Source organism: Gigantopelta aegis, chromosome 12 (assembly GCF_016097555.1).
Source record: "Gigantopelta aegis isolate Gae_Host chromosome 12, Gae_host_genome, whole genome shotgun sequence".
In the NCBI taxonomy this organism is placed as follows: domain Eukaryota; kingdom Metazoa; phylum Mollusca; class Gastropoda; order Neomphalida; family Peltospiridae; genus Gigantopelta; species Gigantopelta aegis.
In genome coordinates, this window is record NC_054710.1 from 19,168,348 (window position 1) to 19,312,022 (window position 143,675).

Here is a 143,675-nt window from a genome sequence, read left to right on the forward strand (position 1 = left end):
GAACATCAAAACTGATGAAAATAAACCATAATATGTAGAAAATAAACATTGAGCACATGGCTAATTTCAATGTAAACAGTAGTCTGGACCAATCAGGTGGCAGCATTTGGGTCATGTGACCTAATTTCGGGTCGCATGCACACTTTTAGAACAAAACATGCCAGACAAAATCATTAACCATCGGCATTATTAAATCCCAAATTTCAATGAAATGCATATAAAAGTCATCTTTGCTTGTTAATAAACTATTCTGATTACAATTTGCAGAATTCCAATGAGATTAACCATCATTATTTTGAGGTTGATTATCGAAGGTTTGTTGACAAAACTGCCCATCAACGGCTTGGACACCCGATCCTGCTGCTGGTATAAATCAGTGGCTGTATGTAGGATTGTCTTGAAAATCCACATAAAGGTAGAAAAGAACACATACTACAGGTCTATATAAGTTTGAAAAGAGTCTTTACTCGCTTTTCGGTAAATCGGAGGCATTTTTTATTGGTTATGTATACCGAACTTTTAACAGACGATTTGTGAAACTTCTAGGAATCTTATGGAAATAAATCGAAGACGAGGCAACTGCTGAAAATGTAAACTACGTCATCAGTATAACTGTAGATTTTCAACCTTGCGCCCACGACCCAGAAAATGCACTTGAAAGTACAGCATTTCCACTGCCAGCTGCACTGCGATCAACCCAGAAACCAGGTATTTGACCTAAGCATATGCGATGCCTGGGGCCGATTCTCACATACCTATTTTCTGGGCTATTTCAGTGTTGTATATTGTGTAAACCAAATAATAATTAAAAAGGGCAAAATGGGCGAGTCTGGGTCACAAGACAGCATCGTGACCATGTAAGCCCCCCCCCCCCCCCCCCCCCCCCATCAGGTCCGTCAGTGAATACAGAGGTAAAACATACAGGCTACTTTAAATTATTAAATTACACATTGTCATTGGTAACACAACTCATATTTTGCTGTGTAACAGTAAGGCCGACTACATAACCACATGTATCCCCAACAACATCAAATATATTATAGTAACGTTATATAATAAAGAGTACTCTTTATATATGTTAGCATAGCATTCGTATTATAATTACGGGTTTCTGTTTGGGGGTACCTGTCACCGTCACTGAGCCTGTGTTCATAACTTACGAATTAATTTTTTCGGCAATCTCCGCCCACTTTCTCTCTCGTACTTCCCTCCCTTTCTCAGTCCCTTTAAAAGCTCTGAAAAGAGTTTTGTAGTCTTTAGTCTTTGTGTATCTCTTCTTGGTGGTCGTCCCACCGTCCTCTTCTCTTTTTCGACAGTGCAGTGGGTGTCTCTTCCAGTGACATTTTGATGACAGCGGAGCAGACGACAAACAATTAAATTAACCGGAAATAAGATTTGGGTCGCTAAAAGTTTAATAAGCACGGGTACAATCTCAAACTCAATAGAGTTAATAGAAAGAAACATGGGCGTACGACCCGGGGGGGGGGGGGGGGCACAATTGCCCCCCCCCCCAAATTCGGGCAAAACAGTGGGGAAAATTCGGGCAGTTTTTATCTGGGTAAAATTTCAGGCAAATCAACCCCTCCAGCCCGCCTAAATCAAAGAGTCCCCATACGCCCATGGAAAGAAAGAAATGTTGACGCACTCAACACATTTTATTTACGGTTATATGGCGTCAGACATATGGTTAAGAACCACACAGATTTTGAGAGGAAACCCGCTGTCGCCACTACATGGGCTACTTTTAGGGGATAACCCTACTGTGTTTTCCGATTTGCGGACGTATATCGGTGGTTTTACTGTCGCAAATTTAGTTTTATTGGCGACGCGTTAGCGCAAATCGGAAAACACAGTAGGGTTATCCCTATTCTAATTAAACTGTTTGCTGGTTGATTTTAAATAGGAAATCGTCACATTTTAAATAAGAATACGCATATAAACGTCATTAGCTGGTGACGTCATTAGGCAGACGATGGGTGGTCGGACAGTTAGCGGCTCGAACATAGATGTGTAATTTGATATATTTAATCAGGTCTCGTGATTAGATAACGACTAATAAAGAATGACATGTTCATTTCTGACATAAAAACGTCTCAGTATTTAACGACTTCTGTACGTAATATGAACGCTACAGAAATTGTCTTTAAAAAAAGATAAAAAGATAAAAACTTTATTGCATATAAACATTCCACATACGGAACTGGATGCAAAACATATGCATAAATAAGAAACAAACAAAATTACTAAATAAGGACTAATTATGGACAATACATGTATAATCGTGAACAAATTTGCATACCGCACCAGCACAGGCTGGATTTTGGTTTTGCATAATATATATACATTTTTCTTGCATACTCATACTTTTAAATAGGTAATTATGGAAAGTTAGATATGCATATAATTTGACACGTTGACTATTATAGTTGTTACATATTGTGATATGATGGTATTCATCTTCAATTACATTGCAGTGGTCACATAAACGTTCTTCCACTGGATCGATATGGGAGTGAAGGGTTTTGTATGGCGCCCAGTCTCTATTTTTTATTTGTGGTCAGTGAGACGTAATTTAGTAAAAGCTTTACGGTGTTCTGGATGTATACAGTGTAATAAATATGGCTCTAGTTGAATATTGTGTTTACATAATTTGTACGTTCGCATCTTATTACTGGATCCATCTCTTTTGGCTGGAGCTCTAAGGTTTTCTTTTAAAATATTGTGATACTTAGTTTTAATTATATTTATAAGATGAATGGGATAATTGACAGTGCTTCGTTTTTGATTCAACTCATCAATGTAATAATATAATTTGTGAAGCCAACCAATATTTTTCTTTTCAAGGCTTGTGCATTCAGAGAAAGCATGTTGTAAAATAATGTTGTCCGTAGTTTGCATATGGGAGTAAAAATGTAACATTCTTTTTACCATAGACAACAGGAGTGGGTACAAACCTAGCTCAGCTCTAGAGGCCCAGTTATGGGTACGACTATTAACCTGTAGCCTAATGTTGATTTACAGAATTTTAAAAGCACTCTGGCAGGAAAGTTTCCAAATATTTTAGTGTTATGAACTGGGTACCCCAAACCTCACTGGCATATAAAAGGACAGGCTCAACAAGAGAATTAAATAACTGGCATGAAATGTCTGCTGGTATGTATACTTTGTTACAACTGGGACTTTATTGCCCGAGAGATGCCAAATTAGCTTATTTGTTGTACTTTGGCCACCAAAAATAACAATTGTTTTATTTAAATTAATAGTAAGATTGTTGTCATTACAAGATATATATCTAGTTGATCAAGGAGCTGTTGTAGACCATGTGGGGTTTCTGATAAAAGTAGAAGATCATCTGCAAAAAGTAGATGGCTTAAGCGCATTGTGTCTAGTGATACTTTATCTCCAATGTTACATAAATATTCTTGGAAGTCATTAATAAACATAGTAAATAGTGTTGGAGATAAAATACAGCCCTGACGAACACCAATGTTTGATTGGAATGGTTGTGATATGCCTTTATCAGTCTGAACACTATATGTAACATTAACATATAAAGATTCGATTATTTTTAAAACATTACCTGTAACCCCCATAAGAGCAATTTTATTAAATAATTTGCTTCTATCCACAGAATCGAATGCTCGTTTGAGATCTACAAAGCATGCATAGACCTTTTTCTTTTTACATTTATATTTATCAATCAGGGTTTTTAGTGTAAATATGTGATCTGTTGTTCTAAATCCTTGCCTAAACCCAGCTTGACAGATATCAATTTGGTTGGTTTGTTGAAGGTAGTCTACAATTCGTTTATCTATTATTTTGCAAAACAATTTACCAATACAACTACTTATAGCGATTCCACGATAGTTACTTGGGTCTGTTTTGTCACCTTTTTTGTGCAAACTAGGGACAATTATTGAATGGGCCCACTGTGGAGGAAAATAGCCTATTGACAATATATCATTGAAAAGTTTGACAACATGATCTAGTATTAATGGAAAGAGACATTTGATAAGCTCATTACTGACATTGTCTACAGCCTGTGCCTTTTTCAGCTTAATATCTTCAATACATGCTATGATTTCCAGTGCTGATATTGGTGAATTAATCACTTGGTTATCCTGCAGATTAGTATAATCAACCTCATTAGAAGAACAGTTAACTGTTGGATCTTGGTAGATCTTTTCAAAATGGTCTACTAATTCATGAGGATTAGGGAACACTTCGGTTTTTTTTTTATCCTCGATACTGTTAATTGTATGCCATAAAGCTTTTGTGTCATTCTTTGCTTTGTTTCTTGTGTGTTATTAGCATTAAATGTCTTGAAATTAGATTCCATAGCCAATTTGGCATTTTTGCACTCTATGTCAAACCAAAGATTTTTCTTCAGAGATCTATTTAGATTCTGATTTTTGGTAGCATATATATTTATGGCATTTACTATAGATTCAAACAAGTTGACATAGCAGCTTGCGTCTACATCCGACGTTGGTGGTAGTGTCAAAATGAACCTATTGAGTGCCTCTTTGTTTTCATCTGACATTACTGCCGAGTATACACGTGGCATGCTATTATTATTGTGCCATTTTCTTTGTTTACGTTTCGTGAATTTATGGCTGAATTTTTGGGGGATTTTCCTGTGACTTTTTGTTTCTAACTGATATATTAAGTTTTAGGGAGAGCTGACAGTGATCTGATGTCCATGAAAGTGGTTTAATATTAAAATATTTCACATGGCTGTAGAGTTCTTCAGATGTAAGAACATAATCTACAACACTCTGACCATTGTACGTGTGGCATGCAAACTGTCCCAAGTGATCTCCAACTGTTCTACCATTTAAAATAATTAATTTTGATGCAATTGCTCGTGATATGAGGGATTGTCCAAATTTGTTCGTTATATTATCTCGGTTATTTCTTTTTGTCTCTATGGTAGTGAAAATATCTGACGGTACATATATGTTTTCAAGAAAATTAACTCCATCACTATTCACACACCCACACTCGGTAGCAGTTCTAGCGTTAAAGTCCCCGCCAATTATTATCGATCCATGCTGCGAATATTTTAAAACTTCATTACTTATGACATTAAAGGGGTCTGTTGTTAAATGTTTCCAATATGATGAATTTCCAGGTGGTACATAAGTAGTACAGACAAATATATCTTTGTCAACCGATAAAAACGTTTTACTAATTCTAATCCACAATGTAAATTCACTGCATGCTACAAAGGAAACAAAAGGCTTTAAACTAGTTTTACATAAGAAAACCAATCCACCACGGGATGCTTGCACAAACTGTTTGCGTGGATTGGAAATTGAAAAATATCCTGTAAAATTGAAGTCACTCTTGTTTCCTAACCATGTCTCAGAGAAACCAATAACATGAAAGTTTTTAAAACACTTATTAAATTCATTACGTTTTAAGTCGGATATGCCTTGTATATTCCAAAATGAAATATTAAATTGTGAATTTGATGTTAACATTAATCAAATTCAACCTTCCGGAATGCTGATCCATTGGCTATATAACCCCCTACTTCACCTCTCTCACATACACTTCACGTTTTGCACACATTTATGTACATGAATATCGGAACAGATTATTGAGATGCTGCAGTATATATTGAGCACTCTGATGATCAGTGAATGGCATCCTGCTGGTAGCGCTCCCTGGGAAACCCCAAGGAACATTGCTGTCTCTTACTGTAGACGGTACGTGAGTTGAGAATGGATGATATTGATGTTGATTGCTTATCCTGCCATTTGGAGTTGAGAAAATGTTGGCATTATAAGTGTTTGTCATCCGTTGACCATTCATCCGTTCACTGGAATGCACCATAGTATTTTCGTTGTGATGATGCTGGTTTCTCTCGGCATGATCGGTTTTTCTGTGGGGATAACTGTTGCTTCTGTTTGGCAATGGTGGGAAATCTTGGTGGGTGTACTTGTGCTCCCTGACATGCACCTGTGGATGGATGTCAGTATCACGACTTGATCTGTCTTTGTTGTGTTTAATTGTAAGACCCACAGACTCCAGGAATGAGTTGGCAAGAATACGAGATTTATATTTACTGGGGTGGACTTTGTCGTGATACATGTTCTTTTTGGGGACACCATTCACTGTAACAAACAGACGTCATTACAAAACAACCATGTTCTTTGCTTAAAGGGACACACCCTAGTTACGGCTAGTTGTTAACCATTACGGCGTTGTTTTTCGCTATTAAACTCATTTTTTCACAAATAAAATTGCACTTTACTTACCGTTTATTATTTAGAATATACATTTCCATTCACCTGAAGTGTTTTTTGGTAATCCTGGTGTTTGTAATACCACAAAATGCATTTTTCGTATTTCTGAAAAACTCACGCGCGTCTGAGAAAAAACCGTTGAGCAGACAAGGTCTAATCTATTTTTAGAGGGGATATTTCCATTTCAATGTCACAGACGTTGGTAATTTGTGAGATTTTTCTTCACAGTTCGTGAACATTTTCAGTAACAATAAAGTTCAGACAAGTGAGTATCTCAATACAAAACGTTACAAACCCTTAAAACCAATAATTTTGCTAAGTCCTACGATATCTGGAGAGGGGATACAACCAGGACAGAACAGTTGGAACATTTCCAGGAGAGGTGAAAAGAACTCACCCCAAGTCTGTGAAATTTGTCGTGACGTAGGCATTGTTGTACTTCGAGCGACATCTACCGGTGACATCAGAATACAAACTTTCAAAATTATTTCAAGCAATTGGGACATGGGGATTCCCATGGTATTTATCGATATAAAACCTGCTTTTTCACTCCATTTGATAAAAACGTGATCTAAATGTGTTACAGGTTTGTAGATTAACCAAATTATAATTTATTTTCGCTGGATGGAACTAGGGTCTGCGACTTTAAACCTATGACGTATTTCTGCCAGAAAATTTGCGACCGGTATATCGATGATTCTACCACTGAAATTTTTAGTGGAGATCCAATCAGATTCGTTCTTACAAATGTGTTGAATTAGAATTTCCGATTAGCAGCAAGGGATCTTTTATTTGCGCTTCCCACAAGCAGGACAGCACAAACCATGGCCTTTGTTGAACCAGTTATGGATCACTGGTCGGTGCAAGTGGTTTACACCTACCCATTGAGCCTTGCGGAGCACTCACTCAGGGTTTGGAGTCGGTATCTGGATTAAAAATCCCATGCCTCGACTGGGATCCGAACCCAGTACCTACCAGCCTGTAGAGACCAATATAGTGAGATTCAACCAGTTTTATAAGCACGGGGCCAGTATGCTCTATAAACAAATAGGTCAATGACCGTAACAACGGTTTCGGTAATCTCCGTTGTATGACGAAAACTCTCGAACATTTTTCCGAAGTGTTGTATAACGATATATTAAATAAAATAACAGCTAAATCTGTTACAGTTTTTGTTAAGTTTTGACACAATCATACTGAGTAAATATATGCACAATCGTAACAGAAAATTAGTTTGTGAGATAAATCTTATACAGAGCAACACGGTGGCATGTTTTTCTGTTAAAACAAATAGGTCAATGACCTTAACCTTAACCCATTTTCTCTGTTAACCCACTCAAAATGTTGTGACAAAGTACATTTTATCTAAACGGGGAGATATTTGTCATTTCGTTTGGTTGACGGTATGGCAGAATTCGATTCTTCCTCGGAAAATGAATTTAACTGTGAAAATGCCGAGGATGTGTCATATTTCAACCTGGATTCGATTCCGGACTGTTTGCTTGAGAGAGCCCGGGATTTGCGTGCGCTGCAACTCAACAACAATGAGTTCACGACCGTGCCAGACTCAGTCGGCCTCTTTACAAAACTCGTGTCATTGGACATCAGCTACAACAGCGTCAAGTTGATTAGCGACAGCATAACCCAGCTGAAAAGCCTCAGGACATTAATCGCCAAAAACAATTTGTTGACGTCGGAGTCGATTCCGAAGGACTTTGGCCTACTGAAGAGTTTAGAGGTTGTCAATTTCAGTTGTAATTCGTTGGAAAGTTTGCCTCCACAGTTTACCGAACTACACAAACTGCGCTGTTTGTACCTTGGGGGGAATTTGCTGACATCCATTACTAGTGCTGTTAAACATTTGACAAGGTAAGAAACATCAGGCCCGAAGTAGGGGGAGGGGGGCAACATAACTCGCATACAGTTAACCCGAGTACTCTGACTGTAAGAGAGCTAGATGGACATTTGGACATAAACAGCTCTCATTACAGTCAGAGACCAACCTATGTCTTTTTTTGGCAATTCCTGACTACCAAACGGTAGGCAACGAGTCCCGCTCTAATACCACAACAATCCTATGTTTGACGTCAAATACCGTTACATCAATCATTTTCGAGTTAAGTGATACAAAAAAATCCACATATTAATCACTAATACACATACTACAGAAAGAAACCCGACAGCACCCACATTCAGCTACGCTTCGTGACACTCCGTCGCAACAATTGCAAAGCTCGGCGATCTATTTCGAGACTGGGCGATTCCGCCTTGTGCTGCAGTTACAGGGGTCATCTCATAAGAGGAGGCAGTACGTAGCACATACTTTTGCCGTATCCTGTCGATAACACCTCAAATGTATCCTTCAAATTCAAAATGGAATCAATAATGTGTAATTGTTTTGGTTTAATGACGTAATGAAATCCAAATTCATCCAAAACGGCATTAGCCAACTCTTCCATGTTGTAACTTCGCTTGATATGAGACGGCCCCTGTAACTGCTGCACAAGGCGGAATCGCCCAGTGCGCGATCACGTGGTCTACGTCTCGAAATAGATCGCCGAGCTTTGCAATTGTTGCGACGGAGTGTCACGAAGCATAGCTGAATGTGGGTGCTGTCGGGTTTCTTTCTGTAGTATGTGTATTAGTGATTAATATGTGGATTTTTTTGTATCACTTAACTCGAAAATGATTGATGTAAAGGTATTTGACGTCAAACATAGGATTGGTGTGGTATTAGAGTGGGACTCGTTGCCTACCATTTGGTAGTCAGGAATTGCCAAAAAAAGACATAGGTTGGTCTCTGACTGTAATGAGAGCGTGTTTATGTCCAAATGTCCGTCTAGCTCTCTTACAGTCAGAGTACTCGGGTTAACATACAGTATGCCCCCCTCCTATGTGGTAGCCCCTAATATAAAATCCTGGCTATGCCAATGCCTACATGTCTAAACATAGCCAAAAGGAAAAGGAAAGAACTACTACATTAGGTAGGTACTATAATTTATAAATATGACAGTCAGGGTTTGTGCCAGATTTTTAGCAGATTTTTTTTAAAGTTAATTTTTTGACAAAATTAATTACTCTTATCATTATTGTATGATTTTCTTAAACCTAACCCTAAACGTAACCCATTTTATTTCTGATATACGCTCTGGTTGTATTCAATTTCATAGCGCCATACATTTCTTTCTGGCATAAACACTGGTGTAGCACTTGGCTACACCCCATGGACTCCACTTCATAACAGGGCAAAACATATGACAGCAGACACGTATGCAGGGAATGGAAGGACTTTCCTTTGGCACTGTCACTAACCCTAACCCTAACCCTAACCCTAACCCTAACTATATTAATGATAAGTATTAAAATTTTATAATGTTCTTTATACATGACAGTGCTAAAGGAAAGTCCTACCCAGGGAATTATGAAAGGGTGGTTTAGACTGGTTTGCAAAGTTTCTAGTGGGGTATACAAGTTAGTTTTGTTTAACGAGGAAACCTGCTACATTTTTCCATTAGTAGTGCTCAAGGGATCTTTTTATATGAACCAACCCACAGACAGGATAGCACATACCACAGCCTTTGATATACCAGTCGTGGTGCACTGGTTGGAATGAGAAATAGCCCAGTGGGCCCACTGATAGGGATCAGAGGTTGCATCAGATGAGAGCTTTACCACTGGGCTATGTCCCACTTCAAGTGGCTACAACATATTTTAAGTCATGTTCCCCATGAAAATATATTTTACAAAAGAAGTGGTCAGACTAAACCTCCACATAAAGCTGATGGGAATTGACAGGCATGTGGCATGGATAGCCACAAGAGGTGAACACTTGTTGCAGTTGGATAGACAAGGACTGGGGTGTGGAGCGGAAGAAGTTGAACAATAGGAGGAGCTGCCGAATCAGGAAGAAATGAGCTGGAGTTAGAATGAGCTGGAGTTAGAATGAGATGGAGAAAAGCAAGAGGGCCGTGGGATGTAGCAACGTGCTCTAGTGGTGTTGTTAAACAAAACAAACTTTTTTTTCAGTTTGAATTTGTTGAATATATGAATAAAATGAAGGTGATAAAAAAAAATTAACTTTTAATTTTTGTATTATAACAATTCACAACATATAACTCTTTAGTGGTTTACATGAATTTCTTACACACCCATTGGTGAGAACACCATGCATTATTTTTGATAACATGTGGTTGTTTACACATGTACATGTGTTAACAATTTCAAGACATACGACTGGCTGCTCCTAGGTGATGACCAGGTCACCACTGCCATACATCCAATGAAGCTACATAGCTACACGTGCAACGGCTGTAAATAACTTTTAGTCAAAAAAGATGTTAAAATTTGCTTAAAACCTGGTTTTTGAGGATATGTAAGAAATAGAATAATACATTCGTGTCTGTTAGATACCATTATTTCACACCTCATTGTTTAAAAACGTATCAAACTCGCTTTCGCTCATTAGATACAATGTACCTTTAAAGTTACTCTTTAAAGTTACATAACTAACACACAAACAAAATGACAACATGCACAAACTATTTTGCATGAGTTGGAAGACATGCAAGCTTGCTATAAATGTATATTGTTTTCATTCCCTATTTATTGCACAAGATTAGTTTGCGCAAGAATATATATATACCACGAGACAGCATAACTACACTTTGTTAAATCTATTAATAATCCTCCCTTTATGGACTTACTTAACCTTAAGAATCGTACTCTGTGGTAATTTTGTATAATGTTTTACAGGGGCGTAGGCTGGGGAGTTTCATGGGGTTCGGACACCCCTGCTGAAGCAAATGTTCTGCTTTCAGAACTAAAACATACAGTTTATACATATGGAGTTTCTGGTGGTGCAAAACAAAATAGAAAAAGGGTCCACTTGGTTCATATTCAAACCCCCAGGTCCAGATCACGCTACGCCCCAGTTTTAAATACAATGTGACGTTATTTGTAAATCAGACATGACTTGAGTAATAAAAAGGTGCTACCTCCAGTATTGAATAAAAAGGGAATTCCCCATTTGCAAATTCCGGTCCAGATTGCATGTGTGTGTGACACAAGATAAATTTATGACATGGTTTGAAAATGTCTTTATCATTATAGTAAGATTGAATAGGTATACATGTAATAAATACCTGTATCAAATTTTAAGTTATTTGTATTTTGTTCTTTTAGACTTGAAGTCTTGTATCTTGGTGGTAACCAGCTGTCGGAGATTCCCGCTGAGGTCGGCTATCTGCACCGACTGACCTCGCTTGTCCTGTGTGACAACCAGCTCCAGAGTCTTCCACCCACGCTGATCAACCTGCGACACCTCAAATCTCTCAATCTCCATAACAACCAGCTGTCGACGTTGCCGCCGGAGATCGTTGCATTAAACCTGATTGAGCTGAGTCTGCGCAACAACCCGCTGGTGGTCCGGTTCGTGGAGGATCTTGTGTACATCCCTCCCACTCTGCTGGAGCTCGCCGGCCGCTGCATGAAAATCAACCGAGTTAAATACAGCACCCTCGATCTGCCAGTGAACTTAGTCCAGTATTTACAGTCGGCACAGAGATGTGTTAACCCAAAATGTAAAGGTGTGTGCATGTTGTTTTTTAAAATCCTGCTGAGAAACGTAGTCCAGTATTTACAGTCTGCGCAGAGATGTGTTAACCTAAAATGTAAAGGTGTGTGGATGTTTTTTTTTTAAGTCCTCTGCTGGCCCAGCTGGAAGGGACTATAGGTTTCGTGTCCGTCGTTATCTGTCTTACTTGTTCGTGGGACGGGACGTAGGCCACTGATAAAGCACTCGCTTGATGCGTGGTCGGTTTAGGATCGATCCCCATCGATGGCCCCATTGGGCTATTTCTAGTTCCAGCCAGTGCTCCACAACTGGTGTAACAGTCTGTGGTATGTACTATCCTGTCTGTGGGATGGTGCATATAAAAGATCCCTTGCTGCTAATCGCAGAGATATGGCCATTGAGCTTTATAATTTATGAGATACAAAAATTAGTTTTCCAGACTTCTTTTTCACAATGCCTCAAGATAAAATGTTGTGCATAACTTTATCATGTACTGTTTCACTTTCCAGGCGATTTACCACAACAAATTTTTATTTTGCCATTGAACTCTCCTCTAGTTTAATATACCTGTAGTATGTCAAAAGAAATATGGCCTGCTAAGTACAGATATGGCCTGCAGGAATGAAGACAGCACGGGGTGAGGGAAGGTTTGGAAAATTTAGGATCTTGGATGTATTTTAGAGCTTTATGGATAACCCACTCGTTGCTTTCCGGTCAGTAAGAATAGTAAAAGTAATTTGGAATGCAGGGCTTGAACTTAACAGTGGCTCCGATGGCCATTGCCGTCGTTGAGATATAAATTGCAGTAGGTAAAGAGCATCACCGATGGCACTTTTGTGCCGTCGGTAAAGCAGCTCAACAATAGCAAATCTGCCAGTATTTAACATTTGTTCATTTAAAAGATGTCTATATATAACAAGATAGCCTTTCAGTCAGGTTTATTTGCTGCAAATGTCACTTTAAAAAAAATTGCCGTAGGCAGGCTCAAAATTGCTGTCAGTTCACTGTTTCACCCAGGGCAATTCTTTTAAAAATTGCCGTGGGAGACAAATTCTTAAGTTCGAGCCCTTGGAAATATAACTTGGGAATATAACTCTTGGGAATATAACATGGGAATATAACTTGGCCAATTTTGTTACAGAAATTTTTTTAAACCGACATGTTCTGAGAGGACATTAATTCTTCAAAAGTTTTGCTTTTACAGTTTTAAATTTTTGATAGGGTTAAGTAATTAAAAAATAATTTGACCGTTGTTATTATTTTAAATTTAGTCTTAATAAATATCTGTGCAAGAGAGTTCTTTATTATAACAAGTTATAACTTATAACTTGTGAACAGTGTTGGTATCTGACGAGCGAAAGCGAGTCAGATACCAACACTGTTCACTCATTTCATAAAAATGGTATGACAGGCAAGCTCCTTTAGTATTCTATAAGATTATAAGATTGGCTTTGTGCCTGCGGCACTTGCTTCGCCAGCCAGTCAATCTAATTTTCTGCACATGCGCCTGCATCAAGGTTAGTACATTTCCACTAAGGCCTTTCATATAACAGGGTTCCTTCTAATTACGTTGTTTTGTGGGTTTATGGGTCTACATGTATGACTACTTAACCAGTGACACAACGATGTCGGGGCATGCTCATTGCGAACGTTCTACCAAACTCTGAGAGGTCTTATTTGATTTTTCCCTCATGCCAGCACAGCTGGCCATGGGAATAAAATCGGACTAATGGAAAGGCAACCCATCTTCAAACATTTGTTTCACAGGTATTTTTCATTTACAGCATCATACAAAGTTTTTATTACATTGTCTGAAATAAATTTGGAATGTTTTGTCCAGTGTGGAATAATTGTTTTACTTTTAGTTTAACTTTAATTTAATGCATTATGATTAATATCCAATTACATAATTTACATAGATCTAAAAAACTGCATTTAATATTTGATGTTGATAAGTTCAATGCCCATACTGACACTTACCGTATATCTTCGCCTGTAAGTCGATCTCGGCTATAAGTCGAGTCCCTAATTTCAAGCCCTGAAAACTTATTTTTTTATTGACCCGTTTATAAGTCGACCCATGAAAAGCAACTTATAAATATTGAAATATTTTTACCCTCTTATAAGTCGACCCCCCAAGTTATAAAATAATTTTTGGGTAAAACAAATTCGACTTATAGGCGAAGATATACGGTATTGGTTACTGCAGTGCACTGGGTGTACAAGTAATTTAGTTTCTTATTTAAAATGTCAACAAATTTAATTATATAATGTAGCATGATTCATGCATAATTACTATTAACCATCCAAGCCAGTGCCACACAGCTGTTATATCAAAGGCCATGGTACATGTACTCTGTGTTTTTTGTGTCTGTGGGAAAGTGCATATAAGAGATCCCTTGCTACTAATAGAAAAATTTAGCGGCTTTCCTCGGACTACACACATGTACGTGTGTCACAATGACCAAATGTTTGATATCCAATAGCTGATGATTAATAAATCAATGTGCTCTAGTGATGTCGTTATACCAAATGTTTGATATCCAATAGCTGATGATTAATAAATCAATGTGCTCTAGTGATGTCGTTAAACAAAAACAAACTTTAACTTACAAAGTATTTTATTTAAACAATGCATGTATACAAGTCTCCATTAAATTTTAATCTGACATTTGCTAGTGGAAATTATCATTTGCATTAATTATAAAATTATGGTGGTGTTTAGCTCAGTCGATAGAGTGCTCGTCTGGGGTGCTTTGGTCCTAGGATTGAACCTCCTCTGTGGACCCATTCTCGGATTGTTTTTTTTAGCATGTCCCAACCAGTGCCCCATGACTGGTATATCAAATGCCATAGTACTAAGTATGTACTGTCTTGTGTCATTAATAACCGTTTGCAAGTTTTATTAATCCTATTCCCGATCATTTCAAAATTTACTACATATAGAGTAACAGCTGAGTTTCACAAATAATTATATTTAACAAAACTGATGACCTGCTTAGCAGCTATCATAAATACATCATATTTTAGAACAAGATTGCTAGTATACCATTTGGAAAACATCTAGTGTATATTATGACGTGCTGTAGGGCTTGCTGGATTGTTTGCGGGCTCTCAAGATTTGTAAACAGGGAGTCCTTATGGCACTTTAATTTTTGAAACCAAAATTGCATACTGCCTGTATCAATGCTCAAGGTGGACACACTCACTACTGACTGTATGAACTTCGCTCTGGATCCCCTCTAGTGATGTGGCTCATTTGCATATAGCAGGTGCACCCTTTTCATGGGCTATTGCTCATTCCCATACCTTCGGACATTTCTCTTTCCATATTATAAGTTAACGTTTCATACATGGCAGTAAAAACTTATCATCAATTATCCTTGTCTTTTGTGTCACAATAACGTTTGTCTTTTAGTATATATTCACATAACCGAACAATCAGTTATTTTAGTAAAACTCATGCGAACTGACTTCCGGTTGCCTAAGATTTTGAAATGTCCCCTGGGAACTGTCGGTGTTGTGTGACGATTTGGTTCTGTGCCTTAATACTGGTGCTGTTTTTAGCAGGCTTAACCTGTTAACTGTTAACCATAGTGCCATACCCAAACATTTCTTTCTGGCAGAAACACTGGTAGCATTTCGAGCCCTGATGTTTGTAATTTATATATACTCAGTAACATTTCGAGCCCTGATGTTTGTAATTTATATATATACTCAGTAGCATTTCGAGCCCGGATTGTAATTTATATATATATACTCAGTACATTTCAAGCCCTGATGTTTGTAATTTATATATACTCAGCAACATTTCGAGCCCTGATGCTTGTAATTTATATATATACTCGGTAGCATTTCGAGGCCCGTCAATTAAATATATTTTATCTCTTTATTTCAGGTGTTTACTTTACATCTCGTATAGAACATGTCAAGTTTGTAGATTTCTGCGGAAAATATCGCCTGCCCCTGATGCAGTATCTGTGTTCCCCGAAATGTACGTCCTCATTGCCAACAGTGACATCTAGTGCTAGTGACAGCGAGACAGACGAAGAAGACGGCGCGAGAGAGAGAATGAGACGAGTGCTCCTGGGGTAAACAAGATTGGTCCAAAGGGAGGCCACTCTAGCAGTAACACTTTCTTCACAAAATATTTCTTTAAAATCAAATTCTTACTGTTGCTTACATCTGGTATTTAAGGTAAACAATATGTTGCATACTGCACATGGTACTGTCAGTTTTGTTTTTATATTATTATGATGTGTTGAAGTTTTTGACAGAACTTATCATATTTTGATGCTGGATTTATGCACTTTAAAGAGATTGTTTTCTGCCTTTGTAAAATCATTCCAACTAATAAAGCCTTTATAGGCACTAAAGTGGCACTAGAGTCGGAAACATCGTAGAGTGGCAGCAAACCGAGGACAGTTTGTTTAATTAATACAGATTGTAAACAATCAACGAGTTGGAAAGAAATGAACAGTTATTGACGTGTGATAAAAAAATCATTAAACATTGCTGATACCTAAGTTATTGATGTGTGCTAAATTAGTTATTCAACTGTGACATGTTCAATAAAACAGTTAGTGACATGTGATATATTCGTTACCAAACATTGCCAATACCTTTATCAATTTGTTTAAAACTGTTAAGTGCTACTGAACTATGTGATAGCGATTAAAATTATGAAGTTTATGATAAAAAGTCTTTATCATATATCTTCATTAACAAGGAACATTACCTTTTCAGAATTGTTATTAGCAACGGTTGTCATCAGTTTGGAAGCATTAGCATCTACTATTTAACATTTTACAATTGTGTAGCAATCTTGTGAATTGCAGAGTGAATTGTAATGCAATACTGAAGAAAATGTTCCCACATTAATCATCTGTTGTGGTTTTAACAACTGTATATCTAATCACAAAATTATTAGCATGTTTTATGTTTATTTTATTTTAAACATAACGATAAGTAACAATTTTAATTTACTCTTCAGTTTACATAATATATAATACAATGTTTATAAACTGTGTATTTGATTGATTGTATGTACATACATATATGCATTTTATGTTTTTTCGTTACATACCAACTATTATTACGAAACGAGTGTCAGAATGTTTGTATTGCCCGAGCAAGAGCGAGGGTAATACATGAATCCTGACACGAGTTTCGTAAAATCAGTATGACTCGCACGCAAGTGTAATAATTTCTTTATTATCCATATTATTATTGTTGTTTTCTTTATGAATAACAAGACCCAACTCAAAATGTTTCAACCACAACTAGAAAGAGACGACGAAATGACGTCATATTTCAACTGCCCAGTCTGAGCTAGGACTGGAGAAGCAACGTCATAACATGATGTCGCTTCCCAAAATTATGTCATTAAACTTGTTATTACACGTGTGCTTCATATGATTATTATTAACTTGGTTATGTTGAACCACGAGGATAATAAATCACACATATTACATGTATATAATATTTAAAACCACAAAGTACTAGCGTCCAATTGGTTGCCGTTACATCGCATGGCTTTCTGTTTGCCAGGAAACGTGAGTGATTACTCCCACTCCACTCCACCATTTATGGGTTTGGGTTACGCTAAAACAAAGTTTAAAAAAAAAGTTAATATTTGTTTTGTTTACCAAAACCGTAATTAATACATGATCAGGACCGTATCTCTACCTGGGACGAGACATAGCCCAATGGGATTGATCCCAAACTGGCTTGCACATCAGGCGAGTGCATTACCATTAAGCTATATTAATCACACTCGGATAGACAAATAAATTCAATAAGCTATTTTGTTTTTACCCAACACACCGTGGCCATGTAAATGGTGTCATAGATTTAATGCACAAACACAAATGGATTAAGCAACATTAGATTTGTGCGAGCAACTCTCATTTGAAACAATCTAGTAATTTGGTTTTTAGTCTCCTACCAGACGCTGCAACTAGGTTTCATCCGGTTTGTCCGTCTGTCTGTCCCAAATATGGTTTTCCAAACTTTTGTTTTGCACTGCTTCATGATATTGAGCTGAAATTATGGATATAGCCTTGTCACGTACTGTTACAGTTCAAGTTTGACTTTCATGGTGATTTACCCATTTTTCACAGACTTTTGCCCTTTGAACTTAGAAAATATGAAAATTTGTTGGGGCCCAGTAGGGAACATGTATTAATAACTTTAGCAGTATTCACAGAATTCTTGATATTAAATTGATTAAAGTGATCATGAGATTGATGTACGTATGATATTAAATTGATTAAAGTGATCATGAGATTGATGTATGTATGATATTTCAAGGAGAAGAAAAACCCTCAAAACATCACACCAATCTCATAACAGTACCATAATTGCTTAATATAATCTCATAAACATGGTATTAACTGGAGTTACTTGTGCTACATGTATATTTGTTAATTATCACATTTATTAGTTAAGTGTATATCATGATTCTTAGTGCTTTTGTTTGGTTATAATGCTGCAGTTTTGTTAGTGAAAAACAAATACATATTTTTAAATTATTATTTACAGTATAACATACCTTGGCATGGTTACCCGCATATACCGATCCGAAATTGGCCTTTCGTGTCCAATGTTAAGATTATGGGTCTCACTACACAGATCACTTCTGGGTGAAAGTTCATTGATCACGGTCCACTATCAGTGTTCGAGATTAAAAATTTGGGGCAGTATCCCAGTTGGATACTAACATTTCAAAATCTGGTATCCCACCTGAAAATTTAGTATTCCACTTAAATGAAATTCATAAATAACATTGTCACAAACTTGGACGGCACTGTTCTCGTTCTGTCTATATTGCCATGCCGCAATTGCAGAAATTGTGAAATTTGCAATCAAACGGAATCTATTTTGGAATAATACTAACATAAATTAATATTTAGCAGTAATTTATAAGTGATTTTGACATTAATGATAAACCTACCTTTATCAATTTTCTGCAGATGTGGAATCAATATCTCAAATAAAATTAAGGGAGGAAACATCCAACAAAAACAGTAGCGACTTAGCGGTTCCCAGTCTATTGCTATGCCACTATTGCTCCAGTGTAGCATTAGACTGGGTATGAGTTGGGGGAGATATTGTTATGGCATAGCATTAGACTGGGTACGAGCTCGAAAATACTGTTATTTAACTTCACCAGATGACTTTCATTGTTTAGCGAAAAATAAAAATGTATGAAAAAAAAACCCCAACAACATTATATGATATCCTGGTGGGATACCGAGTTCTTGAATTCTGGTATCCAAAATTAAATTCTGGTATCCCCGAGATACTGACTATAGTTCCTAATTGTGACACAAGTTATGGTTCACTTCTAGGAAATGGTGAAGAATTAAAACAATACATATATTTAATGGTAAACAATCATTGGCTACTGGATGTCAGACGTAGTAATTTTGACATATAGTCTTAGAAAGGAAACCCACTACTTTTTTCATTAGTAGCAAGGGATCTTTTACATGCACCATCCCACAGACAGGATAGCACATACCACTGTCTTTGATATACCAGTCATGGTGCAATGGCTGGAATGAGAAATAAACCAATGGGCCCACTGACGGGGAATCAATCCCAAACCGACCGTGCATCAAGCGAGCACTTTACCACTGGGCTACATCCTGCCTGTGGAACGAATATAATAGACCCTTTGCTGCATGTCAATGAGTGGCAAATGTGGCTGCGGCAATTTCATTATCTCATTTTCTAAACCAAATGTTGCTATCACCACAAGTTAGACATCTGTTAAGTTTTAACCATAGCTTTGTATTTTATGGCATTGTTAAACATATCTTTCTTTTAATTATCTAATTGTGTTTGAGGAACTTTTCAACTTTTAATTAAAGCATTGTCTGTTATTATCTTTTAGGTTCATCAGGGGATGAACACACAAAAATTCATACGCAAACTGTGGGAATCGGTGAAGTTTGCAATTTTTGTGTGGGTTTTTTTCATGACCTGATAAATCTAAAAATTTATATTGGACAGACAATCATTATAATTAAGTTTGAAAGATATATATTAACAAAAACACAAATAAAATCATATTTTATTTTGAATTTGTTTCTGGTTCTAGAACAGTAATGCATAACAATACAAAGTACCAATAAAAGACATCATCAGATGTAACGTTTCCAAACGATGACGCAGCTTTTTACATTCCTTATAGAATAAAGAGACCTGCATTGGTATGAACAGATTAACGGAATACCTTCAAACTGTAAAGATTATGATAGAAATTTCATTACTGTATTAAAAATTGTATATTAAGAAATAGGGAACATAAATATTTTTTTGTTTTTTGATAAACAATATTTTACATGTATGACATTAATGACATTTTAAATTAATAATATTAAGTAATATTTATATTCCATTCTTTTTAAAAATGTAATAATCAAGGGTGGGAATTCTCCTTCATGGATCCGCAGTTTTCCTCTCGTGGAACATTGCGTTTCCTCGCATTTTAATCGGCCTTGCCCCCAGACCCCTCTAGATTTACTCTTTTTCACAGTTCACCAAATTATAATATGAAAAATGTTTGTTGAAAAAAAGAAGAAACAAAATATTTTTTTAACTTGTGGACATTTTAGTTGAAAATTAAAAACTACGTTCAGATAAAAACAATTTAATAGAATTATTTGTTTATTAAAGCTATGATTGGTCAGCCATGTTTTAATTTACATATTATATTTTCAAATTATGTATAATCATGGCTATTGGCCGACCATGTATTAATATGTAAATAAAACAGAGACCTGCACAAATTGTACAATCAATAATTCCATTAGTGTTTACGTTATGCAAATGTATTTGGTACACTAATAACCAATTTAGTATTGATGTATGGTACTATTTGCTAAACAAATGATTGTGTAACCATATTATAATGACCTACTGATATTTTTGTTATTTAAGATTTGCAGATTGTTTTTACATCAACAAGCCACTTACAAATTAAAAGAAGATCAAGGAGTCATTTCTTATTAAGACTACGACTACATGCTTCGTTACAATAGCCCCCCCCCCACCCTCACCCCCACCCCCACCAAAAAGTGCTATTATCAGTTGAAATTTGCCTTTTCTAAAGGGAAATTTAGTTATACGTGTATTATGTACTGTAGTTATGTGCATCATCATATATTCTACAATCACTGTGTGCATTATCAAGATAGGACTAGATAAATTTCTATATTTTCTGACACTGACCAAAAATATAGCTTTTTTGGAACAGAACTACTTTTATTATCCACATAGTTCAAGAGAGGGAAATATAACCAATATGACATGCGTGTCATAATGTCACGTGCATAATGAATGACGTCATTTTGGGAAGCGATGTAGTGTGGCCGCCTCAGTCTAGCTCTGTGTAATCGCTTACCAAAATGACGTTGTTTCGTCGTCTCCTGGTTATGTTTAAAATGTTTTGATATGCTCCTTGTTAGCCTGTTCATAAAAATAATATAGATTATAAAGAAATTACTACACATGCATGTGAAGTGTACTATTTTCACAAAACCTGTCGGGATTCATGTCCGTCTCTGTCTCCCCCTCTCGCTGTCTCTCGCAATACAAGAATCCTGACACTTGTTTCGTGAAATCAGTACGACACACAAGCTCGTATAATAATATCTATTTACACTAGTTATGATCAGCTAAGTCATTGCTTTGTCACTTTCTCAGATGAAATGGCTAATGTCGCTAGGCAGTCTCTGGACATTTGCCATTCCAACCTTTGCAGGATAAAGCCGATATCTGAAGATAGTAACCAGTTATTACCTATACAGGTATATGCTAACATCTCTGAGAAATTAGCCTTAGACTGTTGTATACTGTCAGAGGATTTTTTTTTTATATTTCAGCAGGGTCAGTTTAAATATTAAACTGGGCATTATTGTTTTGAAATAATATATTATATAATGATATGTACAATGTACATAAAACACATATTTATAGATAATTAAAATGAACTATTATTCCGTAAAACAATGCACCTTCAAAATGTCTTAAATTTATAAATAATTAATTTTAATGATGTATTTTATTATTACATGTATTTTTGATAAATCATTAATGTGCCATTTAGTTGAGACTAAATTATATTCAGGAAAGTTCTGTTTTCTTCAAATTGTTAAGATTTGTTATATAAGATTTCTGGTGTAATTTGAGAGGTTTGTTCTTGAATTAATAAAGGTATATATATCTATATTGAGTTAATGTTTGTTTAACAACACCACTAGAGCACATTTATTAATCGTTGGCTATTGGATGTCAGACATTTAGTAATTCTGACAGTTGGGGATCTTTTATAAGCACCATCCTACAGACAGGATAGCACATACCACAGCCTTTGATATACCAGTCATGGTGCATTGGCTGGAATGAGAAATAGCCCAATGAGCCCACCAACGGGAATTTTTATCCTTAACCGACCGTGCAACAGGCGAGTGCTTTGCAAAGAAATTGCTTGCCAATTGAAAAATTAATTTATGAATTTGGTCTTCCTGACCTGCCCCAACAACGGTCCTGAAAGTTGGGGCCAAAAGATGAAATTAAAATATATATTTCTGAAATGCTAAAACTGAAGTCTTCATACATACGAATAGATGATTGTGAATGTCTAACATTTGGTCTCCCATTGGCACCCATGCAGAAGATGAAGTTTACCATAGTTGGATATAGATATAGGAATCCTTCAAACTATTAATTTGGCACCCATGCAGAAGGTGAAGTTTACCATAGTTGGATATAGATATAGGAATCCTTCAAACTATTAATTTTGCCAAAACGACCATTTTCAATTTTATTGACCCACAGAAAAACAAAATAATTTATTTGGTCTTTCTGACACAACCTATAGGCTTGAGAAGTTTGTTTTGTTTAAAGATACCACTAGAACACATTGATTTATTAAAGATCGGCTATCCGATGTCAAACATTTGGTAATTTTGAAATGTAAAACAAAGTAAAGTTTGTTTTATTTAACGACGCCACTAGAGCACATTGATTTTTTTTTATCTTATCATCGGCTACTGGACATCAAACATATGATCATTTTGAAATGTAGTCTTTGGAGGAAACGTGCTACATTTTTCCTAATGCAGCAAGGCATCTTTTATATGCACTTTCCCACACAGGAAAGCATGTATCATGGCCTTTGACCAGTTGTGGTGCACTGTTTGGAACGAGAAAAGCCCCAATTAGATTAATGGATCCACTGAGGTGGTTCGATCCTTCAACGCAAAGCCCTCAAGTGACTGAGCTAAACCCCCCTGCTCCTACTTGTTTAGATGCCTCAATAGTTTTATTATTCTCTCCACTACTGGCTTCTCAGAACAAGCACCTCAAGCAAGCACTCAACCGACTGAGCTAAACCCCACTCCCTGATACACTTAGGAGTTCACAGAGAACACAACTGATGTTCGGTTAGTTTTCTTTAATCAGATAGTGATACACTTGGGAGTTCACAGAGAACACAACTGATGTGGGGTTAGTTTTCTTTAATCAGATAGTGATACACTTGGGAGTTCACAGAGAACACAACTGATGTGGGGTTAGTTTTCTTTAATCAGATAGTGATACACTTGGGAGTTCACAGAGAACACAACTGATGTGGGGTTAGTTTTCTTTAATCAGATAGTGATACACTTGGGAGTTCACAGAGAACACAACTGATGTGGGGTTAGTTTTCTTTAATCAGATAGTGATACACTTGGGAGGTCACAGAGAACACAACTGATGTTCGGTTAGTTTTCTTTAATCAGATAGTGTTACACTTGTGAGTTCACAGAGAACACAACTGATGTGGGGTTAGTTTTCTTTAATCAGATAGTGATACACTTGTGAGTTCACAGAGAACACAACTGATGTGGGGTTAGTTTTCTTTAATCAGATAGTGTTACACTTGTGAGTTCACAGAGAACACAACTGATGTGGGGTTAGTTTTCTTTAATCAGATAGTGATACACTTGGGAGTTCACAGAGAACACAACTGATGTGGGGTTAGTTTTCTTTAATCAGATAGTGTTACAATTTGATTGATGCTTGGCAACTTTCTGAACACCTGGTTTCCAGTTGTTAATTTAAACAAAATTAAAGTTTGTTTTGTTTAATGACCCCACTAGAGCACATTGATTAATGAATCGTCGGCTGTTGGATGTAAAACACCTGGTAATTCTGACACATAGTCAGCAGAGGAAACACGCTACATTTTGTTTAATGACCCCACTAGAGCACATTGATTAATGAATCGTCGGCTGTTGGATGTAAAACACCTGGTAATTCTGACACATAGTCAGCAGAGGAAACACCTACATTTTGTTTAATGACCCCACTAGAGCACATTGATTAATGAATCGTCGGCTGTTGGATGTCAAACACCTGGTAATTCTGACACGTAGTCAGCAGAGAAAACACGCTACATTTTTCCATTAGGAGCCAGGAATCTTTTATATGCATTTTCCTGCTGACAGGAAAGCACATACCATGGCCTTTGACCAGTCATGGTGCACTGGTTGGAACGAGAAAACCCCCAATAAGTTGAATGGATCCAACGAGGTGGTTCGATCTTGCAATGCAAGCACCTAAGTGACTGAGCTAAATCACCCCCCCCCCCCCCCCACACACACACACACACTTGTTTAGATGCCTTAATACAGTTTTATTATTTTTTCCACTACTGGCTTCTCATGTGTCTTAAAGTCCAAAATACGCTGAAGTCTGGATCTGGCGAGTGTCGTAAGGTCAATTTTAACTCTTGGGGGATACAACAAGTGTTGCCTTTGGTTTGCTAATATAAATAAGAGTGCCATGGCAAGTTGCTAGGATACCAAAGGAAATGTTTCCTTCAAAAGATGTGTATGACAGCATCTTAAGGCAAGACAGTAATTTTCAACAAATTCAGATCACACCAGTTGTTTAGGCTTTTACCAGAAAAAGGTATTTTCAGAGATTTTAAAATGAAGACTGTTTAGGCTTTTAGGTTTTTTCAAATAATGTCTGTTTAGGCTTTCACAAAATAACAGTTATCGTCAGTGATTTCAAATCATGTTTGTTTAGGCTTTTACAACTAGTTATTTTCAACAATTTCAAATCATGTCAGTTGTTTAGACTTTTACATCAAGTTATTTTCAGTGATTTCCAGTTTTCAACAATCTCGAATCACGTCTGTGTAGGCTTGAACTTGAGGAGTGCAACGGGAATACAGAATGGGTTCAAGGTCAAGAGTCGCGGCTTCTCCAAAGTCTCTCGTTGCCATGGCTTTGTGCCGAGGGGTTTGTCGTCCTGTTTGCAAGTTGACAATTTCCGCTTTCTCGGATTAGGAGTTGTCTGTCCTGAATCTGATGTACTGGCAATTTCTGTCGACTGTTTTGTAGTCAGATTAGTGTCGGAGATCTCCTGGGACCCGTTTTCAAAAGCATCAGTTTGGGATGGAGTTATGTCCTCTGTATCTGGCTTACTCTGTGATACAATTTTATCACTTGACTGTGATGTAGAAGTTATGTCACATGACATCTTTCTATCAGTATCGCATGACTGTGATGGCATTACAAGAGTTACATCCCCTGAATCTGATGGTATCTGTGATTCATTTTCAGCAACATCATTCGATGTGACAGTTGTGTCCCCTGAAGCTAGCACGGTTGCCGGAGTTATGTCCCCAGAATTTGATGGCCTCTGTGATCCGTTATTAAAATCACATGACTGTGGTGTAGGAGTTGCATCCCCTGAAGCTAGCACAATTGCAGGAGTTATGCCCCCTGAATTTGATGATCTCTGCGATCGGTTTTGATTAAAATCACTTGACAGTAATGTTGCATCTCCTGAATCTTGCGTGGTTGTACTTGTACTGGGAGCTTGGGCTGGAACAGACTGATCTGATGATGGGTTAACATTGGAAGGGTTAACTGTCTCAGCTGTACCTTTTTTTCGTCTTCGTCCATCCGAATTAAGTCCAAACTCTTCTGGAAATTCTTTAAAAAATAGAAGAAAAGCTCAATGACACTTCAAACTTTGGCTATTTGTTTATTTTAATAACAGAGAGAGAGAGAGAGAGAGAGAGAGAGAGAGAGAGAGAGAGCAAGAATAGCATTCGGCCTTGCATCAGACAACTTGATATATTTATCAAACACCGCGTTATGTATAGGATTTTTCGATATATTTATCAAACACCGCGTCATGTGTAGGATGTTTCGATATATTTATCTAACACTGCGTCATGTGTAGGATGTTTCGGTATATTTATCAAACACCGCGTCATGTGTAGGATGTTTCGGTATATTTATCAAACACCGCGTCATGTGTAGGATGTTTCGGTATATTTATCAAACACTGCGTCATGTGTAGGATGTTTCGATATATTTATCAAACACCACGTCATGTGTAGGATGTTTTGATATATTTATCAAACACTGCCTCATGTGTAGGATGTTTTGATATATTTATCAAAGACCACGTCATGTGTAGGATGTTTTGATATATTTATCAAACACGGCGTCATGTGTAGGATGTTTCGGTATATTTATCAAACCCTGTGTCATGTGTAGGATGTTTTGATATATTTATCAAACACCACGTCATGTGTAGGATGTTTTGAAATATTTATCAAACACTGCCTCATGTGTAGGATGTTTTGATATATTTATCAAACACCGTGTCATGTGTAGGATGTTTTTATATATTTATCAAACACCGTGTCATGTGTAGGATGTTTTGATATATTTATCAAACACCGCGTCATGTGTAATGTGTAGGATGTTTTGATATATTTATCAAACACTGCCTCATGTGTAGGATGTTTTGATATATTTATCAAACACCACGTCATGTGTAAGGTGTAGGATGTTTTGATACATTTATCAAACACCGCATCATGTGTAATGTGTAGGATGTTTTGATACATTTATGAAACACCACGTCATGTATAGGATGTTTTGATATATTTATCAAACACCGTGTCATGTATAGGATGTTTTGATATATTTATCAAAAACCGCGTCATGTGTAGGATGTTTCGGTATATTTATCAAACACCACATCATGTGTAGGATGTTTTGATATATTTATCAAACACGGCGTCATGTGTAGGATATTTCGGTATATTTATCAAACACTGCGTTATGTGTAGGATGTTTTGATATATTTATCAAACACTGTGTCAAGTGTAGGATGTTTTGATATATTTATCAAACACTGCGTCATGTGTAGGATGTTTTGATATATTTATCAAACACCGCGTCATGTGTAGGATGTTTTGATATATTTATCAAACACGGCGTCATGTGTAGGATGTTTCGGTATATTTATCAAACACTGCGTTATGTGTAGGATGTTTTGATATATTTATCAAACCCCGTGTCATGTGTAGGATGTTTTGATATATTTATCAAACACCACGTCATGTGTAGGATGTTTTGATATATTTATCAAACACTGCCTCATGTGTAGGATGTTTTGATATATTTATCAAACACCACGTCATGTGTAGGATGTTTTGATATATTTATCAAACACCGCATCATGTGTAGGATGTTTTGATATATTTATCAAACACTGTGTCATGTGTAGGATGTTTCGGTATATTTATCAAACACCGCGTTATGTGTAGGATGTTTCCGTAATGATTTAATCTTACTGGAATAATGCAGAGAAAGCTTTGTACGTCTAGCACCCAAACAAGGTTCGTGTGCATCAACGTACAAGCTCTCAACAGTGTTTCAACAAAGACATTTCTATTTTCAGTTGCCAGACCTCGTACCCAACTGCATTATGCTTTACTAAATGTAACCTGTGCATTGCATGGGAAAGTTTAGATGGAGCTTGGTGAAATTTCATTGCTGTGTATATAGTCACTTCTATGTTAAGTGGCAAATATGGCCACCTCCATTGCAGTTGTAATTATTATGTAATTCATATTTGTACACAATATTTAGCAAGATGTGTGTACTGTAGTCGAGTTGACCTGAACACAAAGTGATCCTTGTGATTTTCGGCATCGGGTGAGTACAAAGAAGGTTGTTGGCAGTGCAGATGAAAAGAGAAGATGCAATCAGTTGAAAAAGCCTTATGTATTATAGTACATGTATTGATATACATGTCCTCATATGTCTAACTGACTGCAACCATTTTAACATCTTGTTTTTCTTTCTTTCTATTATCTTACAAGTTGTTTTTCTTAATGACAGCACTAGAGCACGTCAACCATTTTGTAATTCTGACATATATCATCTTAAGACAGGAAATCTGGTCTGTGGGATGGGGAATTCCTTGCTACTAATAGAAAAAAGTAGCGTGTTTCCTCTCTAAGACTATATGTCACAATTACCAAAATGTGTGTCATCCAATAGCCGATGATTAATAAATCAATGTGCTCTAGTGGTGTATTTACACAAAACAAATGTTTAACTGAAATCTTGATGCTATACTGAACATTTAAGTATATGGGATGGTGAGGGGGGTGCACCTCTTAACTGGAGAAAATTATCGAAATTAGGCAAAAACAAAAGAGATATTCGGACAAAATGAGCTGGCCTGAAATCTTTTCACCATGTATTTCCATCATTCTACCCACAATATTAGTTGTAATCCATATAAAAATGAGTAGTGATTCATTTGCAATCCTATATAGCTGCTTGACAACAATGCTAATATGAATAAATGGAGAAAACTTGGAGTGTTTTCTCTTTTATAGATACATTACCTGTCCTCAAACAAGTGCACCTCCCCCCCACGCAAGTGGTCTGGTCTGAACATCCCAACAGCCAATGGGATGGCCTAAATTCTTCTACTGCATACTGCTCTCTAGTTCCGGTCACATGACTGTAACTTCCTTCTTTTTCCCTCAGCGCATCGCACGGAGAACAGGAAGCGGGGAGGCCCGGGCGGGATGAATCTTGAGGACAGGTAATGTATCTATAAAAGAGAAAACACTCCAAGTTTTCTCCATTTCTTTTCACATTACCTGTCCTCAAAAAGTGCAGCATTCAACAGATGGTGGTGGGTGCCAAAATCCGTAGATGCTTGTGATAACTCCCCAACTGGAAAGAGGCTGACTAGTGGAAGAATAAGGCCAACCTTGGTAAGCTCTCCCCCTAGGGATGCCTGTCACAGACCAATGCAGGTGATGTTAGTAACAACAACCAGAATGGTGGCATCCGTCAGCAGTGGCAGGTACGGCTCCTAGAACACATGGACCAGGAGGCGGAAGCCACATCTCATGCTGGTTCTGACAGGGTGGGAAGACGTAGCCACCAGGGATGCAGGTGTTAGGTAACCCTCACGTATTGAAGTGTTATAGTTTTTCAATAACAAGCGACAACCTAATGAGGTGCATCCGTCAGAACATTGAACAAAACAAGACCCCCGAGTGTTTTCTGTCTAGTACACCAAAGATCTGTTAGTTCAATAACGACAACCAATAACCACATGCAGTGCAGGGTAAAGGTTATCGAGACAAAAGTTCTGGCACCAGTACATGAACTGTGCAAAAGAACAAAAGTCTAAGCAATCCTCATCTGTCGATTCGATGGACATCTCGGTATGCAGCCCAGAATCAGACAGACATCAACGGCGACGAGGACGGCTTGTATTCAACAGAGTCTGTGCAGCAACAACCGGACCCAGATGATGGAACCCCTCAACGTCTTCTGTGGAGACATCCCTCAGATAATAGTTGGCGAAGATGGAGTCCGTAGCCCAGAACCAACCAGTGATAATGTGCTGAATGGGTGTGTTGCAGTGCAGGGACATCGTGGCAGCCAAGGCACGGAGTTCATGTGGATTAGAAGCAGACGGAGCAGGTAAACCCTCCTTCTGATAGGCGGTCAGGATAGAAGACCGGATCCAGGTGGCCACCGTGTTCTTGGTAAGATCCCTCAACCGACTCTGGTTACAGGAGAGGAAAAGTCTTTTGCAATGTTGTCGAAAAGATCTGGTCCTCTCGATGTACTGGTGCAGGGCTCTAACAAGGCACAACGCCAAGTCCTCAACGTCCGCTGGACCAACGATAGAGGAGAGGGCCTGCACAGCATACGAACGAGGCGCTTGGTCTGGTAACTGATTCTTTGCAACAAAGTTCATGAGTAACCCCAAGTTGACTGCACGCCGATCTCGGTGAAAACGTACGAAGTCTACATCAAGAGCATGGAGTTCTGAGACACGGGCAGCCGTGGCGAAACCGAGTAAAAACACTGTCTTCCGCATCAAGTCTTGCAGGGAAGAGGATTCGATCGGCTTATAAGGTGCGGTCGATAACACTCGTAACACCAGATTCAGGTCCCATCTTGGTGGCCGAAACCGGTGTACTTGATCTTCAAGGCGAAACCCTTTGATCATCTTATGGATCTCAGGAATACCCGATAACTTCGTTCCAGTAGTGACATCACGAACAGTAGCGATGACCGAAACGTACCCAGCGATGGTAGACCCCTTCAATCGTAAAGTGGTCCGCAGATACAGCAAAAAAATCAGCAAGACAAGGTATTTGAATCGTCTGAGGGTAGAGTTTTTTGCCGGACACACCATCGGTGAAGACAAAGCCATCTGACGTTGTAAGCCGCAGTAGTAGATGATCTGTGCGCTTTCAAAATGGCCGCCGTAGACTGTGAAGAAAAACCTTTCTTCCTCAAACTCTTGGAGATACAGTCCACGCATGCAGTTGGAACAACTGCGGATGTGGATGGTATAGTCTTGACGTGGGATGCAGCAACAGATGATCCCAGTCTGGCAACGATAAAGGATGTGGATCGGCAAGACGTATTAGATCTGGATACCACATCCTGGATGGCCACATCAGAGCAATGAGTAACAGGCGACAATGGTACAGCTGAAACCTCTGAAGCACCCTTGGAAGGAGGATTGGTGGAGGAAAAGCGTATGCGTCCATCTGTTCCCAGCTGATGGCCAATGCGTCGAGATCCAGAGCTTCGGGATCCGGCACCGGAGACACGTAAACCCTCAGCTGATGGTTGAATCGTGTGGCGAAAGGATCGATGTTTGGTGTGCAAAGTCTGTCGCACACCCATCGAAACGCTTCGGGATGGAGCATCCATTCCGTCGGATGTGGAGACAACGGCCGAGACAGTGTGTCGACTAGTACATTGGAAACCCCTGGAATATGGCGAGCCCGAAGTTGCAACGGAATCTCGTCAACCAGCTTGTAGAGACGATAAGTCAACTGCAGCAGACTGCTGGAGTGGGTTCCGCCCCGACGGTTGATATAAGCCACTGCAGTGGTACTGTCTGTGGCTACCATGAGAGAGGCGCCTGACGGCATCTCTTGCCAATGAAGGATGACGTAACTGCCAACATCTCCAACAGGCTGATGTGTAGATCGGCTTCATCTGGAAACCACAGCCACCAACAGGGACTGGACTGCAAGGCGACTGGTAACCGGATCAGCAAATCTGCGTTATTGTACTGAATGCATGGATTCAGAAACAAACTACGCTACATGCCCGATATACCTGGAAGTGAAGCAACGCAAAACAGCAACCGGCTAAAATCCACGGTCGTCACACCACCCGGTGCGAAACAGCAGCAGAGACCATCTAGACAGCATCGATCACGAACTCTGGCGGTAACAACAGTGAACGTCAGTGAGTTGATAGGCCGCAATGATCCCCGTACCACGCGATGGCAACTGGATAACTTCCGGAACCAGCAGAAGTAGCGACTGTCTTGCATCGCCACCGGATATAGAGAACGATCTGCTCAATGTCGCTGAACCTTCCTCGAACATCGGTGCACGGGATCTCAACACAAGTGACCGGACCAGTAGACTGTCTTCGTCACCAACCCGGAATGCTTGTAACGTCGAACCCCTTCACGGCAAAGAGCCGTATGTAGACCACAGGTCTGCCAAGATTACCGGCTTGTGCTGAAAGTCGAGAATGGATCGCTTCAGGCAAGTCGGTTGACGATAGTGTGCAATCGTAGTGCACATCGACGTCACGGAAGATATAAGGTAGACCAACATCAAAGTCGACGGCTGGAACAAGGCATATCCTCTGGCATCCTGCACATGAGGAGTTATGGTCGCCATGTACATGTACGCTGAACTGAAGCCATCGACAGGACGTGCCAATCTGTAAGTTCTAGGAAGACGTCTGGTCCCGCCGGAAACAGCGTCATCCAAAGCCGGCGCCACACCGTTGAAGGATAGGTTGAAGACGGGAGACAATCAATCACAGCCATGTGGGTCACTGCGTCCGGATCTTTTATAATGGAAGGTGCCGACGCATCATCTGGAAAATCAGTCAGTAACCTGGCACAGGCACTTCGATCCAATGTACTGGCTGCAATCGGTAACACGGACCGTGGACGGTCCCGTCAGGAGCCGGTGTAACCCTGGACGCTGCACCACTTCGATCGATCACGGGACGACGGTACCGAACGGTGAGCCGATGACGCAGCAATCTTCCAGTTCGTTACAGGGCTCCGTCTGCTTGCTGGAACAACGATCCGCACGGGCCGGTTACTGGTAGCCGTGTAAACCGACGGGGGCTTGTGGCAGCCAACAATCGAATGCCGACATCTGCCGGTGGAACCTCCGTGGCAATCATCGAAACCGGACCCTTCTTGGCTGAAACAGGTGGATGGGCCAGCGGCGGTAGCATATCAGATATGACAGCCAGACAATCCCTCAGTGACAGGTGGTCCGCCGCATCCAGATCTTCCAGCACCGCAAGAACCGATACATCATCAGAAAGTCACGTAGCACCCGTGAACAAGCCAGTCGCTCTGGTCATGGCCCGATGGAGATACCGGAGAACCGGACTGTGGGCGGTCCCGTGTGGATACCAAAGAACGGATGACCACATCGTCGTTGGATGTGGCAAGGACGGCAACATGTCGTAGACGGCCGCCAAGCAATCCCTCATAGTCATATGGTCCGTAGAGTCGGGCTCTTCAATGACAGATGCCACAGGCGCTTCATCACCAAGTCTCGTAGAACTCGAGCACAGGTCAATCGATGTACCGTAATGGAAGCCGCCGGTTAACCGGACCGTGGATGGTCCCATCTAGCCCTCGGAGGCCTTGGAAGCCACATCGACTGAAGGTTGGCGCTGACGATCTGTGGAACCCGTAGGGAGCCATACAGGTCATGTGGAACAGCTACGGTCCCGGCTCTGATGCGCCGAAGAGGACTTCCCCGCCGAAGATCGGTGAGCCTTGGAATCCGTGGAGCGTCTATCTGAATGAGCCGGCTTCTTAGAGGGCTGCGTAGAGACCGCAGGCCTGTCATCCGAAGTCTTAGGTATCGGTGGAGCTGAAGAAGCCGCACCCCCTGAAGAGGGGACTGGAACCGGACCTGACCCCGAACCCGCCGGTTTGGGTAAGGTCGCCATTGACGCCATTGTTTCTTCCTGCATGATCGGTAGAATTGAACGTAACACTTCCACCACGGAGTCAGCAATCGAAGGCGAAGATTCCACCTTCTTGGTCCTCGAAGATTCCACCTTCTTGGTCCTCGCTGACACCACCTTCAGGTAAGCCGCGAACTCGACATCAGACAAGCCCGCACAAAGGTCGCATCTAGAAGTGAGGCCACACGAACACGACAACCTGGACACAAGTCATGTGGGTCGCCGCCGGCACTAACTTCTTGCAGCGTAACGCGCTCGAACTAGTCGCCTGAACATTATCAGATATGATAACAGTAATTTTTCAATCTGTGAAAAGAAAGAAAAACCAACCATAACACAAATACAAAGCCGGTAAATTCGTCCGACACGACAACCGGCGATATAACAACATTTCATGTAATTAACACTTGGCAAGTCAAGCGAAATACGCGAAAGACATACGAAAGCTAACGAAAGCTAACGAAAATTAAGGTGAAAAACATTTCACCCAAACACAAAGCCAGTCAACACGACAACCGGCAATATAAACAACATTTCATGTAATTAAACGCTTGGAAAGTCAAGCGAAATACGCGAAAAGAACATACGAAAGCTAATGAAAACGAAGGTGAAAAACATTTCACCCAAACACGAATACAAAACCAAAGGTCTTATAAAAAAGTTGACTCCAAACAGAGCCAAGCAAAAGGACGTCCAGACTCTTTAGCGAAGAGAAAAAGAAGGAAGTTACAGTCATGTGACCGGAACTAGAGAGCAGTATGCAGTAGAAGAATTTAGGCCATCCCATTGGCTGTTGGGATGTTCGGACCAGACCACTTGCGTGGGGGGGAGGTGCACTTGTTTGAGGACAGGTAATGTCTATAGAAATGTTGTTATCCAGATTCGGGCATTTTTATTTAATTCAGGCAAAAATCAGCCTGTGCCCCAGCCAAAAAGTGAGCCCGTATGCCTATGTGTAACAAGATAGAAATGGTCACCATTTAGAAAAGCTTTGTTCTGCCCCTTCACGATTTGCGGGAGGCGGTTGATGTCGTATTTGGCCTTGAGCCGTGCGTACTTCCACGTCAAAACCTTCTCCTTGTCGGTCGTGTCACACCCAGTCAGCTTCTGCGTCACACCCTTCAGCAGCTCGAGCATCACAGCATTTTCTGAATCACCAAACACAGGAGAGAACAAAGATGAATACAACATCAGTGTTTGACTATTGACCAGTTCGCAGGGATCAAACTTAAGAATTTGTTTCCCACGGCAATTTTAAAAAGAATTGCCATGGGTGAAATGTCCCACCGACGGCAATTTATAAGCATGACTGAAAGATTATTTTGCTGTATGTAGACACATTTCAAACGTGCAAATGTTAAATACTGGCAGATAATGTACACTAGGTGTATACATTTTGCCACTGTTGAGGAGCTTTACAGACAGCACAATTTATATCTCAATGATGGCAATTGCCGTTGGTGCTGTCATTAAGTTCTAGCCCTGATTTTGTGACTAACATATATGAGAGAGAAAGAGAGAGAGAGAGAGAGAGAGAGAGAGAGAGAGAGAGAGAGAGAGGGAGGGAGGGAGGGAGGGAGGGAGGGAGAGAGGGAGGGAGGGTAGGGTAGAGAGAGAGGGGGAGAGAGAGAGACAGACAGAAAGTGATGGGGAGAGAGATTGAAGAAAAAGAGGGGAAAAGAGGGAGTCATGAAATGGTCTCTCTCACTCTTTAGACAGTGTTAAAACGAACCCCGCTTCCCGTGAACCATGTTTCCATGACTACTGTGGTGCGTACCGACTGGTGTGAGGTCCGGGAGGTCTCCACCGCGTAGAGTTGCTGCGATATAGCGGTACAGACGTCGGTAGCTAGGTCGTTTCTTCGACACAGTCTCAGTCGCGTGCTCATACTTCCCAGCCACACCCATCACCTGAGTGGAGAAATTGCATTTAAAGGCGCTCAGTCATGGATGGTTAATCTAATTAATGACCCAACAAAGTATTATATGACAATATATACCTTCATTTGTACCTAAACGTACTTTATTGAACCATCTACATAACCACCATATCCCACTTATTATTTACATTTTATCAAAATAATTGACGGTCCATAATTCAGAGAAAAATAACGGCTTTTTGTAGTACAGAGGTGTGGCGTATTATTTTGAGTCACGTGACGGGCATCCCTCGAATAATTGCAGTGTCAAAACAATTTACCAAGCTTGTATAACGAGAACGCTTGACCGTCCTCTGCGACGTAGGGTAAATAGAAAAAAGAAAGAAAATAAGTTATTAAAAATTAATAGAAACATGTAATGAATGACAAGCTTATACATTAATTTATTTTAGTAACAGAAGCATGTTAAATGTCGACAATCCCGACTAGTTAGCCCTTTGCATCTGTAGGTAAATTTATCATTAGTCATACGTGAAAAACTCTAAACATCTGGATCACAAACACCTTCATTTTCCACCTTGTCAAATTCATTATTATGCAAAATATGCCACAATAGCTGACTTGGGATAGGAATTGTTACATTTTTAAAGAATACTCTGAACTAGATGACATTTATATACGATGTGGCTATATATACGACGGCCGTGCATATAGCCTCTGCTAACGAGGGCTGGCTATATTCACAGAATAAATGTATATAGGCAGTAAATAAGTATTTGATTGATCCATATTACCATCTGAAAGAATACATACTAAGTACTGTACGAACAGTGCATTTTCTAAACAGGAGGGGAGGATGATTACATATGAATCTAGCAGACCCTTTTGTGTACGTTTTCAAGAGACATATTGTCTCTACAGTACTTAAAAAAAACACCCCCAATAATAACAATAAATAAATAAATAAATAAATAAAAATGAAAAAAAAAGAATTATCAGCTGCTGAGATAGATTATCTGAAAGAGAAACTAAATACGGACAGTACACAAACTAACAAAAGGGCTTGAACTTAATAATTTTTTACTGATTGCAATTTTGAGGCTGCTTACATAAAAAAAATTAAAAAGTTAATTTTACCGCAAATAAATATGAGTAAAAGATTATTTTGCTGTATTTAGTCATATTTCAAATGCGCAAAATTGCAAGGGGCAATAAAACTCAATTTTTTTTTTTTATACCAGTAATGCTGAGACCACTCCTGGGTCCCCCCTCTAAATTTATGTAATGTTTCTGTCACAACCACCCCCACCCAGCCCAAAGCGATGTGATTTTACCAACATTATAATACATGTATAATAATAATAATAATACACAATTATTATTATTATTATTATTAACCTACTACAAGCTTTTTGGGGTGGAGGGGGCTGTGTTTTATCGGGGGGTGGATTGGCTATAAAAACGCAAGATTAACGTGTGTGCACACACACAAACGGCAGGCTGAACTTGTCTCTGCACGTAGAATTGGATTCAACTGGGTCAAGTAATAATTAAGCCAACCTCTGGACAGCAAAACATGCAACAGTATACTGTTTGTTTTTTAAGCTATACATTAAACCGAATGACCACTTTGCGAATCAGTCAAAATAATTTGCAAATGTTCAATGAAAAATGACTGGCTGGTCGTAGGCCACACTGGCGATGCTGGAAAACATGTTATCCATTTTCGAATCAAGCACTATAGCGTTGTAACCGTCTAGACTCTCTCCCCTGCTAAATTCCACGCACACGTGCCTGATAATAATAATAATAATAATAATAATAATAACTGGTGAGTTCATGTTCCGACTGTTTATTATTTTATTTCAGTGTATTCGCAGTTATTTTTGTCATCAAATAATATATTTTTTTATTATTTGCCATGTATATAGGTGGCCCTCATTTGCCAAGTCTCTATACACAGCGGTCGTTTATATAAAATTCAAAAATACGTTATACGGTCACTACGAGTCTGTTTTGCCATATTTTTTATGACTTTTCACAAGAAGAGTTTCCAATTTTAAAAATGAAGCATGTCATGGAATTCCCTCGATCGTAGTTCAATTAAAATGTTTTGGATCATACAATAACTAGGTTTGGTATTCCAAATGAATGTAATTTCCATTTATAATCCATATTGAGAGAAATAAGGCCCACTATATCAGTGACCGAGTGCCTTTAAAGGCATACATACACTCACAGATTTAGAGGTACATTCATTTGGAACACCAAATCTTGTTATTAGTGTTCGAAATACTGCATGCTTACCGGTACCTGAAAAAATGCACATAGAAATTCCAAAATGCAGATAGTTATTTGAACATCATACAATCTTTGCAGGTAGGGTTTTGTTCCTCACTCGGTGAATACATTTAAACAATGTCATTTTGTTTTGTTCACAATCAGTGTTTTTCACCACCCTTAATTTTGTTTTCTGTCTGGGTTCTTCGCCCAAGCTGGAGCGTCTAAAGAAAATGCAATATTCCGAAAATGTTTCGTTTAGCAAAAGCAAAAACCCTTTCTGAACTCAGAAATACCTTTTGGCATTGATCAGTATTGCATATCCCGAGATCGAGAACTTTCGATTTGTTCCATTAGGTGGTTCTCTCTTCAGCAAACAGGTTCCCAAAAGCGACAGTAAGTGACAAAAGTGGCACCATCACTTTGCCTTCGATACACCATAAATATAACATATCTATCCGTAAAAATATTTTTATAGTAAATTTACAGATGATACAATTTCTTGCTTTCATCTTTTAAAACTTTTTAAACTAATCCTTGACAGTTGTGTTACTAAAATACTAAAAAACATTCAATGTGAAACTGCTATTTAGTTTGATGTTTTTGAATGCATTCCAGTGTTTGAAAAAAATAATGATATTAGTGCAATGTAAAGTACATGTACTTCAATCCACATCTGTGACGTCACACTATTGTTCAAGGTGTAGATTATTTTTCAAGAATCAACACCTGTGAAACAATGCAATTTGAACGTTTTATGAGTTCGGGACAGAGATTCGAACCCACTACCGACAGAACTTGTACATTGTAAACAAGTACAATGCTTTAGCCCATGAGGCCAAGCATCTGCATCATCAAATGAACATGTAATTAAGCCTTCTAAACCTGATACTAGTGATAGTAATATATTCTGGCGGAACACAGTGAAGATTGTCGGAAACTAAATCGGAAATCAGAGCTTATACGTTTAGCACATGCATCACACTTAATGCAAGCTATCCACTGCTGAAGTTTTCTTGACCGAATCGTTCAGGTTAGGTCTGAAAGGATCCTACCATTTTGGGTTATGAGTTTTGTAAATATATATTCTTTGCCATTTTAACCAATATTTTCATTAATAAAGATCAAATAGAAGTTAATTTATCAGTCACATAATTTTTTTATATGAATAATGGATTATGTCGGAGAATACACGGTTAACTGTTGATTCTTCCAAAAAAAAATTCAAGAATCGACAGTTAACCGTGTATTCTTCATTACATATTACATGTATTTTAATTTTACAAAATGGATCTTAACTGAAATTAGGGTAAAATATGTTATATTTATTGTGTACAAGGCCAAAATAAGGTGCCTCAATTTCTTGTCATTTCCCATAATCAAACTTGTGGAGAATGGAGTGCTCGAGAACATATTCATTGTGGCAATCCTATGTACTATGTGATGGGCACATGGTTTTGTAGACCTGTGCCCCATTCCACGAAGCGATATTAGCACTGAGTTCACCTTAAGTGCATTATAGGTAGTTATGCACTTACGGTTATCTTAGGGCTAAGATCGCTTTGTGGAATGGGCCTAATTCACAAAGGTCTCTTAGGCATCCTCTTTGCAAGTGTTTAGCATAGCACTGCAAGATTACCAAGTTGCGAGAGTTTAGTGAATTAGACCCCAGAAGTACACATAGAAGGACAAGTGTTTGCATTCTCTTGCTAGACTGCTTTTTTGTGTGGCTAATAATAGTTATATCTGGCTGAGAGAGCGATCATAACCGTTCAAATGTCCGTCTATCTCTCCATCGGCAGAGTATTCGGGTTAGCACCAATTCCATGTTTTCGCTATACAGTTATCTCTGACTGAGAGAGCGATCATAGCTGTCTAAATACCCATATAACTCTTGAACGGCAAAGTACTCAGGCTAGGTATAAACAAAAAGAATCATCCACAAACTGTGTTTGCAGATATCGATAGTCCCATACCCAGATGAATGTAAAAGAAATAACAGACAATCTTTAGAATTCAATTTAAATCATACTGACTACACATGTAATAATAATGTTTAAAGCATTTAATGTTTTATTTAACAACGCACTCGACACATTTTATTTACGGTTATATGGTGTCAGACATATGGTTAAGGACCACACAGATATTGAGAGAAAATCCGCTGTCGCCACTTCCTGGCTACTCTTTTCAATTAGCAGCAAATGATCTTTTATATGCACCATCCCACAGACAGGGTAGTACATACCACGGCCTTTGATATACCAGTCGTGGTGCACTGGCTGGAACGAGAAATAGCCAAATGGGCCCACCGAAGGGAATCGATCCCAGACCGACCGCGCATTGAGCGAGTGCTTTACCACTGGGCTACTTCCCACCCCACCATGATACAAAGTACCAAATTGAACATAAAGTGACGTTATCAGATATGATGTTCCCTGACATTATTTTTATGTTCATTGAGAAATGAACAAACTCCCATTGCTATGGCTAGACCAATAAACTATAATCTCACCCGAGCGATGCCACTGGAATGGTCGATACTGTCATAAAACACTATATCTTCTGCTAAATTCAACCAGGGCTGAAATGAAAATAAGAAAATAAGTGGTCATTCAATACCCATCATGTTACAAGATACAAAAGTTAGGTCTTATGGGTGTACAAATGCCAAAGATGATAATAGTTATGATATGTAGCTACATGTGAGCTGCTAAATGCAGCATTTCAATCAACACAAATAAAGGAAGCAAGGAAGGAAATTGTTTTATTTAACGACACTCAACACATTTTATTTATGGTTATATGGCGTCGGACATATGGTTAAGGACCACACAGATATTCAGAAAGGAAACCTGCTGTTGCCACTTCATGGGCTATTCTTTTCAATTAGCAGCAAGGGATCTTGATATGCACCATCCCACAGACAGGGTAGCACATACCATGGCCTCTGATATACCAGTTGTGGTGCACTGGCTGGAACAAGAAATAGTCCAATATGTCCACTGACTGGGATCAATCCTAGAATGACTATGCATCAAGCGAGCACGTTACCACTGAACTATGGACTTGCAAAATCATCCCCACAACAGTAACAAAAAAATTGGTGAATTTGTTTTACCCTCTTATACATGTACATGTAAGACGACCCCCAAAGTTATAAAATAATTAGTGAATTTTTTTTTAAAGGGACACGCCCTAGTTGTTAACCATTACGCCGTTGTTTTTCGCTATTAAACCCATTTTCTCACAAATAAAATTGCACTTTACTTACATTTTATTATTTAGAATATACATTTCCATTCACCTGAAGTGTTTTTTGGTAATCCTAGTGTTTGTAATACCACAAAATGCATTTTTCGTATTTCTTAAAAACACACGCGCGTCTGAGAAAAAAACGTTGAGCAGACAAGGTCTAATCTATTTTTAGAGGGGATCTTCCCATTTCAACGTCACAGACATTGGTATACCACGTGACCATTATCATTTTGGTTCGGTTTGTTTTCTCGTGCACGGTTCGCGCAATCAACATCTGATTTGTTGTCGTTTGCTTGTCTTTCATTTGTGAGGTTTTTCTTCACAGTTCGTGAACAGTTTTATTAACAATAAAGTTAAGACAAGTAAGTATCTCAATACAAAATGTTACAAACCCTTAAAACCAATAAGTCTTACAATATCTGGAGAGGACAGAACAGTTGGAACATGCCCAGGAGGGGTGAAAGGAACGCACCCCAAGTCTGTGTGCACTCTGGGAAATTTGTCGTGACATAAGCATTTCTGTGCTTCGAGCGACATCTACCGGTGACATCAGAATACTAACTTTTAAAATTATTTCAAGTAACTGGGTCACGGGGATTCCCATGGTATTTATCAATATAAAACCTGCTTTTTCACTCTATTTTATAAAAACGTTATCCAAGTGTGTTACAGTTTTGTAGATTAACCAAAATTAGAATTAATTTTAATTAGAGTGAAAGTTTGTTTTGTTTAACAACAACAATAGAGCACATTGATTTATTAATCATCAGCTATTGGACGTCAAACATTTAGTAATTTTGACAGTCACAGAGGGAAGACTGCTACACTTCTTCATTAGTAAGGGATCTTTTATATGCACCATCCCAGACAGGACAGCACATACCATGGCCTTTGATATACTAGTCATGGTGCACTGGCTGGAACGATAAATAGCCCAATTGACCCACTGACAGTGATCGATCACAAAGCGACCGTGCATCAAGCAAATGCTTTATCACTGGGCTACGTCCCGTCCCTTGAGTTATAGGCGAAGATATACACATGTATGTTTTATATACTAGTATATATATATATATATATACAACAGGATTTAACGAATTAGGTGATAAAATCTGTAGTGAAATAAAAATTTCAAATAACCCAACAGACAACATGGTTGCAGATTTAAAATATGTAGACATTTTTTAATTAACTTGTTAAAGTTTAACTTTGTTTTATGTAAGGCCAAAACAAAAAAATAGGTGTGTTTCCGGTCGACCGACCGTCCCTAGTTTTACCCCCCGACCCTAATTTTTTTTTCTCTTAAACTGAAAAAAAAAAAATTAATAATAAAAAAAAAAAAGAAAAAAAAAGAAGTAAAAATAAAAGAGGACAACATCACCAAACAAGAGTATTTCCTTCCTTGCACATTGTTTACGTATTATTATATACTACTCAAAAGAAGTTAAGGGTCAAAGGAACTTTTTGATAATTTTCGGAAGTATGTTTTTTTTAGGCCAGATAGGGTTAGAATATTAACCGTTGTGTTGTCAATTGAACTAAAGACATCACATTATTAAGGGGCATGCAATCATTGCCCTTATCTTTAGAAACTTTTTTAGTTAACCCAGATTTCCTTTTCATGGATTTGAAGCAAAAACATAGTCAGACTAAACTGACAACCTGTCTCGATACACCCACTGTGACACCTCGTGCACCATGTACACGTGCTTAGCATGAGTGTAATTCAATGCATGCCAATTTTAGCAATAAAAGGGATGAGCATTTTCCTTTCATCATCACTTTAAATTTGAAGATGGTTCGATGACAACTCAGTTTGCAAGACAGGGGAAGGGCCATTGGCTGGCTACAAGATGGACACACTCAAAGATCTGTGGCTCACCGTCTAAATGTAAGCCAAAGTGTTATCGGTAGACTCTGGCAGAGGTTCAGGACGACTAATTCTATTCAGAATCGCTCCCATTCTGGAAGACCACGATCAACAACAGCACGAGAAGACCGTTTCCCGATGATAACGGTGTTGCGACAGCATTTTATGACCGCACGGCGTCTTCGTGATCAACTCAACAGCGGCTACATGCAACAATGTGTCTGCGAGACCAAGGTTTGCGATGTCGACGTCCTGTAGTCCGACCACAGCTACTTGCCCGTCACAGAAGGGCTCACCTTGATTGGTGCAAACGTCATATCCGGTGAAACCGTGGGCAATGGGCAGAGACATTATTCACAGACGAGTCACGGTACTTGCTCCAGTTCAATGATGGCCGGGCTCGTGTTTACCGTTGTTAAGGAGAAAAATTTGCTGATGTTAACGTTGTTCAACATCTACCATTTGGAGAAGGAAGTGTAATGGTGTGGGCGGGCATATCCATGAATCACAGAACCCCTCTGTATGTCATTAATGGAAATTTGACTGGTCATCATTATCTCAACGAGATTGTTCAACCTTTTGTAATTCCACTTCTGTAGCGGATTGGACCAGGAGCTTGGTTCCAGGATGACAACGCAAGACAACGCAAGACCTCATCATGCCAGGATGGTGACCGACTTCCTGCAGCAGCAGAACGTTCAGCACATGGATTGGCCTGCATATTCACAAGACTTATCACCCACTGAGCATGCGTGGGATGAACTAGGGCATCAACCTCCAGCAACTGGCTCAGCCAATGCCTGGTTAACAGCATGCGCCAACGTTGTCAATAATGTGTGAATGCTAATGGTGGCTACACCAGTTGCTGACGCTTCTACTACATGTGTGAACATCATTTTTGGGGGTGCATGACTTTCTCCATCTGGGTAGTAAACTAGTTTCCAAGCAAAGGTTTTTTGTTTTGTGTTTTCTGTTCTTGAGACATCAAATAAATAATTTGTCATTAGTCGTCACAATTTTAGCATATTAGCTTATTTTTATTTGCACAAATATGTTTGACCCTTAACTTCTTTTGAGTAGTATACGATACATTTTGCACATGTAATTCCTTTCCGAAAAACATTGAGAAATTATGGAAAAGCTTTTGTAATAGAGTTCCTTCCCCTGATTAGCTACCACCGAACAGCTTGGTCGGTCACGGAAGTAACCGAATGTACGAACATAGCCTTGATACAGGTTATTTCGATTAAATATAATCGTATCAATTCAGCTTAATTCTCGTCTTCACTTAAATCAACAAGTCTTATTATTAATGCATCTCAAATGTTTGCATAAAGTATTTAAATTAAGAACAACGAAAATTAATACGAATGTCCCATTAATTTAAGGAAATACACAAACAGTGCATACCAATACTACTACTACTACAATAACAATAATGATAATGATGATAAATAATAATAATAATAATAATAATAATAATAATTATTATTATTATTATTATTATTATTATGATAGTATTCAATTTAAAAAAAAAAAAAAGAAAAAAAAAAAAAGAAAAAAAAACCAACCTACCTACCTACCCTAATTTTGGGGGGGATGCAATCGGAAACATACATATTTTTTTTTTTTTTGCCTAATGTAACCATTAGAGCACATGTCAAAAATCAGCTATTAGATGTCAAACATCAGCTATTAGATGTCAATCATCAGCTATTAGATGTCAAACATCAGCTATTAGATGTCAAACATTAGGTAATTCTGACATATGGTCTTAGCAGCAACAGATCTTTTATATGCACCATCTAACAGACCAGATAGCACATACCACGGCCTCTGATATACCAGTTGTGGTGCGTAGGCTGGAACGAGAAATAGCCCAATGGGTCCACCGATGGGGATCAATCCTAGATCGACCGCACATCATGTGAGTACTATATCACTGGGCTCCGTCCTGCCTCGAATTAGCTCTTTAGCAAATTATGTACATTAAAGAAATATTTTCATCAAATAACAGTTTAATTCACAATTGGTGCAAGACAGCATAAACCCTGCTATAACAATGTTGTACACAGCACTTACGTCTATTGTGGTCGTGGCATCCATAATTTCTTTATCTGAAAGAAAATGAAAAGAAAATGAGATTAAATACAACTAGCAACAAGCAGCAAATCAAAAGAGTTAATTTGTTTGGTTTAACGACACCACAGGGCCTGAAATAGCAATCCATCTTTTACACCTAGCAAGTGAGATTTGATTTAAACAATATTTATTTCTGTTTATATTAACAGATGGGATTGGTCAACAAGCATAGCCTATATAAAAACCTTTCCCTAGATTATACAATTGAATATTAACTGGTCAACATAGAAAGTACAAGATATGCATTTAGTGTAGTCCTGTTTCTTTGTACAGCGATTGGTGAGATATCGCACAGATAGTGTGTAAAGCATCAAGCTGGATATTTTCTAACTGCTCTGATAGATAAAGGGTACAGTTATCCCAAATAATGTCAGCATAATCAAAGACTGGAAGAATAAATGAACAATATATTTTTTCTATACACTTTCTACATACCTGGTATTTTAGCGAGTGGAGAAAATTTGTCATTTTGCTTGTTTTTTCTATAATGTTCTGGATATAAAGATACCATTCGCCACTGTTTTGGAATGTTAATCCTAAATGTTTGTGATGGTCAGTTTCATTCACAGTAACGTTATCGAGGTACAATTTAGATTTTAAAAATGGCATATTTTTTCTAGTAAATGTCATAGTTTCGGTTTTTAGGGGACTGAATTTGACGAGTCAACATTTTGCCCAGTCATTTATATGTTCTAAGACTGACTTCATAATCTTTCTACATTCTTCAGGATTTTCTACAGTAATGTACAGTGAAGTATCATCGGCAAATAATCCTCTATTAGAATTTATCTCTTTGACAATATCATTAATATATATTAAAAATAAAAGAGGTCCTAAGACGGAGCCTTGGGGTACGCCCGCGGGGAGATGTTTATCCAATGAGTAACCTTGTAAAACTACACGTTGCTGTCAGTCTGTTAAGTAGTGTTTAAACCAGTCCAATCAATTATTTGTGATACCTACAGACCTTAATTTGTAAACTAGACCTTTATGCCAAACTCTGTCGAATGCCGTACTCATTTCACAGAATATTGCTCTTACTTCTTTACCTTGATCTACATGTATGGCTTGACATATACAGTTGTAAAAATCAATTAGCTGGTTTACTGTAGAATCAACAGGGATAAAGCCGGACTGAAAGTGAGTAATTACATTATTGGCAGTAAAAAAATTAAACGTGTTTAAAGACACATTTTTCAAATACCTTTGATATGTTACTTAACAGAGATATCGGTCTATAATTGTTTATATCACGAATACTGCCCTTTTTATGGATTGTTGTAACACTAGCTTTTTTTCAAAGGATTGGGAAGTACAAGGTTGATAATGATAAATTGAAAAGAAGAGTTAAGTGCTGGCAAAGTTCTTTAGACAATATTTTAAGCAGTTTGTTACTAATAAGATTTAAAATGTCTTCGATTTTTGTTCTTTGAAGTTCAATACATGTAGTACGAAGCAAATTTGTTTCAATTTCTAAGTCTTGGATGTCCACATTAGGTTCATTTAGCGTCGCCTGCTATACAAAGAAATTGTTAAAAAGCATTTACTACGTCATTTCGCTCATTAATGGATACATTATTAATTAGTAGACTTGGTACCACTGGACTGGCAGAACCTCGTTGCTTTATATAAGAAGACACTAATTTCCACCATTGCTTATCATTAACATTGCCTTCATCAATATTTGCATCTAATTTGTTATAGTAGTCAGATTTTACTTTTCTAATTTCGGTGCTGGGTTTGAAACTGCCCAATCATGTAATTTGCATCTCTTTCTGATTTGTTTTCTTATATTTCCATTCATATTATCTTTCAGACGAATTACAACGTTTTTGTATGGGATAAAGCATTTTGCTGCATTTAAGATAATATCTGTTACTTTAGTAACAATGTTGTCGACGGAGTCGTTATAAAAAATGGGGTCCCAATCAAACTCAGAGAAACATGTTTTTAGACCGCAGGTATCTCTGTAAGGGAATAATCCCACAGTGTTCGTCGCAATGTGTGGATTACATTGTGATTACCATTGTTATGAAGCTCAATAGAGACTGGCGAGTGGTCATTACAGAAAGGAGTCGGCACGTTAACGCATTTTACATGATGGAGACAAGAAGCAAATATCAGGTCTAAAGTACTTTTACTGGTTTCTGTGATTCTTGTTGGCTTGTTGATTAATTGTGTCAACTGAAATCGAGTACACAAGTGATTTATTTTTTAGTTAAAATATTCAAACATGTTTGCATTAAAATCACCAACAATTAGCATGTTGTCGATAGGGTCATCTATTCCGTCATTAAAAGATTCTTCTATTAAATTCCAAATGTCACCTGAAGTGAATGGAGCTCTGTAACAAATACCGAGTGGTAACTTGCAATTGTCACCTGAAGTGAATGGAGCTCTGTAACAAATACCGAGCGGTAACTTGCAATTGTCACCTGAAGTGAATGGAGCTCTGTAACAAATACCGAGTGGTAACTTGCAATTGTCACCTGAAGTGAATGGAGCTCTGTAACAAATACCGAGTGGTAACTTGCAATTGTCACCTGAAGTGAATGGAGCTCTGTAACAAATACCGAGTGGTAACTTGCAATTGTCACCTGAAGTGAATGGAGCTCTGTAATAAATACCGAGTAGTAACTTGCAATTGTTATAGTTTAGTTTTACCCAAGGGTGGGACATAGCCCAGTGGTAAAGCGCTCGCTCGGTCTGGGATCGATTCCCGTCCGTGGACCCATTGGGCTATTTCTCGTTCCAGCCAGTGCACCACAACTGGTATATCAAAGGCCATGGTATGTACTACCCTGTTTGTGGGATGGTGCATATAAAAGAACCCATGAAGTGGCAACAGCGGGTTTCTCTCACAATATCTGTGTGGTCCTTGTGTCTGACGCCATATAACCGTAAATGAAATGTGTTGAGTGCATCGTTAAATAAAACATTTCTTTCTTTTTTAGTTCCACCCAAATAGCTTCAAGACTAGGTATGTTCATTTCAGTTCTTTGTTTAGAGATAATAATATGTTTTTTAATGTAGACTGCTACACCACCCCAGGTATTTACTAGTCTATCTTTACGATAAGGTTCTTTGTAGCCTTTGATCAAGATCCTGTCGCTGGAAATATGTTGATTTAAATGGGTTTCGGTAACTGCTATTATATCACAGGTGTTCATTTCGCTTTTGATCAAATCAAATATTTGTATACAAACCACTAACAATAGAGATATTTGGGATCGGGCCTGGCTTTTTGTGAATATCCCCAGCCATGAATAAAAGGAGAAGGACTGATATTGCACCCCTCTTTCCCCAGCAATGATAACACAAATACAAGAAACTAGTCATCAGATCAACCGCATGCTTTCCTGCTGTACAGTTATAGAAGAGCCACACTCTTGCCCGATATGTTACTATATCAACCGGCATCAAATACTGTGAATACAAATATATCAAACATGGGCAAAACGGGGGCCATGCTTACTATTGTTATATTATTGGTGAGAGCAAAATGATGACAAAACCATTCCAGACATAACAAAAAAGCAAAGAAGTTACACTGTATGACAGTGTATGGAGAATAAAACAAAACAGGTATATATTAGTGGTTTATTAGGGGTTTCCATGGTAAGATAGATGCTGGACTGGTTTGGAATATTGATCTATTCTGTGATTCTAACAAGCAGCTACTTTAAGATATAATTTGTGTACCTAGTGTAGACAGACAGACACACATAAATACATATTATATACATAGAGATGACAATATTAAACAAAAGAGAAATATGGTTAGTAGGTAACGAAGTAGGTACTAGCAGATAGATCGCTAACTAGATAAACAGATGAACCTCCACCACATACCCACCCACCTCCCCCACCCACTCCGTCCAAAAAATCATAAAAAATTGCAGGTAATTTTTCAAGAGACAACTCTATGTATGTTCAAGAGACAACTGTATGTATGTTCAACTATATGTATGTTCAAGAGACAACTGTATGTATGTTCAAGAGACAACTGTATGTATGTTCAAGAGACAACTGTATGTATGTTCAAGAGACAACTGTATGTATGTTCAAGAGACAACTATATGTATGTTCAAGAGACAACTGTATGTATGTTCCAGAGACAACTATATGTATGATAATCACATCATGTGATTCTGTAATATTTTAATTTTATAATGTTTTAAAATACATCTCAGAGGTCCTAATTCTCCACACTCTGTCCCTAACCCTCCACTCATCCTGTGTTGCCTTATTTTCCCCACTCTGTCCCTAACCCTCCACTCATCCCGTGCTGTCCTTATTTCACACACTCTGTCCCTAACCCTCCACTCATCCCGTGTTGTCTTATTTCCCACACTCTGTCCCTAACCCTCCACTCATCCCATGTTGTCCTTATTTCCCACACTCTATCCCCAACCCTCCACTCATCCTGTGTTGTCTTATTTCCCACACACTGTCCCTAACCCTCCACTCATCCCGTGCTGTCCTTATTTCCCACACTCTGTCCCTAACACTCCACTCATCCTGTGCTGTCCTTATTTCCCACACTCTGTCCCTAACCCTCCACTCATCCCATGCTGTCCTTATTTCCCACACTCTATCCCTAACCCTCCACTCATCCTGTGTTGTCTTATTTCCCACACTCTGTCCCTAACCCTCCACTCATCCCGTGTTGTCCTTATTTCCCCCACTCTGTCCCTAACCCTCCACTCATCCCGTGCTGTCCTTATTTCCCCCACTCTGTCCCTAACCCTCCACTCATCCCGTACTGTCCTTATTTCCCACACTCTGTCCCTAACCCTCCACTCATCCTGTCCTTATTTCCCACACACTGTCCCTAACCCTCCACTCATCCCGTGCTGTCCTTATTTCCCACACTCTGTCCCTAACCCTCCACTCATCCCGTGCTGTCCTTATTTCCCACACTCTGTCCCTAACCCTCCACTCATCCCGTGCTGTCCTTATTTCCCACACTCTGCCCCTAACCCTCCACTCATCCCGTGTTGTCCTTATTTCCCACACTCTGTACTTACCTTCCACTCATCCCATACTGTCCTTATTTCCCACACTCTGCCCCTAACCTTCCACTCATCCCGTGCTGTTCTTATTTCCCACACTGTCCCTAACCCTCCACTCATCCCGTGTTGTTCTTATTTCCCACACTGTCCCTAACCCTCCACTCATCCCGTACTGTCGTTATTTCCCACCCTGTCCCTAACCTTCCACTCATCCCGTACTGTCGTTATTTCCCACACCCTGTCCCTAACCCTCCACTCATCCCGTGCTGTCCTTATTTCCCACACCCTATCCCTAACCTTCCACTCATCCCGTACATCCTTATTTCCCACACCCTATCCCTAACCTTCCACTCATCCCGTACATCCTTATTTCCCACACTCTGTCCCTAACCCTCCACTCATCCCGTGCTGTTCTTATTTCCCACACTGTTCCTAACCCTCCACTCATCCCGTGCTGTTCTTATTTCCCACACTCTGTCCCCAACCCTCCACTCATCCCGTGCTGTTCTTATTTCCCACACTCTGTCCCCAACCCTCCACTCATCCCGTGCTGTTCTTATTTCCCACACTGTCCCCAACCCTCCACTCATCCCGTGCTGTTCCTATTTCCCACACTCTGTCCCTAACCCTCCACTCATCCCGTGCTGTCCTTATTTCCCACACTCTGCCCCTAACCCTCCACTCATCCCGTGTTGTCCTTATTTCCCACACTCTGTCCCTAACCCTCCACTCATCCAGTGCTGTTCTTATTTCCCACACTCTGTCCCTAACCCTCCACTCATCCAGTGCTGTTCTTATTTCCCACACTCTGTCCCTAACCCTCCACTCATCCCGTGCTGTCCTTATTTCCCACACTCTGTCCCTAACCCTCCACTCATCCCGTGCTGTCCTTATTTCCCCCACTCTATCCCTAACCCTCCACTCATCCCGTGCTGTCCTTATTTCCCACTCTGTCCCTAACCCTCCACTCATCCCGTGCTGTCCTTATTTCCCACACTGTCCCTAACCCTCCACTCATCCCGTGCTGTCCTTATTTCCCACACTGTCCCTAACCCTCCACTCATCCCGTGCTGTTCTTATTTCCCACACTGTCCCCAACCCTCCACTCATCCCGTGCTGTTCCTATTTCCCACACTCTGTCCCTAACCCTCCACTCATCCCGTGCTGTCCTTATTTCCCACACTCTGCCCCTAACCCTCCACTCATCCCGTGTTGTCCTTATTTCCCACACTCTGTCCCTAACCCTCCACTCATCCAGTGCTGTTCTTATTTCCCACACTCTGTCCCTAACCCTCCACTCATCCAGTGCTGTTCTTATTTCCCACACTCTGTCCCTAACCCTCCACTCATCCCGTGCTGTCCTTATTTCCCACACTCTGTCCCTAACCCTCCACTCATCCCGTGCTGTCCTTATTTCCCCCACTCTATCCCTAACCCTCCACTCATCCCGTGCTGTCCTTATTTCCCACTCTGTCCCTAACCCTCCACTCATCCCGTGCTGTCCTTATTTCCCACACTGTCCCTAACCCTCCACTCATCCCGTGCTGTCCTTATTTCCCACGCTGTCCCTAACCCTCCACTCATCCCGTGCTGTCCTTATTTCCCACACTGTCCCTAACCCTCCACTCATCCCGTGCTGTCCTTATTTCCCACACTGTCCCTAACCCTCCACTCATCCCGTGCTGTCCTTATTTCCCACACTGTCCCTAACCCTCCACTCATCCCGTGCTGTCCTTATTTCCCACACTCTATCCCTAACCCTCCACTCATCCTGTGCTGTCCTTATTTCCCACACTGTCCCTAACCCTCCACTTATCCCGTGCTGTTCTTATTTCCCACACTCTATCCCTAACCCTCCACTCATCCCGTGCTGTCCTTATTTCCCACACTCTATCCCTAACCTTCCACTCATCCCGTGCTGTCCTTATTTCCCACACTGTCCCTAACCTTCCACTCATCCCGTGCTGTCCTTATTTCCCACACTGTCTCTAACCTTCCACTCATCCCGTGCTGTCCTTATTTCCCACACTGTCCCTAACCCTCCACTCATCCCGTGCTGTCCTTATTTCCCACACTGTCCCTAACCCTCCACTCATCCCGTGCTGTCCTTATTTCCCACACTGTCCCTAACCTTCCACTCATCCCGTGCTGTCCTTATTTCCCACACTGTCCCTAACCTTCCACTCATCCCGTGCTGTCCTTATTTCCCACACTGTCCCTAACCCTCCACTCATCCCGTGCTGTCCTTATTTCCCACACTGTCCCTAACCCTCCACTCATCCCGTGCTGTCCTTATTTCCCACACTGTCCCTAACCTTCCACTCATCCCGTGCTGTCCTTATTTCCCCAACTCTGTCCCTAACCTTCCACTCATCCCGTGTTGTCCTTATTTCAAGCAGGCCACATTTCTTTTGGCTGGTCACTTAATTGTTTTTTTTACCTTTTTTCCTTCCTTCTGCCTTGAATGTGCCGGCCTTTATTCGGACAATCTCTTGTTCAATCTAAAATAAAGGTATAATTAATAATCTAAACGAGATCGAAATTAACAAATATTTCCACAGGCTTGGGAGACCAGCAGCATAGAAACGTTACCACTCCCCATTAGAGATTGAAGTGGGTTATGAAAAAACCAACAAATCGGGATATTTTACTATTGGTGGTACTATTTCTCATTTCAGCCATTGCACCAGGACTGGCATATAAAAAACCATCAAATGTGCTATCCTATCTGTCGGAAGGTGCATATTGATTTATTATTCATAGGTTATTGGCTGTCAAATAGTCTTAGAGAGGAAACCGCTACATTTTTCCATGTACCAAGGAATCTTTTATATACAGTAAACTCTTGTTAAAGTGGTATTTAATATTACAGAATATTTGGGTTTCGGTACCGGCAGTAATTGTTGGTAACAAACGTGTATTTAATATTACAGAATATTTGGGTTTCGGTACCGGCAGTAATTGTTGGTAACACACGTGTATTTAATATTACAGAATATTTGGGTTTCGGTACCGGCAGTAATTGTTGGTAACACACGTGTATTTAATATTACAGAATATTTGGGTTTCGGTACCGGCAGTAATTGTTGGTAACAAACGTGTATTTCCAATGCATTGTTTGTTCATTACTATGGCACATAGATTTACTGGCAGGTGTATTATCTGTAATTAGTAAAGTTATTTTGTCAAATTGCTGCAAAGACAACTTGTGCACACTGGATTAGCTGCGGTTAATCGTGCATGCCCGTCACGTGCAGTGTAGTGATTACAAGGCCTATTGTTTCACTCTAGTGTCTGGGGACCAGGGTGGAAAAGTAATGAAAAATCTTGCATTATGTTGTTCGAGCTAGCCATTTCAGCAAAGAATGGGTGAAGATTCTAAGCAGGTGCAGTGGTAGAAATTTGGAAATATTTTCACTGCCCCGGGGGACTAGTAGCTGAGGAAAGTTACTACTCCCCAGGACAAATCACTAGCCCCACCCCCACCCACTTCATTATTGAAGCAGTTTGAGAAGATGAAACCTATATGGGATCTAGCAAGTTGTTCAAGGATTGAACACACATTACTGTGTTGCTTTAAAAGGACAATTAAGGCATTTGGCTTGGTATGCATATGATATATAATGCACATTATTGCTTAATATCAACAAGTATAATCATATAGTTAATTAATAAAACAGTTAAATGCGACGGCTATTATATACAACAGGTGCAGCCATTTTGTACCATCCCAGTGAATACGCCCCTCTGGTGAGCTGATGGTTACATAATACCTAACGTGTCACGTCAGGAATTAGTCTTCGAACTGAAGAAACAAAACATACCTGATTTTTGCGGATGCATCACAATGTTCTATCCCAGTAAGCCAGCAACAAGTATATATTATTTTTCAATACAAAATAAACCACCATTGTCAGTGTTAAAATAACTATATTATGTTCTTTAGCCACTGTGCTACATCCCACCCCTAACCATACTGATAAATTCAAATGCTCGGGGAGAAATGGGGACCACATGTGATGGGGCCAGTGTGCCAAAGTACTGTGCGCTGCCAAGTATAGAATCAAGTGATCGGTCTGCCATTAAGGGAGTGAAACTCGCACAATAATAACATGTGAAGGCATTGCATCTGGTTGCATTTTCAGTATTTATTACCTTTTTAGTACATTTTCTGAAAGCAAAACCAATATGTGGGATAATGCAACCTCAATTAAAGATTGTAGATTAATATCAAAGTTGGTAGAAGTGTGATAATAACGTAAAAACATAAATAATAAAGCATATATACACATGAATACAAAAGCATAACAAATAATTCAAACTTATGCAATCAAATATAATTTCCCTGGACACTTGTATAGCCTATCATATTGAACTTTAAAACAGTATTTTAGCCTCAATGGATGGAGGTATCAGATGACCCCTCCACCCCCAGCCTATGCTCCTGTTTTGTTTGTACTTGTCTTGGGCATCACCAGTAAGTGTCAAAATGGGTCGTTTTGTAATTAACTAGTATTATACTATGTAGCATATAGAACATTTAATGACTAATCAGAGGCACGTTTTCAGAGTAATTTAGTGTTGAATATTGTGGATGATTAATTGAATTTAAAAAGATTTCCTAGAAACAAAAAATAATAATTAAAAAAATATTTATAATAATAAAATAATAACAAATAATTAAATAAATTAATTAAGAATTGACCGCAATTATTTTTTGGTTCATGCAAGTATGAACCGAAAAAACAATGTGCACACTGTATGATCCCGCGTAGAGGGTCATACAAAAGTGTGCAAATAGTTTTTTTGGTTCATACTTGCATGAACCAAAAAATAATTGCGGTCAAATCTTATAATTAAATTTATACGCATACTTTAACACTACATGTATATAACTGAATTTATTTTGTTTAGCTTTAAATACGCCTGTAGTATTGTTTGTGTAAACTTCATTGATACTTATGTCGCATAAAAATGCAAACGTTCATTCACTATTATTTGAATCAGGTGATGTTTTGTAAATGATGTCATTTGGTAAATGACTTAATTTTGATAAGCGACGCCATTTCCTCTAGCTGCTGTGCATTTTTACGGATTGTCATGGGGATCCTATAATACCCGTAACTGAATGAAACACAATTATCCAAATATCTCTCCTAACTGTATATCTATTAGATCTCTCTGTATCGGGCAGTTATACCCGCGTGGCTCGTCTAGGTATGATCAGAGATAAGATCTTATATAAAGTATATATTATTATAGCACGTTTAGTTCACTAGAAAACACAACAAAAACACTATACACTTTGGAATCTGTATTAATACTACGCTGACAAATGTACTGCCGAGGTAGTTAATTAAAAACAACAATATAATAACAACCCAGAACTAATCACTTAATTAGTTAATCACTAGGTGTCTAGTTTACACAATATTCTAATCACTTCACCGTGATACAACACACACACGTGTGATAATTGAGAAACGCTTCCAGGGGAACTTAATTAATAAAGGAATTACAACTCTATTCCTAACTGGTTAATTTTTAATTAACCCTTAACTACTCATTCAGTAACCTTGTAATACAGACTTAATACTGGTACCTATCACAATAAAGACAATAACATACAGTTTACCTAGGTCCTTGTGATGGAACATGCTCTTAATTTTGTTTTCGCCTGAGGCGATATTAATTGTTTTAGAGGGCCGTGTGCAGTTCTCAATACACACCCAGCCCAGGTGCGGAGGCCATGTGGCTAGTAATTACGTAATACCTCCGCGCGACCATGGAATCTCTAGCGAACTGGCGACAGTAAGTATGACCATCTAAGAAAAATATACCGCTTGGTCGCTGTGGAAATAGCACTTGTAGGGATTCGGTGCCGCAATGTACCCCCAGTCGATATTCGGTTTTTATAATAAATAGCTAGGGTTTTAGAGATATCGGGGAGAAACATATTGGAAGGCTTCCAGGGAACGTTCGTCCGTTTGGACTTGGTAAATATCATTTCTGCTCTGTTGTATAACCTTGATGTGATTGATGTGACTTTAAATATTTTAATACTGTATTATACCAATATTATTTAGACGGTGCTGCCGGTCATCTGACACAGTATACTGTGGGCTCACTGTTGTAAATAATTATTACGGCTTAGCCAGTCATCCTAGAGGACCTAGGTAAACTGTAGGTTATTGTCTTTATTGTGATAGGTACCAGTATTAATTCTGTGTTACAAGGTTACTGAATGAGTAGTAAGGGTTAATTAAAAATTAACCACTTAGGAATAGAGTTGTAATTCCTTTATTAATTAAGTTCCCCTGGAAGCGTTTCTCAATTATCACACGTTACTGAACGAGTAGTAAGGGTTAATTAAAAATTAACCAGTTAGGAATAGAGTTGTAATTCCTTTCTTAATTAAGTTCCCCTGGAAGCGTTTCTCAATTATCACACGTGTGGGTGTTGTGTCACGGTGAAGTGATTAGCATATTGTGTAAACTAGACACCTAGAGATTAACTAATTAAGTGATCAGTTCTGGGTTGTTATTATTTGTTGTTGTTAATTAACTACTGCGGCAGTACATTTGTCAGCATAGGTTAATACAGATTCCAAAGTGTATTGTGTTTTTGTTGTGTTTTCTAGTGAACTAAACGTGCTATAATAATATATACTTTATATAAGATCGTATCTCTGATCATACCTAGACGAGCCACACTAGGGTATAACCGCCCGTTACAGAGAGATCTAATAGATATACAGTTAGGAGAGATATTTTGATAATCGTGTTTCATTCAGTTACGGGTATTATAGGATCCCCGTGACAGTCCTCTAGGATGACTGGCTAAGCTTTAATAATTTTAGAACAGTGAAGCCTACAATTTACTTCGTCAGTTTACCGGAAACACTGTCTAAATAATATTGGTATAATACAGTATTAAAATATTTAAAGTCACATCAATCACATCAAGGTTATACAACAGAGCAGAAATAATATTTACCAAGTCCAAACGGAATAACGTTCCCTGGAAGCCTTCCAATATGTTTCTCCCTGATATCTCTAAAACCCTAGCTATTTATTATAAAACCCGAATATCGCCTGGGGGTACATCGCGGTACCTCCTCTATCATGTGAATTTGCCCCAACTTCCAGAGACGGTATTTTTCCTTAGATGGCCAGACTTGCTGTCGCCAATCGCTAAAAATCCCCGGTCGTAAAACAGAACTCGCAGAGGTATTACGTAACTACTGGCCACATGGCCTCCGCACCTGGTCTGGGTGTGTATTGAGAACAGCTCGACCACCGTCGCGCGGAGGTATTACGTAACAAAGTGCCCACCTAGTCTAAGTGCATATTGGGACTGCACACGGCCCTCTAAAACAATTAATATCGCCACAGGCGAAAAGAAATTAAGAGCATGTTCCATCACACGGATCATTTAGTTAAATTGGAATAAATTGTCCTATTCGTGTTTAGTTTATAATTTATGAAAGTAAATGAAGGGAACTTGTCTAACATTTATGCTGTTGGTGGAACCATTTAATGTTCGCCAACATCTGTAGAACATTGCTTACAAGTAAGTTACAGGTGTGAAGTTTCCTACATGATTTCTTTGGCCACCGACAGAGTCTCATTTCATGATTAACAAAGTGTTTTTTGTTTTGTTTTAAATCAATGCGTATAGATCTACATGTCTACTCTGCTATAGCATTTTCCATTAATTTATCGTATAATTTTTTTTTACTGCTTTTGTAATTTTCACGTATGTTTTCTTCAAAATATCTAAATATGATTGCCTGAATAATCCGGCTTGTTGCACAAAAGTAGTGGGGGTGGGGGGTGGGGGTGGGGTAGTAGGCGTGGCTTAAATTTTTTCAGTTTGAAATATGAACGAAAAAAAGTAAGCACCTCTGGACCAATCAGATTGCCGTAAAGTGTATAGACGCAAAGAAAATTTAATTATTTAAGAATAAAAATAAAAATAAAATAATAATAATTAAAAAAAAAAAATTGACGAAGTGGGTGGGGGTGCGATTTTTGGTGTGGCCTTCATGTGTGTTACGTCAGTTACTCAGTAAATTATTTATTTATCATTATTTGCACACATTTAACACCATAATAACTCATATTTATATATAAAAATAATAATAAAAAATTAAAAATAAGAGAGCAATATTTGGCAGTGTGAACTGTATCCCACTTCAACCCCATGTGACTACATCTGGAATATCCCAGAGCTAATAATAGTAACAGCTAAACGTTGACATCTAGATCTAAGGCCAGTCTTTCTTTTTTAGATGTCAATGTTTAGCTGTTACTAAAGTTTCACTTAATAACCATCAAACTTATTTACTTGTGTGTGTTTAATTTATTCGCTATGCTTTTATATTGGCATGTACAGGTGCTTTATTATTTATGTTTTTAATCATTCACAGATTTCCACCGACATTGATATGAATATACAATCTTTAAATGAGGTTGAATTATCTGAAAGACTGGTTTTGCTTTTACAAAATGTTCCAAGAAAGTAATAAATACTGAAATTGCACCCAATAACATGTGCAATGCCGGCACATGTTATTGTTTTGTGAATTTCACTCCCCTAATGGTGGCCATATGGTTACACCATCTATCGACAACGTCATAAACTGCTGGGCAACAATCGGGAAAACCTGTCTATAAACATCGAGGTCAGTAACAGTCTCCTAGAAATGTCACCTGTTTTTTACTCTTCGTAGGAATAAACACAGCGAGGCTGTCAAAGTCATCCGGATTACAGCTTCTGAAAAATGTTAAAAAAAACCCCCTCATTAATGACATACAATATAACATTGTAGTAGATGGCAGGACAGGCACAGATCCAGGGTGGTGGTGGAAAGGTGCACACTCAACTTCAAATAGCCCTGTTTAACTATGAACTTCAATCAGATCATGTTTTGGGATTTTATTTCCGGAATTAGTTTTTAGGATTCGTAAAAATTATGTAATAATTGGTATTTTGGGATTCCATCTTGTAATCTTTGTTTCAAATACAGTGGACTCTGTCTAAACCGGATTCTGTGTAATCCGGATCTCTGCGTAAACCGGTCCATTTCTACAGCCCCGTCCAGCTACCGTTTATCTCTTGGGTATAAATCTCTGCCTAATCCGTACTCTGTCTACTCCGGACTCTGGATCAAAAATCAAGAACGAAAGAACTGTTCATGCATTAATTACCTCTGTCTACACCGGATTAGGATTTGACTGAACGACGGGCTTGAACAATGATTGTCACTTGCCGAGTAATTAGGATGCTGTCGCAAGATCAAATACAAAATGTAATCACACTCGTGTGAAGTTTACTCTTATTGCGGTAGGCCGTTAGATCTGGATTTTGTATTCAAATAATTTCGTACGTACGAATAAATAATGTTTTAGGAAATAAAATGAAATTTAACCTAGTACAAATATTAGAACGACCAGAAATACGTTTAATATGCAGCCACTAATATTGAATGCAGAAAAATATATTTGATTGATGTAATTACAATCGTTAAAAAGTCTCCGTTAGGGGATAACATCTTAAAAATTGCAGCAAACTCAGGAATGTCCCTTTAGGTATATTTTTTATGTCTGTGAAATAATCGATTGGAAGTCTGGCTTGTATGACTGTGTTTCCCAACCATCCATGGGTTCAAATGTCATTGTTTATCGCGAGTTGTCGATCATTCAAGAACCATAACTCTGGATGAACACTGTCTAAACCGGTCCTCTATGTAAACCGGACTATTTCGACGGTACCCAAAATTTTGCATTTATGGAATCCTATCAAATTCCTGTAACAGCAATTTAGAAAACTGATAATAAAGCAAATACCCCCAAAATGATAAAAATGCCGTTAAAGATCAATTTTGCAACAGGTTTTTGTAGTAGCATTGTTGATTGCAGATGCGTGTGCATGAATGTTAGTAGAGGGTGATGGGGTCTAGACTGAGGTGAGCTAAATTTATTAGACATTCTACCCTGGAAAATGTATTGAAAAAAATTATGTATCCCCAAAACCTCCCCACTGCACGTGTACCTGGATTGCAATCGCAAATTTTAAAGAAAATTTATATCTTTTTTCTTGGTAGACTGGGTGTTTCTGTAGGAAAAAAAACCATGTTTTGTTTAACGACATGACTAGAACACATTGGTTTATTATTCATTGGCTATTGGATGTCAAACATTTGGAAATTCTGACATAGTCTTAGAGAGGAAATGTGCTACATTTTTCCATTAGTAGCAAAGGATCTTTTATATACACCATCCCACTGACAGAATAACACATACCACGGCCTTTGATATATCAGTCATGGGACAAGAAATGGCCAATGGGTCCACCAATGAGGATTGATCTCACACCAACCACGCATCAGACAGAGTTAGCTCTGAGAGAGTAGAAAATTTCGCCCAAAATTGCAGAAAATGATTTCGCCAAATTAAAATAAAATTTGCAATTGGCGAATACCAGAGCTAGCCCTGGTTGGGCGAGCACTTTACCACTGGGCTACATCCCAACACCACTAGAGCACATTACCACTGGGCTACATCCCGCCACCAATGTCTGATTAAAGTTAAAAGTTTAAACTCTGTTTTGTTTAACAACACCACTAGAGCACTTTACCACTGGGCTACATCCCGCCACCAATGTCTAATTAAAGTTAAAAGTTTAAACTTTGTTTTGTTTAACAACACCACTAGAGCACTTTACCACTGGGCTACATCCCGCCACCAATGTCTAATTAAAGTTAAAAGTTTAAACTTTGTTTTGTTTAACAACACCACTAGAGCACATTGATTAATTAATCATCGGCTACTGGATGTCAAACATTTAGTAATTCTGACTCATCAGTCATCAGAGGAAACCCACTATATTTTTCCTAATGCATCAAGGGATTGATTAATTATGCACCATCCCACAGACAGGAAAACACATATCACGGCCTTTGACCAGTTGTGGTGTACTGGTTATAATGAGAAAAAACCCAAACAATTAGTTGAGTGGATCCATTGAGGTGGTTCGATCCTGTGACACAAGCACTTCAAGCAAGAACTTTCTAATTAAAGAATAACGTAGAGAACTGACTGAAGAAATGCGTCCAACAGTTGTTTCCGCTCTGTCAATGTCCAGCTCGTGTCCTTCAGAAAATCATTTTCCGTTTTCACTTTTTTCGTTTTTCTATTACTGTGACGTGTTTTTGTCCATAATACTGTTGTTGGCTTAGCCATCTTTTCTGAAAGGAGATATACAAAACATATAAAACTGTTCTCAAATAATTTCATGGTGATCAGTTTCAAGAATTTATTTTTGCTTGTTTTAAACACTGGTAAAAATGACAATTTGCTCAATTCCCTTTTTTTTTTACCATTAGTCAGCAGGCAGGTGGCAAGTTTCATTGGCTACCACTATATGTTAATTTGCTGCAGTATTAGCAAGCTAACCGTGGTACTTGCTGTCAATCTCACATTACTGACATTCACCCCCATATTACATCTCTGTATTTTATACAGGTATCACTACTCTTGTAGAGGATTAAATACTAGGTGTTCCCTTATTTCTTTCCATCAGTATATAAAACCAGGCCCTAATCTTGCCGGCGAAATAAGTGGGTTTTTTGTCAAAAGTCTGCTCAAGTCGTCGAGTTATTAGCAGTATTAGAAGTCGAAGGATCACCATGATATTTTGGACCTAATCTGATTTAAAAAACGAAATCACACAACAGACGTAAAGACCCCAACTTGTTTAGTGTCATAGCTCACTTGGCACCTTGTCGCCATATGTCGGACAGTGTTTTTACTTTGGTGCCAGACTGTACATCGACACATGTCGCACCGTTTGCAGTGACCAGTCAAGTGTTGTTAATCATTGGCCACATTCATGTCAGTAATGCCAGAAAATGCTAATACTTTCATTTTATCATAACGGTACATTATCAACAACTTAATAATTATAAGTTTTTATTGAAAAATACAACTGTGGTTTATATTTTATTAGTGGAAGTAGTATTTTACATCAAACTATTACGATTAGAACAGAGTGTAAAATTACGAAATTTTCCGATTAAACTCAGAAACTGGCAAAACTTTACGAAATGTACCAATAAATGTTCACTTGGCCTATTTTTATCAAGCTTAGGGCCTGTAAAATATATGTTTTGGGTCTCAGCATTAAGTGGGGGTGGAGTTGTCAACCTGATCTATTCTTGTACATTTTAGAGGGTACACAATTTCCCCTGTTTTACCTTGTTTAGGACTGTCTGGCTCTTCACTGGTTATATCCAAGACTTTCATATATAGTCTCCTGTTTTACTTTGTTTAGGACTGTCTAGCTCTTCACTGGTTATGTCTAAGACTTTCATATATAGTCTCCTGTTTTACTTTGTTTAGGACTGTCTGGCTCTTCACTAGTTAGGCCCTATATCTAAGACTTTCATATATAGTCTCCGTTTTACTTTGTCTAGGACTGTCTGGCTCTTCACTGGTTATGTCTAAGACTTTCATATATAGTCTCCTGTTTTACTTTGTTTAGGACTGTCTAGCTCTTCACTGGTTATGTCTAAGACTTTCATATATAGTCTCCTGTTTTACTTCGTCTAGGACTGTCTAGCTCTTCACTGGTTATGTCTAAGACTTTCATATATAGTCTCCGTTTTACTTTGTCTAGGACTGTCTGGCTCTTCACTGGTTATGTCTAAGACTTTCATATATAGTCTCCTGTTTTACTTTGTTTAGGACTGTCTAGCTCTTCACTGGTTATGTCTAAGACTTTCATATATAGTCTCCTGTTTTACTTCGTCTAGGACTGTCTAGCTCTTCACTGGTTATGTCTAAGACTTTCATATATAGTCTCCTGTTTAACTTTGTTTAGGACTGTCTAGCTCTTCACTGGTTATGTCTAAGACTTTCATATATAGTCTCCTGTTTTACTTTGTTTAGGACTGTCTAGCTCTTCACTGGTTATGTCTAAGACTTTCATATATAGTCTCCTGTTTTACTTCGTCTAGGACTGTCTAGCTCTTCACTGGTTATGTCTAAGACTTTCATATATAGTCTCCGTTTTACTTTGTCTAGGACTGTCTGGCTCTTCACTGGTTATGTCTAAGACTTTCATATATAGTCTCCTGTTTTACTTTGTTTAGGACTGTCTAGCTCTTCACTGGTTATGTCTAAGACTTTCATATATAGTCTCCTGTTTTACTTCGTCTAGGACTGTCTAGCTCTTCACTGGTTATGTCTAAGACTTTCATATATAGTCTCCTGTTTAACTTTGTTTAGGACTGTCTAGCTCTTCACTGGTTATGTCTAAGACTTTCATATATAGTCTCCTGTTTTACTTTGTTTAGGACTGTCTGGCTCGTCACTAGTTAGGCCCTATATCTAAGACTTTCATATATAGTCTCCCGTTTTACTTTGTCTAGGACTGTCTGGCTCTTCACTGGTTATGTCTAAGACTTTCATATATAGTCTCCTGTTTTACTTTGTTTAGGACTGTTTAGCTATTCACTGGTTATGTCTAAGACTTTCATATATAGTCTCCCGTTTTACTTTGTTTAGGACTGTCTAGCTCTTCACTGGTTATGTCTAAGACTTTCATATATAGTCTCCTGTTTTACCTTGTTTAAGACTATCTGGCTTTTCAGTGGTTTCCATCGTTACATCATCTTTCTTTCTTGCAGTCTTGGAGGAACAACTCTGATACATTTCTGAAAATACATTTTAATCCCATTAGGATTTCATCACCTACACGTTTGATTCTAGACTCCCGACAATCGGCACCATTCCCCAAACAATATGTAATTTTTTATTCCTAATTCATGAAAATAATTCCCATTTTTAACTTCTTATATAAAGACATATATTGGAATAATTTGACAATATACATATTGTCAAATTATTCCAATATATATATACACTTAACAAAGACATATATACCCCTTCCCTATAATATTCTGTAAAGCTGAATAGATTTATTACGGTCATTTGAATAAATACAAGTACATTTATTTCGGCTCTCCACTAGTACAGTACTCAAGTACACAGGCATGGGCAGAGTCTAGTAAAGACTCGAGTCTGTTCACACCACTCAAGTACCCGTACCAGGAAGAGCACTCTCATTTAATTATATTTTTACGTCATTTTGCCATATGGTTACATTATAGTGCTATGAAACATGAAGGGAAAACAAAAGTCAAATATGTGGAATGCAATAGGCTACAATTGTTACAATATAGCCTACATATTGTCACTCACTATACTATATAGTACTAATGTGTATTACGTCAGAATTGGCATCCATGTTCAGCACTGGAATTAAGAAGAATAATGCCATTTTATTTTATTCCCGAGTCTCATTATCATCTGGTGTAAGTGTTGAGTTCTCGAGTCCAATATTTTGGACTCGTGGAGGCCCTAATGTATAGCCTAGTACTCCTTTTTAAATTCTCACTTCCCATTAACAAGACTTAAAAAACAAAAAAATACTACACCACCGACGCTGCCTGTCCTTAGTCTTAGATCTATTCTGTTTACAGGACTTTAGTACCAGTACTTATTATTATTCTCACGGGCGGGACGTAGCTCAGTGGTACAGCACTCGCTTGCTGCACAGTCAGTCTGGGATTGATCCCCGTCGGTGGGCCCATTGAGCTATTTCGCGTTCCAGCCAATGCACCAAGACTGGTACCGGTATATCAAAGGCCATGGTATGTGCTATCCTGTCTGTGGGATGGTGCATATATAAAAGATCCCTCGCTGCTAATCGAAAAGAGTAGGCCTAGCCCATGAAATGGCAACAGCAGATTTCCTCATAAAATGTGTTGACTGCGTCGTTAAATAAAACATTTCCTTTCCTATTATTATTCACATGTTACAAGTCTTATGGGGAGCTAAAATTTATCTCCTTAAACTAGTCTTGGGGGGAGTGAAAGGAATCCAGAATGATAGCAAATGATTTTTTTTTTTAAACTAAGAAATGTATTATAAAAGGCAATGTGCAGGACGTAGCCCGCTTGATACGCAGTCCGTCTAGGTTCGATTCTCGTCGGTGGGCCCATGCCATTGGACGGTTTTTCGTTCTATCTAGTGGTACACCAAACTCGCATTCCATATTACCGGCTTCCCACATCAAGTTATGTATTTCTTGAATGGCCCCTTGTATTTCTTTCGTGCCACGACTTTCGGATTATTGCGGTCGATTGCCCCTCGTACAAATAATTTGACTGTCAAATTTATCTTAAAAATAATATTATGTTTATGATTATGTTAAAAGAAAGAGGCCAACATGTTACAAATTAATCAGTATTTTAATTAGTTACGTAAAATATCCCGTGACTTAAACGAATTACTGATGTTATGTTAATACTTTTTAATCAGTCACTGGATATTTTCATTTCGACATGCAGTGATGCACGTCCCTTGCGCGTTTCCCCCAAAAGTAAATCGTAGTGCACACACTTTGCAGACGTCACTATATTTGCGCTACTACTCAACTCGTCCCAAATCTGACGACCCCATATCAACTCGTCCCATCATTTAGACATTAACACTAATTTATAAATTAAATTAATGTTTAGGAATTTTTACTAAAAGAACCCCCCCCCCCACCACCACCCTGAAAGCTACTATAAAAAACAAAAACAAAAAAACAACCAGGCACGGATACTGGATGTTAAGAAGGGGGTGTAAGGTTGGCATCTTAGGAATATTAAAAAGTAAACTATTATACATTGTGTATATAATACGTACTTTTTTACATTTATATTTAACTCAAGTAGTTTATGGACACGTTGAATCAGTTCATTTCAATTTATAACAATGATAGGTACCGTAATTTGTTTAATTATACATGTACTCTTTAAACACAAGCAGGGTCGAGTCAAGGTCAAGGTCAAAGGGTTTTACGTGCACGTTCAGAGCAAGCTGTTGTAGCGCACGCCTGTCGTGGGCACAGTTGCCGGCCTTGGCCGGCCTCTCTGTCCAAGACAGGAAAAGGGTCGAGTTAAACTTGATCAAGTTATATATGCGTACTCATCCTTTATTTCCGTAACTAGTCGTTAGAGTCCGTAAAAATATTTCTTATGTTTTGATTAGTCAGCGAGCGTTGCCGAGGTATTTTGTTTTACTATTCGGAACAATCGTCATTGTACGGAAATTGATCAGCCATTGGAAACGATTGCGAGAAACCAGAAACGACAAACACAGAACAAATAGTAGATAAAATTGACATTTTCTCATCAAATTCAAAGATCCGACGGCAGTTATAAATGATCATAAGGCTATCGAATTTCCAAATGGCTACTAAATGTGTTTTCAAGTGTCGTTGGTTACGAGAATGTGTTTCTTTAGACTGAATGTCAAGAGTGATAATTTTGTTTTAATACTCTGAAATGTAACAGACTTAATGCTGTGAACTTCATTTAGCCACCCGTGGACATTCGGACTTGCTATTTTAGTTGTTGTATATAATGAGCGGGCGACCAAGGACGACATCATTTGCCGAAGGTGGAAAAGCTGGACAGTCTGCGAGTTTTGGTGGAATGAAGACAGTCAGTAAGTTACTGCATACTGGGGTCAGCCATGACAAAAGATGGCGGCTCCAATCAATTTCTGTTTCATGTGCCCAGCTGATTCCGCACAATTGACTGTTTATACGTTGATAAGTTGATAATTATTGTTGGTTATCCCATAATTTCAGTCAGCTTCTCAATCAGTTGTTATTTATGCAGTCATACAGTTCTTAGCATCTGTGCTTTGCTTTATTATTTATAATGGCCAATTGGGATGTCACTAATCATGTGAATACACACGGTATTCATTATTGGCAATATATTGCAGTGTAATTTACATCACAGTTAATGTACATATACATTAATAATATTCTTTTTGAAAGAGAATGTTTTCTATTATGTTTTTTTTTTTCTTCTTTGCTTGTTTTTGGAAAGCAAAGATGGTATTTATTGTCTGATATGCCCCACCCCTAACTCCAGATTTGGTAGCCGTGTGATACACACCCCCCAGGCTGTAAATTTAGTGATATTTCATGTTTTAGTGAATCTATAATTTTGGGTTGAAAGGCCAAGATTATGAGACAGAATTAAAAAAAATTTCTGTATTAAGCAACAGTATTCGCACTGGGTGGAAATTAAAGGAGGGAGGCCGTGTGGCACCACGCCCTTACCCCCCCCCCCCAAAAAAAAAATACACCGACCGAAAAGCAAAAAAAAAAGAAAAAGGAAAGCTTGGTTACCATATATTGTTGTGTATTGGTTGGTCGATTTTGTGGAAAGACATACTCATTATTTTGCCTCTCAATATTTGGTACAAAAAAGTTGATACGAATCAAGCCGACTCATGTTGTGACAGTTGTCGATGTGGCATTCATGGGCAATTCTGGTTTTACAGAACCGATAAAAGTTCTAATATTATTTTAATAAAGATTTGAAGATATGTAAAACAATACAGATGTTTGTAAAGTGATCCCCTAATGTCAGTGCTCTACAATGCGAGTAAAATACTCGCCATGGCGACTAAAAACATTCCCTGGCGTCTAAAAAATAAAATCACATTCGCCAGTTGGCGACTGTCCAATAATTTTACTTTAATTTATAAACAAAACTGGACATCGGAAAACACAGTGGACCAGTAGCAATTTATCTTCCATAACACACATTTTCTATCGGTAGTTTGTTGGAAAAATAAAAGTTTGAGACAAGTTAATCGGACTATGAATAACGGTCATGTTATAAGAGAGGTAATACTTCATTATGATGTTATTTCCCTTAAGTTGAATTTCAAGCGTTTGGAAATAATTTGGCCCCAGTTCAGTTTTGGACCAAGTCGGTCCTGTCCCAGTTAGAGCCAGGTTTTATTTATGTATTAAAATGAGATTGTTGAGTCACTGTGTGTCTTTACTTGTCTGTTTCAAACTCAAATGTTAATTATTTTAAATGTCGACTTGTATATGTGTTATGCTGCGCTCCAATCGTCTCGTGCTTATCGTGATAACGGGTCCCTCCACGATAACGATGTCTCCAGTCGTGAATGTTGTTTTAATCACGTCGGAAGTCATGTTCACCAGTGGAGGATGAAAACATGTTTATATTTTCATGACTCAACTTAGATGGCTTTAAAGACACAACTATTTACAAGGCAGTATGTGACGAAAATAAATATTATTTAAACCAAAAGTAAGGTAGCCGATTGGTAACTACTAGTAACACGTTGAAACGATTGGTAACTACTAGTAACATGTTGAAGCCTGGTAATTATTATCACAATGCTTTTATTTAACTTTTAATGACTACTGCAATTTAAATGCATATCTTAGCAGTGCCATTGAAATAGTAATTCGCTTAATTTTGTTTAATACAATTATTAGGTACGGAATTTGATAATGATACTAACAGTAACAGACACAAACAGTAACTTGTAATTACTATTTAACAACTAGGAATTACCCATTCACGAGTTCATTCGAATGCGGTCATAATAACAATTATGGCAATGTTTTTAAATCTAGAATGCAGGAGATGCATTTTTACACATCCACGGATGGACTATGGGGGGGTGCGTATGCACCCTTCCCACTCACTCACACGCACACACACACACCCCGCGTACATGCCTGTATATATTAGCTGGTTACTAAATAAGTGGCTGGCAACTAAAATATTATACACAAATGTACTTTACTGGTCAGGGAAGAATAAATTTGAACTTGCTTTGTAGAGCACTGATGTGGGTTTAAGAAAAATATATTGATTTTATTTCCATCTTCATCGAATATGAATCGATCGCTTTGATAAAAAGTAGTTTTGTTTTTGGAAAGGCAGTGTATATATTATTTGGAATCCAAGATAAATTATTTTAATTATAAACACAACTACTTCCGTTATTTTTTTAAGCGGTGATATCCCCCCCAAAAATTAAAAGTTTATAATATTTTATAAAGAATTGCTGAATAAACAGAATGACAGACATGACAGAAAGTAAAATTCATTAGTTACGACCAATTAAATCTGCAATTGAGGACAAAATATCACATGCTAGTTAGTGGACACAAAAGACAGAATAACCGGTCTGATCATGTGAAACATTTGGCGCCAAATAAGTGTTTTTCAGTCGGAGATTGTCGAGTCGATAACAGATATTTTCATTGTTCAAATAAAACAGCCATGCACAAATTGCATGAACGACCATTTTGTTTGTTCATCGGTTATGTCATTTTATTTGGCATAACCGATTTACCGTTCGTGTAAAATTTACTGAATGATTAATCCTGGCAACGTACCAACATATTTTTATGAGTACAAACATTAGACTTGTTCCTGGCGCAGTGCTTTTTCGTAGCGCGTAACATAGCCAGTCGAGTTTGTATAAATATCTTGCGAAGTGCATTCCCATTGGTTGTTAGAAGGTGTTATAGCCGAATTTAACCAATGAAAATAAATAAGTGTTTTTCAGTCGGAGATTGTCGAGTCGATAACAAATATTTTCATTGTTCAAATAAAACAGCCATGCACAAATTGCACGAACGACCATTTTGTTTGTGCATCGGTTATGTCATTTTATTTGGCATAACCGATTTACCGTTCGTGTAAAATTTACTGAATGATTAATCCTGGCAACGTACCAACATATTTTTATCGTGAGTACAAACATTAGACTTGTTCCTGGCGCAGTGCTTTTTCGTAGCGCGTAACATAGCCAGTCGAGTTTGTATAAATATCTTGCGAAGTAGGTGCATTCCCATTGGTTGTTAGAAGGTGTTATAGCCGAATTTAACCAATGAAAAATGGAAATATTTTGATGGTCATTACAATCTAAAACTGGATCAGCAACCAGGCTAAACCAGAGTCACAGTGACTATTATTAACTGTAATTCCGAATCAGATAGTGACAGTGTCAGTGATAATGACAGTGAGTCTCCCCACTCATGACTGAATGTCATGACATTATATACACATAAAAGACTAATATTATAAAATTAATGGTAAGCAATTGCCTTGCTTCTTATTCATTCACACATAGTTATGCACACATGATGTGTTTTATATAATAGGTCAAGCCTGACATTCACTATGTTTTGGTAATTTATTACAATAGTTCTAATCATTATTATTATTTTTAAATCTCTTAAACATTTGTATACATATACTTTTTACTTAACATTGCCACTCTCTTGTTTCTCAAAATTAAGTATATATATATATTTTTAATTATAAAGAAAAAACCCAGGTTATGCAAACCAAAATAGGTTATGCGAAATCTTTTGGCATAACCCCTTTTCCGGGTATGCAAATTTTTAATTTGCGCAGGCCTGTAAAATATAACTTTTATTGCATGTATCTAACATACAAATGGATACAGGTATGGGACAAAATAGAGGTTGTTAAATTATGTTCAGGGGTTGAAATGTAATTTTTTTACCACTATCCCAAAGGAATAGTGAATTTTAAAAAACACTATTCCGTCTAAAAATGTACTATCTCTTCAATTATTAATGTACCACTGGTTTCCTGACTGTGCTACGTCGCCCTGTACAACATTGCGTAATGAACAGTTGTTTATATACTAGTCTATGCATTACTGCGTACTAGCTGGAATTACAAACGAACTCACTCCAAACATTAGTCTCGATCAAAAAGACGTTTATTTTGTACCAGTAAGTGCATGAGAAAGGTCTTAGTAGCACGAGGATTTGTTCTGCAAAATATGTAGCTGAAGAAAAAGCATAAGCGGAATAGTCTCAGGCGATTTTCGGTATTCCATGCTGTATTTTCACTTTCATGACGGAATATTGGAAGAATTGTTTTACTATTCCGTTTCGAAATTTACTATTTGAGGAAAGTGTAAAATTCGACCCCTGATGTTACGGTAACTGTCGTAAGCTACTGAAGTTTTTCATCAGTTGCTTTTTCGTACACACAATGCAGCTTAAATAATTGTTTCCTTTGATGTCCTGTGTGTAGAATGATGATTATTTTTGTGTGGCAAAAAGTGTATATTTTGAAATAGTGGAGATAGATGCTGTAAAATAGAGTAAGGTGCGGGGAAAATAAAGAGGGGCGCAGAAAAATAAAGGAGGGCAGTAGAACGTGAAAGGAAGGCGGCAAAATTCAATATCAGGGTGGGCAGCGCCGCTTAAATGGAGCAGCGAGAACACTGAGCAGTGTTTGAAATAAGCACTTGTCTGTTTGTCCCTACAAGTGAAAATCTATTCAGACAAGTGAAAATATTGGCGGACATGTATTTGTCCGGTGTACTAGTCAGAAATTCTTCTTATTTCTATCACTTTTAATGTTATGTTTAAATAGTTCTGTCAGAATCCTTAAACATCTACCTCTGATCTGGGTTTCTGCTAGAGGGTAAAACAAGTATGGTGCCATACCCAAATTGAATTGTTTTAAAGTTAAACTTTTGATAAAATTAATTACTCTTATCATTACTGTATGATTTCTTAACCCTAATCCTAAACGTAACCCATTTTCTTTTTGGGGAGGTCCCCCATACCCCCCTGTTGACTGGTTGCATTCAATTCTATAGCGCCATACCCAAAAATGTCTTTCTGGCAGAAACACTGCTAATTCAATGTTTGTCATGGTTCAATGTACCATTTTTTAATTTGTGTACAGTGGTTTATTTTTTAAATTTAAAAAAAGGTACATGTATCACATAAATTTTCTGTCATGGTATAACTTGAACTCTGCTGGAAATTTCGATGATGTAGCAGGGTTTCTGCCAAAGGGTAAAACGGGTATGGTGCCATACCCAAATTTTTTGGCAGATTTTATTTTTTATGTTAACTTCTTGACAAAATTAATTACGCTTATCATTACTGTATGATATTCTTAACTCTAACCTGAAACTTAACCCATTTTCTTTCCGGGGAGGCCCCCCCATACCCCTGTTGAACGTGGTTGTATTCAATTCCATAGTGCCATACCCACAAATTTATTTCTGGCAGAAACACTCTGTAGTATGAAGTTTTGGCCAGTCACAGCACTCAGTTTTGCTGCACATTGCATTTACATACATGTGCTCATGATGTCACTGTGGGTAAAAATTATATATATATATTTGTGTGCGCTCTATTCAAAACATGATTTTATACATCATTATTATATTGTTTTTTATGATAACATTTACTTACTATAAATTTACAATGTATACATAGCATACATGTATTTTATATTGATCAGAAATTAATGTATATAGGGCAATTCCACGAAAAATTATACCTCTAGAATGAAATTTTTTCTCCCTGTTATGCCTTTATTTTTCACATAGAATTAGTTGTTAATAGTCAATAAACCATAAAATACTCAGGTTTTAATTCAAAACTGTGTCATGTGACCATGGCGGCCATCTTTAATTTGTGCTATTTCCTCCTAAGGTCTCACTACACAGATCACTTCCGGGTGAGAGTTGATTGATCACGGTCCACTATAGTTCCTAATTGTGACACGTTATGGTTCACATATTCACTTCTAGGAAATGGTGAAGAATTAAAACAATATGTATGTTTATGCCTTCTGGCTGTATTTTGCCCATGTTATTTTGTAATATTGTGCATCGACCTTTTGGGACATGTGTGTATAGTGCAAGAGACAGCCGGAGTGAATCGGTTAATGTACCACCTGTTCGGACCAGTACTACAGCCAGATGCAGTCATATAGCAAAAAACATAGATGGAAATGTGGTCAATTTTGGAGTGAAAATAAATACTTATATAATGTATGTTCGCAATGGTGTATGTTGTTAGTGCCAACGAGAACCCGTTTTATTGGCAATCTTCGTTTGAAGTTGGGCAATTTAACATGGGTTTGAATGGCAGATGACATCTGTGTAGACAGTAGTGAGACCTAAGAATAGAGCCCAAATTGCATTGAAATCGTTTTTAAAAAATGTCATTAAAATTGGATGAATATGATAAAGGTAAATAAGGCATTTTATTTCTAAGATCATAATGGTAATTCCCAAACAACACAAATTAATAAATTTGGAATAGATTTTTATGAATAAAAACTTGAACTTATAGCATGACCTCGTTGCGTCAATTACCTTTTGAAGCTTAATTTTAATATTGCCCTCCTACAGTGCTACCATATATTAATTTTTTTTATATTCTCTTAGTTGTGCCATGGTTACACCACATGGCAACAATAATCTAAGTGGGCACACCAAGAATTAAAATTTATTGGTAGGGCAATTCCACGGTAACAGAATTACGAGTTGGAGAGATATTTCTTACATTAAACTCAGCTAGTCCACATAAGAAAAATTATCATAATGATATAACTATGTGATACTATAGTACTGCATTAGTGTTTGTTATGGACAGAAGTGAGACTCCCTACTGCAAGGTGTAGTGCATAAGTACTTAATTAAAGTTTGGTAACAGAATTACGCAAAAATGACACCATTTTTACGGGCACCGCAACACATCAACAAACTCTGAAGTATGATGAAAGAATTATTTATCTTCATGATGAAATGATGACCTAATGACTTGTGATTAACAAAATAGAAATTATATTACAAATTATCTTTTCATAATTTTGTTGTACAACATTGAATGCCGGTAACAGAATTAGACAGTTCGGTAATAGAATTACCACTCTGAATTTACATTTGAAAAACAATTTTTATTTTCTTTAAATTTGATTTGCAAATACAGGTATTTAAAGTAAAATATCCCCTCCAACAATGTAGTTTGATATGTCTCTTCCCTGCCCTCTGTCCATTACCTTTCATTTTGGAGGGAAACCTTAGTAGTTGACCAACGCAGACCAATGACATATATGCCTGTTCCCTATAGTATAATTATGCTGACAAGCCCTGTTCTTCCTATACAGGTACAAGTAACTGTAAATGCCTTTTTCCTGTCTATAATACAAAGAATTCTTTCTTTCTTTCTTCAAAATGAGTTTTCCCTGTGGGTTCTAGAATACATTCTGTTGCACACTGCCAGTATTGGCTCTCTCTAACAGTAACAGTTGGGGCAATTAATTCGTCGGCTGTGAAGTTTTGTATCTCGGGGCGGTTCCATTCTTCAGTGATTTTCTTCAGACTTTTGTCACCGCCTTTAAATAATCACTGCCAAGCTCGGTCCTAATTGGACAGCTTGCGGCAAAGGCTGTCTTTGTGTCACAGCGCTGCTCGCTGTCTTCCGACGTTGAGAGAACCAATCTCGTGTGATGTCACATGGTTTTGTTTGGAGCAGTTAAATTTTCTTCTTGTGTTTTTATGTAAGAATTATGAATACAGGGTTTCTATGGTATTTGTAAAACAGGCATTGATTTGGGCGATTTATTACAAAAAGAAATTTAAAGGAAAGAAAACCAGAATGGTAACAGTGAGGTAATCTGCATGTACATGTAGATCTTTTGGGATTCCATCTTAATCTTACACTTCAGACCCCCCAGCCCCCCATAAATAACTGGAATAAATAAAATGTTATCATGTATTATTATTTTTTAAATTGGTAACTAATGCAAGATTGCAAACAATGCATTACAAAGTTCTTGTTCATATTTTCGGGAAAATAGTGGGGTTTGTCAACGTGTTTTGTTAACCAAACTGGCCCATTTGTGTGAAATGAAACTGAAAGCCACACAATCAACATTTATTTATTGTTTGAAATTAAGGGAGAATGGATATCTTTATTAAATTATTAAGTACAAATAGTTTGTGGTTTTATTTTAGTAGCAGCTCATTTAAAGGAGCGTTTTATGTACAGACGTAGTTCAGAACTTTGCCTAAAAATAAAGGGTGCATGAAATAGGTCAGACAATACAGTACAAGTGCCCTGTCTGAACAGTGCCCCTCTCTCTAGAAACCGCCGACAGCCGCTGCATACATGTACCACCATTAAGGCAGGTTTATATATAGTTATCATATTTCTACTAGGTACTGATAGTGGACGATTAAACTGTCATTAATGGTTTTTGTTCAGAGCGTTGGCAAAAAAGTTTTAAGTAAACTGAACTATTGTAGCTGGCGACAAAAATGGTATCACAGTTTAAAAGGCTTATAGTATAATACTCTAAGCCCCAAATTACTAATAAAATGGGAATCAATTTTGTTTTAATTTTATGTAGGTGCATTGTTAAATTTGTGTTATTTCATTATATAATGCACTTGAAAATAATTTCTTGCAAGTCTTGCCAATTTAATTATGTACATGTAATCTTTAAATTGATAACCAACTATTATTTAACATTTTTGAACTGTGTAGCAATCTCTGAATCTTCTACAGGTATGTATAGAGCTTGTATGCGATACTCAACAAGATGTTCTCTGTACGTATGTGAGGAAAGGGACATAGACCAGTGGTAAAGCTCTCAACTAATTCGCGGTCGGTCTAGCATCGATCGCCATCGGTGGACCCATTGGGCCATTTCTTGTTCAGCCAGTGCACGTCAACTGGAATATCAAAGGCCGTGGTATGTGTTGTTCTGCCTGTCGGATGATACTAATGGAAAAATGTATCAGGTCTCCTGTTTTAAGACAATATGCCAAAGATTATCAAATGTTTGACATCTTGTAGCTGATGATTAATAAATCAATATGCTCTAGTGATGTCGTTAAACAAAACTTTAACTGTACCTAGATGCTTTAACAGACTTCCTAAATGTAAGTGGAGGGTTGTTTTCTGAAGAACAGTTTTCTGACTTTTGGCTGTGGTGTCAGCTAACACGATCAGATAAAACAAGACCACTGCCTAGAGAAAGCGGGCGTTTAATGGAGCAAACTTTAATCAATATTCTCTTGCGTGACGCCGAGTATCGTGGACATCAGTAGGTCTTACAGATGGTGCTACGCGTAAAACATGTAGCTTTTACATAGTCATTCCAGAAAGTAATTGGAGGTTATGTAATACACAGACAAAGAGGACAATAAGTGTCTTTACTAGGTAACGTAGGTGGTTATGGATTTGAAATGTTTAAAAAATTTAACACTGCTATTCATGTGCTTTGATACATTCAAAGATTTTAGGGTATGTAATTTTACCCTCTGTAACAGCCAGCCCCCCAACCACCACCCCCCCCCCCCCCCCCCCCCCCCAACAAACCCTCAACTTAAAAAAAGATTTAAGCACACAAAAACAAACAAAAACTCCCACATTTTTACAATTTGTTATTTGTACGTCATTGTTATCACAAGAAGAGCCTAATTTTGTTATCGAAAACATTGCTTAATTGACTGATGTAATTCAGGGCTAGCTCTGGGTGAGCAAAGCATTTCGCCAAATTATCTTTTAAAAAGGCAAAACCCAGAGTTATTTTTCAACAAGACACTAATTATTACATGAAATGTTTTCACCTAATGAAAATAAAATTCGCCAGTTGTGTTTAAAATTTGCAAGTGGCGAATTTGACGAGTGACGGAGCTAGCCCTGTAATTTGGCCATCGTGAGTGTTGGGTAATGGATAGTCGACTGCTTTACAAACTGTTCTTTTTAAATTATATATTAATAATAATAATATTAATAATAAAGATAAAAAACAACAACAAAAAAACACTAATATATTCGGTTGTTTGGGTACCGAAAAATTAATTATGTATCGCCAATAGCCTGTAAACGTATGTGAAACACTGAATCGTTGCAGCTCTAGTATACAATGTACATACATGTAGTTCATCAGATGTTTATTTATCGAGGCATTCTGCGGTACTGGACATGAGCCCCGTCCGTGTCATGATTCGCTACACAAATTTTAGAGATCGCTACACAGTTTTAAAATATTAAACAGTAGTTGCTAATCAATTTTCAAGATTTTGAAAACAAAATGTTCCTTGCAAGTGGCATTGAAAATTCCCAATTACACATGTAGATGTGTAAATATTTTTGTAATTATAATTTATATTTGTTCAAATAAATAAATTTAATAATGGTGTATTGCATCATACACATGTACGTGTGCAATGGCCTTTTAAAAACGTCTCAGTTGTAAATGAATCATGCTAATTTTCCCAATCTCATCGGTTATACAATGTAACATGTAGGAGCCTGATAATAAAATCCTGATCATACCAGGATCAATCTAAAGTGTTTCTTCTAGGGTTTTAATCAGCAATTCAACTTTGGTTTGACACATACTGGTACATGTTTAAAAAGGAAGTGTTTTTGGAACAACAAAAATGTTCTCTTTTTATGTGCAGTCGGTAACAACGTTGGTCAAAACATAATACTCACTGATAACATGGTGATAGTGAAGAATGTTTGTTGCTGACAGTTTGCAAATATATTTTTAATTAATTATAGTTTAAACTTTTAAATATTGTTTAATTTTTTTAATGTTTAACATGCATCGATGGATGCAACTGTCAGTGACACTGAATACGTTTATGGTAGATACAGGCAAGACATTTAATTACCTGAAATTCATTTTTAAAAATAGATCTATCAGGGGTTCTTGAAAATTCACTGGCCATGGTGAAAAATTCACTTGCCCAATTTTAACTGTTGATAAAACAAAACAAAAACAGTAAATTAAAATAATTAACTTTTTAATGTCCATTTTTCATACCGAGATCATGTTTAATCAATTTGTCAATTTACACAACAGATTGGCTCATTGGGCATGCTTTATGATTTGTTTAGAAACATATGCAAATAATTTTCATCACTTTAGAATAAAGTTGCCGTACCTATTAAAATTTTAAAATAATTGTTTCCACTAAAACCACCTAAGTTATAAAAAATAATCCATGTTACCGAGATATTACAATTAACAGCATTATTCATTTACTTATGAATGGGAACTTACCCCCCCACCCACCCCCACAAAAAACAGAAAGAGAAAAGAAACAATTAAGAACCTTTATTAGCATAAAGTGTACATGTATTGCAGTTTAAGGCTTACTCTCCCCCCCCCCTCCCCCCTCTCTCCAACACACACACACCATATTCGAAATTTTGCAATTTGGGTACTTTGTTAAATTTATCTATTTCATGATACTGTGTTTATAAGCTTTTAAAAAAAACTTTTTTGCACTTTATGTCGTATTTTATAAATTAAATTAATAATTTACACATGTATAGCTAAAAAAATACACATTTAAAGTATTTGTAAATAGTGACGTGCAACCTTTAAAACTAATAAAAGACTGGTTACCGTTTTGCATATTATTAGTATTAGAGTAACAAATCTTTGGATTTCAGTGTAAAAAAACTAAATGGCGGCAAAACAATGAACTTTAGTTTTTCCAATGTTTACACTTTATAACCTTAAATAAAGTTATATCAGTAGGTATATTGATGTCATGGATGGGTCAGAGATTGCTGGTGGCCAACTATTTGTTAGTGAAATATTGCATGTGATAGCAAATCGAAAGAAGTGACTTGTAGATGTTTCTTTTGTTTTTGTATGATCGTAGGACATAGGGTTGTATCGGGCATCGGGCCACCATATTCTAGAAGGCCTGGATCTATGCTTTTAAGACAAACACTTGGAATAAAATGTTATCATTGAAATGAGATGTTAATCGTCTTCTGTTTTGTTTCAGGTAAAGATGGTAGTAAGGTTACGACAGTCCTCGCCACATCTGGGACGGGACCCGACAAGCCACAGGAAGTGAGCTATACAGATGCCAAGGTCATTGGCAATGGGTCGTTTGGGGTCGTGTACCAAGCTCGGCTTGTGGAAACCTCCGAGCATGTGGCAATTAAGAAAGTTCTTCAGGACAAGCGATTTAAGGTGACATCATATGACATCTGTTCAGTATTGCGACAAACATTGCTTTGTTCGCGCATCACTCATGGAAATTAATCTGTATAAACAATTTTGGTACAAGCACAGGGCTTTATCCAAGCATTTTGTGGGTCCGAACATGGGCCCCTTCCCTGGGACATTAAATTTAGGACATTAGTTACATGGACATGACAGAATATGTAAAAAGGAAATGGGTTACCTAAATTTCTCTGCCACTATAAATGTATCATCATGATACCCATGCTACAAAACTGTCGTCTTTCTAGTAAAGAACAATAATTTCATTAATCAGACCAGGACTCAGTTTCACGAAGCGATCGTATAGCACCAAGATAATCTTAAGTGCATTAGATAGTTGTGCATTCAAGGTGATCTCAGCATTAAGATCGCTTCATAAAATGGGACCCAGGCCTGTAAATAAATTTTTTATCTATACATGTCAAAATTACTATGTAGATCAGTTTGAGTCTGTCATAAATGAAAATGTACCTGTGACCAAATGTTTAAATAATGTTACTATTCTTCACTGTAAGTGAATTACGGTAATGTGGCAAGCAAAATATCTTTTTGTGTGTAAATTTTCAACACAAGGACCAATTGGGTGAGTAATGTCCATGGTGATATGATGTATTTCATGGACTGCTAATAAAAGTTGTTGTTGCTAATTAAAATATTTACTCATTTAGGTATTACTTTTTTGACAATGGGGTCTAAATTTTGCTTTTAGCTCAATGTTAAAGTTTTGCATTAGCTCTGTTTTTCACAAGCTATCGGTCTTTCATCATTGAAACTTGTTTTAAAGTTAAATCTATGAATTGTCACCTCAATGTATGTTAACAAAAATATAAAATTTATTAAAGGAATTTTGCGTTTATCTCTATTTTTCACAAACTGTCAGTCCTACGTCAATGAAACTTGGTTTATAGTTACATGTATGAATGCTCACCTCCATGTATATTACCAAAAATATGAAGTTTATTAAGCATTTAACATGCATTGAGATGACCATCAATCAGCAGCTGTGGGTGACAGTGAATTCGTTTATGACAGGCGAGACATTTATGAATGTAATTCACAGAATTCTTGTTTATTTAGTCCCCTACTGGTCTGTCTGTCCGTCCGTATGTACGCCTGTCACACTTACGTTTTATGGACATTTTTTCCCCCACAATGCCTCAAAAAGAGCTCCGTTACAGATCAAGTTTCACACATTTTTACAGACTTATTGCCCTTGAACTTAGGAGATATGAACATTTGTTTTCCAGACAATTAGTTTGGAATACCTCAAGATATTGAGCTGGCATTTTGTGTATAGTTTTATCATATATGGTTCCAGATAAATTTTTGAATTTCATGGTGATTTACTCATTTTTGACAGTTATTTTCCTTGAACTTATTAGACATGAACATTTGTTTACCAGATATTTAGTTTGGAAGTCCTCAAGATATTGAGTTGAAATTCTATGTATAGCTTTATCATATATTTTTCCTTGAACGTAGGAGGTAAGAACATTTGTTGGGGCTGGTAAGGGACATATATGTATTACTTTAGAAGTACTCTCAGAATTCTTGTATCTAATGTGTTACTTTTTTATTTCAGAATCGAGAGCTGCAAATCATGCGGAAACTAGAACATCAAAATATAGTGAAGCTGAAGTATTTCTTTTACTCAGCTGGCGAAAAGGTAGGGAAGGTGTGTCGCGATAAATTAGATTTTTTCTGCATGATTCATTGGTGGAGGTGTACGTGTAGCTAATAGGTGCAGTATCCGTCCCATTGGAGCCCGATCTTACTACCACTCGGCCTTGGGTCACCATCAATAGATCTGACGTCAGCCAGTGTTATTACTTTCTAGATGATCCTTGTGCTTGGGTTATAGGATCAAATCCCCTTGGTGGACCCATTCTCGAATTGGGTTTTTCACCACATCCCAACCAGTGCCCAACAACTGGTATATCAAAGGTATGTACTGTCTTGTCTGTTGGAAAGGGCATATAAAAGATCGCTTGCTACTAATGAAAAAATGTAGCAGGTTTCCTCTCAACACTACATGTCAGAATTATCAAATGTTTGACATCCAGTCAGGGTTCTATCATCTGTTTCTAGACTGATAATTGGCACCATTCCCCACCATTTTAGAAATAAAACCCTGCCAGTAGTCAATGATTAATTAATTGATATACTCTAGTGGTGTTGTTAAACAAAACAAACTAGATCTTCTGACAGATCTAAAGTGGAGTGGCCAGTAAGATCGAATTTCAATAAGCTTTTATGTTCTGTGCACACTTTGTCGTGCGTCTCATGTCTGTGTTGTGGTTTAGATACAGTCAAGCCTGTCCATGTGATCATCTATATGGTGGGAGTATTGGGTGGTGGAGGAAGGGGCTGCAAAATGTTTTGAAGGCAGAATTCAGGTCTTAAAATTTTGCTGTTTGTTTTGATTACATTTGACATTTCCTTAGGGGTGCTCACCTAATGCGTGATTGATCTAGGATCGATTCGCATCGGTCGGCCCATTGGGCTATTTCTCGTTCCAACCTGTGCTCCACAACTGGTGTAACAATTTAGGTTGTGGTATGTACTATCCTGTCTGTGGGATTGTGCATCTATATATATGTGGTTCATAACCATATGTCCAATGCCATATAACTGTAAATAAAATGTGTTGAGTGCATCATTAAACATTCCTTCCTTCCTTAGGGGTTTGCTTAGCACAGGCATGACTGTATGCTGTGTTGTGAAATACATATAGGCATGTTGCCCTAGAACAATAATGGCATTCTTCACTAATGTTTACATTGAAATGACTGCTGAAATATTTATCTGCTCCCAGTTAGAGAAATTTAGCTAGACAGGTCTGATACTAAAAGACAGACATCCCAGGATCTGATACTAAAACACGGACAGCCCTGGGTCTGATACTAAAACACGGACAGCCCTGGGTCTGATACTAAAACACGGACAGCCCTGGGTCTGATACTAAAACACGGACAGCCCTGGGTCTGATACTAAAACACGGACAGCCCTGGGTCTGATACTAAAACACGGACAGCCCAGGGCCTAACAGCACAGTGTCTGATACTAAAACATGGACAGCCCGGTGTCTGATACTAAAACTCGGACAACCCAGGGTCTGATACTAAAACTCGGACAACCCAGGGGCTGGTACTAAAACACGGACAGCCCAGGGCCTAACAGCCCAGTGTCTGATACTAAAACATGGACAGCCCAGTGTCTGATACTAAAACATGGACAGCCCAGGGTCTGATACTAAAACTCGGACAGCCCAGGGTCTTGATATTAAAAGACGGACAGCCCAGGGGCTGGTACTAAAACACGGACAGCCCAGGGTCTGATACTAAAACACGGACAGCCCAGGGTCTGATACTAAAACTCGGACAGCCCAGGGTCTGATACTAAAACACGGACAGCCCAGGGTCTCGGGTGTAGCATTAAGGATTTTTTCCCAGAAGTCCATTTTTTCCAGTGGGCTCATTTGCTCCTGAATTGGCTCATTTCCATGAGTCCATTCTCAAAACCCATGAGTCCATATAAGGGGTCGCGTTAAGATGCGTACCTAAACGTATGGAAAGCAGACTTGGACGCCTACTCATCACCACATGTGATAATGAAACCGTCCCAGTTTAAAGACGCATTCCAGACGCATGTTTATTCCATTACTTCATCATCACCACGTCCTAAGTGATCTGGACGCATGGAATCAGTTATGCATATTATTAGGCCTATTGGTAGGATACATTCGAGCAAAAACGACCACTCATGATACCCAAGTGATAATTTTCTTTTCTTTGAGACTACGTAATTGGTCAGTTTTGTGATTTTTGATGGGAAAGTCTACTTAATAAAGAGTTTTACCACATACATGTATATACGTTGCTGTGTTACTGGGATGGATATTATTACAGAACATTGCGATGCTTCCGTATGTTTTGTTTCTTCAGTTCGAAGACTAATTCCTGACGTGACACGTTAGGTATTGCGTAACCACCAGCTCGCCAGCAGGCATATTCACTGGGATGGTACAAAATGACTGCACCCGTTATATATAATAGCCGTCACATTTAACCATTTTATTAATTAACTTTACGATTATACTTGTTGATATTAAGCAATAATGTGCATTATGTATCGTTGAATGTGCATACCAGTCCAAAAGCCTTGCTTTAGTATTCCTTTAATAATTGCGGCAAACTACATCAATATATTACTATGTGCCTGAACATTGGTATAGTTTAGGCAATGTGTGGATTTGTTTAATTATTTATTTAAATCATTAACGCGACTATCGAAATTAAAGTATACAAAATGACGTCATTATGACTTAGATGGCCACACTGATATTGGGTAATCGGAAATCCTCGTAACTTCTGTCAGAACAGAACCGAGTGTAGCTATACAGTTTATTAACTTGTTTGAATATTTCTACAAGTGGAGAGATTTTCAAAGATGTTATATGTATTTTGATCACAGCAGCCATATACAGTATACATCTACCTGTACTCGTTTACAGAAATTACTCTTTTCTTTCTCATTCCTTACATCTATTCACCTTTACCACTGTGTATGTTTCGTCTCTGTAAAAAGTCTATATACTTTGTAGGTAACATTAATATTTCTAGGAAGTACTGTATGATTACTACCAGTACAATATATCAACTGAAAATTAGTTGAGTGTTGAAACAAACAGGCAAATATTTGTAGTTTCGACACAACTAACAAATGTATATGTAAATTATATGTTTATTTAAGAATTTTTAATTTACAGTTTTGAGATTGAGAATTTTGATAAATGTAACAAATGTGTACATGTATGTAAATTATATATTTTAATTTTATTTAAGAATTTTGAGATTAAAAACTTATTTTTTAGATACATTTTTCTGCAGCATTTACTCTTACACATTAACTGCGAAACTGCTGTGGAAAATGCTTTGGAGACTTGATTTTGTTTGTTATGGTTTGTTTGTTTTTTCACTGAATATGTTTTTTGTGGTGGCCATTTTCTCAATTCCAAGTGTTGCATTTTTAACATCATTATTTCTCGTTCCAGCCAGGGCACTACAACTGGTATATTAAAGGCCGTAGTATGTGCCAGGCCTTGACCTTACGTTTTTTCATTGGTAGCCCACCGGGCTACCAGGTTATAAAATCTAGTAGACCTTAGTAAAAATTGGTAGCCCCACAAAGTTCTATAAAAGAAAAGAGAAAAAAGAAAAATAATTTATTTTTATTTAAACGTTTTAGGGTGGGTTTTTGTAAATCGTGAGCAAATGGACAAACCAACTTGTTTGGTACGATTCCAGAAATACACAAAGTATTTATTATTCTTATTATTATTATTTATTTTAGGCCTAATCTTGTAATGAAGGCTTACAAAATATTATTGAAACACTTCATACGGTTGTCACGAGTAGAACTCAGCTGTCTGCTAATCGTATGATCTTCAGATCAATATTGCATATTTTAATACTTAAAATGGCTGCAACTATGTTCAATAGGTGCAATTTTGAAGAATCTTAACAAAACTTGCCTTTATTCCAAAACAATAGCGTTTTTTATTGATGACAATAAACTTGTAAATGCCGAAAGCCAATTATCCCAGATAGGGGATTGCCACATGTGTTTGTGTTATAACGTGACACGATCAGATGTCATTTTTAGCGAGGTTATCGCGCAAAGCGATAGCAAACGATCAGAGAGATTTCATTAAAATTAATTTGTAAGAAAGATTAATATTTTTAACATTGAAAATATTCGTTAATTTATACATTTATTTCAATGGTCAAAACACCCCGTGATACCGCTAAGGTCGAGCCCTGTGTGCAGTCCCATATGGATGGTGCATATGAAAGATCCCTTGCTACTAATAGAAAAATGTAGTGGGTTTCCTCTCTAAAACTAAATGTCAAAAGTAACAAAGTCTGGACAACCAATATCTGATGATGAATAAATCAATGTGCTCTAGTGGTGTTGTTAAACAAAACAAACCTTAACTTTTTCTAACATCAGAGTGGTTCAGTCTTATGAAACATTTTCACTCTGCAGACTCAGTCTTTTAAGTAATGTTTGTCTTTTAGCAAATTTATGTTTAAAAAAATATATATTTGTAATTTGTTTCCCTCTCTAAATTTTAAATCACAATGTTTATTAGATAATTTTTATTCATGATTAACAAATATGGGTTCCAAAATATGCTATTTATGGCAAATAATGAACATTTTAAGACTATAATATATTTTATATCATGCAAATGTTAAATTTAAATGAAAGATGTCTAGCAAACAACCCCATTAATTCAGTGCATTGGAAGCTGCATAAAGAAATTTGCGTTTTTGCGTAAGCCATCTTGGATAATAATTATAATATGTAAATGCTGCTCGCTGTTACAACAAGGTTTGTTTATGTTGACAGAAAGACGAAGTTTTCCTCAACCTCGTACTGGAGTATGTTCCAGAAACGGTGTACAGAGTGGCACGACACTACAGCAAGTCAAAGCAGACGATTCCAATGTTATACATAAAGGTGAGACTCGACCCGCTTTAATAGTCGTCTTAAAGGGACATTGTCACATTTGCTTTTCAATAATTTTATGCATTAAATTTAATACAGTGAAACCCCTCTAAACCGGACACCCTTGGGACCAAGACAAATGTCTGGTTAAAGAGGGATCCGGTTTAGAGAGGATAAGTTCTTTCCTGGTTTTTAAAAAAGGTTCTGTCCGGTTTTTAGTGATTTCCAGTTTACAGATGGTCTGGTTTAATAATTGCATTTTAATAATTTTATGCATTAACTTTAATACATGAAAGAAAACAAACTTGCTTTCTGTGTTTGATTGATTTGCTCCTTGTTTTCAGTTGTATATGTACCAGTTGTTCCGCAGCTTGGCCTACATTCACGCACAGGGTGTCTGCCACAGAGACATAAAGCCGCAGAATTTACTTTTGGATCCTGAAACCGGAGTACTTAAACTATGTGATTTTGGAAGGTGCGTTATATACATTTTTTCTTCTTTTTCTTCTTTCTTTCTTTAGATCATTATGATATAAATGTTACATTTGCATCCAATTTTTATTTTATTTTTTCAAAATGAGGTTGATGGAGTGTGTATAATGCCATACATAGATGAAAACAGTTTTTAGTTTTGCAAATATAAAAACCAAAAGAACGAACGTTGCATCTTTTATCTTGGGGCGATATGGAATAAACATTTTGAATTTATTTTAATTACGAATTAAAAAGAAAAGAAATAAAAGCCCTTCTAACCTATGTATATAGACATTTATTAGAAACTTTGTTGGTAATAATTTTATTTTATTTTTTATTGCAGTGCAAAAGTATTAGTGCGAGGGGAACCGAATGTTTCGTACATCTGTTCACGATATTACCGAGCTCCAGAACTTATATTTGGTGCTACAGACTACACATGTCAGATAGGTGAGTGTGAGCCTTTACGCAAAAACAGTTAACGTTACGTTATATTACTCATGTATGTTGGATAGTAGCCACTGAACTAATGTATGCTGAGATGTGCAAAACAATGCATTCTTTTCTCTTTCGGGGGGGGGGGGGGGGGGGGGGAATTTAGCTCCGTCAGTTTAGTTTATCTGAGGTGCTTGGGTCGCAGGATCGAACCACCTCGGTGGATCCATTCAGTTGATTGGGTTTCTTGTTCTAATCGGTGCACCACAACTGGTCAAAGGCCGTGGTATTTGCTTTCGTGTCTGTGGGAAACTGCATACAAAGATTCTTACTACTAATGGAAAAATGTTGCGAGTTTCCACTAAGACACAGAGTTGCCAAATGTTTGACATCCAATAGCCGATGATTAATTAATCAATGTGTTCTAGTGGTGTCATTAAACAAAATAAACAAACAAAATTTGTTTTATTGAGAAACAGTTAAAGTTGTTGTCATGTTACTCATGTATGTATAATAATAACCAGTGAACAAATGTATGCCAAGATGGGCAAATCGATGCATTCTTTTCTTTTACGATAAACGTAATATTTCAGTACTGTTCAATAAGCAGGTGGCAGGGGTTCTGCCAGAGGGTATGGAATGTAAAATTGTGTGCCCAAAACTCTGGGAAATTAATGGATATATATTTGTATATTATTAGTTAGATGATAGTAAAAGAACCACAGTTTAAAATTGTTAAAGCAGATGAATGGATGTGTCCAATTTCAAACCCATAGCCACCACGTTGGGGCACTTATGATCCATTTTGTTTTTATTACATACCGTCAAAATTATTTTCTGGCAGAAAGGCTATGGTGAGGTTGAATAAAACTATTTTTTTTTGTTCAATCCTTATTCATAGACCTATTAGTTTTCTTCCCATCTCAACCAATGCTCCACTACTGGTATATCAAAGACCGTGGTATATGTTGTCCTGTTTGGAAAAATGCATATAAAAGATCCCTTACTGCCAGTGGAAAAATGTAGCAGATTTGACAGCCAGTAGCCATTCTCTCTCTCTCTCTCTCTCTCTCTCTCTCTCTCTCTCTCTCTCTCTCTCTCTCTCTCTCTCTCTCTCTCTCTCTCTCTCTCTCTCTCTCTCTCTCTCTCTCTCTCTCTCTCTGTGTGTGTGTGTGATGGGGTATTCATTTATTCATTCATTATTCATTCTGTTTATCTTTATCCATGAGTTTTGTTTTCACTGCAGATGTGTGGTCAGCTGGTTGTGTTTTGGCCGAGCTGCTCCTCGGTCAGCCGATATTCCCGGGGGACAGCGGTGTTGACCAGCTTGTGGAGATCATCAAGGTTCTCGGGACGCCCACGCGCGAACAGATCCGAGAAATGAACCCCAACTATTCCGAGTTCAAATTCCCACAAATCAAGGCTCACCCATGGACAAAAGTAAGTGTCAGGTCGGAATAAAGTCCTAATAAAACATTTCCACATTTCATTTTAAAATGTACGTCCTAATCAAAACTCTACCCAGCTGTACCCATATCTGTATTTTGTGGTAACGTCTGCATAGTTGACCTGATGTGTAGATGCTTGTGAATGTATTGATAAATGTGAATGACATATTTATTTTGATGCCTGTTTGAGTTTCTTCTCTTGTATCTCAAGAATTTTATGGCGGGACAGCCCAGTGGTAAAGAGCTCGCTTGATGCACAGTCGGTTTGGGATTGACCCAAATTGGTGAGCACATTGGGCTATTTCTCGTTCCAGCCAGTGCACCACGAGTGATATATATCAATGGCTGTGGTATGTGCTATCCTGTCTGGGATATAAAAGATATAAAAGTTCCCTTGCTACTAATGGAAAAATGTAGTGGGTTTCCTCTCTGACGCTGTCAAAATTACCAAACGTTCGACATCCAATAGACGATGATTAATAAATCAGTGTGCTCTAGTGGTGTCATTAAAAAAAAAAATATATATATATATATACTAGCCGACATTAATAACGCAATTTCCTTTTGTCAAAATAATATACGTTCCGGTTGGACTTCGTTGACGCTATTCGTCAATGTACATGGTACAGTGGTACACATTATTTCAGCAGCATGTAAAGGTCGACTTCTGGCCTGTTCCCAACATAAGGGGAACAACGCTAAAAACACATTATCCGGTAAATCGCGCACACGCAACCACTTGGCGAAATAACACTTTGCACGTGCATTTCCTGATACCCGGGCACACTCGGAACACGCGGGTGGCAATGAGTATCTCACTCCTACACGATGCCTCGGTTGAACAACGCCGATCGGAATCAAGCCATTGGCTTGTTGAATGCCAGAAACTCGCAATTGCGGGTAGCACAACGGTTCCACGTGCACCTGTCAACCATTAATCGGCTCCTCAACCGATATCAGACGACAGGGACCGTCAATGACCGCCGTCGTTCGGGCACACTACGCGTAACGACCAATAGACAGGACTGGAACATACGGTTGCGGCACCTGTGCAATCGGTTTTTGACAGCCGCAAGCACTGCCAGGACTGAAGTGGGAACCAGGGGACGACTCATCAGCGCCCGAACTGTCCGGAGACGTCTTGCCGCAGCACGACTGCATTGCCACCGACCCTACCGTGGCCTTATCCTCCTGCACAGACATCGTCAAGCAAGACTTATGGGCCAGGAATGGTGGGCATTTGCGACCCAGGAGATGGCGAGATGTCATCTTCTCGGATGAATCGAGATTTAACGTGAGTGTCACGGACAGATGTCGTTGCATTTACCGCCGTCGTGGAGAACGTGTCGCGCAGGCCTGTGTTCTGGAGAGGGACCGCTAGGGGGGGGGGGGGGGGGGGGGGGAGTCATTGTTTGGGGCGCCATCAATGCTGACTTCCGGTCCGAACTCGTGGTGGTACAGGGAAACCTTAATGCGCAACACTACGTCGACAACATCCTGCGGCCGGTCCTCCTCCCATTGATGAGACGGCATGGCGGAAACAGGCTCGTCTTCCAGCAAGACAACGCTCGGCCGCACACTGCCAGGCGTACACAGGCGTTTCTTCGTGCCCACCATGTCACTGTGTTGGACTGGCCAGCAGTTTCCCCGGACATGAACCCAATAGAGCACATGTGGGACGAGCTGGGACGTCGTGTTCAAAACCAACCGAATCCACCACAGAACTTCGCTGAGCTGCAGCAGGCATTGCAGCATCACTGGGCAGCCATTCCACGATGTGTGGTGAGGCGCCTGTGCATGTCCATGCCTAGGAGGCTGCAGGCGTGCATCGCAGCACATGGAGGTCACACGAAATACTGACCCCCATGACGTTGACATCGCCAGAGACGTTATGTGCGATTCACTGTTGGCGGCTGACAGTGCCAGTCAGATGGGCCAGTGGTTGGTCTCACTGGTGGTATCAGTTTCATTTTTGTGGGATCTCGCATAATAAAATAAACCATGATCATTTCCGAGATTGCGTTTTTATTGCCACCTAGTATATATAAATATATATATGTTTGAAAACCAATAGAAGATGATTAACAAATTAGTGTACTCTAGTGGTGTCGTTCAACAAAACAGACAAACTCCAGACATTTAGCTGAGATGTCATGGTGTTGACGAGAGTCTTGGTCAGACAGTTGCGTGATAATTTGTGAGTTCGCCTCTCTATCTTTTCTTTCTGAAGGTTTTCCGACCTCGGACGCCGGCGGAAGCGATTCAGGTGGTGAGCAAACTCCTGGAGTACACGCCGTCAGCGCGAATCTCACCACTACAGGCGTGCGCTCATTCCTTCTTCAACGAGCTGAGAGAACCCAGCACGCGGCTGCCCAATGGACGGGAGTTACCGCCCTTGTTTAACTTCTCTTCTCATGGTAAAATGGGTTTTTTATTTTATTTATTATTTTTGAAAATTGAGAAATTATTGTTTTGTTTGTGCATCGCAGGCCTCTGAGAATTGAACATTGGCGTAAATCATTTCTGGGTCACACAAAAACAAATTCAGGTAACCCATTTCAGGCCTCTAAACTTTCCCATCTAGTAACCCATCATGACCATGTACACAGAGCTGCCAACTGCTACACTTTGGGCATAGTTTGTTACGCTTAATCGACGTTTGCTTCGCTGCTATGCTCATGCCCAAATTGGTAGGCTCAGTTGAAAAAAATCCAGTATGATACGCTAATGAAAACCAGTAATAACTTTTGCAACAGATAAATATAACTGGATGATTAGTGTATTTGGCCAAAGTTTCTACTAAAGAATTATGTTTTATTTGGCAAGCGTATACATTTCATCTTTATCATAAATTATAGGTTTACAGAGTACAGTTGAAAAGCGGGCGATTTCTGGCAATTATACTAAAAATTTAACGTAATCTTGGAATACAGTAACTAAAAACTGAATTCCTCATTTCTGTGGCTTTTTTTGGTTATTATTCCAACATATAAAAGTATAATTTGCGGATTAAGAACAACAGTAATTCAATAACAGACATGTAGTTTTACTGTAGGTCGACCCCAGTGTCGCATACTATAAAACCTTCAAAGAACTGTTCTTAATCCTGTTCAAATCGCCTGACTTATCTGACAACATTCGTTACATTTCGGGCATGTCCGTATCCCTTAACTGACGACAAGCGTTATCTATGCTAAAAATAGCATGACCCAGTCTTTTGTTGTTATTATGACGTAGTTATTTGGTGTTCTCTTTTGCTGCTGTTTATGACATTCGGCCATGCAACCCTCAAATATCATTTGCTACGCTCAGCTTGTCATGAATGCTACTTTCACTTGTGGCTAGGGGTTGGCAGCTCTGTGTATGTGATATCATAAATTCAAAGTGCAAACGAAAAATGGGTTACGGAAACTATACTTACGATGAAACTATTGCTCTTGCAATTTTCAAAATCCTGCATCGGTCATGCAAAACTAATTAAGGATTGTCTTGTTATTTCTTTTAGTTCATCGGGTGATTCAGTCATCTTTAAATTCAATACTACTCAATACTAATGACAATTCTTCTCTTTTTAGTTCCCTACTGGTCCAACCAGAGGACTATAGATTTCATCTCCGTCCTATCTGTCTGTCCGTCTGTTTGTCCCACATAATTTTACAGATGTTTTTAGAGTCTTTGAGATATTAACCTGACATTTTGTGTATAGCTTTGTCATGTACTGTTACAGATCCAAGTTTGACTTTCATAGCGATTTTCCCATTTATTACGGAGTTGTGGCCCTTGAACTTAGGCGATGTGAAAATTTGTCGTTGGGAATAATTTTTCTCAAAGCCTTGAGATATTGAGCTGAAATGTTGTCTATAGCTTTATCACGTACTGTTACAGATCAAGTTTGACTTCCATGGCAATTTACCTATTTTTGATGGAGTTATGGCCCTTGAACTTAGGAGATATAAAAATTAGTTTTCCAGACTTGTTTTGCAAAGCCTGCAGATATTGATATGAAATTTTGCATATACCTTTATCATGTACTGTTACTGATCAAGTTTAACATTTATGGTAATTTACCCACTTTTCACAGAAGTATGGCCCCTGAATTTAGGAGATAAGAAAAACATTTGAGTTCGGTAGGGGGCATGTATTGCTTTAGCAGTACTCTCACAAATGCTTGTTTTTTCAGAGATGGTAGTTCAGCCATCTTGAAACCCAATACTACTCAATACTAAAGATTAACTAATGCATTTTGTTTTTGTTTTTTCCAGAGATGGTGATTCAGCCATCTTTAAACTCAATACTTATACCGCCGCACGCCCGCCCCCCAGGAAGTGAGACGGCCGCGACTATAGGCCAGGTTGCTGACAATAGCCAATCCCCGAACCAGGCCGGGGATGGGTCACAGGCGCAAGGAGCCACCGCGTCGGGGAACACTGCTTGAGAGTGGGCTACGTGTAGGATGTGTTATATAATATATATTACTGCATCTCCCACTATCCACGCAATACAAACTTTATTCCGTGTGGTAGTAACGAAGAAGAAAAAAAAGAAGTTTAATTTATCGACCACACACTTTTTTGTCAGTGTCATGTTTATATCCAGTGATTACAGTAACAGAACGATGTTTGAACTAAGAAGTCTGTACAAAATGACTTATTTAAATTTTTAACATATTTTTAAAGAGAGAGAACTCTTCATTAATGGGAGAGATGTGCAAGTTGAAGAACCAGATGGGTACTCATAGAAGGGTGACAACTCTTTGATGGAAGAGAACTTTTGGTGTCAAAGATGTTTGATGGAAGGGAGAGAACTCTTGTTGAAAGGGAGAGTATTCAAGATAAAAGGGAGAGAACTTATTAAAAAGGGACGAAATGTGAAACTGGGTTTTGTTGGAGTGTACTGCTCTTGGCTCTTGTGTTTTCACGTTTCAGTTGACACTTTCACGTGCGGTCTCTACATTTAGCTTATAGGAATAAGAACCAATATGCTGTGACGTGCAGAGCTGAAAGGTTTGAGGATTACCACACCATGGATGGAATGGACGTTTAAAAAACAAACAAAAAAAATACCGTTTATTTTTTAACCTGCCTCAAATGTGCACTTTGGAAACTTGCGTGTCAGGATGTGTTATTAATTGTACATGTTTTAAAAACCATAAATTATGTCTTTGTTATTCAATTGTTTACTTGCATGCCACATGTTTTTAATCTGTTTTGTATGTGTACAATGTGTGATGATTTGTCTTCAAATGTTAGATCGTTCGACACTGTGAGGTTTCATTCTTAACACTGGGGCCGATCAACAGTTACGTAATGCATAACATACCTTGAAATTCATTTTGTGGAGTGCCAAGAAATAGTACATCTGAAATTTCAATTTGAAAGCAAATGTTAGAAATTGAGAGGCAGTACTTTAAAGTAGGTTCCTAAATAGATTTATAGAGTAACTGTTTTCAAGAGCAAAGCAGAAAACTTGAGACAAATGCAGATAAAAGATTAGGATTAATATTATGACAATTGAGAATTAGGACTTGTTAATACATCTGGAATACTGTCAAACAGAAGATGGTACGCTAACGGTGAAGTGGATTATTAGAAAGCATATTGTGCAGTTTGAGAAGCATTTACTGTCTGCACACCCACCACCCACCATCCCCTCCCCCATGAATGTTGAGTCTTTAACAATGTGATCACTGGGTTAATGTTGTTTTTCTTCTTACCGTATTGTGTAGAATTTCTCTTTAAAACATACTTTCTGGTTTAAGTAAATCAGAGCTTGCCCTAATGGCTTCACATCATGCCCTTCAGACATGTTCAGCAAAAGTAATTCTCTTTGCCCCTTTGAGCATGTGAATTGGGAAAAAAAAGATTAATAAAATAAACTATTAAAGGATTAAATATCCGTGTGAATCTACATACTATTTAAAGTGTGTCGTTGTTAATCAGGGAAGCAGAATGTGATTTGTAAAGAGCCATTAGTAAGAAACTGCAAGTTTCTAGCAAAACTGCCAGGAAATGTTTTCAGAAGGGTCGAGAACATTTAAGATTAATTATTTAATACTTAAATTTTAGGTCAGCAAATTTTTATTTAGAATTCTCTTTGTATTTTATATTATTTTCTTCAGTGATAATACTTGTGTACAGAAATGTTTTTGAATTGTTGATTATATAAAATATAAATCCTGCAATTGACTGCATTAACTTATGAATGTACAAGTGAAAATCAAGTCTGATTGTGTGGTGTGGGAAGCAATCATTGCTTCTCCCGTTTTAAGCAGGCAGTAAATGCTAGAAACTGAGAAGCAGTTTCTATAATTCAGACTTCCAGTTAGACTTCTAGTTAGACTTGTAGTTTAACTTGTCCAGCCGCAGTGCAAGAGACTGGAGACAAACAGGAATAAGAGTATGATATTTATATTGTTACTCCTGAAAATGAAGAATTCATGATTTCTGGAAAAGCCAAGAGTATTTTGAGCGGCATTTGCCACCTGCTGCCTGTCAGTTTGGAGTGTTGAAAATTAATTATTGTGTTAAAACTCACATTCTCCCATAATAATATTGTGTTAAAACCCACATTCTCCCATAATAATATTGTGTTAAATCCCACATTTTCCCATAACATTGTGTTAAAACTCGCATTCTCCCATAATAACATTTAGTTAAAACCCACTTTCTCCCATAATAACATTTTATTAAGCAACCAAGACATGCTAAACTCCCCCCCCCCCCCCTCCTGCTGTTTAGATTATTACGTAATTGTTGAATAACTCCCCCTCCTGCTGTTTAGATTATTGCGTAATTGTTGAATAACTCCCCCCTCCTGCTGTTTAGATTATTACGTAATTGTTGAATGACTCCACATCTGAGCCCTTTTCCACAAGACTATTTTACGATTGTTGAAGTGCCTAAGATCGTCATAGTAACTTTATTTATGATTGGTACACATAGACTACACAACAATTGTATGGCAGTCATCACAAGTTGAAAATAAAAATTGTAATCTTAGTTAAGATAATGGATGTAACTTGTATTTATGATTGGTAGACTGTTGCACAACACAATTGTATTAGTCATCACAAGTTCAAAAATATAAATTGAACAATTTTAAAGCAAATGTGAGCCAATAACATTGATCTAAAATGAATGCATATGAAATAAAATTGCAGTTTGGTAGCCTCCTGTCCCGGAGTTGGTCGATGGTGATGTCAGAGGCTAAATCCGGGATAGGTGTGTCTGAACCTTCAGTGGATGTGGGCACATTAATAGCTACAGAAGCTACAAGTGTGAAAGTTTAAAGTGCTCTTTAAAACACTGCGTTTGATTGTCGGTGTAGTATGCATTAGACAATCATTGCATTGGTAAAGAGCTGACAAATTTATTCTGGATTTCCAGTTGTTACTAGTTGTAAAATGCATTCATGAAATTGTAAAGAAATTCTTTATCTTAATGTGGAGAAAAAGAATCCTGGCTAACATGATGATTGTAGTCTTAGCTTAGAGCAGCACTGTAATCTTAGCTAAGATCGTAAATGTGATTGCAATCCTGGCTAACATGGTAATTGTGATTGCAATCCTGGCTAAGATCGTAATTGTGATTGCAATCCTGGTTAAGATCAAGATGTAAATATGATTGCAATCCTAGCTAAGATAAATTGTAAATATGATTGCAATTTTAGCTGAGATCATGATTGTAATGTTACATGTAATCAGTGTAATTGCTGAAAAGTCGTGTTGTGGTGGAACAGTGAAAAACTATCCACTTTGGTAATTGCAAAAATACTTACCATCACCAAATTTTTAGTTACGATTGCTTTGTGGATCTGGGCTCAGGGCTACTGTGCAATTTTCCACCATTTTATCAGTCACACTGGCATTTCTGCTCACGATTTGTTGCTTTGTGATAGTTTGCACCATCAAGCAGTGTTCACCCCAGCCACAACACACATCTGGGGCGGCTACCCATTGAATTGCTAGACTGGGCTCTTAAAAATGCTTTTTAACAAATTTAAGTTGGCTGCCATGTTTCTGCTGCCATGTTTTTGACCTATAGAGCATGTTTTAACAGCTAAAATTACATCTTAAATAAATTTTCTCTTTAGAATATTAGTGTCTGTAAATCCAATGTATGGCTTTCACCCCATACTTATAAAATAGACTCAATAGTCTGAGACTTTAACGTCATGGCAGTGCTTACAGTTTGTGTCGTCAGTTTTGAAGGGAGAGGGGACGTAGCTTAGTGATAAAGCGCTCACTTGATGCGCAGTCAGTTTGGGGTCAATCCCAGTTGGTGTGCCCTTTGGGCTATTTCTCATTCCAGCCAGTGCTCTGGTATATCAACGGTCGTGGTATGTGCTATCCTGTCAGTGGGATGGTGCATATAAAAGATCCTTTGCTACTAATGGAAGAATGTAGCGGGTTTCCTCTCTAAGACTATGTTGCAATTACCGAATATTTGACATAAATAGCCAATGATTAATAAATCAATATGCTCTAGTGGTGTCGTTAAGCAAAAAATTGTTTGTTTAACGTCATGGCAGTGTGTTGTCATTTATGCAAGTGTGAGCCACAGCTCCACTTTACACACTATAATGAATGGTGTAGGGCAGTAGTTGGAAGGTGTTCATACATCAATATATTTACACAGTTATTCAAGATTTTAGTCTGGACAAAAACGTTTTAGGTCCAGATTGTCCTAATGTTTATAGTAGCTCAAATTTTATTTTACTTCCAAATATATATTTGTTGTCTTTACAGAATTATTGTGAGGTAAAACAAGCTGGGACTAATCTACAAATATTAGGATGACCACAACAAGATAATACATTTAATATATTATTTTAATCAGTACAAATTATATTTTAGTTGGAAACATGTTCCAATGTAGCATAAACTAACGGAACCTTTTTAATGACTAAAATTACATTTTAATTTAAATATATTTTGTGTAGAGTGTTGGTGCCTCTATATTCAGTGTTTTTCTTGTCGCCTAGATATTAGTAGTAATTCAAACTAGATTTTACCTGCGGATAAAATATGTATTTGGAAATAAAATGAAGTTGAGCTACTACATTCGGAAACACATTGAATGTACAGACACTGATATTGTGTATAACAAAATGGATTTAATATTTACAAGTACGTTTAGTCATTGAAAAGGTTTTGTTAGTTGGAAACCCCTTAAATTGTAGGAATTTGTGGGTAATTACTGTTGTACTGTTGTGCAGGGATAGTTCGATCTCACTACACAGATGCTTTCTGCCATTGAAATCCATGTTAAATGACCTAACTTGAGGTAAAGATTGCTAATAGAATGGGTTCTTGTTGACACTAATGGCATATACTCATAATACAAGTACTGGAATAGATCACTGTTAGGGGGCAGGATGTAGTCCAGTGGTAAAGGGTTCACTTGATTGCACTTTATCTAGTATCGATCCCTGTCAGTGGGCCCGATCCCTGTCAGTGGGCCCGATCCCTGTCAGTGGGCCCGATCCCTGTCAGTGGGCCCATTGGGCTATTTCCCGTTCAAGCCATTGCACGACGACTGGGATGGTGCATATAAAAGATCCCTTGCTACTAATGGAAAGTTGTAGCTGGTTTCCTCTCTAAGACCAAATGATCAAATGTTTGACAACCAATAGCCTATTATTAATAAATAAATATGCTCTAGTGGTGTTGTTCAGCAAAACAAACTTTTCAATCACTGTTAGCATTGTAATGTTTTATGAAGTTCAGAGATGAAGTGTGGGATGGAATGTTAGTAACTTCCTGACACTATTGATGGGGTTTTGGTTTTAGTCAAGACGTGTGTTTGTGTCAGCTCTGATTTCTTTCATTATTTCCTGCATTATTTTCACTTCAAAATTGAGAGAACATATATGTCCCAGTGTTTTGCTATATGACAGCATGTGGCTGTTATATCAGTCCATATAGGTGGTGCAGGAACCGATTCACACAAGACGCCTGTTCCACTGTACAGTCATGTCCCAAAAGGTGAATGTACAATATTACAAAATGATATGGGCAAAATACAGTCATATGGCTTGCCATTGAAAACAATCTTTTTTTAAATCTCATTCTTCCTTAAAAGTAAATATGTGAAGCCCAAAATGTGTCACAGTTATGAACTACGGATGACGATGACAAATGAACTCACCCGGAAGTGAACTGTCTAGAGAGACCTTACAGACTACAAAAAACCCAAACAACTTGATTTCATTCTTGTATTTTGTATTGTGTAATTTGCCTTTGCCTAAATTTGAGAATTATAACTGTTTAAAAGTTATAGTTGGCTGATACTCTGAAATGCTGTCTGTAATTTTTTTTTTCAATTGGGGGTGCCCCAATAATACTTGTACCCAATGAGTACTTACCTGCCACCCCCACCCCCGGAATCCTGGGTTGAACGCTGCTAAGATGACTGTTAGAACATGTGAACCCGTGTGCGACTCAAGGTCGACTTAGTATGGTCTTAGTCGTGTTGTAATGTTTTACTATTTTTAGACCCAGTGTCAGAACTTGTCATCAAGTAGTTATGTACATGTTTGTTTGTGTGTGAAAGAGAACGTAGATTTTGTAGCTCCATATTTGTTGAGTTGTTTTGTTTGTTTATTATTAATTATTTTTTTTTGTCTATAGGATATTACATTTTTTTAAACATACATGTATATTAAAATGGTATGAGTATGTGATTGGTATTTCGGTTTTCATTTCATTGAAAGTAGTGCTTTCCATTTTTTACTCTTATTAAACATTTCTGTGAATTGTGTTCGGGCATCGAAATAAGCAGTTTGGTAACAAGGTTTATATGTTAAAATCCAGGGCCCAATTTCACAAAACATCATAGGGGCTGTTCAAATATTATGTAACGCTATATTTGTCAACATTAGAAACCCACCCCCTTGTAACGCTAGACCATACACTCCCCAAAATATTACATAATGCTCGGAGATAACCCCCCCCCCCCCCCCAGACAAAGCAACGTGGCAATGTTTATTTATACCCATGTGTACTACGATTATTAAAGTGGCGTATTGCTGTACGATTGGAAAAAAATCCACAGATTTTCATTTGCGCCATTTTAATTGATCACCACCATGGTTGACAAAGAAAAATTTGGGGTTTACATTTACCTCTAAAAACCTACATTATATGTTGTTGTCATGGCACGTTTAAGAGAAAACAAAATGGTGTTACTTAACCCTGTTCAATACCCCCCCACCCCTTGTAAGGCCACATAACGCTTGGACTTGCACCCCCAACCCCCTAAGCGTTACGTAATATTTGAATGGCCCCACAAGCCTAGTTTTGGACATAAATGTAAAGTTCTGACTAAATCACAATAAAACAATATGATCATGAGGGAAGAGTAAAACTCCTCAAAATAATTCTGGAACCGATTAGGTGTCCTGTAATATTCAGTTAAACCTCTATTACCTACATATGAAAGGAATTTGTTTTCAAATACTGAAAAATGGGACATAGTAAATCAAATTGACATTAAGATGAAGCTGGCCCATAGAAACTTGGTGGAGGGCCTCTATATATACACATTAACATTTAGCTAAAGGCCCCCCTCCAACTATAGCTTGTCGCCCACCCCAGCAACATATGGGCAAATTGAGGGGGTGCTGGTATAGTTAGGTTACAGAAATGTTTTATTTAACAAAAAATACCATAGACAGGGTTATGACAAAGTTACTAAATCTACAAGTACTGATGTTCTGTAATATATATATACCGGGTATATATATTACACTGAATGTTTATTCATAATTATTATCCACGATAGAAATGGTCTTTGAAGTTCCATTCATAAACATTTTAAAAAACCCGCCCACTCGAGTGATGTCATTTCAGTGTAGGCCTATTTTCATGCTGCTATTAAAGCATGAGCCGCTAACTAGTTCACCTGCCACTCGTACTGTATACGTGTATACGTTGTTTGCTCTACATCAAATACATTTCCACCTACTACAAACACCTAAACTCTAAACTCTGGCAGTGCAATGCAAAAAGACTTGCAAATATTGGGTGCTCAATGTGGAACTGACAACTATTTTCATAGGGGTGAATGTAAGTTGAAGCCTCTTTGTCATAATCTAAAAAACTGCATCGCTGATTTTAGCATTTGGCATATTCCAATAAGCATATTTGTGATGCTTGCTTTCAGTGTAAAATTAGAATTAGAATTTTGTTTAATGATTACGAATAATTTGAACAGTAATTGGAAAACGTATTTATTTGCTATCTACTGAAAATGAGTTCTTCATTTTTGTAACAGTAGGTTAGTAGCTAATGTCTTACTTATTTTCAAAAGATAAAACTGCTCAAAACCCTGTACAGTTTACACCCTTTCCTCCAAAGAAAAAAACAAAACTGCTAAAAATGGGTTCATAGCATGTACAACACACACACACACACACACACAAACACACAAACACACGCACAAATCGTAATAATTCATAGTGTGGAACATAATACCTTGGTCAGTTTGATATTTCTGTGGAAGATTACCATATATATAATATGTTAGTTTACTTTTGAATACTGTAGGTGCCCTTTTTAACCCCCATCCCACCCCGAATACTGGATATAATCCTTTAAATTGTTGCATCCCCTGCTAAGGCAACCACTCCCATCAATATATTCTCATAAACCTTTAAAACTATTGACTTGCTTCGATGCCTTCATGTTGATAGTGAGAACTGTTCACTACATAGTTGTGTGACTATTTGTAATAGGCTATACCAATGGAAAGAATTAAGGGAACACATACATAGTAACAGCAAATATTGACTGGTACCAGAAGCCTCATCCACGGCATTAGGAAGCTAACTGTCTTACTGTCATTCAGCCCAGCAGTATACTGACATTCAAACTGCATTACTTCTCGGTGTCGAAGACTAATGATGTTTCAATGATACATGTAGATGTATGTGATGATTGATTATAAAAGTTGATAACTGAGAAACATACTGTCATTATGATATTAACAGTAGTAGTTGCTACAGTTTAGCTGGTGGGGTTGATGTAAATGTGCTGGGGTTTGGGTTTGTTGTAGTGCTGTTAATCTGTTATAACAGGAAACTGATTGGTTTGACTCTACAGATGTGATGTGATGATCGGTTAGAGAAATCCATAATCAGTTGTGTAGGAAACTAACTGTAATTGTTCCTCCAGTTTAGATGATAGAATGTGAATATACATATATATGTGTACATAAAATGGATAATAAATAGAAAATGAATGTAAAATTATCAAAATGTCGGGTGTACCTCTGTGAACACAACACTAGGCACGTGGTCCTTACAGTTCATATCGTTACGTTGACATTGTCATTGTATAATGTAAAGTTAATAGGTTTGTGCAAACTGATTATAACTGATGATTGCTGGTGAAGTTAGTCTGACTCCGCACACTGTCAGACACCATGTGTTCCTGAACTTCTTTCCTCGATATAGTTCTGTTTCATCATTTCATTGTGCTACATGTATTTTGTCACAATAACAATGAGCAATAAGCAGTGATAACATTTTAAATTGCAAAAGGTATAATTACATGTAATATAAATTAATTTATGTTGTAGATTTTTTAGAATTGCCATGTGAGCATTAGACCATCATGAAATAAATACTAGCTGTTCGGCCCCACCCAACAGGAGGATAAAGGGCCATCCCAGTTGATGTGTGGCAATTCTAATGTCATAAAGAATCAAATAAAAACATACAATTTCACCCCCACTCCAGGCACGTATGCTGGGGGATGATTTCTGTGGTCGAAACCCATCCCTGCTCAAGTAATTCTTTTTTTTTCAATATATCTTCTGGGGGAGCATGACTACCCCCCCCCCCCCCCTATAAACTGTACTCACCAGTCTAGACCCCCCTTAACTAATATTCCTGCACACACTTGTTCACCCTCAGTTTTAAAAATCTGTTTTGTTTTTGAATGAAAATCTATCATTTAATTTATAATGGCCTTTGTTTCACTTCTGTCTGATTTGTGCTAATTCTTCGGTTATTTAAAAATAAGACTTTCGTAATTGTTAGTTATTCTCTACGTGATTCCTGTATGCTGTACTTTATGACTAGGTGATTACTTTGCTTGTGAAAATGGTTAACACTGTTGTGTCATTGAAATTGACAGGAAATTATGCTGACAGGTGTAGAATGGTTATCACCTTGTTGGAGGGTAATTAGGTAATTTTTATTGTTGATATTTATTAAACATACACACATAAAAAGCTTGTGCATTATTAACAAGAATTTTTTTTTGTTGTAAATAAGAATATAATCATTGTGAATGTACAACAAAAAAAATGTCCCGTGTTTTAGAAGACTTTTTGTTAAATTTGCCATTGATTTTAGTTGATGATTCCACCTACATTTCAACTTTTAAGAAAAAACATTCACCATTCTCACCTAAGTGTGTATTGACCTGCAAATGGTACACATCATTTATAATTAATCAGTTTTATAGATTTAAAAAATATATATATAATTTGCATGTGAATATTTATTTATATTTTTGAAAAATTCATGAACCCTTTTTTCTGTAAAAATCATATTGAGGGTTTTGTAGTTTTTGTTGGGGAGTGGGGGGGTATTTAAACATTTTTTTTTTTACTACTCAAAAGTTGGCTTACTCAAAACAGAAATTACATAACTTAAGAAGAAAAAAAAAGTATCCAGAGACATTGTAACTAGGAATATATACGGCAACTTCTTATGATTATACAGACTTGAAGAGAACCTCCCAGATGTTATTTGGAACTCTTAAAAAGAATGGTGACAATCAGCAGTGCGGCCCTGAAATCAGTTTGTAAATCAATATGTGCTGGCATTGTTTATCATGATCGGTGTTTTGTTTGGTGGTAACTAGTTAATAGCCATGGCAATGTGATCAGAATGTCAAGGGCTGTATTTGTACATGCAATAGCTGTGTTCACACTTACACTTTAAACTAGTTTAACTAAATTGGTATAACTAAACCAGTTTAAAATGTAAGTGTGAATACGATCTTTTCACTATACAGATATAGCTAAACCGATATAGTTAAAACACTTTGGTATGTGGTTCGGTTAAACTGATATAACTAAAACAGTTTAGATGTAAGTGAGAACACAAACAGTTTTAGCTAAATCAGTATACGGTGGAAGTGACAGCAACGTCACAGTTGAATAAGTGTGTTAGCAATGGCCTAATACATACCAAACCAATTACCCAGTCCCGTTGTGCTTATTTAATACAAATTTTACCTCTAAAAACCGAAAAATCAAAAATATTCAAGAAGTATTTTTGCCCAAATTAGTCTCTGTTACCTAGAGCAATGCTTAATTGTTATTTGCCAACTGTACCCAGTCATATGATCATCCAGTTTTAGAGGTACAAATTGCACTAAATAAAGATTTTGGAACTGAATTATTAAAGATGAACTGTTGTTAAAATATGTCTAAGATAAGGACTCTTTTAACACAGGCTACAGTAGTTGAGCAACGATGTGTATAAGTTTGCCTGTTCAAATAAAACCCCAAACATTTAACTTTTCAAAGTGTTACATGTGCATACATGTCATCTGTTACATATGTTGTGTTATGTCATATGTTACATATGTTGTGTTCTGTGTTCATAAAAGCTCAATAATCTATATAAAGAGTTTACACTAATATCTTTAATTTCACATTGGTTATATTAATAGTAAAAATAAAAATGGTTGCAAAGACTATTTCTTAAAACCTTAGTAAACTGCACACACAACTTAACCAAACATTTTATTTGGTCCCAAGGGTTTAGAGCTTAACTGTGTGTGTGTATATATATATATGTATATATACATACCTGTAGACACACAGTAAACTCTCAATATCTTGGAAGTTGCTGGTGCTTATATTATTGTTGTACATTTTTAATTGGATGGAGGTGACCCAAATCTTTCACAAAGAAGAAGCCTTATTTTTTTTACTGTCATGTGACATGTGACATCAGTTAAAAGTTAATTTGTAACACAGTGGTAAATGTTTAGATCAAAAATGTGAAAAAAGGCATCTTCTATTTTATACATTTGTTTTATTGCTGAATTAAAATTTGAAGTTTGCAGTTTTGATCTTAAATTCAGAACCTTTTTGCACACTCCTCTTCACCCACTATTGTATTTTTATTTAGGGAAATGTTTACTAGATTCTGGTACAGATGGTCATATGACCTTGTATTAGTTATTTAGGGAAATGTATACTAGATTCTGGTACAGATGGTCATATGACCTTGTATTAGTTATGACTATATAGAAATTTCATGTCACCTTTTGTCAGTTAAACTGCTACAAATTTCGATTCCTGTTGGCATTGCATTTAAACCACAAACCAGCATGTTTAAATGTAACATGTGTTTGTGTATAAATACCCACTCACTATCACCCACTATTATTACTTTTTTTTTTCTTTTTCTTTTTTAAATACAATATTTCTTTATTGAAAATAAAGAATTCAATATTATTTAACAGGTACATACATATATACAGTCAAACTTGCATAATGAGACACAGAGGGATGAATTAAATGGTGCCTCTTAATACAGGGGCAGGACATGGCTCAGTTGGTAGAACACTTGTTTGAGCTTCTCTCGTTGTTGGATCAATGAGGTTTTCTGCATCCCAACCCTCAACTGGTATATCAGGCCATGGGATGTGCTGTCCTGTCTGTGGGAAAGTGCATATAAAAGATCCTTTGTTACTAATGGAATAATGTAGTGGGTTTCCTCTGAAGCCTGCTTTTTACTTGTTTACAATGATTGATCACTTGCGGTTAACAAAAACAGGCTTCATAAATTTAGCTCCACGTGTCTGAATGACTGAATCATAATCTAGGTCAGTTTATACTGTTAATTTGGGAAGTGGTACAATGGTTGTATAAGACCAGTGCCATCTTAATATAAAAATGATGTAGTATGCAGGTAGCTGCATTATAGAGATGGCTGCATCACAAAGGTGGCCGCTCTAGCAGGTTTGTCTGTATATATGAACCTTTGGATGAAGAATGCTATTTTAGTGACTAGAAATTGTTAGTTGTGTGTGTGCATGAGTGTGGGTAGACATGCCCTTCAGTGTCTGTTTCATGTGTATGTTTCATTTGTTATATTCTGTGTTGATTTTCACGTGAAATTGATGTGAGAAATGAACTCGTGATGACAAGAAATTTTGTTCTATTAAAAAACAAAACTAATAAAACTGGGTAGTTAATTCATGTTGGTTCATTTGAAAATTAATAATCTGACAAAAAACTAAAAAATCACAGTCACACACATGCACACACGGACACTGGTTGGAATGAGAAATAGTCCAATGGGCCCTCTGATGAGGATTGATCCTAGATCGGACAGTGCATCAGGTGAATATTTTACCACAGGGTTGCCTACCTTCCCAGTTAACATACATTAAGTAACAATCACCTTATTGGTGTTAGTGGTTAAGTTGTGTAACAGGAAACTCTTAAGAAGTATGTATGTCAAAATTACCACTAGAGCACCTTTATAAATCATTGGCTATTGGATGTCAAACATTTGGTAATTTCGACATATAGTCTTAGAGGGGAACCCAGCTACATTTTTCCATTAGTAGCAAGGGATTTTTTAATATGTACCATCCCACAGACAGGATAGCACATGTCATGACCTTTGAATTTTAATGGTTAAGTCATCAGACTTGAGGTTGGTGGGTTCTGAGTTTGTGTCCTTGTACTGACTCCCATAGAGTGAGTTTTAAACGGCTCAGTGGGAAAGTTTGAGGTCACTACACTAAGTTCTCGCTCACTAACCTTGTAAATAAGAGAAGTTGGCCAATGTGTGTGCCCAGGTCAGCCTTCTTGAACCGTAATTGGAAATCTTCTCAAAAACTTAATTTACAACGAATGTGTTTGTCCTGCATATTACACAAATATAAATTAACATTTCTCTTGGTTCACTGGTATAAAATAAAAGTGAAGAAAAGAAAGTGTATTTGAAGTAATCGTCGCCAGTTGGATGTTGAATATTTTATAATTCTCTTAATGTAGTCTGCAGAAGAAACCCTCTACATTTTCCAATTAGTAGCAAAGGATCTTTTCTATCTACTTTTCCCATAGACAAGGCAGCACATACCAAGGCATTTGAGACGGAAAAGGAATCAGTGTACCAAGCATATGTTTCATAACTGGTATATCAAAGGCCTTGGTATGTGCTGTCCTGTCTGGGATAGTGCATGCTGCATATAAAGATCCTTAGCTACTAATGGAGAAATGTAGCGTGTTTCCTTCCCCTCTAAGACACTATGCCAATATTACCAAATGTTTGACATCCAACAGGCTGATGATTAATAAATCAATGTGCACTTGTGTTGTTAACAAACCTATCATATAACCATTCCCCACAGCTAATATACTTTACAATTTTGGCAATTGTAAATTCTTATTAGAATTCCCCTACTTTTTTTTAAAGAGTATATATCGTAACATGTCATGTTGTCGATTAATATTTACAACTATTTGCCATAGTAGAACAAATTCATTGTTTGGTATTTAATTAACTTTATTAGCAGTGTTTGTCCATATCTACACAATTTCAACAAGTTTCTGGAAATTTTGAAATTTCAGGAAATTAATTATGGCAATGTTTCTTTCACAAACTATTTTGAAATAGCAATAAATGATCCACTTATAACATTAGAACTTCTAGGTATGTTGGAAAACAAGAAAAACAACAGAAGTAAAAAAGCCAAAAACAAAGAAAAACCAAACGAACAAACAAAAAACCCGCAACAAACAAAACAAAACAAAAACTACAAAGAAAGATAATAATAAGAACAAAAAAGAAAGAAAAGCAGAATTTCGCATTATATAATTGTTGATGGTCCCCATACAAGCAGAGTGTCTCAGGTTTACGGCAGGGCGTCTGCCATTGGTCTTATCTTCATCTTTGTGGATCTTAGCGATGAGTAGTATCCCCGCCACGTCCGCCAGCTGATCCCGTTAGCGGCGGGCTGCCACCCCGTTTGGTAGAGGCCGTTCAGGTTGGAGTCGAGGCAGTCGGAGAACCACCACCCCCCAGAGTATGTCTGTGCACAACTCCCGCTTTTCCGGTCGACGTCCAGATCTCGAGTGGAGAAGCCCATCGCGTTGTGTTTACTCAGACTGTCGCCTGAAACGGTGAATGGATTAGCCCGAGTAGGCCTACTCTGACCGATGTTTGGAGAGTTACCACGATCTCATTACCCACAGAGAAGTCAGGCGCGTACGCAGGGTGACCGTCGATTACCCCCCCCCCCCCCCCCATAAATTTCTGCGTACGGGCCTGGAAGTACACGTGTATCAAAAGCGCACAATCTGTCCTTTTCAAACGGGCTTTTGACCGAATTAAACGAAAATGCCCGAATCTGGATAACAACATTTATTCATATTAGCATTACTGTAACACAGCTATTATAGGGTTGCAAAGGAATCACTACACATTTTTACATAGATTACAACAGTTACTAATTTTGAGGGTAGAATGATGGAAATACAGTTTGGCCCGAATTTGAGGTTTTGCTCCAGAACGTACGCTTATGTCCCTTCAGGAACATTTTGAAATATAGATTCCTAGAGACGCATTTGCCAGGAAACTGATTGGTTTGACTCTACAGATGTGATGTGATGATCGGTTAGAGAAATCCATAATCAGTTGTGTAGGAAACTAACTGTAATTGTTCCTCCAGTTTAGATGATAGAATGTGAATATACATATATATGTGTACATAAAATGGATAATAAATAGAAAATGAATGTAAAATTATCAAAATGTCGGGTGTACCTCTGTGAACACAACACTAGGCACGTGGTCCTTACAGTTCATATCGTTACGTTGACATTGTCATTGTATAATGTAAAGTTAATAGGTTTGTGCAAACTGATTATAACTGATGATTGCTGGTGAAGTTAGTCTGACTCCGCACACTGTCAGACACCATGTGTTCCTGAACTTCTTTCCTCGATATAGTTCTGTTTCATCATTTCATTGTGCTACATGTATTTTGTCACAATAACAATGAGCAATAAGCAGTGATAACATTTTAAATTGCAAAAGGTATAATTACATGTAATATAAATTAATTTATGTTGTAGATTTTTTAGAATTGCCATGTGAGCATTAGACCATCATGAAATAAATACTAGCTGTTCGGCCCCACCCAACAGGAGGATAAAGGGCCATCCCAGTTGATGTGTGGCAATTCTAATGTCATAAAGAATCAAATAAAACATACAATTTCACCCCCACTCCAGGCACGTATGCTGGGGGATGATTTCTGTGGTCGAAACCCATCCCTGCTCAAGTAATTCTTTTTTTTTCAATATATCTTCTGGGGGAGCATGACTACCCCCCCCCCCCCTATAAACTGTACTCACCAGTCTAGACCCCCCTTAACTAATATTCCTGCACACACTTGTTCACCCTCAGTTTTAAAAATCTGTTTTGTTTGAATGAAAATCTATCATTTAATTTATAATGGCCTTTGTTTCACTTCTGTCTGATTTGTGCTAATTCTTCGGTTATTTAAAAATAAGACTTTCGTAATTGTTAGTTATTCTCTACGTGATTCCTGTATGCTGTACTTTATGACTAGGTGATTACTTTGCTTGTGAAAATGGTTAACACTGTTGTGTCATTGAAATTGACAGGAAATTATGCTGACAGGTGTAGAATGGTTATCACCTTGTTGGAGGGTAATTAGGTAATTTTTATTGTTGATATTTATTAAACATACACACATAAAAAGCTTGTGCATTATTAACAAGAATTTTTTTTTGTTGTAAATAAGAATATAATCATTGTGAATGTACAACAAAAAAATGTCCCGTGTTTTAGAAGACTTTTTGTTAAATTTGCCATTGATTTTAGTTGATGATTCCACCTACATTTCAACTTTTAAGAAAAAACATTCACCATTCTCACCTAAGTGTGTATTGACCTGCAAATGGTACACATCATTTATAATTAATCAGTTTTATAGATTTAAAAAATATATATATAATTTGCATGTGAATATTTATTTATATTTTTGAAAAATTCATGAACCCTTTTTTCTGTAAAAATCATATTGAGGGTTTTGTAGTTTTTGTTGGGGAGTGGGGGGGTATTTAAACATTTTTTTTTTTACTACTCAAAAGTTGGCTTACTCAAAACAGAAATTACATAACTTAAGAAGAAAAAAAAGTATCCAGAGACATTGTAACTAGGAATATATACGGCAACTTCTTATGATTATACAGACTTGAAGAGAACCTCCCAGATGTTATTTGGAACTCTTAAAAAGAATGGTGACAATCAGCAGTGCGGCCCTGAAATCAGTTTGTAAATCAATATGTGCTGGCATTGTTTATCATGATCGGTGTTTTGTTTGGTGGTAACTAGTTAATAGCCATGGCAATGTGATCAGAATGTCAAGGGCTGTATTTGTACATGCAATAGCTGTGTTCACACTTACACTTTAAACTAGTTTAACTAAATTGGTATAACTAAACCAGTTTAAAATGTAAGTGTGAATACGATCTTTTCACTATACAGATATAGCTAAACCGATATAGTTAAAACACTTTGGTATGTGGTTCGGTTAAACTGATATAACTAAAACAGTTTAGATGTAAGTGAGAACACAAACAGTTTTAGCTAAATCAGTATACGGTGGAAGTGACAGCAACGTCACAGTTGAATAAGTGTGTTAGCAATGGCCTAATACATACCAAACCAATTACCCAGTCCCGTTGTGCTTATTTAATACAAATTTTACCTCTAAAAACCGAAAAATCAAAAATATTCAAGAAGTATTTTTGCCCAAATTAGTCTCTGTTACCTAGAGCAATGCTTAATTGTTATTTGCCAACTGTACCCAGTCATATGATCATCCAGTTTTAGAGGTACAAATTGCACTAAATAAAGATTTTGGAACTGAATTATTAAAGATGAACTGTTGTTAAAATATGTCTAAGATAAGGACTCTTTTAACACAGGCTACAGTAGTTGAGCAACGATGTGTATAAGTTTGCCTGTTCAAATAAAACCCCAAACATTTAACTTTTCAAAGTGTTACATGTGCATACATGTCATCTGTTACATATGTTGTGTTATGTCATATGTTACATATGTTGTGTTCTGTGTTCATAAAAGCTCAATAATCTATATAAAGAGTTTACACTAATATCTTTAATTTCACATTGGTTATATTAATAGTAAAAATAAAAATGGTTGCAAAGACTATTTCTTAAAACCTTAGTAAACTGCACACACAACTTAACCAAACATTTTATTTGGTCCCAAGGGTTTAGAGCTTAACTGTGTGTGTGTATATATATATATGTATATATACATACCTGTAGACACACGGTAAACTCTCAATATCTTGGAAGTTGCTGGTGCTTATATTATTGTTGTACATTTTTAATTGGATGGAGGTGACCCAAATCTTTCACAAAGAAGAAGCCTTATTTTTTTTACTGTCATGTGACATGTGACATCAGTTAAAAGTTAATTTGTAACACAGTGGTAAATGTTTAGATCAAAAATGTGAAAAAAGGCATCTTCTATTTTATACATTTGTTTTATTGCTGAATTAAAATTTGAAGTTTGCAGTTTTGATCTTAAATTCAGAACCTTTTTGCACACTCCTCTTCACCCACTATTGTATTTTTATTTAGGGAAATGTTTACTAGATTCTGGTACAGATGGTCATATGACCTTGTATTAGTTATTTAGGGAAATGTATACTAGATTCTGGTACAGATGGTCATATGACCTTGTATTAGTTATGACTATATAGAAATTTCATGTCACCTTTTGTCAGTTAAACTGCTACAAATTTCGATTCCTGTTGGCATTGCATTTAAACCACAAACCAGCATGTTTAAATGTAACATGTGTTTGTGTATAAATACCCACTCACTATCACCCACTATTATTACTTTTTTTTTTCTTTTTCTTTTTTAAATACAATATTTCTTTATTGAAAATAAAGAATTCAATATTATTTAACAGGTACATACATATATACAGTCAAACTTGCATAATGAGACACAGAGGGATGAATTAAATGGTGCCTCTTAATACAGGGGCAGGACATGGCTCAGTTGGTAGAACACTTGTTTGAGCTTCTCTCGTTGTTGGATCAATGAGGTTTTCTGCATCCCAACCCTCAACTGGTATATCAGGCCATGGGATGTGCTGTCCTGTCTGTGGGAAAGTGCATATAAAAGATCCTTTGTTACTAATGGAATAATGTAGTGGGTTTCCTCTGAAGCCTGCTTTTTACTTGTTTACAATGATTGATCACTTGCGGTTAACAAAAACAGGCTTCATAAATTTAGCTCCACGTGTCTGAATGACTGAATCATAATCTAGGTCAGTTTATACTGTTAATTTGGGAAGTGGTACAATGGTTGTATAAGACCAGTGCCATCTTAATATAAAAATGATGTAGTATGCAGGTAGCTGCATTATAGAGATGGCTGCATCACAAAGGTGGCCGCTCTAGCAGGTTTGTCTGTATATATGAACCTTTGGATGAAGAATGCTATTTTAGTGACTAGAAATTGTTAGTTGTGTGTGTGCATGAGTGTGGGTAGACATGCCCTTCAGTGTCTGTTTCATGTGTATGTTTCATTTGTTATATTCTGTGTTGATTTTCACGTGAAATTGATGTGAGAAATGAACTCGTGATGACAAGAAATTTTGTTCTATTAAAAAACAAAACTAATAAAACTGGGTAGTTAATTCATGTTGGTTCATTTGAAAATTAATAATCTGACAAAAAACTAAAAAATCACAGTCACACACATGCACACACGGACACTGGTTGGAATGAGAAATAGTCCAATGGGCCCTCTGATGAGGATTGATCCTAGATCGGACAGTGCATCAGGTGAATATTTTACCACAGGGTTGCCTACCTTCCCAGTTAACATACATTAAGTAACAATCACCTTATTGGTGTTAGTGGTTAAGTTGTGTAACAGGAAACTCTTAAGAAGTATGTATGTCAAAATTACCACTAGAGCACCTTTATAAATCATTGGCTATTGGATGTCAAACATTTGGTAATTTCGACATATAGTCTTAGAGGGGAACCCAGCTACATTTTTCCATTAGTAGCAAGGGATTTTTTAATATGTACCATCCCACAGACAGGATAGCACATGTCATGACCTTTGAATTTTAATGGTTAAGTCATCAGACTTGAGGTTGGTGGGTTCTGAGTTTGTGTCCTTGTACTGACTCCCATAGAGTGAGTTTTAACGGCTCAGTGGGAAAGTTTGAGGTCACTACACTAAGTTCTCGCTCACTAACCTTGTAAATAAGAGAAGTTGGCCAATGTGTGTGCCCAGGTCAGCCTTCTTGAACCGTAATTGGAAATCTTCTCAAAAACTTAATTTACAACGAATGTGTTTGTCCTGCATATTACACAAATATAAATTAACATTTCTCTTGGTTCACTGGTATAAAATAAAAGTGAAGAAAAGAAAGTGTATTTGAAGTAATCGTCGCCAGTTGGATGTTGAATATTTTATAATTCTCTTAATGTAGTCTGCAGAAGAAACCCTCTACATTTTCCAATTAGTAGCAAAGGATCTTTTCTATCTACTTTTCCCATAGACAAGGCAGCACATACCAAGGCATTTGAGACGGAAAAGGAATCAGTGTACCAAGCATATGTTTCATAACTGGTATATCAAAGGCCTTGGTATGTGCTGTCCTGTCTGGGATAGTGCATGCTGCATATAAAAGATCCTTAGCTACTAATGGAGAAATGTAGCGTGTTTCCTTCCCCTCTAAGACACTATGCCAATATTACCAAATGTTTGACATCCAACAGGCTGATGATTAATAAATCAATGTGCACTTGTGTTGTTAACAAACCTATCATATAACCATTCCCCACAGCTAATATACTTTACAATTTTGGCAATTGTAAATTCTTATTAGAATTCCCCTACTTTTTTTTAAAGAGTATATATCGTAACATGTCATGTTGTCGATTAATATTTACAACTATTTGCCATAGTAGAACAAATTCATTGTTTGGTATTTAATTAACTTTATTAGCAGTGTTTGTCCATATCTACACAATTTCAACAAGTTTCTGGAAATTTTGAAATTTCAGGAAATTAATTATGGCAATGTTTCTTTCACAAACTATTTTGAAATAGCAATAAATGATCCACTTATAACATTAGAACTTCTAGGTATGTTGGAAAACAAAGAAAAACAACAGAAGTAAAAAAGCCAAAAACAAAGAAAAACCAAACGAACAAACAAAAAACCCGCAACAAACAAAACAAAACAAAAACTACAAAGAAAGATAATAATAAGAACAAAAAAGAAAGAAAAGCAGAATTTCGCATTATATAATTGTTGATGGTCCCCATACAAGCAGAGTGTCTCAGGTTTACGGCAGGGCGTCTGCCATTGGTCTTATCTTCATCTTTGTGGATCTTAGCGATGAGTAGTATCCCCGCCACGTCCGCCAGCTGATCCCGTTAGCGGCGGGCTGCCACCCCGTTTGGTAGAGGCCGTTCAGGTTGGAGTCGAGGCAGTCGGAGAACCACCACCCCCCAGAGTATGTCTGTGCACAACTCCCGCTTTTCCGGTCGACGTCCAGATCTCGAGTGGAGAAGCCCATCGCGTTGTGTTTACTCAGACTGTCGCCTGAAACGGTGAATGGATTAGCCCGAGTAGGCCTACTCTGACCGATGTTTGGAGAGTTACCACGATCTCATTACCCACAGAGAAGTCAGGCGCGTACGCAGGGTGACCGTCGATTACCCCCCCCCCCCCCCATAAATTTCTGCGTACGGGCCTGGAAGTACACGTGTATCAAAAGCGCACAATCTGTCCTTTTCAAACGGGCTTTTGACCGAATTAAACGAAAATGCCCGAATCTGGATAACAACATTTATTCATATTAGCATTACTATAACACAGCTATTATAGGGTTGCAAAGGAATCACTACACATTTTTACATAGATTACAACAGTTACTAATTTTGAGGGTAGAATGATGGAAATACAGTTTGGCCCGAATTTGAGGTTTTGCTCCAGAACGTACGCTTATGTCCCTTCAGGAACATTTTGAAATATAGATTCCTAGAGACGCATTTGCCAGGCAATATAGTGTTATTTTGCTACTGTTCTGTTTGGAACATTGTGTGTGATAATTTGTGAGTTTTACCAATTGTATAATATGATTTAATGGGAAGTTGAACGTAATAAGTTAGACAACTCACTTTTATTAGTTGTGACACCGCCGCTGGCGTAGCCATGGGTGAAATTGGGGACGATGTGGTCAAATTTACAGTTATAAACAAGAAGAAAAAAGTTTTGCAACTCTTAACTTGTAGTGGTAGCATTTAAAAAATACAATTCAGGGCAAGGTGATTTTGGCCTTGGATTTGAGGAAATGTTTGGGGGCACCAAGACAATTGGACAGTCCAGCCAAAGCCAATATTTCTTTCAACATTTCTACACGTTGATCATGCGTAGTTAATGATACCCCCCCCCCCCCCCCCCCCCCCCCCCAAACAAAACACAAACAAACAACCAACATCTGGTATCTTAGAAGTCCTAACTTTCCTATTTCTAGCAGGCCATATTTTATTGTTTAGCAAGACATACGTCTTTTAGCCTGCTATTTAAAAAAGGATCATATTTTATTGTTTAGCAAGACATACGTCTTTTAGCCTGCTATTTAAAAAAGGATCATATTTTATTGTTTAGCAAGACATACGTCTTTTGCCTTGCTATTTAAAAAAGGATAATATTTTATTTCCTTATTTCAAGCCCTGCCTTTGTTAGATTTGATATTAAACTCTTTTTGTTTGGTTTTTTCCAATGAACAAATTATAATGGGGTTTTTTAGTGTCATCATAGTTAATATTATTAAAGTATAGTATTAGATTTGGGTGGTGTTTAAATTACAGATTGTGGTTGAACAAAATTTGGACATTTTTAGTCTAGAAAATTATTAATAATTCTGCTTAGAGTATGCATTTTAACACAAAGAAACAAGTCTAAAAATAATAATCTGGAATATTATTCATCAAAAACCGTATTAGCTCAAAAATGGGGGGAAAAATATTTAACAAAAAGAAGTTTTTCCTTCCTACGTACAAGCCTATTTTTTTTGGTAGGAGGGGGGATGAGGGACATGTAGTAGGAATCAAACTTTTGTTTTACTTGACCGTTGTAGTATTATGCCGTTTATGATCATCTACATTATTAGTATTATTACTACTACTACTATTATTAGCATTTTTCTTACCATACTAAAGTCATGCACTTCAAGTATTTAACTTATATTGTAATTAATGTTTTGTATGGCGATTAACCAGGGCACCTCAACCCTGACACTGTCAAAATTAGCTGGGGAACAACCAAAAAATTAAACAAATAAAACAAATACAAATATTTCAAGGGCAGGGCGTGAGAGGGGGCATATGCCCCCTAGCATACCTAGTGCAGGAGTAGATCCTCAGATTCGGGCAAAAACGATAGAAACATTCGGGCAAAATATGCTAACCTGAGACCTTTTTAACATGCATTTCCATCATTCTACCAGCAAAATTAGTTGCAATCCATGTAAAATGCGTAGCGATTAGTTTGCACCCCTATATAGCTATGTGGTAGTAATGCTAATATGAATAAATGTTGTAATCCCGATTTGGACATTTTCGTTTAATTCGGGCAAAACCCAGCCAACAAAATGGGAGCCCGTACGCATATGCTTCCTGTAGCGTCGTAACTGTCCAATTGTCCGTCCTGCTCTCTTACGGGCCGAGTACTCAGGCTATGAATGAATGTTTAATAGCACGCCAGAAATGTACATGGCTAAATTGTGAAATAAATAATGAATTTGATTATCAACATCAGTATAAAATCAACGCAGTGTTAAGAGCTGCGCAAAGTAGTCGCCTGATGAAACAAAGACAAGAAAACAAATGCAACACAGTCAAATCCACATACTAAGTAATTGCATATCGGTTTGTAGAATAAATCGGTTATTTGCATATTATTATGTACATTTTTTACAAAGATAAGAAAAGGAATGGAATATTTGTTTTGTTTAATGGCCCGTAGTTTTAAAGCTTCTAAATAATGGGTATATTTAATTAATTTGTTATATTTACTCCAGAAGCACCACTGGAAGTAGCAGAGAAGTAAACTGACCAATCAGCGTCGTGTTACGAAGATTTTGCCTTTAAAATGCACCCCATGTTTGAGTGAAATAATTTATGAGTTTGAAAATAGGTAAGAAATTAGATCTTTAACAGGAATTGCACCTGCCTATATAGTCCACAATTGTGTTGAATGAGATCTCACTTTCCATAAGTTATTTGTGCATACCGAGTATCAATACATGGCCGGGGTGAAGTGACCTCCTAGCAGCCGTGAAACGGCAAATCAGGGGGGGGGGGGGGGGGGGGGGGGGGGGGGGGGGGGGGGCTCCAAAAATAAAAGATTGTTTCCAAAGTTAGGTTGACATCACCTAGTTCAGATAATCTTGCTACACAAAGCAAGGACTGGCATTCATCACTATATATGTGATTAACATGGGAAAATTATCTTTTTCTATTATTTATCTATCTATGTTAATATGGTGTACCATTTACTTCCCTACTACCTTGAGGACCTAGGCAGATTAACAATTTGTTTGTATGTTGTCGGAGAATAATTCCCGTTTATTTTTTTAAATAATTTTTATAAATGAAGACCGGCCTCGGTGGTGTCGTGGTTAAGCCATCGAACATAAATAAGGCTGGTAGGTACAGCGTTCGCAGCCCAGTACCGGCTCCCACCCAGAGCGAGTTTTAACGACTCAGTAGGTAAGTGTAAGACCAATACATCCACTTCTCTCTCACTAACCACTAACAACTAACTCACTGTCCTGGATAGCTGAGGTATGTGCCTAGGACTGCGTGCTTAAACCGTAATTGGATATAAGCACGAAAATAAGTTGAAGTTGAAATGAATGTAAATGAATGTGTAACAATGTGTAGTTGTATTTACCCGCGGTCCCTTTAGACCACACGAGATGAAGTGTGTAGAAATCTGTGGCTGGTTCCACGGAGAAGTTGTTATAGAGGGCGTGACTAGACATGCCCTGGAAGTCTTCAAGATCAACACGCAGCTCGTATCTCCTCTGGTTTGTCAACACGTGCAGGTGTTCGTTGCCTAGCACAGGGAAGGAATGGCTGTGTGTAATGACACCTCAACAACTTATTTTGGTGTCTATTATACGCTTATTTCAATACTTAAACCAGTGAGAGAGCTTAGCCTAGATGTAGTGAGATAGAGAGAGAAAGAAAGAGGGGGAGAGAGAGTGGAGAGTGAGGGGTATGGGCAGAAAGAGAGGGAGGGGGCCAGATAGAGAGGAAGGGACAGAGGAGACGGAGAAAGGGAGGGGGACTGAGAGAGAGAGAAAGACAGAGAGAGAGAGATGGGTGGGGAGAGAGAGAGAGAGAGAGAGAGAGAGAGAGAGAGAGAGAGAGAGAGAGAGAGAGAGAGAGAGAGAGGTGGGTGGGGAAGAATGAGGGAGAGAAATGGGGAGGGAGGAGGGAGAGAGATGGGTGGGTAGGGTGAGAGAGAAGGGGAGAAATATTTTATTAGCACTTTTCCATGGACAGAACTCTAGATGCCAGTGTCTTTGTGTATCAGTCAAGATGCACTGGTTGGAACGGGAAAAACCCATAGCATTGTAACGCCGCATATAGCGTACAGCTATATCTTAATGTGTGCTATATGCGTACGCATAACGCCCACAGTTGTGCTATATGCGGCGCGCGCTATATGCGGCGTTACATAGCACATCATGTGAAAGCTCTACTACTGAGCTGCATTCCGTCCCAAATTGATTACCGGTACAAGAGGCAAATGTTGTTAATAATGGGGGTCATCGACATTCTGCTGGAATCATGTTTTTTTAGAGGGAAAACGATTAAAAGATAATATAAAATGTAATATTACCGCTGCGGTGTAATTTTACTTACCCAGCCAAAATTCGTTGGTTGGGCAGCCAAACCCTTTTTGATATTCTGGCCAGGAACGGTAGAAGTTTCTAGACCCGTCAGTCCTTCTCTGAAAAACCTGGAAATGTAAACCATAAGTTTCTGTAAGTTATTTGTGATACCACATGGCAGCAACAAACACATTCTGCAAGGTGATGTCCCGATCACCGGTACAATACCATCCAATGAAATAAACACCATCGAAACTCACTGCTCTGTGATGCATAAGTTTACGATCAAAAACACATTGGATATACAGATATTTTAAACAAAATATATTTAAATATGTAATTTTAGTGGTTAAAAACATATTAGTTAGAAACATCTCCTAGGTGATAACCCAATTGCCAATACTATACTATCCAATGACATAAGCATGATCGAAACTGAGTGCTCTGTGACGCATAAGTTTACGATCAAAAACATACTGGATTTGTAATTTTAGTTGTGAAAAAACTGTTGGTTAGAAACATGGTACAATAGTAGAAAACTCTTTAAAGAAAATATGTACAATTCTGGAGTGTGGAGACGTCATACATACGAGCCAACCAGAGTCTTCGTCTTTGAGTTCACAGTACACGTTGAACGGTTCGGCAGAACCTAACGGTAAAATCTTGTAGACACCATCAACATTGTTGCCCTGTTTCTTGACATCATAGCAGTCACGTGGTAAAGAATTATCTGAAATAGACAAGAACTATATACATGCATATAATTATTATGCACTTACATGTACGTTTTCTCCCGTTACAACCAATACCTCACTTCTGTTATATCAAAGACTGTGGTATGTTCTGTCCTGTCTGTGGGAAAGTGAATACAAACGATCCCTTGCTACTAATGCACAAAATGCAGCGCGTTTCCCATGAGACTAACCACATTATGTTCGTGATTCACAAGGATACAGGATGTATGCTTATCACTGACTGACTTGGCCACCTAGTTTCCAATGTTTGACTTGTGTCCGGAGTGATCGACAGACCTGACGCTTACAGATATACCTCCAGAGACAGCGAACCCACGGCCAAATACCGCTCACCAAAAATGTGCAGGTATTTAAAGGGCGGTCGCGCCAACGTTCCTACTCCTACCGGCCTCGGGCATAAGACTGGAAGGTATTGGGTTCGCAGCTCAGTACCGGCTCTAACCCAGAGCGAGTTTAACGACTCAGTGGGTAGATGTAAAACCACTACACCGTCTTCTCTCTCACTAACAACTTACGCATTGTCCTGGCACGAAATGTGTTGAAATGAAAATTAACGTTCCTAACACTTGTCCTGAACATTCAGGGGGCAGATTCACGTGATCTTTGTTCTGTGTAGTGTTTACGACTAATCACGTGATGTTTGTTCTGTAGTGTTTACGACTAATCACGTGATGTTTGTTCTGTGTAGTGTTTACGACTAATCACGTGATGTTTGTTCTGTGTAGTGTTTACGACTAATCACGTGATGGTTGTTCTGTGTAGTGTTTACGACTAATCACGTGATGTTTGTTCTGTGTAGTGTTTAAGACTAATCACGTGATGGTTTGTCGTTTTGTTTTGTTTAACGACACCTTTAATTATTGGATGTCAAACATTTGGTAAAATTTGACACGTAGTCTTAGAAGAAAGCCGCTACATTTTTCAATTAGCATCAGGGACTTTTTATATGTATTTTCCCCAAAGGCTGTGATATGTGCTATCCTGTCTGCGATGATTCATATAAAAGATCCCTTGCTACTAATGGAGAAATGTGACAGGTTTCCTGTCAAAACTATATGTAAAAATTGCCAAATGTTTGACATCCATTAGCCGATGATTAATAAATCAATGTGTTCTAGTGGTGTCGTTAAACAAAACAGACTTTACATTTAAGAGTAAATACATTCTAGTCCAATTGTTCTCCAGCCCTGCACTGCTTATAGCGACGAGATCGTGCTCAGTAGGTCGCCTCAGGTGCTTGGGTCGAATGTTCGAATCCCTTTAGTGGACACATTCTCTCATTGTTTTCTTACCGTCCCAACCGGTGTCCGCTGATTTGTATAGAAAAGGTCGTGGTATGTGCTGTCCTGTCTGTGTGGAATTGCATTTTTTTTTCAATTTCTTTATTGACTTTGAGCTAAAAGCTCATCGGTACATAAATTGATATAATTATATTATACGAGCTGTGGAGAGTGCATAAAAAAACCTATTAAATACAGCTGTTTCTCAAATTTGCAGCAAGATATAAATATTTACCTAAATTGCGCATTTGCTTAATATTATGTACAGTAAGCAGCTGAATAAATTTAAAGACAGAAGGCTTTTTCCAATAATATGGCTTAATAAGTGAAATTCTTAAATTGTTATATAATGGACAAACCAATATAAAATGATATTCATTTTCAATTTCATCAGCACATTTAAAACATTTTCTTTCTGATTTATCAATATTGTGATATTTGCCAGTTTCAATGGCTAGACTATGGGCTGATAGGCGGTATTTAGTAATATGTTTTCTAAAATGTACAGGAAGGTATTTACTAAGGTAGTATTGCAAACCATATGTGTTACCATCAATGAAATATCTGTAATAAAAATATTTTGGAGAGTCATGGATCTGACCTCTAATTACCTGTTGTGCTTGATCTAGCAGTCTTTGCTTAATGACAGGTAAGTGTTTAGAATCAATATGTTGATTTAGCCATAACTCTCCAAAACCTAACCTAGTCACTTCATATTTGACATAATAAGCCCAATTTGTTTCATTTTGAACCTCAACACAATCATATAGATATAAATGACAATTTTTAATAATGCAATTATCAGTATTTAAAATTTTGTACCAATACTTTATCATACTGAATATTCTATTGACTCGTAATGGTACACGACCCAGTTCAGCATATATCAGGGAATCATTAGTGGATCGTTTTACACCTAGTAATGTTTTTAAAAAATCGAGGTGAAGCTTTTCTGTTGCGTTCCCTTTGTGAAAACCCCAAACTTCATAACAGATAATAGTAGTGATATAACAGTCAAACAATGATATCAAAGTTTCAATATTTAAGTATAAAGATTTTGTATTGGAACCCAATGCAAACGTTGCTTTTCTTCCTTGATCTGCTAGATGTTTTTCAGCAACTGAATTTGTTATTGTAATATAAAATGAAACTCAAATAGGCAAATTTATCAACTGTTTCTAAAACGTTATGGTTATAAAACCACTTTTCCCCATCTTGAATTTTTCCAGCTTTTCTAAAAATCATTACTTTTGACTTTTCTAAGTTAACTTCTTTACCCCATTGGTTTGAATATTCATATAGTCAGTCCAACATTTGCTGGAAACCATCAACCGACTCAGAAAATATCACCAAGTCATCTGCATACAACAATAAAAATAGAGTAATATCTTTACATTCATATGTTATACAACCCTTTGAAAATAAAGGTCACATCAAAATCATTAATAAACAAATAAAATAAAATAGGTGATAGCACTTCGCTTTGCATTAAACCCAAATTGTTGGCAAAATAATCCGATATATAACCATTAATGTTTATACAACTGCGCATATTGAGATACAGTGAATAAATAACAGTTAACAGTTTTCCTTTGACACCAGCATTAATAAGTTTATGAAGTAATTTTTGACGATCAATAGAGTCAAAAGCCTTTTTAAAATCAACAAATGCACAATATTATCTCTTTTTCGAAGACAAAGTTTTTGTAATAATAGCATGTAATGAGAATATGGCATCAACGGTTCCTCTTCTTGGCTGGAATCCGAATTGAGCATCAGAGATAATATCATTAGCCAAAGACCATAAAAGCAGTGTATCCAAACGCAATATACAGCCACATGTACACTGGTATACGCTGACTACCGCAGTGTATTCAAACGCGATATACGGCCACACACTGGTATACGCTGACAACCGCAGTGTATCCAAACGAAATATACGGCCACATGTACACTGGTATACGCTGACTACCGCAGTGTATTCAAACGGGATATACGGTCACAGACTGGCATATGCCGACAACCGCAGTGTATCCAAATGCGATATACGGCCAGACACTGGTATTCGCTGGTCGACAACCGCAGGGTATCCAAACGCGATATACGGTCACACACTGGCATATGCTGAGAACCGCAGTGTATCCAAACGCGATATATATGGCCAGACACTGGTATACGCTGACAACTGCAGTGTATCCAAACGCGATATACGTCCGGACACTGGTATACGCTGACAACCGCAGTTTATCCAAACGCGATATACGGCCACACACTGGTATACGCTGACAACCGCAGTGTATCTAAACGCGATATACGGCCACACACTGGTATATGCTGACAACCGCAGTGTATCGAAATGTGATATATGGCCACACACTGGTATACGCTGACAACTTCAGCTAGTGTATCCTAACGCGATATATGGCCACACACAGTTATACGCTGACAACCGCAGTGTATCCAAACGCGATATACGGCCACACACTGGTATTCGCTGACCACCGCAGTGTATCCAAACGCGATATACGGCCACACACTGGTATATGCTGACCACCGCAGTGTATCCAAACGTGATATACGACGACACACTGGCATACACTGACAACCGGAGTATATCCAAACGCGATATACGGCTACACACTGGTATACGCTGACAACCGCAGTGCATCCAAACCCGATATACGGCCGTACACCAGTATATATGCTGACCTCCGCAGTGTATCCAAATGCGACATACGGACGTACACTGGTATACGCTGACAACCGCAGTGTATCCAAATGCGATATACGGACGTACACTGGTATACGCTGACAACCGCAGTGTATCCAAACGCGATATATTGCCACACACTGGTATACGCCGACCACCGCAGTGTATCCAAACGTGATATACGACCACACACTGGCATACGCTGACAACCGGAGTATATCCAAACGCGATATACGGCTCACACTGGTATACGCTGACAACCGCAGTGTATCCAAACCCGATATACGGCCGTACACCAGTATATATGCTGACCTCCGCAGTGTATCCAAATGCGACATACGGACGTACACTGGTATACGCTGACAACCGCAGTGTATCCAAATGCAATATACGGCTACACACTGGTATACGCTGACAACCGCAGTGTATCCAAACCCGATATATATGGCCGTACACTGGTATATACGCTGACAACCGCAGTGTATCCAAATGCGATATACAGACGTACACTGGTATACGCTGACAGCCGCAGTGTATCCAAACGCGATATACGGCCACACACTGGTATACGCTGACCACCGCAGTGTATCCAAACGCGATATACGGCCACACACTGGCATACGCTGACAACCGCAGTGTATCCAAACGCGATATACGGCTACACACTGGTATATGCTGACAATAGCAGTGGATCCAAAGGGATACGGTCACACAGTGGCATATGCTGACAACCGCAGTGTATCCAAATGCGATATACGGCCACACACTGGCATACGCTGACAAACGCAGTGGATCCAAACGCGATATACGGTCACACACTGGTATACGCTGACCTCCGCTGTGTATTCAAACGCGATATACGGCCGTACACTGGTATATACGCTCACAACCGCAGTGTATCCAAACGCGATATACGACTGTGTATACACTGGTATACGCTGATAACCGCAGTGTATCCAAACGCGATATACGGCTGGACACTGGTATATGCTGACAACCGCAGTGTATGCAAACGCGATATACGGTAAGACATTGACATACGCTGAGAATTTTTTGTTCCAGCTATCAGTGGGGCAGTAATTTAATTTAATTATTTCCCAGTACTTTAACCATTTGTTTTTATAATATACTTTATGTCTAGAAATATACTGACACACAATGAAAACGCAAAACAGATTTTTTTCAATATTTTGTTGTGATTAATGACAAATATATTTATTGGACTTAAAATAACAATTTATGAGAGGAAGCCATTGATTGGTACTTTTGTCTGGGTTTTAATCCTGGTTTTGTTCTTGTTACACATATAATAGCAGAAACACACAAAATGGTGTGAAATGCGTTCACTACATGCTCAATCATGTTGCATGAAATGCACGTGAAATGCCAGTGTGTGGACACATAGAAGTCACGTGACGGTGTCATATTCCTCGTCACATTAAGAATGCCACGACTCGGAGAAGAACAAAGGGAGCGAGCGTTGGGCATGGTTCAAGGGGGACTTTGCAAAGCCAAGTTGCTAGGACCATCAACTATTGGACGACTTGTTGAACGTCATCAACAGACCGGGAGTGTCTGTGATCGACCTCGACCTGGTCAACGTCCCGTTACGACACCACGCCAAGATAGGCAGTTTCGACGACACCACCTACGTGACCGGTTCAGAACTGCGACGATGACAGTAAGCAACACGATAGGACGTCATGGAAGGCATAGCCATCCGATGACGGTCATCCGTCGACTCAGAACGGCTGGACTCATGACACCGCGACATCGTGCTGCGAGACTAGTTTGCTCTCCAGAATGGTAATCATCCACCAGCCTTTTACCGGAGCATTGTTTTCTCAGATGAGTCGCGTTTCTCTGTCTCCTTTCACGATGGAAGAGCACGTGTGTACAGGAGACTCCATGAACGGTACGCTGACGGATGTGTGAGGGAACGTGATCGGTTTGGCGGCGGTTGTCTGATGGTATGGGGGGCAATCAGCTATGATTTCAGGAGTGATCTCATCATTGTCCATGATGCCCTTACAGCCCTGCGTTATGTTGACGTCATTCTAAGACCAGTTCTCCAGCCACTTTTGCGTCGTCACCGAAGACCAGGAGGTCCCCTTCTGTTTTAAAAAGACAATGTCCGTCCACAAACTGCAAGACTTACCCAGGCATTCCTGCAACAAGCCGGTATCACCGTTATGAACTGGACCGCCGTTTCCCCGGATTTGAACTCAATTGAACACATGTGGGATGAGTTAGGACGTCGTGTACGTCACCGCCAGCCACCACCGCGTAACGTCACTGAGCTTGCACAGGCGTTGCAGGAGTGGAGGAACATTCCTGTGGCTTATTTGAGATGTTTGTGCCAATCCTTTCCCCGTCGTCTTCACGCATGCTCACGGGCCAATGGTGGACACGCCAAATACTGACCTTGATATGGGGGGGGGGGGGGGGGGGGGGGGGGTTGAACTTTTCGATTACAAATGCAACTCGATTACTGATGATAACTGGCCATGTTTCCATGTGAATGTATCTACATTATCCATCAATTCATTAATAGTTTGTCCTTATTTGCAATGAAAAGTTGTTTTTGCGTTTTCATTGTGTGTCAGTATATATACAATAGAAACTTTGTTTCTCCGTCTGGCATGTACATTAATATTGTTATTATTATTATTAATTGTTGTTGTTGTTATAGATGTTGGTAATTTGCAATAAATTGAATTGAACTGAATTGAATTGAACTGAATTGTCGTTAAACAAACAATGGTTGTTCATGTCGGACCTTTAAGCATACAAGGTGGCACTTAACTGAGGTGGGGTGGGTCTGATGGTCTTAAACAGGTTCATATTGTATAATCACAAAATAATTAAAGTAAGAGAAGCCAGTGATGGGTGAAGAGATTCTGGGATCCATCCGATCACCACATATGATGAGTTATTAGTTTTATTCTGCAAATTTGCAAGGGCAGATCCAGAAGAGTTTTAGCCTCTTTGGGTCCGCCCCTGATTTATATACCCAACACCCTCGTTTAGATTCGCCACTGAGATTTAACCAACTTTTTCAAAGTGCACTGGCTATACAAACGTCAAAAACACTAAAAGTATATACATGTGTAATTATGTGAGTGCTTAAAATAATATTATACCCTACGTGTAATGGGAGAGTGCACATTATTCAGAGGGAGTGCATATTATACATATAATGTTGACTGGGGAGTGCAAATCCAGGGGAGTTCAAATTACATGTGACACCGGTATAAAAGGTGCTATCTCAAAGTTGCATAATGACAGCTATTGCAAATCATGTTTTTGTTAAATTTTGCTTTAACATTTGATATACCAGTCGTGGTGCACTGGCTGGAACGAGAAATAGCCCAATGGGCCCACTGACAGGGATCGATGCCAGACCCACCGCGCATCGAGCGAGCGATTTACCACTGTTATAATAAAGGTCACAAATCTCCTGTTTACTGGTATCATTAAATAGATATTTACAAAATATTTACTTGTCGGTTTAATATGAAAGAAATAATTGACGAAAATCATTTTTATTCTGTTTCCGACACTACTTTATTTTTTTTATTTTTTTTTTAGTGCCGGGAAGTAGATATTCGTAGATATTCGTAATGGGTAAATACCTATTTGTCCCACTGTGTAGAAAGAAAGAAAAGTTTTATTTAACGACGCACTCAACACATTTTATTTACGGTTATATGGCGTCAGACATATGGTTAAGGACCACACAGATTTTGAGAGGAAACCCGCTGTCGCCACTACATGGGCTACTCTTCCGATTAGCAGCAAGGGATCTTTTATTTGCGCTTCCCACAGGCAATATAGCACAAACCATGGCCTTTGTTGAACCAGTTATGGATCACTGATCGGTGCAAGTGGTTTACACCTACCCATTGAGCCTTGCGGAGCACTCACTCAGGGTTTGGAGTCGGTACCTGGATTGAAAATTCCATTCCTCGACTGGGATCCGAACCCAGTACCTACCAGCCTGTAGACCGATGGCCTACCACGACGCCACCGAGGCCGGTCACTGTGTAGAATTCATCCTGGAACCATTTATACAAGTTTATCTACTTCCCGGGTCATAACCATAGCGGTCACATTTGTATTATTAAATATACCAATATACGTGTTGATATTAAGCAATAATGTGCACTAAATATCGCTGAATATGCCTACCAGTCAAAAAGCCTTGCCCAAGGTAAGTTTGTTTTGTTTAACGACACCACTAGAGCACATTGGCTTATTAATCACCGGCTGTAAGATTTCAAACATGTGGTCATTTTGTCATATAGTCTCAGAGGGGAAACCCGCTACATCTTTCCATTAGTAGCAAGGGATATTTCATATGCACCATCCCACAGACAGGATAGCACACACCATAACATTTGATATACCAGTCATGGTACATTGGCCGGAACGAGAAATAGCCCAATGGGTCCACCGACGGGGATCGATCTCAGACCGAACACGCATCAAGTGAGCGCTTTACCACTGGGCTACGTCCTGCCCACTTACTCAAGTATTCTTGTAATTAAAATACTTCGTGGTTCCGCCCTTGTTTTTCACGGGCGTGTAGACGGGGTACAGTTTTGATTAGGCCTATGACTTTCACTCACTCACCTGTGTTGTTGGTAATTTTCCCCAGCAATGTCGTCTTTTCAGCTAATTCACGTATAAGATTCTCTAGTTTCCCAAATCCATCGTGCATTATCTTTGCGCATCCTGGACTGCACGGCCGGATTCCCGCCACCATAAGGGAGGAATATAAAAACAGAAACAAACTCAATGGTTGCCATTGAAAAGTAGATCTAACGGCCTGCTTAGGAAATAACATTACGGATTGTGACTTGTCTGTGAAACAAATATGAGTAGCACTGGTTGTGATAAAAACAAGTTGGCTTTAAACGTTTAGCGAAAATAAAATGTCAAATGAAAACATTTACCTAATTGTTGGAAGTTAAAATAACAAGCCTCAAATCCTAATTAGGGCGGACAGAATGTAATTCGAATCAGTCAGCGGGTAAATAGTAGAGGGTAAAGGTCCGTTTACATAATGTAACATGCAGTGGAGACTGATGTGTTAAAGCACCACACAATCCTTTCCTTCCTTTTTATTCATTTATAGGTTTATTTTTGCTGTACTTGTATTCAATTAACATTCAAGTACGCTGTCCTGGGCACACACCTCAGCTATCTGGGCTGTCTGTCCAGGACAGTGTACTTATATTCAATTAACATTCAAGTACGCTGTCCTGGGCACACACCTCAGCTATCTGGGCTGTTTGTCCAGGACAGTGGGTTAGTGGTTAGTGAGCGTGAAGCCAGGTCAGGTCAGAGGGTTTTACGTGCACATTTAGAACAAGCTGTTGTAGCGCACGCCTGTCATGGACATAGGTACCGGCTTTGGCCAGCTCCTCTGTCCAGGACAAGAAAGGGGATGGTTTAGGCGGGAGAGGGGTAGTTTTGGTGCTATGGCATTTTGAAAGTCCTGTAAGATTAAGAGAGATTGCGCAGATTTAATGAAGGAATTGGGACGCTTTTTTAACTCCGACTTTGAGGAGCTACCTATAATTTTGAACTTAGTATATCGAGAGTAGCTCGTTATTGGAACTTAGCCTATTGGTGGCTGCTGTTGGTTGTCTCCCTAGCTTGTCCCAGTAGTGACCCTTAAAAGAGCCTGATCTGTTCAGATCGTGGCAGGGCAACCCATGGGAGACTCGTTTACAATTGTGTATTATACGAGAGGAGAGTGAAGTCAGTGTAGTGGCGTTATATCTAGTATAGGCAACGAGCCGTTCAACTCTTTACTGGGTTGTTAACCCAGCACCCACCAGCCTGACGTGCGATGGCTTAACCACTACGCCACCGAGGCCGAAATAAGAGTCTGTAACGTTGAAATGTGGAAATACACTTAAAATAAACTGGAGCAATGATTTCTCAGGTGTACATGCGTTTTTAGAATTAGGGAAAATGCATTTCGCCGTATTACCAACACCGGGATGGATGAAAAACTAGGGTTTGTCACTTTAATCGCTGTGTGCAATCGTGACATTCCTGTACACATCACGTGATAAATGGAGAGCGTATAGACTTGTAGGTACTAGGAGCAGTAGGCATGCGTGTCCTAATAAACTTTGCTATAGACTCCAGTCTGAAGTTGTATGTGAAGACAATTTAATGTCATTGCAACGCAATTTAATTTTAATCCAACAAGTGACGCCACACTCTCAACCGTAGTCCTGTCTAGACTCCGCACATCCGCCAAGACACAACTACAGTTCGTCTGGGAATCACACCGTCCCCTAAAATCTGTACAACACAGCGCAGATCTCCAAGTTCAGTTACAAAAGGCAATTTGAGTGAGATGTGTAGGGCTGTCGGGAACATGCAATTTGAGTGAGATGTGCAGGGGTGTCGGGGGCATGCAATTTGAGTGAGATGTGCAGGGGTGTCGGGGGGACATGCAATTTGAGTGAGATGTGCAGGGGTGTCGGGGGGGGGGATATGCAATTTGAGTGAGATGTGCAGGGGTGTCGGGGGGACATGCTGCCCGGAAACTTTTCGAAATACAAATGCTCGGAGAAGAGTTTTCCTGGTAGTTTGTGGATGATGAATTAAAATAAGGTTATTTAAAAGATCACTTTAAACAAGCCGGTGTGTGTGTGTGTGTGGGGGGGGGGGGGGGGGGGGTCACTTGTCTCCTGTGACCTCCTCGGATCTGCCAATGCATAGATTTCTTAATCATCGGCCACTGGATGTCAAACATTAGGTAATTTTTCACATTACAGTCTTGGAGGAAACCAACTGTAGCAAGGATTTTTAAATGCACTTCCCCGCATACAGGGTAGCACATATCACGGCCTTTGATTTAACCAGTTTGTAATATATAAAATAAATAAATAAATCTTCTTTAAAACCCAGATAAATGTATCAATCAACAGAATAGACACATAATAATAATAGTACTAATCGCTATGAACAGTGATCGTCAAAAGTATACGCTCAATTCGTCGCTTGTGGCCGCCATTGCTCGGCAAAGCACAAACGACAGCCTGTTGTCAGTTTCACTTAACACGTACGTTTGCGGATTTGAAACTCTAGGGTTCGTCTCAAAAAATTAAATGAGAAATCTTGCGCTATAAGAAGAACTTTCGGTTAAGGATACGGTACTAGAGTCTTTCGTTAAAACCGGTTATTATTGACAATCGTACCTTCCTATTTCAGAATTAATATTTTATAAAGTGTTAGTAGAACTTTCAAAGTTTAGTTTGTATACTAGTAACACACTGATCATGTGTATATTTTTAAAATAAAATATACTAACGTAGACAATGAACGTTTTCATTTCTTAATTTTACGTGTGTTAAAATCGACAAATTCAAATAAATATTCTTTCGTTTGGAAAGGGTAGAGTTAGTTTATTTTGTTTAACATCAATGTTAGAGCATATTGATTTAAGAGGAAACTGGTGCATGTGCAGGGGGTGGTATTGGGGGTCAAAACCTTTACCTGTCCAAGCTATAAAAAAAAACTGAAACACAGTCTATTACCCCAACCCCGCTGAAATACCTGCACATGCGCCTTTTTTTATGTCATGTCATGTCATAGAGTTTTACGTGCACATTCAGAACAAGCTGTTGTAGCGCACGCCTGTCGTGGGCACAAGAGCCGGGGGCTCCTCCGTCCATGACAGGAAAGGTGGGGGGGGGGGGGGAGAGGAGGGACCGCCTGCACTGGCAGGTGCAAGGGAGCACCAGCAGCCCGATCAAATCGGTAGCAGGCGGGTGGGGGTGGTGGTGGTGCTATGGAATTTGAATGGAGCAGTTAAATGCCAAAGAGAAAAGGTGCGCAATTTTGACTGAGGGAATTTGGCGCAATTTTGAACGGTCGGTCGAAAGGTAAATGGCCGAGCTAATATAGGTTTTGATATTAGTGAATCGAGAGTAGCTCGTTAATTTTAGACCTTTACGATGCTGTGGTGTCTCCCTAGGTTGCCCATAGGGCCCTTATAAATGGCCTGACCGCTTCTGGTCAAGGCATCACCAAGTACCCAGTTATTACCAGCAGCAAGTATTGGGGGTTTGGGTGGGGGAGGCCGATATTATTTTGTTCAGCTTCCCCCGGGTGCATTGCAATTGTGTACTCGGAACGGTATTCTTTTGTCCGGTTCCTTATTAGAGTACGTGCTGGGCCATTAAATGGGGGCAGGGGGATTGTTATCATCGATTCTAGACCGACCGCGCATTTCCAAAAACCACCTTTTTAGGTCTAAGTAATGAATATAAATAACATATAGTCTTGATAAATGTTACGTAAATCAAACACAACACCCTCTACCTCTACACCTAGAGCGTTACGTAATTATTAACACCCCCTTACATGTAAGGAGTATGCCAACCGCTGGCCACTGTCAAAATTTCAAGACAAATCCCCCACCGACCCCTGGAAAGATATATCCAAAACATATTTATATCCATAGAGGTATGAGACGACCCCTCAGTCAGGACAGTTAAATTTGTTCAAAATCACCTGAGAAACTCAGCGCCTGCGCAAATCAAGTAAAGTCCCAGTTCTACTGGCGTCCCGCTAAATGAAAAAACCCCACAAAGCTGGCCATTGCGTTTGTAGTTGACCTAGATAATGTAGATAAGCGATCATTGCGAAACTATAGCGAGGTGGTGGACCTTCCATGTATCAAACAGAACTGGATCATCTATTCTAAATGCTTAAATAATAAAAAATATTCCAGGGACTGCAGCTTTAAAAATATATTGCTAGTCAATTGCATTCTCCGGAATTTTGTGTTGAAAATAGACATGGCAAGAGTTTTGCAAACATGCAGCACACACAGGTAAACACTGGTGCGACGGTATACATTTCCATACAAGACACCTACGCACATAGTGATCTATCCCAAAACAGCAACGACGAAACGTAATGACAGTCTAGGGTGTGCGCCACCAAATAACATCCCATAGAAGATAATAGTAACATATGAAACAAAAGTTGCCACTACTAGCCTTCCAATCAGTATATAGACCATGGATATCAAACAACGCAATCCGTCACCCTTAAGGTATCAGGCCTTACTTTTTAAACAATACGGCATGTTTGTCATTGTTAAGAGTTGTGTTTGGTAATATAGTTTATTGTGTAGACGATTCATTTCCGTACATCCGACGTGTTTCAGGTCATCCTGGTGTGTTTAATACAGCCAAATACATTTTTAATATAGTTTATTGTGTAGACGATTCATTTCCGTACATCCGACGTGTTTCTGGTCATCCTGGTGTGTTTAATACAGCCAAATGCATTTTTAATATAGTTTATTGTATATATTATTCATTTGCGTACATCCGACGTGTTTCTGATCATCCTGGTGTGTTTAATACAGCCAAATGCATTTTTAATATAGTTTATTGTGTAGATGATTAATTTCCGTACATCCGACGTGTTTCTGTCATCCTGGTGTGTTTAATACAGCCAAATGCATTTTTAATATAGTTTATTGTGTTGATGATTAATTTCCGTACATCCGACGTGTTTCTGGTCATCCTGGTGTGTTTAATACAGCCAAATGCATTTTTAATATAGTTTATTGTGTAGATGATTAATTTCCGTACATCCGACGTGTTTTTGGTCATCCTGATGTGTTTAATACGCCAAATGCATTTTTAATATAGTTTATTGTGTAGATGATTAATTTCCGTACATCCGACTTGTTTCTGGTCATCCTGGTGTGTTTAATACAGCCAAATGCATTTTTAATATAGTTTATTGTGTTGATGATTAATTTCCGTACATCCGACGTGTTTCTGGTCATCCTGGTGTGTTTAATACAGCCAAATGCATTTTTAATATAGTTTATTGTGTAGATGATTAATTTCCGTACATCCGACTTGTTTCTGGTCATCCTGGTGTGTTTAATACAGCCAAATGCATTTTTAATATAGTTTATTGTGTAGATGATTCATTTCCGTACATCCGACGTGTTTCTGGTCATCCTGGTGTGTTTAATACAGCCAAATACATTTTTAATATAGTTTATTGTGTAGACGATTCATTTCCGTACATCCGACGTGTTTCTGGTCATCCTGGTGTGTTTAATACAGCCAAATGCATTTTTAATATAGTTTATTGTATATATTATTCATTTGCGTACATCCGACGTGTTTCTGATCATCCTGGTGTGTTTAATACAGCCAAATGCATTTTTAATATAGTTTATTGTGTAGACGATTCATTTCCGTACATCCGACGTGTTTCTGGTCATCCTGGTGTGTTTAATACAGCCAAATGCATTTTTAATATAGTTTATTGTATATATTATTCATTTGCGTACATCCGACGTGTTTCTGATCATCCTGGTGTGTTTAATACAGCCAAATGCATTTTTAATATAGTTTATTGTGTTGATGATTAATTTCCGTACATCCGACGTGTTTCTGGTCATCCTGGTGTGTTTAATACAGCCAAATGCATTTTTAATATAGTTTATTGTGTAGATGATTAATTTCCGTAGATCCGACGTGTTTTTGGTCATCCTGGTGTGTTTAATACGCCAAATGCATTTTTAATATAGTTTATTGTGTTGATGATTAATTTCCGTACATCCGACGTGTTTCTGGTCATCCTGGTGTGTTTAATACAGCCAAATGCATTTTTAATATAGTTTATTGTGTTGATGATTAATTTGCGTACATCCGACGTGTTTCTGGTCATCCTGGTGTGTTTAATACATCCAAATGCATTTTTAATATAGTTTATTGTGTAGATGATTAATTTCCGTACATCCGACTTGTTTCTGGTCATCCTGGTGTGTTTAATACAGCCAAATGCATTTTTGATATAGTTTATTGTGTAGATGATTAATTTCCGTACATCCGACGTGTTTCTGGTCATCCTGGTGTGTTTAATACAGCCAAATACATTTTTAATATAGTTTATTGTGTAGACGATTCATTTCCGTACATCCGACGTGTTTCTGGTCATCCTGGTGTGTTTAATACAGCCAAATGCATTTTTAATATAGTTTATTGTATATATTATTCATTTGCGTACATCCGACGTGTTTCTGATCATCCTGGTGTGTTTAATACAGCCAAATGCATTTTTAATATAGTTTATTGTGTAGACGATTCATTTCCGTACATCCGACGTGTTTCTGGTCATCCTGGTGTGTTTAATACAGCCAAATGCATTTTTAATATAGTTTATTGTATATATTATTCATTTGCGTACATCCGACGTGTTTCTGATCATCCTGGTGTGTTTAATACAGCCAAATGCATTTTTAATATAGTTTATTGTGTAGATGATTAATTTCCGTACATCCGACGTGTTTCTGTCATCCTGGTGTGTTTAATACAGCCAAATGCATTTTTAATATAGTTTATTGTGTTGATGATTAATTTCCGTACATCCGACGTGTTTCTGGTCATCCTGGTGTGTTTAATACAGCCAAATGCATTTTTAATATAGTTTATTGTGTAGATGATTAATTTCCGTAGATCCGACGTGTTTTTGGTCATCCTGGTGTGTTTAATACGCCAAATGCATTTTTAATATAGTTTATTGTGTTGATGATTAATTTCCGTACATCCGACGTGTTTCTGGTCATCCTGGTGTGTTTAATACAGCCAAATGCATTTTTAATATAGTTTATTGTGTTGATGATTAATTTCCGTACATCCGACGTGTTTCTGGTCATCCTGGTGTGTTTAATACATCCAAATGCATTTTTAATATAGTTTATTGTGTAGATGATTAATTTCCGTACATCCGACTTGTTTCTGGTCATCCTGGTGTGTTTAATACAGCCAAATGCATTTTTAATATAGTTTATTGTGTTGATGATTAATTTCCGTACATCCGACGTGTTTCTGGTCATCCTGGTGTGTTTAATACAGCCAAATGCATTTTTAATATAGTTTATTGTGTAGATGATTAATTTCCGTACATCCGACTTGTTTCTGGTCATCCTGGTGTGTTTAATACAGCCAAATGCATTTTTAATATAGTTTATTGTGTAGATGATTCATTTCCGTACATCCGACGTGTTTCTGGTCATCCTGGTGTGTTTAATACAGCCAAATACATTTTTAATATAGTTTATTGTGTAGACGATTCATTTCCGTACATCCGACGTGTTTCTGGTCATCCTGGTGTGTTTAATACAGCCAAATGCATTTTTAATATAGTTTATTGTATATATTATTCATTTGCGTACATCCGACGTGTTTCTGATCATCCTGGTGTGTTTAATACAGCCAAATGCATTTTTAATATAGTTTATTGTGTAGATGATTAATTTCCGTGCATCCGACGTGTTTCTGTCATCCTGGTGTGTTTAATACAGCCAAATGCATTTTTAATATAGTTTATTGTGTTGATGATTAATTTGCGTACATCCGACGTGTTTCTGGTCATCCTGGTGTGTTTAATACAGCCAAATGCATTTTTAATATAGTTTATTGTGTAGATAATTAATTTCCGTAGATCCGACGTGTTTTTGGTCATCCTGGTGTGTTTAATACGCCAAATGCATTTTTAATATAGTTTATTGTGTTGATGATTAATTTCCGTACATCCGACGTGTTTCTGGTCATCCTGGTGTGTTTAATACAGCCAAATGCATTTTTAATATAGTTTATTGTGTTGATGATTAATTTGCGTACATCCGACGTGTTTCTGGTCATCCTGGTGTGTTTAATACATCCAAATGCATTTTTAATATAGTTTATTGTGTAGATGATTAATTTCCGTACATCCGACTTGTTTCTGGTCATCCTGGTGTGTTTAATACAGCCAAATGCATTTTTAATATAGTTTATTGTGTTGATGATTAATTTCCGTACATCCGACGTGTTTCTGGTCATCCTGGTGTGTTTAATACAGCCAAATGCATTTTTAATATAGTTTATTGTGTAGATGATTCATTTCCGTACATCCGACTTGTTTCTGGTCATCCTGGTGTGTTTAATACAGCGAAATGCATTTTTAATATAGTTTATTGTGTAGATGATTCATTTCCGTACATCCGACGTGTTTCTGGTCATCCTGGTGTGTTTAATACAGCCAAATGCATTTTTAATATAGTTTATTGTGTAGATGATTCATTTCCGTACATCCGACGTGTTTCTGGTCATCCTGGTGTGTTTAATACAGCCAAATGCATTTTTAATATAGTTTATTGTGTTGATGATTAATTTGCGTACATCCGACGTGTTTCTGGTCATCCTGGTGTGTTTAATACAGCCAAATGCATTTTTAATATAGTTTATTGTATAGATGATTAATTTCCGTGCATCCGACGTGTTTCTGATCATCCTGGTGTGTTTAATACAGCCAAATGCATTTTTAATATAGTTTATTGTGTAGATGATTAATTTCCGTACATCCGACGTGTTTCTGGTCATCCTGGTGTGTTTAATACAGCCAAATACATTTTTAATATAGTTTATTGTGTAGATGATTCATTTCCGTGCATCCGACGTGTTTCTGATCATCCTGGTGTGATTAATACTCCAAATGCATTTTTAATATAGTTTATTGTGTTGATGATTCATTTCTGTACATCCGACGTGTTTCTGGTCATCCTGGTGTGTTTAATACAGCCAAATGCATTTTTAATATAGTTTATTGTGTAGATGATTAATTTGCGTACATCCGACGTGTTTCTGGTCATCCTGGTGTGTTTAATACAGCCAAATGCATTTTTAATATAGTTTATTGTGTTGATGATTAATTTGCGTACATCCGACGTGTTTCTGGTCATCCTGGTGTGTTTAATACAGCCAAATGCATTTTTAATATAGTTTATTGTGTAGATGATTAATTTCCGTACATCCGACGTGTTTTCGGTCATCCTGGTGTGTTTAATACGCCAAATGCATTTTTAATATAGTTTATTGTGTTGATGATTCATTTCTGTTCATCCGACTTGTTTCTGGTCATCCTGGTGTGTTTAATACAGCCAAATGCATTTTAAATATAGTTTATTGTGTTGATGATTAATTTGCGTACATCCGACGTGTTTCTGGTCATCCTGGTGTGTTTAATACAGCCAAATGCATTTTTAATATAGTTTATTGTGTAGATGATTAATTTGCGTACATCCGACGTGTTTCTGGTCATCCTGGTGTGTTTAATACAGCCAAATGCATTTTTAATATAGTTTATTGTATATATTATTCATTTCCGTACATCCGACGTGTTTCAGGTCATCCTGGTGTGTTTAATACAGCCAGATGCATTTCTCATATTTATAAAAGCGTACGTACCCTTGAGAAGTAATGGTTATGGATCTTGTTTCACTTTGTTGTAACTTTATCCAGAAGTGTTACAGGTTCGTAGATCATGGGCATACATGGGGGGTGGGGTGTGTGTGTGTGTGTGTGTGTGTGTGTGTTCGAAATCGCTTTTTTTTATAATTTAATATATCTGACATTATTATATTTACTCAACATAGAAATATATTCCCAATATCTCTGCGATCTATTTTGGAACCCCCCTTTTCAAAATCGTATGTACGCCCATGTAGATTAACCTAATTTAGACAATTAATTAATTAATTAAGACAATTTGAGAAGGGCGAATGATGTGCTCAACTACTCGCCGATTTGTTTCTCTGTGGTTATGAATCATACGATCTCACTAATCTCACTAATCTGGTTAAATAAAACAAAAAAGAACTGGCTAAACAAATTTAATCTTACTTTCTGCTGTATGGATGATTTTATATAATTCAATAACAGCAGGATTGCAAATTACCTTCCGTTGATTTAGCCACAAGAGTTAGAAATAAAAGACACATCTGAAGGTATTAGATCAGTTCACACCTCCAGTTTCAAATATGCAGCCAATCCAACCAGACGTTGTCGAGTGCGCTGTGCAATTACCCCCCCCCCCCCCACCTGGGGGGACTAATTGCAACGTATGGAAGCCTGATCGAGTATCGCGTCTCGTACACAGTGTCACGGGCAACCGTGACCTTGGTGTACGGAGACCGCATACAGAAGAAAGGAAGGTGGAGGAAGAGGAGACGTGCGCCAGCGGCGGCGCAGGGGGGGGGGGGGGGGGGGGTGGTCAAAACCGGTGGCTAAACCGCCGGCGGCGACTCCTTCTGTTAGACCGCCCAACGCCACTCAACCGAGGAAGACGACCAAGATGGAAGAGGTTCCGGCCCCGGCTGTCTCGGCTTCTGCCCCTCAGGAAGAGGACGAACTGAACGAGCTGGACACTCCGTTCGATCGGCCACCTGCACCCGAACCTACTCAAGCGCCTCCGGATGTGTCGCCGATCCAGTCGACGACACCCGTTGAGGCGCAGGCCCGGAAAGGACCTGCTGTGAAGAGGAAGGCGAACACTCCTCCGAGTGCCACTCCAGCCAGGCCAAGTCGCCCCTCTCAACCGCCGCAGCCGGGGACAAAACCAGTGGAGCAGTGGTCACTGCAGGCCGGCCGTCTCCAACAGCGATATCAACAGCTGGTTAAGACGAACCTCACGGATGCACGTCTACTGATGAGCCATCCAAAAGAACAGGCCTACCAACCTCTGCCAGACGGACGCAACGAGGGGGAATTCGCTGTGCACCGACTCAAGATGCGGGAGGGACAAAGCGCTGTATGCGTAACCATCCGCCGGAACGGAAGATTCAACCAAGGTCTGCTGCTATCGGAGATGGACAACCCGACATTACACCGAGTCCTCAAAACCGTCGCGGGTCCACACTACCGTCCAATCACCAAGACCTTAGCAGACTCCGATTACCGGCAGTTCCTCCAGCATCTTGAGACCACCGACTACATCGGATCCCCCTAGATACCAACCTTTCCTAGGACAGGTACCAACCTCTTTTATTGGGCTAGTTAAGACTTTAAACGTTTTGGAAGCAGTTCAAAATTTTTATGTTTATTTTTTTATAAGTAGTCTAACGCATTTTACTTTGGCGCCCGTTCAATTGCTCAAAATCACCTTAAAAACCTTTTGGCTGAGCAGTCTTAACTATTTTGGGATAAATTTTAGAGTCCGGACATGTTTTTGGATGCAGTTACTCTTTGTAGACTTAGGTAAAATACAGGCTTCACCGAGGAATCGAAATTCAGCCAATCAGAGCACGGCTCCCACTCGGTGTACTTCAAGTTTGCGAAGTGTCTGCTATTTGGTCCACGCTCGCGTTGACCTTACTAAATGGCTTTCTTCCAAATTCCGCCCACCTCAAACTTACCCCCCCCCCCCCCCCCCCCCTGCTCCGGAGTTAGTCACTGGCGAAGTCAGAGGCTAAATCCGTAGTGGGCGTGCCTGAACCCTAGTGGATAGGGGCACGTAAAATGAGTTGCCCGTTGCCCGTTCACACCTCGATCTATGCATAGAGATTCAAAGTGACACTGGTATCCAAACTAAACTGTATGACAAAGGGATGACTTCAACTTTTCAATAATTGATTTTCCCTTTATGTCGATCAATATACTGTTTGCATTAGCTTTTGATCTCTCTCTCTCTCTCTCTCTCTCTCTCTCTCTCTCTCTCTCTCTCTCTCTCTCTCTCTCTCTCTCTCTCTCTCATATAATATATATATATATATATATATATATATATATATATATATATATATATATATATATATGACAACTTCTAGGATATCATAGGACATGCTCATTATATGGAGATTTTAAACAACACCTTATCATTCTGGTACAGACGTTCGTCCATCAGTTATGTTGTCCAGGAACAGCTGAGGGCATTCATTCATTTCAGCTTATTTTCGTGCTTATATCCAATTAAGGTTCAAGTACGCTGTCCTGGGCACACACCTCAGCTATATGGGTTGTCTGTCGAGGGCAGTGGATCAGTTGTTAGTTGGTTTGTGGTTAGTGAGAGAGAAGAGGGTGTAGTGGCCTTACACCTACCCACTGATGGACTTGACAGTTGTGGTGACAGTACTCATAACGGATGCCACCGATAGAGCAGGATATGCTCAACTTTCGTGAACATCTGATAACATGTACTCCAGAATCAGACACATAGACTGTATAAAGTTACGGCCTCGGTGGCAACATCGATATTAGTTAAAGCACGGTAATATCTGTGTAAGGGGGGGGGGGGGGAATTTATGGCGTTATGGTACAGAGAAAGCAGATTCTCTACCTTTACCCTCAAATATGAATATAGTAAATATGTATTAATATAAATAAGAAAGACGAGGTTCAGGATCTGAAGGGCTTTAATAATAGGGTTAATTAATTATAAGTAAATTAGAACACTGGGGTTTCCATATAGGATCATTTATCCCCAGGATCTATAAATCAATATACAAGTAGTGTATACCCCACAGGTATAGCCCTAATATTTAACAAAATAGAAAACAGTTATATAAATACATCTTCAACAAAAGTGTAGGCTAATCAATTAAACAGCATTAGTAACCAAGCTTCATCTATCAAACCAAATACACATAATCATTAATATCAACACTCTTCCACAATATCATTAAACCATGGCTTCAAGAAGAAGTAACATGAATAAGACATTTGTAATCATCCTCAACCCATATAAATTTGGCCGGCACTAATGCAACACGTTAACAATACAAAATAGATTATTTCTAAACACTTAATAAGAACTGTCACTCTATTATTAGAAATGCATTTTTACTTTAATATTATCCTGATAAACATGTTTTCCTATTCTAATTATGTAAAGTTGTATACGTTTCTTCTCTAGTGTACATGTATATCCTTCACATAAAAACAAAGTGAGAAAGCCATTCTCAAACAAATACAAACACATTACCAAAGGTTATTCAGCTTAAGTCAATTAATTTCAAGCTGAGACCAATGTTTATGTTGCAGCTGAGGATTTAATAGATATCGGTGTCAAACTGGTCGTCTGCTAAAGGAATGACCCCAGGTCATTCTGACTATTTCCCAAAATTCCAAGTGCTTTGTTCTCTTAGAGTTAGAGCTGTTGGTGCTAATTAGGATACACCATAATCCCCTACTGAGAGAGAGAGAGAGAGGCTAAATACCAACTGTTCCCTTGCAGTAATCGTTTACATTTGGTGATAAAATATATTTTGCTCACTAACTCAGCTCTTTCCTTTCAATACTAACAATGTCTTTAATATATTTTATCCCAGCATAAACATTTACAATAATCAAACCATTAACCTCGTTAATGAATACATATGTATGCAATATTCTAATATTAATTATTCAAATAAGTAGAGATGAGCCTTTTACTAAAAAGGGCACCTCTATTTAAAAGCATACTAAATATGTGTCCACTAAATACAGGTTTTGTACTGTCTACTTGGACATTCGTTTATAAAAAATGATTGATCACATATGTACCATTTAAGTACAAATTATGAAAATTATAATATACATATCTGTAAAAGTATAATATGAATGAACAAACTAATATGTAATGATGCCAGTATCACTTACCCCACACGACCAGAGTCCAAACCTGAACAAAAACAAGCAATTATCAGTCGCGTTTTACAGATAAATAAATGAAAGCAATAAGGCATTAATTGGATCTTTTTAAGATTCCCTCTCACCAAGAGTTAATATAAATTGCTAAAGCAGCGGTTTATCTCTTCTGAGCTAACATATTTAATAAAACGGCACCAACATATTTAATGTCAAATAAAAGCTCCCAAACTATACAGTGCAAGAAAATGTTGATAATTATGATACATCATGATATGGAACCTTATGACATCTTTGTTCTTTCTTTCTTAAGCATTATGGCAACAGTACTAACAGGAAATAAAATGATCACTTACTAATCGTTAATATACTTTCAGGAGAGAAACCAACTTTATAAAATACTATAACTATGCATTCAATCTTATAAAAATTATCAATAGCTTGATTCCTAAATAGCAAATATACTTCCTTGTAACTAAATGTAATACGATGCTTACCTTAAGATGGCTCAAGTAACTCGGTGTTGATTGCTCGGTGACCAGAGTGGAATGCCTTGTGTGAGATCCACACCAAGAACAAGGAACTTTGGCCCTTTTCCACATATGGTCATGTCACATGACCACGAAAGCTGTCCCCTCTGGCACCAGCCTTCCAAACATAATAATGTAAGCCCTTAGAGAGTGGTTGGTTGTGTTCTTTTTATAGAAAGGGAGGAACTATACATGCAGTAAATGAAACAATGATAGTGCATTTCCACCACCATATGAAGCAGGCAAATCCCGACCTTCAAGATATAAGAAATAATACACCATATATATTTCACTATCCTACACCTGCAACACCGATATTAGTTAAAGCACGATAATATATGCAACATCGATATTAGTTAAAGCACGGTAATATCTGCAACATCGATATTAGTTAAAGCACGATAATATATGCAACATCGATATTAGTTAAAGCTCGAATTAAATATCAGCAATTTACTGGCCAGATGAAGCAACAATTTATTCAATTAAATTACAAGGATTTACTGGCCAGATGAAGCAACAATTTATTCAATTAAATTACAAGGATTTACTGGCCAGATGAAAACGAAAATTATAGTTCAAGCACGTCTCTCCCGGGGACAATATCTGACTGCCAATGACTGGACCCGTGACAGAACAGGGTTTGGGTAGAGTTTAAAATGGCAATGGAAAATAGCAATTAATGAAAACGTTAATAGAATTAAAAAAAGAAAGAAAAAAAGTTAACAAGCCAAAAAGAAAAAAGGAATTGACTACTCGACCGAATAAGTAAGAGAAAGAAGAGATGATCGGACTATTTAATAATATTAATAAAAAAAAAGAAGTAATTTCGGCATAAAAGTTTGAACAAAGGTCTAAAAGTTAAAGTCCGATTTATTGTCCTAGTGTGTGGCCGCGTTAAGGCCGTTAAGGTACACAACTGGTTGCCTCCCGTTCAGAAAACCCCTTGAGTGACAGTCATTAGATGTGGAAGGTGTAGTTCTGTGCTGAAATACAGATCTTGAGAAGGCTATAAGGTAACTAACTTGAACCACGCCCCTAAATGACGTTGCATGGCGCGAGAAGGAAGTTTGGCTTAGACGTGTTTTAAACTCCTGGAAGCATCGTGAACAATGCCAAATACTCGAATTTGATTCTAGCAGTGATAAAACTGAAGAAGCCAAATGTTAGAAGACACAGTGATATTATCCCCTAATTCTAGTGTAGTGGAGGATAGTGTAATGTAGTGTAGTGTAGTATTGCGATGCGATGCGATGCGATGCGATACGATACGATACGATACGATACAATACAATACAATACAATACAATACAATATAATATAATAAAAATTATTACCCACGCGGTCACTCATAACAGGGAAAATATTTTCCATATTTTCTCAGTGAGAAATATTCTGCATTGGTCTAACGAACAATACTATTGGACAATTTGACGCTTACAAACCAATGACCTTTTCGGTACTAAATATGACGTCAACACGATTTGGCAAACACACAAAATGACGTCATGTAGTTTAAAGAGTTTGCGTGTACGGCTCTCTGTTTTTGGTGTTAAATTTATAACAAAATGTCATTTTAATGCAATTCCTTATAGATTTTATAGCAGAATAAAGAGAACTTTTGTTTTTGAAAATTATCGATGAACGTCATTAAATTACAAAGTTATAGCAATTCTCAGAGCAGTGCGTAAAGTGGTTTACATCGTTCCTATACAGATTGGCCTTCGTGCATGTGCGTCGAAAATAAAGGCTTTTAAAGAAAAGAAAAAAATAGCTGAGGTAATAAAATAGAATAACAAACTCGGTACCAATTATTATCAAATTTAGGTTCCTCGTGAAATAATTTTCATTTGTCACTCGCTAAAGCTCGTGGCAACTGAAAATTATTTCACGAGAAATATAAATTTGATAATAATTGGCAACTCGTTTATTATCCTCTATATACAAAAATGAAAAAAAAAATCATGACCCCCCCCCCCTAAAAAAGAAGACAAACACACACACACACACACACACACACACACACACACACACACACACACACACACACAGAGACACACATACACACACACGTACAATACGTATCTGGTCCCGTTCCTTTCTGGTCCGGTCCGCGTTTTACCAACACCCATTTCTTGGGATGGGAATAGTATGGAGAATTAAGTACTAAAATGCTTTTTTCGAGAGAACATTTTTATATTTAGATCGTCTAAAAAAAACTTTTATGATATGTAGAACTAGAAATAATATTTAATGATTTTTTGTTTTGAAGCCATGTTCGGATTGCTTTTCAGGTAAAACATCGGTCCATCGAAGGTCAATGTTTCGTACACATTATATCAATGTTTTTATGTTAGGATTGGGGGGGGGGGGGGGGGGGGGGGGTCAAACCCAATCCTAACATTGTTCGGATTGTGAAGCACATCGATATTTATGGACCGTCCCTTAGTAACAGTCGCGCAGTCGTGCGCTTCTCCAAATATGAACTCGTGCTCATCAAATATAAGAGAAACAATGGAAATACATTCCGGATTTCAATGCAAGTTATGACAATAAAAGTTCATTGTATTATTCATAATATTTGTGTATTTTTTGGTTTTGTTTTAAATGCAGGTGTAGTTAAATGAAAATGGAAGGTGTATCGTGATGCACCTACACTTTT

At 38.1% G+C, this 143,675-nt stretch overlaps 4 protein-coding genes and 1 long non-coding RNA gene across 7 annotated transcripts; 2 read left to right on the plus strand and 3 right to left on the minus strand.

The window, feature by feature from the left end:
* Nucleotides 1-7,585: 7,585 nt before the first annotated feature.
* LOC121386844 (leucine-rich repeat-containing protein 58-like) lies at nt 7,586-16,518 on the plus strand. Its single transcript, XM_041517862.1, has 3 exons — nt 7,586-8,123; nt 11,436-11,839; nt 15,725-16,518. Exons 1-3 carry the CDS (start codon nt 7,660-7,662, stop codon nt 15,919-15,921), a joined length of 1,065 nt encoding a protein of 354 aa, XP_041373796.1. The 5' UTR covers nt 7,586-7,659; the 3' UTR covers nt 15,922-16,518.
* An 8,250-nt stretch (nt 16,519-24,768) lies between these two features.
* LOC121386703 lies at nt 24,769-65,120 on the minus strand. Its single transcript, XM_041517697.1, has 10 exons — nt 65,044-65,120; nt 63,296-63,385; nt 60,769-60,916; nt 58,380-58,443; nt 52,106-52,166; nt 44,591-44,625; nt 39,896-39,964; nt 34,999-35,131; nt 34,199-34,369; nt 24,769-25,829 (listed from the first exon to the last, which is right to left on the minus strand). The coding sequence occupies exons 2-10, from the start codon at nt 63,381-63,383 to the stop codon at nt 25,018-25,020; spliced, it is 1,581 nt and encodes a 526-aa protein (XP_041373631.1). The 5' UTR covers nt 63,384-63,385; nt 65,044-65,120; the 3' UTR covers nt 24,769-25,017.
* A 731-nt stretch (nt 65,121-65,851) lies between these two features.
* On the plus strand, nt 65,852-93,469 carry LOC121385789 (glycogen synthase kinase-3 beta-like). 2 transcript variants are annotated; one of them, XM_041516575.1, is made up of 9 exons: nt 65,852-66,230; nt 78,195-78,385; nt 80,001-80,093; nt 84,833-84,943; nt 85,276-85,406; nt 85,749-85,855; nt 87,087-87,280; nt 89,519-89,705; nt 91,551-93,469. In XM_041516575.1, the coding sequence occupies exons 1-9, from the start codon at nt 66,146-66,148 to the stop codon at nt 91,721-91,723; spliced, it is 1,272 nt and encodes a 423-aa protein (XP_041372509.1). In that variant the 5' UTR covers nt 65,852-66,145; the 3' UTR covers nt 91,724-93,469. The 2 variants fall into 2 exon arrangements, with proteins under 2 accessions (XP_041372509.1, XP_041372510.1); XM_041516576.1 differs by having other exon boundaries at nt 80,001-80,084.
* An 18,728-nt stretch (nt 93,470-112,197) lies between these two features.
* LOC121386740 (microfibril-associated glycoprotein 4-like) lies at nt 112,198-127,293 on the minus strand. 2 transcript variants are annotated; one of them, XM_041517739.1, is made up of 5 exons: nt 126,667-127,293; nt 117,877-118,016; nt 117,318-117,414; nt 116,338-116,502; nt 112,198-112,980 (listed from the first exon to the last, which is right to left on the minus strand). In XM_041517739.1, the coding sequence occupies exons 1-5, from the start codon at nt 126,878-126,880 to the stop codon at nt 112,721-112,723; spliced, it is 876 nt and encodes a 291-aa protein (XP_041373673.1). In that variant the 5' UTR covers nt 126,881-127,293; the 3' UTR covers nt 112,198-112,720. The 2 variants fall into 2 exon arrangements, with proteins under 2 accessions (XP_041373673.1, XP_041373674.1); XM_041517740.1 differs by lacking the exon at nt 116,338-116,502 and having other exon boundaries at nt 126,667-127,290.
* An 11,959-nt stretch (nt 127,294-139,252) lies between these two features.
* Nucleotides 139,253-141,309, minus strand: LOC121386791. Its single transcript, XR_005959705.1, has 2 exons — nt 140,981-141,309; nt 139,253-140,517 (listed from the first exon to the last, which is right to left on the minus strand). It is a non-coding gene; the product is annotated as an uncharacterized LOC121386791 (long non-coding RNA).
* Between the last annotated feature and the right edge of the window lie 2,366 nt (nt 141,310-143,675).

What these genes read in the sequence shown, in the direction of transcription:
- LOC121386844 (XM_041517862.1), top strand. Translation starts at nt 7,660, where the DNA reads ATGGCAGAATTCGATTCTTCCTCGGAAAATGAATTTAACTGTGAAAAT. An exon ending in GCTGTTAAACATTTGACAAG is followed by an intron (nt 8,124 to 11,435) that starts GTAAGAAACATC and finishes TTGTTCTTTTAG; the next exon opens with ACTTGAAGTCTTGTATCTTG. An exon ending in TGTTAACCCAAAATGTAAAG is followed by an intron (nt 11,840 to 15,724) that starts GTGTGTGCATGT and finishes TCTTTATTTCAG; the next exon opens with GTGTTTACTTTACATCTCGT.
- LOC121386740 (XM_041517739.1), bottom strand. Translation starts at nt 126,880, where the DNA reads ATGTTATTTCCTAAGCAGGCCGTTAGATCTACTTTTCAATGGCAACCA. An exon ending in ACGAAGACTCTGGTTGGCTC is followed by an intron (nt 117,415 to 117,876) that starts GTATGTATGACG and finishes TTACATTTCCAG; the next exon opens with GTTTTTCAGAGAAGGACTGA. An exon ending in GTGGTCTAAAGGGACCGCGG is followed by an intron (nt 112,981 to 116,337) that starts GTAAATACAACT and finishes TCACCGTTTCAG; the next exon opens with GCGACAGTCTGAGTAAACAC.
- LOC121385789 (XM_041516575.1), top strand. Translation starts at nt 66,146, where the DNA reads ATGAGCGGGCGACCAAGGACGACATCATTTGCCGAAGGTGGAAAAGCT. An exon ending in TGGTGGAATGAAGACAGTCA is followed by an intron (nt 66,231 to 78,194) that starts GTAAGTTACTGC and finishes GTTTTGTTTCAG; the next exon opens with GTAAAGATGGTAGTAAGGTT. An exon ending in AGACTACACATGTCAGATAG is followed by an intron (nt 85,856 to 87,086) that starts GTGAGTGTGAGC and finishes TTTTCACTGCAG; the next exon opens with ATGTGTGGTCAGCTGGTTGT.
- LOC121386703 (XM_041517697.1), bottom strand. Translation starts at nt 63,383, where the DNA reads ATGTATCAGAGTTGTTCCTCCAAGACTGCAAGAAAGAAAGATGATGTA. An exon ending in ATGCCACGACCACAATAGAC is followed by an intron (nt 39,965 to 44,590) that starts GTAAGTGCTGTG and finishes TTTTCATTTCAG; the next exon opens with CCCTGGTTGAATTTAGCAGA. An exon ending in CCCGGACCTCACACCAGTCG is followed by an intron (nt 34,370 to 34,998) that starts GTACGCACCACA and finishes TTGGTGATTCAG; the next exon opens with AAAATGCTGTGATGCTCGAG.